This window comes from Bufo bufo, chromosome 4, assembly GCF_905171765.1.
Source record: "Bufo bufo chromosome 4, aBufBuf1.1, whole genome shotgun sequence".
In the NCBI taxonomy this organism is placed as follows: Eukaryota; Metazoa; Chordata; class Amphibia; order Anura; family Bufonidae; genus Bufo; species Bufo bufo.
Window position 1 is genome coordinate 552,380,354 of NC_053392.1, and position 124,077 is coordinate 552,504,430.

The 124,077-nt window shown below is 45.3% G+C and overlaps 2 protein-coding genes across 2 annotated transcripts; one reads left to right on the forward strand and one right to left on the reverse strand.

Annotated features, from left to right (window-relative positions):
- Positions 1–23,380: 23,380 nt before the first annotated feature.
- On the forward strand, positions 23,381–56,095 carry RAB1A (RAB1A, member RAS oncogene family). Its single transcript, XM_040430110.1, has 6 exons — positions 23,381–23,684; positions 46,363–46,435; positions 49,648–49,743; positions 52,138–52,233; positions 53,035–53,166; positions 54,269–56,095. The coding sequence occupies exons 1-6, from the start codon at positions 23,662–23,664 to the stop codon at positions 54,467–54,469; spliced, it is 621 nt and encodes a 206-aa protein (XP_040286044.1). The 5' UTR covers positions 23,381–23,661; the 3' UTR covers positions 54,470–56,095.
- A 2,434-nt stretch (positions 56,096–58,529) lies between these two features.
- Positions 58,530–116,276, reverse strand: CEP68 (centrosomal protein 68). The gene is made up of 6 exons (XM_040430109.1): positions 116,180–116,276; positions 93,057–94,246; positions 92,380–92,502; positions 90,552–90,648; positions 84,194–84,363; positions 58,530–59,937 (listed from the first exon to the last, which is right to left on the reverse strand). The coding sequence occupies exons 2-5, from the start codon at positions 94,197–94,199 to the stop codon at positions 84,194–84,196; spliced, it is 1,533 nt and encodes a 510-aa protein (XP_040286043.1). The 5' UTR covers positions 94,200–94,246; positions 116,180–116,276; the 3' UTR covers positions 58,530–59,937.
- Positions 116,277–124,077: the final 7,801 nt, after the last annotated feature.

Here is a 124,077-nt window from a genome sequence, read left to right on the forward strand (position 1 = left end):
AGTACGAGGACCAGTCATCCTGGTTCTCGGCAACAAAACCACCTCAAATAGGTCTCCAGGTTTTGGTTAGTGCGCTCTGTCTGACCATTCTACTAGGGATGAAAAGCCGAAGAAAAAGACAGTTGAATTCCCAGACGAGAGCAGAACGCCCTCCAAAACCTGGAAACAAATTGTGTCCCCCTATCAGAGGGAATGCCATGTAGTTTCACAATGTTATCGATAAAAACTTGAGCGAGAGTTTTGGCATTGGGCAAGCTAGGCAACGGTACAAAGTGGGCCATCTTACTGAAGCGGTCCACTACCACCAAAATGACAGTTTTCCCAGAGGAACTCGGTAAATCGGTAATAAAGTCCATGGACAAATGCGTCCAAGGACGAGATGGGATGGATAAAGGAAGAAAGGATCCTGAAGGCCAAGTGTGAGCCACCTTCTCGCGTGCACAGGTCTCACAAGCTGTCACATAACCCTCCACACCCTTGCGCAACTCTGGCCACCAGAATCTCAGAGAAATAAGATCTATGGTGGATTTGCTTCCAGGATGTCCCGCAAGGACTGTATCATGATGTTCCTTGAACACCTTGTATCGCAGTTCAGCAGGAACAAACAACTTGTCTGGAGGACAAGAATCAGGAGCCTCCTCCTGGGCCCCCAACACCTCCATCTCCAACTCGGGGTATAGAGCGGAAACCACCACCCCATCAGCCAAAATCGGAGCGGGATCCTCCGAATCACTCCCCCCAGAAAAACTACGCATCTGCCTTGACGTTTTTAACCCCAGTACGAAAGGTGACCACAAAATTGAACCTAGTAAAAAACAGTGACCATCTAGCCTGTTTAGGATTTAGGCGCTTAGCAGACTGCAAGTAAGCCAAATTCTTGTGGTCAGTATATACCGTAATAGGATGAGTAGCCCCCTCCAACCAATGACGCCATTCCTCATAGGCCAATTTAATGGCCAGCAACTCTCTATCTCCTACATCATAAGTTCTTTCAGCGACGAGAGTTTTTGGGATGAAAAAGCACACGGACGCCATTTGCTAGGGGATGGACCCTGCAACAGAACTGCTCTGACCCCCACTTTTGATGCATCAACCTCCAGGATAAACGGTTGAGACACATCAGGTTGCATCAGAATGGGAGCAGATGCAAAACATTTCTTAATAACAGAAAAGGCCTGTAATGCCTCATCCGACCAGACAGAAAAGTCAGCACCTTTTTTAGTCATATCTGTCAAAGGTTTTACAATGGTGGAATAATTCAAGATGAATTTTCTGTAGTAATTGGTAAAACCCAAAAAACGCATCAGAGCTTTCTGATTCTCAGGCCGGTCCCATTCCAGTACCGCCCGGACCTTTTCGGGGTCCTTATGAAAACCAGAGTCAGAAAGTAGGTATCCTAAAAACAGTAGCTCCTGGACAGCAAATACACATTTTTCCAATTTTGCATACAATTTATTCTCCAGAAGGATCGACAACACCTGTCTCACATGATCCTGATGGGTCTCCAAATCGGGTGAGTAAATTAGTATATCATCAAGGTAAATAAACAATGAACCTTCCCACTAAATGATAAAAATATCATTGACAAATCGCTGAAAGACCGCTGGCGCATTAGTTAAACCAAAGGGCATGCATGACAAGATTCTCAAAATGACCTTCGGGGGTATTGAAGGCCGTTTTCCACTCATCTCCTTCCTTAATTCTGATCAGATTATAAGCTCCTCTTAAATCCAACTTGGAGAACACCTTGGCTCCGACAATTTGATCAAATAGATCAGAAATCAAAGGAAGGGGATACGGATCACGGACCGTAATGAGATTCAATTCCCGGAAATCTAAACATGGTCTAATTGATCCATCTTTCTTTTTTACGAAAAAGAAACCGGCGGCCACAGGGGACTTAGATGGCCTAATATGTCCCTTTGCCAAACTCTCTGCAATATACTTCCGCATAGCTTCTCTTTCGGGTTGGGAAAGGTTGTATAGTCAAGATTTTGGCAGTTTAATTCCAGGGATGAGATTGACCGGACAATCATATTCTCGATGTGGAGGCAGCTCCTGAGCTCCACCCTCCGAGAATACGTCTGCAAAATCAGAGAGAAAGTGAGGTAGGACCGTAGTTGACACCCCTGAGATAGAAGCACAAAGACAGTTGTCCGAACAAAATTCACTCCAGCTACTGATTTGCCTTGTTTGCCAGTCAATAGTAGGGTTATGCTTTATCAACCACGGTTAACCCAGAACCATCGGAGCAGGCAAGCCCTTCATAACTAAACAAGAAATGGACTCAACATGTGAATCACCCTCCCTTAACTGAATGTCATGAACGATATGAGTAAGACTCTTTTGTGAGAGAGGGGAGGAATCAATAGCAAACACTGGTATCTCGTTATCTAAAGTGCTAGTTCTAAAACCAAGATTTTGGAGGAACTGAAAATCAATAAGGTTTACCCCCGCACCACTGTCAACAGATACCCCAAAATCAAAATTTCCTGAGTCTAGCACCACCATGGCAGGCAGGAGGAAACGGGTATTGCAGGGAGAATGAATGAATAACTTATATAGCGCTACAATTGCGAACTAAATCGCCTCAAGCCGCTTTTGCAGCCCTTCACCGCCTGTGCTTTCAGAAGAGGTGGGTCTTGAGCTTCTTCCTGAAGGCTAGATGGTTTTCTTCTGAGCGGATCTCCGCAGGTAGAGTGTTCCATAGCCGCGGTCCTTGGACTGTTCGCTTCCTCAGACTCCCCATTCACACTACCAAGAGTCAGGGAAGTCTTTTTTTTCTCTTTATCTGAATACCTCCGTAGTTTTTCATTACCGCTTTAAGGTTTAACAAAAGGACATGCACAAACAAAATGACCTTCTTTTCCAAAGAAGTAACATAGCTTATTCAGCTTCCTAAAATCCCTATCACCTGAGCGAAAGGACACCTGGTCCAACTGCATAGGCTCCTCTCCTGCCCCAGATTCAAAAGTCATATTACCCCGGGGACTAGGTGGGATGGATCCACTTACAGACGGGACCCCCCGCTCGAGAGGAATCTTATACCTTTCTCTAAGACGTCTATGAAGCCGCACTGCCAAAGACATGGCCGTCTCCAATGAATCAGGATACTCATGAAAAGCAAGGGCATCTTTCAACCTCTCAGATAGCCCCTGACAAAACTGACTCCGGAGTGCAGGATCATTCCACCCCGAGTCAGTTGCCCATCTTCTAAATTCTGCACAATACGACTCTGCAGTATGTTCTCCCTGTAACAAACTGCGCAGCTTAGATTCAGCCATAGAGACCCAGTCTGGGTCATCATAAATCAAGCCCAAGGCTCTAAAAAATTCATCCACCGACCGTAGGTATGGTGAACCGGTCAGCAGAGAAAAAGCCCAGGACTGTGCGTCCCCTTTGAGCAGAGATATAATGATCTCCACTCTTTGATTCTCGTCACCAGATGACATCGGCCGCAGACGAAAATACAACCTGCAGGAATCCCTGAACTGAATAAAGTCTTCACCACCCCCTGAGAACCTATCAGGGAGAGCGACTTTAGGCTCTAAGCGGACCGGATTTCCTCCAACGGTGCCAGACACCAGAGCATTCTGACACTGTGGAACAAAACTGCGAAGATCAGCAATCTCCAGCGATAATCCCTGCATGCGATTAACCAAGGCATCCATAGCCTCCATTTCGCAAACAGCAGGGACATGACAGTTTTTTTTGGGCGGGTTATAATGTCACGATAGGTAGGTAGTAACATAGTACATAAAGCCGAAAAAAGACATTTGTCCATCCAGTTCGGCCTGTCATCCTGCAAGTTGATCCAGAGGAAGGCAAAAAAAAAAAAAAACTGTGAGGTAGAAGCCAATTTTCCCCACTTTAGGGGAATAAAAAATTCCTTCCCGACTGCAATCAGACAATCAGAATAACTCCCTGGATCAATGACCCCTCTCTAGTAGGTATAGCCTGTAATATTATTACGCTCCAGAAATACATCCAGGCCCCTCTTGAATTCCTTTATTGTACTCACCATCACTACCTCCTCAGGCAGAGAGTTCCAAAGTCTCACTGCTCTTACCGTAAAGAATCCTTTTCTATGTTTGTATACAAACCTTCTTTCCTTAAGACGCAGAGGATGTCCCCTCGTCACAGTCACAGTCCTGGGGATGAATAGATGATGGGATAGATCTCTGTACTGATCCCTGATATATTTATACATATTAATTAGATCTCCCCTCAGTCGTCTTTTTTCTAAAGTGAATAACCCTAAGCAGGGAAATAACCAATCACGGGAAAACAAACAGAACAAACTACTAGGCCCAAAAGCTAGGGAGAAAAGGGTCACCTCCTAGCGATCCCTAAAAGTTTTCCCTTAACTGCTGTGCCCATGTGCATACCCTTTTGGTGGATATGCACATGCCATCGTGCCTAAAGTTAAACACCCTGGGAAAACCCTAAGCAGTAGGGAAAAGGCTACCTGCTTCTTTAAACCAGGAAGAAGCAAGCATCTTCTTCAAACCAGGAAGAAGCAAGCGCCTCCCTAGAGGCCTAGATAAACACACAAAGGGAAATGAAGGAAAGGACTTATCTTGAGCAGAGCTGGAGCAGACAATCCACCACAAATCAAGAGCTCCCAGGAAAGAACTATAACCCGCACAGGCCACTGGGAGAAGGAGGGATAAATAGCTTCACTAAGAATGAAACCCAGTACACCTGAGGGAAGTGCAGAAATAGGTTACATGAAGAGTGGCATAGAAAACTAATGAAGCCCCTAACTAGAGCTTAACTCAGTAAATAATTAGATAACCAACAAAGCAACACTGAGAACTATTAAGCTAAAAAGGTATATTTTTATTAGACATATGGTTAAAAACATAGACAAAGCGATGACAGACAAGTGCAAAATAGTGCAGTACACTCCTGGGAGAGTTAATTCAGTATAATAGAGTAATAAGGTAAGCGACCAAAAAATATATATATATATATAAATGCCTGTATATAAAGAGGACTCCTATACAAGAGCTACACTTGAAAAAAGTCCACAGTGCAAATAAATGCATTCAGTATGAAAGTGCAAGTGCGTATATTCAGTTGTGACTAGGGGACATAAGGTATAAATCCTCAAGTGTGGCTCTTTCCAAAAGTGCAATTGTATCTATACCGCTATATGTAACAAGCGGTAAAGTGCAAGTGCAATATAGGAGATAAGGGGTGAATAGCAAGACCATGTATGGTACAAAAAAGGCAAAGGGCCGCAACAATGATAGTGAAACATGCGGTCCAAACAAAGCAAGGTCACATACCGTTATGGAAGTAACAAGTCCACAGGAAGACTGCACACCCCTGTGGACTTGTTACTTGGCACCAAAAATGATATAAAGCAGATTGGGCCCAGCATGCATGTGGAACCTGCACTCCCTGAATTTTATGTTGGCCGTTATGGCACCTAATAGGTAGAATTTAGTGTTAGGTTCCTGTCTTATAGAGATGGCCTTGACGTTTGGCAGACGGGCGCAAATAATTTTGTACAAAATGTATTTGCCAAGAATCTCAAATTTTTCTAAATTAGTGTAGCATTAGCATCAGAATACTTTTTTGTACTTTATTTGGTTTGTAGAGTGCTGTTGCATTGTATTTTTTATTTTATTTGTATTTTTAGCCATGGCAACGTACACCTGCGCATTGGGATGTGCTGACTGACCCCCTTTTTTCTTTGCCGCGGTGCTCCTGCTCCAGCTTACCCTAGGCCAGAAGGTTTGAAACATGTTGATCTGATGGAAGGTGGAGGGAGGTGAAGCTCACTACGTTTTACCTGTCATGTGAATACTGGAATAAAGATGCAGTAACGTATGATCTACTCTGTGCTGGAACTTTTTCTTGTTATGCCTATGTGAAGAGCTGGCCTTGGCTCCATCCGTGCACAGAAGAATTGGGTGAGCTGGACAAATACATTTATTGTTTGGACCCTAGGCCAGTGATGTCACGTTCATCATTCAAGTGGCCTAGGCGCAGCTCAGTCCCTTTTAAGTAAATGGGGCTGAGCTGCAATACCAAGCACAGCCACTATACCAGTGTTTCCCAACCAATGTGCCTCCAGCTGTTGCAAAACTACAACTCCCAGCATGCCCGGACAGCCTTTGGCTGTGCAGGCATGCTGGGAGTTGTAGTTTTGCAACAGCTGGAGGCACACTGGTTGGGAAACACTGCACTATACAATGCATGGTGCTGTACTTAGCAAGCTGTGAAGAGGAAGCGGCGCTCACCAGAGAGCCACAGTCTCCTCAAACAGCTGATTGGCTGGGGTCTTGGGTGTGATGACCTTACCTGAACATAGGTCATCCGTATAAAAGAATTAGAAAACCCCTTTAACACTTTTGCAGTTATCCTATTTTGAGCTACTGCAGCATTTGCTCCTTTTAAAGCATCATTTTTGTACGCTTGTGCAGAACAAGCCACTGTTTCCTCCATTGCCATTTGTGTGTATATGAACAGGCATCTGCCCCCATTAATGCATTGTAGAGCCCTGGAACAGGGGGTACTTTGACGTTTGGACATTTGTCTATTTCCCCTATGCAAAGTTATAAAAGTCTTATTTTATTTCACTTGAAAAAGTTAACTTGCAGTTTAATACTATGTAACTGCATTTTATATGTTGTGATATACACTCACCTAAAGAATTATTAGGAACACCATACTAATACGGTGTTGGACCCCTTTTTGCCTTCAGAACTGCCTTAATTCTACGTGGCATTGATTCAACAAGGTGCTGATAGCATTCTTTAGAAATGTTGGCCCATATTAATAGGATAGCATCTTGCAGTTGATGGAGATTTGAGGGATGCACATCCAGGGCACGAAGCTCCCGTTCCACCACATCCCAAAGATGCTCTATTGGGTTGAGATCTGGTGACTGTGGGGGCCATTTTAGTACAGTGAACTCATTGTCATGTTCAAGAAACCAATTTGAAATGATTCGAGCTTTGTGACATGGTGCATTATCCTGCTGGAAGTAGACATCAGAGGATGGAAACATGTTCTCATTCTGTTTACGCCAAATTCCGACTCTACCATTTGAATGTCTCAACAGAAAGACTCATCAGACCAGGCAACATTTTTCCAGTCTTCAACAGTCCAATTTTGGTGAGCTCGTGCAAATTGTAGCCTCTTTTTCCTATTTGTAGTGGAGATGAGTGGTACCCGGTGGGGTCTTCTGCTGTTGCAGCCCATCCGCCTCAAGGTTGTGCGTGTTGTGGCTTCACAAATGCTTTGCTGCATACCTCGGTTGTAACGAGTGGTTATTTCAGTCAACGTTGCTCTTCTATCAGCTTGAATCAGTTGGCCCATTCTCCTCTGACCTCTAGCATCCACAAGGCATTTTTGCCCACAGGACTGCCGCATACTGGATGTTTTTCCCTTTTCACACTATTCTTTGTAAACCCTAGAAATGGTTGTGCGTGAAAATCCCAGTAACTGAGCAGATTGTGAAATACTCAGACCGGCCCGTCTGGCACCAACAACCATACCACGCTCAAAATTGCTTAAATCACCTTTCTTTCCCATTCTGACATTCAGTTTGGAGTTCAGGAGATTGTCTTGACCAGGACCACCCCCCTAAATGCATTGAAGCAACTGCCATGTGATTGGTTGACTAGATAATTGCATTAATGAGAAATAGAACAGGTGTTCCTAATAATTCTTTAGGTGAGTGTATATCCTGTTCATTATCACTGTATTTACATGGCTCTGTGGAAAGGGTTAATAAATGCTTAGAGACTGCTAGGACTTTGAATAGGAAACTGGCAATCTTCCACAGCTGCCATAGAGTTTGAAGAAGGGCATGTTTTGGAGGGAAAAAGACAGACATTGTTTATCACCAAAATCAGATAGACTGCCCATGTGCCTATCTGGTTTAGCTATGTTGTTATGTTGGAAATGTGTTTTCGTCTGGAAAAAATTCTGTGTCATTGAGTATCATTGAAGCCTTAATGTAAGTCTATGAGAGATGGAAAGTGTTACAATGTATCTGTTTATGCTGAGCTTCTCCAGGAGCCACCCGGACTTCTGAGCTACAGACTGTGGACCTCCAGGATTTGGACCAGGGTACCAGCCTGCTGAGAGAGAGAGGGACAGCTAGATCAAGCCTTTCCTCAGCATCATACCCTTCTTCAGCCAGGGTGGAGACTGGAGAAGCCAGCCCTATGCCTCGCCTGTGTTGTTTTGCACCTGAATATCTCCAGTAAAGAAGCACCCTGGTTTACTGCAGACCCTGACTCTCTGGACTTATTTCCCATTGGGGGGCACCAGGCCTTACCATCCCTTCCGAAGAGCAGCAACAAATGGTGACACCTCGATGGTGTCCAGGGGACTCAACGTAGCGTTGGGGCCAACCCAAACCTGGCCACTGCAACATTATTTTAAAATGCATAACAAATGTGATGGCACAGTGTGTTTTCAAACATGCTGCTTGTTAATACTGTAAACCTTGTGTTTACCCACAGCTATGTATGTCCGGTCACTGTGACATTATCAGCTATTGCTGTCATTGCGTTAAAGAGCTTAAACGAGAGAGAGGAGAAATTTGTAAAAAAAAAATGAGAAAGGGAACAAGGTATAAAAAAAATCTAAAGCCTAGAAGACCTCTGCATGTCATATACCAATTTTCAAGCCAATGAGAGCACTTTTGATTCAGGTAGAATTGAATCGACAACGAATTGAATTTTTTGAAAAAGTTCACTCATCTCTAGTACCACATTTTCTAGACTTGTCACTTTATTGGATCTCCCTGAACGCTCTTCATATTCAGTGCTCAAATGTCCTGTTCTTATTGCCTAATGTAACCAAGATATCATTGTAAACTTGTTTGGTCGAGTTTTCTGTTAGGAAAAGGTCTTTCATCACTGCTCGGCCCTCTTTTCTAATAAAATTTCCTTTGATTACTGCCATGTTCACGTCAGATCTGCAAATATTTGAAAATATGAAATTTAGATCAGACGCATAAAAACAATAAACTTTGATGTTCTAAAAGTATACGTAGTCTAAAATTATCACACATATAATACCAAAGACATCTTTATTATGTGTCATCAAAAAGACATACATATAATCATATCAGAAATACATCTAAAAACACAACCAGTAGGTGCTATGACGATGATATACCCCATACAGCTCCAAGTATACACATACAAACATGAAATATAACACTTTGAAATTGTACTATCCCCACATCTATGAGTGCTTATCCCTATTGTTCTGTGTAGGCCTGAATTGCATTGTCAAAGATTAATGGTGCACCAAGAAATAATGGACCACATACACCAGCAAAGCGCAATGGGATCTAACGAAAAATGTATATAAGCACACCTAAGCCTATGGTGACAGTAACCTAAGCACTTAGGAGAGGGAATAGACAAGGCACAGGGTGAATTTCAACATACCGTTGTGGAGCTGGAGGGGGCAAAGAAACCCCAACGTACGTTTTGCCGCACTTCTTCTGGGGTGTGAAACACAGCGAAACTACACCTCCAAACATCTCATAGGGAATAGCTGTACTGGAACTGGGTGGAATGGTAGGTCCCTCTACTTATCCTACCTACCATTCCTAAAACAATGTAGCCCATACACAAAGTCTGAATAAACCAGCAAACTATAATTTGCTGAAACCATACAGCATTCTGGATTCCTTTTATCCTGCCCATCTGAGCAACCTAGGCAAGATAAAACCCACTCCAGTACTTTAGCAAAGACATTGTTACACCTTGTATAAGTTTACACGATCTATAAGATTAATAAATATGCACCAGTGTGTATCACCAATCCACCTACACCTTACTTACCACCTAATTTCCATATGACGAGTGATAGAATACAGGTTTGTTTTCTCTGTTCTGCTACATGGATGAACAGCACCATAGGTACGTGTCAACTTGCTTTCATGTGAACTATATAGCACTGTGAGCAGATTAGTAAACTAAAAAGCGCTGACAGACTTCCTTTAAAGTGTAAAGGAAAGTAAATTCCACTGTAAAAGAATGTAAAATGGTTCCACTAGACTTCTTGTTCTGCATGCATCTGTGCTGCCTAAAATCCACTGATTTCTACTTTCCACATTCACTTAAAATTTGTTTAGCAAAAATTGTGATTCTTGATTTCTTTTTTTCTGAAATGGATAGTAAAATGTCATTATGTTATTGTCATTCGATCTGACTGATAATTCAGAGCGACAACCACTTCCTGTTTTCAGTCCTGCTACAACGTCTGCAAAAAACATACAATATCTCTGTAAGTAAAAGTATAAAAAATATACTTACCAAATACAGTCCTGATCAAAATTTAAGACCACTTGAAAAATGGCAAAAAATCATATTTTGCATGGCTGGATCTTAACAAGGTTCCAAGTAGAGCTTCAACATCCAACAAGAAGAAATGGGAGTGAGACAAAACATTTTTTGAGCATTCAATTTAATGAAAACAACGAATAAACTGAAACAGGCTGTTTTTCAGCTGATCAAAAATTTAGGACCACATGCCTTTAAAAGGCCAAATCTGTGCAAAGATGTGGATTCATTGTAATTTTCTGTCAGGTAGTCACACGTTGTGATGGCAAAGGCAAAACAACTCTCCCCTTTTGAACGTGGTCGTGTTGTTGAACTGCATAAGCAGGGTCTCTCAGCGCGCCATCGCTGCTGAGGTGGGACGCAGTAAGACAGTCATTTGGAATTTCTTAAATGATCCTGAGGGTTATGGAACAAAAAAGTCAAGTGGAAGACCCCAAAAATTTCATCAGCACTGAGCCGGAGGATCCAATTGGCTGTCCGTCAAGACACTGGACGATCCTTGACCCAAATTAAGGCCCTTACTGGTGCTGACTGCAGCCCCATAACCATCAGACGACATCTGAGACTGAAGGGCTTCAAAAACAAAAAATGTCTTTAAAGACCTCGTCTCCTTGAACGCCACAGAACTGCTCGTTTGGACTTTGCAAGAGAGCACCAAACATGGGACATTCAAAGGTGGAAGAAAGTTTTATTCTCTGATGAGAAAAAATGTAACCTTGATGGTCCTGATGGTTTCCAACGTTAGTGGCATGACAAGCAGATCTCACCTGAGATGTTTTCTACGCGCCACAGTGGAGGGGGCGCCATAATGGTCTGGGGTGCTTTTTCCTTCAGTGGAACAATGGAGCTTCAGGAAGTGCAGGGGCGTCAAACGGCCGCTGGCTATGTCCAGATGTTCCAGAGAGCATTCCTCATTACTGAGGGCCCTCGTCTGTGTGGTAACGACTGGGTTTTTCAACAAGACAACGCTACAGTACACAATGCCCGCAGGACAAGGGACTTCTTCCAGGAGAATAACATCACTCTTTTGCCCTATCCTGCGTGTTCCCCTGATCTAAATCTAATTGAGAACCTTTGGGGATGGATGGCAAGGGAAGTTTACAAAAATGGACAACAGTTCCAGACAGTAGATGGCCTTCGTGCGGCCGTCTTCACCACTTGGAGAAATGTTCCCACTCACCTCATGGAAACGCTTGCATCAAGCATGCCGAAACGAATTTTTGAAGTGATAAACAGTAACGGCGGAGCTACTCATTACTGAGTTCATGTTTGGAAGTTGGATTTCTGTTTTGGCTGGTTTTTAGTTTTTTTTTTGGAGGTGTGGTCCTAAACTTTTGATCAGCTGAAAAACAGCCTGTTTCAGTTTATTCGTTGTTTTCATTAAATTGAATGCTCCAAAAATGTTTTGTCTCACTCCCATTTCTTCTTGTTGCATGTTGAAGCTCTACTTGCAACCTTGTTAAGATCCAGCCATGCTAAATATAATTTTTTGCCATTTTTCAAGTGGTCTTAAACTTGTGATGAGGACTGTAATCTTCTGTTCTGACTTATGGTTTACCTGGGGTGTAAATCCTCCGTAACCTTTTGGAGGTTAAGGTTTTATGTATTTATTTTTGTTTAATTAAGTACCTTTACTTGTGGGGTACCCTCTCCGCTGATGCTGCCATCATTGTTTTTTTTCAAATACCCCTCGCTTGCCCCCCTGCAGTTTTCGCGCCCAATATGTTAATACTGAGCATGGGTACAGGGAGAAGGAGACACCATGGTTACTCAGGGGGCGTCTCCTTCTCTCTGGCTGTGCCATTGTCCAATCACAGCAAAGCTAGTCACAGCCAAGGAGAAGGTGAGCAGTTTTCTCTACCTGGCTGTGATGCGTTTCGCTGCGATTGGACCACGGCACAGCCAGGGAGAAGGAGACGCCCCCTGAGTAACCATGGTGTCTCCTTCTCCCTGTACCCATGCTCAATATTAACATGTTGGGTGTGAAAACTGCAGGAAGGTACAGTGGGGCAAGCGCGGGGTATTTAAAAAAAAAATGATGGCAGCATCAGCGACCGTACCCTGCAAGTAAAAAAAAACAAAACATGAAAGGTCCTCTTTAAAGAGGACCTTTAATGTTTTATTTTTAGTTTAGATAAATACCCTTCCTGGCTTCTCCTCCTCCCTGTACCGATGCTCAGTATTAACATACTGGGCTGGAAAACAGCAGGGGGGCACAGCGGGGCGTCGGAGCGATATTGGAAAAAAACAGGCAGGGAAAGGTATTTATCTAAACTAAAAAAAAAACATGAAAGATCCTCTTTAAGGATGCAGCAAATTTCATTCCGTAGCTGTATGAAAGCTTCTTTTTTATTTTTTATAGCTACTGTTATTTTTTAAAGGGGCTGTCCACCTCAGTATAGCAAATATAGGAATATAAAAAAAAAGAGGATTAAGGTACAATTGAAGTTCTCTGGTCTTGGAGGCAGACCAGGCAATACAAAAAGAGTACCTGACGTAGAGGCTAGCAGAGGCGCCAAGGGGTGGAGGTGAAATTTCCAACAAGTAGTGTATATAAAAGTTATGTTCGTTTTCAACTATAGAATAGGGTAGGCCGCACAGGTGCTTCGGTGGGTCAAGGGTGTCCTTGCCCACTGTGGAGAGATAGAGGTGGTGTAGAAAGGAAAAAAAGAGGGAAGAACCCTTCACACCCGTTAAGAAGAAAAAGAAAACACGTAATAGGCGCCAAATTCCCTCAGTCACTAGACGTGATGATAATTCGAATCTGTTGTTAGTTATATAAATAAGGTAGGTATGAATAAAAAGACCTTCACCTAGGTCTGATAAAAGAGCCAAAGATTTAAGACTATCAACACATCCATGTAATGGTGATGTTGACAGATGATAATTATAAAATAAGAAAAATAAAATCAAATGCACTCACTTCACGGGGGGGGGGGGGGGGGGGGGTGTAGTCACCCGGATCAATTCAGAGACCCCTCTGGGGGGAAAAGTAGCCCCAGGGGTCTCTGAATTGATCCGGGTGACTGCCCCCCCCCCCCCTCCCCGTGAAGTGAGTGCATTTGATTTTATTTTTCTTATTTTATAATTATCATCTGTCAACATCACCATTACATGGATGTATTGATAGTCTTAAATCTTTGGCTCTTTTATCAGACCTAGGTGAAGGTCTTTTTATTTATACCTACCTTATTTATATAACTAACAGATTCGAATTATCATCACGTCTAGTGACTGAGGGAATTTGGCGCCTATTACGTGTTTTCTTTTTAACGGGTGTGAAGGGTTCTTCCCTCTTTTTTTCCTTTCTACACCACCTCTATCTCACCTCAGTATAAGCCATAACTAGCTGATCGCCTGGGGTCCAAGATCCCCCACCCCCTCTGATCAGCTGTTCAGTAGTAGCTCCGGGTCCCAGAAGCAGACAGCTCCATCTACTTTCCAGTGGACTGAGCTACTCTTCAATGGGAGCAGCACTACAGTGACCACCTCAGTCCATTACAAAGTAGACAGAGCTGTCCAGGGGTTGACTGGCCATAGACCCTACACAAAAATTTCCCGATGAGCAGATGCCCAAGGAGGCTGCCCAAGACCTCTTCTTGGTCACTGGCTGGATACATAAGGATTAGATGCTCCCAGTAGTAATTAATGCTACGAGCATCAGGTACTTATGCCGCAGGTGCCCTTCTAAATTCAACTGTATCTGTAATGACCGGCGTCACGCAAAGGGAGGGAAATGGGAAGGCCCTGTCCAAGGGAGAGGGAAAGGTGGTGACCCCTGACTCACCTTGCGGCTGGCACCTGACTGCCCTGACGTCCCTAGACGGGTTCCTCACCCGTACGCCGATCACGTGCCTAAACCCTGGCTTTCCCTAAGATGAGCCCTATGTAGTGAACGGGGCAGTGGGATCACTAGTCCGCACCACTGACACTAAAAGGAAAACACCAAGGAGAGGACAGACAATACAGACAAACATATAATCCCAGGTGGGCGACAACAGCAGACCACAAAGGCCCAACAGGGATCCGGAGGGTAACGTTCTGGAACAACAACCAGGGAACACAGCTACACAGCTCCAGTGGGTCAGTATAGAAGTCCAGGCAGGAAGCTCTATATCTGGCAACCAGAGAAGTGAGAGAGGGGAATATAAGGAGGTTAGGAGTGCTGGACAAGAAACAGCTGAGGAGAAGAAGCTACGGATCCCTGAGTGAGCCAAAAAGGGTTTCAAGGCAAACCCAGAAAGCTACCATTAAAAAACAGCACTCTCTCTATACATAGAACGCGCAGCCACCCGCTGCGACTTCCTGACCCCGGGTATAACGGAGTCAGACGTGGCTCTTGACACCCTCGTGACAGTATCGCCGTCCTTTTGACAGTGATACAGTTGAATACTGCAGCAGGAGCGGCAGTATTTTGTGCTGCACTGTGATATTTGGTGCAGCTGGGCTGGTATTTTGTGATACACTATGGTATTGCTGGCCCCACTTCTGTTGGCCCTACCCAATTGTTTTGCCCCGCCTTCTGTCAGTTTGTTAGCTTTATTTCTAGAGCCACTTTAAACTATTATCTTAGATGATCATTAGGGCTACAGGATGTCAGACTCCTGCCGATCTGTTTCACACAGCAGACTCCCAGGGCAAATGTCTGCGATTGGTGATAACGCCGAACATGGACTCCTCAAATGCCATGGTCAAATGTGACCACAGCATGTGAGTGGTGAAAATGTGGGAGCCTGTGGCTGTGATTGGGGAAGCTGTTACATGCAGTTATAGGCCAGAGACTACTTGAGGCTCCAATGCCTATTACTGGTATATTCCAATACAGGCCTGCAGGTAGCAACACTGCATTGGAGTATACCAAATGCTGCATTCTGTAATGGATAAAATACCATTACAGAATACAAATGGCAATGATTGCTTGTTATAGTCACCTAGAGTGATTTAGAAAAGTAAAAAAGTTTTTAAAAATATAAAAAAATATATAAAAATCCCAAATCACCCCGTTTCCCCAAAATCAGAACAAATATAATTAATATACACTCACCTAAAGAATTATTAGGAACACCATACTAATACGGTGTTGGACCCCTTTTTGCCTTCAGAACTGCCTTAATTCTATGTGGCATTGATTCCACAAGGTGCTGATAGCATTCTTTAGAAATGTTGGCCCATATTGATAGGATAGCATCTTGCAGTTGATGGAGATTTAAGGGATGCACATACAGGGCACGAAGCTCCCATTCCACCACATCCCAAAGATGCTCTATTGGGTTGAGATCTGGTGACTGTGGGGGCCATTTTAGTACAGTGAACTCATTGTCATGTTCAAGAAACCAATTTGAAATGATTCGAGCTTTGTGACATGGTGCATTATCCTGCTGGAAGTAGCCATCAGAGGATGGGTACATGGTGGTCATGAAGGGATGGACATGGTTAGAAACAATGCTCAGGTAGCCCGTGGCATTTAAACAATGCCCAATTGGCACTAAGGGGCCTAAAGTGTGCCCAGAAAAAATCCCCCACACCATTACACCACCAGCCTGCACAGTGGTAACAAGGCATGATGGATACATGTTCTCATTCTGTTTACGCCAAATTTGGACTCTACCATTTGAATGTCTCAACAGAAATCGAGACTCATCAGACCAGGCAACATTTTTCCAGTCTTCAACAGTCCAATTTTGGTGAGCTCGTGCAAATTGTAGCCTCTTTTTTCTATTTGTAGTGGAGATGAGTGGTACCCGGTGGGGTCTTCTGCTGTTGTAGCCCATCCGCCTCAAGGTTGTGCGTGTTGTGGCTTCACAAATGCTTTGCTGCATACCTTGGTTGTAACCAGTGGTTATTTCAGTCAACGTTTCTCTTCTATCAGCTTGAATCAGTCGGCCCATTCTCCTCTGACCTCTAGCATCCACAAGGCATTTTTGCCCACAGGACTGCCGCATATTGGATGTTTTTCCCTTTTCACACCATTCTTTGTAAACCCTAGAAATGGTTGTGTGTGAAAATCCCAGTAACTGAGCAGATTGTGAAATACACTGCTCAAAAAAATAAAGGGAACACTTAAACAACACAATGTAACTCCAAGTCAATCACACTTCTGTGAAATCAAACTGTCCACTTAGGAAGCAACACTGAGTGACAATCAATTTCACATGCTGTTATGGAAATGGGATAGACAACAGGTGGAAATTATAGGCAATTAGCAAGACACCCCCAATAAAGGAGTGGTTCTGCAGGTGGTGACCACAGACCAATTCTCAGTTCCTATGCTTCCTGGCTGATGTTTTGGTCACTTTTGAATGCTGGCGGTGCTTTCACTCTAGTGGTAGCATGAGACGGAGTCTACAACCCACACAAGTGGCTCAGGTAGTGCAGCTTATCCAGGATGGCACATCAATGCGAGCTGTGGCAAGAAGGTTTGCTGTGTCTGTCAGCGTAGTGTCCAGAGCATGGAGGCGCTACCAGGAGACAGGCCAGTACATCAGGAGACAGGCCAGTACATCAGGAGACGCGGAGGAGGCCGTAGGAGGGCAACAACCCAGCAGCAGGACCGCTACCTCCGCCTTTGTGCAAGGAGGAACAGGAGGAGCACTGCCAGAGCCCTGCAAAATGACCTCCAGCAGGCTGCAAATGTGCATGTGTCTGCTCAAACGGTCAGAAACAGACTCCATGAGGGTGATATGAGGGCCCGACGTCCACAGGTGGGGGTTGTGCTTACAGCTTAACACCGTGCAGGATGTTTGGCATTTGCCAGAGAACACCAAGATTGGCAAATTCGCCACTGGCGCCCTGTGCTCTTCACAGATGAAAGCAGGTTCACACTGAGCACATGTGATAGACGTTACAGAGTCTGGAGACGCCGTGGAGAACGTTCTGCTGCCTGCAACATCCTCCAGCGTGACCGGTTTGGCATTGGGTCAGTAATGGTATGGGTGGCATTTCTTTGGAGGGCCACACAGCCCTCCATGTGCTCGCCAGAGGTAGCCTGACTGCCATTAGGTACCGAGATGAGATCCTCAGACCCCTTGTGAGACCATATGCTGGTGCGGTTGACCCTGGGTTCCTCCTAATGCAAGACAATGCTAGACCTCATGTGGCTGGAGTGTGTCAGCAGTTCCTGCAAGACGAAGGCATTGATGCTATGGACTGGCCCGCCCGTTCCCCAGACCTGAATCCAATTGAGCACATCTGGGACATCATGTCTCGCTCTATCCACCAACGTCACGTTGCACCACACACTGTCCAGGAGTTGGCAGATGCTTTAGTCCAGGTCTGGGAGGAGATCCCTCAGGAGACCGTCCGCCACCTCATCAGGAGCATGCACAGGCGTTGTAGGGAGGTCATACAGGAACGTGGAGGGCACACACACTACTGAACCTCATTTTGACTTGTTTTAAGGACATTACATCAAAGTTGGATCAGCCTGTAGTGTGTTTTTCCACTTTAATTTTGAGTGTGACTCCAAATCCAGACCTCCATTGGTTGAAAAATTTGATTTCCATTTTTTAATTTTTGTGTGATTTTGTTGTCAGCACATTCAACTATGTAAAGAGCAAAGTATTTCAGAAGAATATTTAATTAACTCAGATCTAGGATGTGTTATTTTTGTGTTCCCTTTATTTTTTTGAGCAGTGTACTCAGACCGGCCCGTCTGGCACCAACAACCATGCCACGCTCAAAATTGCTTAAATCACCTTTCTTTCCCATTCGGACATTCAGTTTGGAGTTCAGGAGATTGTCTTGACCAGGACCACACCACTAAATGCATTGAAGCAACTGCCATGTGATTGGTTGACTAGATAATTGCATTAATGAGAAATAGAACAGGTGTTCCTAATAATTCTTTAGGTGAGTGTATATAACCCATGACATAAAAGTGTTGAGGGTGATGATGATAATTGTGTGTTGGACAGGATCACGTTGACAAGGAGAGATGATGACATCAGAGGAGGAGGATACTGGCAGCGATAAAGTGCGCTGCTAACTTACTGCAAAAGCATTAAAGGTGTTGTCTCATCTTAGACAATGGGGGCATATCGCTAGGTCCCACCTATATTAGGAACGAAGCTTCGCAAAGTGGTGGCTGGAGGACTCCGGTCTGGCCACCACCAAGCGCTCTCCCCTATAGAAGTGAATGGGAGCGTACTACACATGACTGGCGACTGCTCCCATTCACTTCTATTGTCTGAGATGAGACAACGTGCCAGGGGCAGATCTGCTTCTACTGTGGTCAGCTCAGGAGCAGATGTTCCCAAGCTGATCACAGTATACAGGGTGGCCCACAAGATAGTAACCCACCTCCAGTCAGCAACCAAGTCCAGTGATTTACGCGTTTAACTTTGTCGGACTCTTTCAGTTACTGCACACACGTTATTCAGTGCGGTTTCAGGTTCTTGCTGACACGTTGTTTGTGATACACCAACTTGCTGAGACAGTCTTCAAGTTGATTTTTAGGAGCTACTTGCAATCCGCTGAATTTTATATACAACTTCAGCCGTCCTGATGGATGTAGGCCTCGGTTTCTTCATGTTTGCAGCAGAGCCAGTTTGATGACATTTCAGAACCAGACTGAATACAGCGTTTAGCTGGTGGTTTTGTCCCTGGTACTGGTCAGCAAAGGTCTCTTGCGTTTCCTTAATCGATCGGCTTCGCACATAGCCGTCCACAATCACTATTCGCTGTTCCAGGGAGAGCACCATCTTTCTGACACAATAGACCACGTTTATCAAACCGAATTAGGGCTGAAGTAAACGAATATTTTAGAAATCGAGTATTCTACCGATTTTTATTTATGATAAATCGAGTACTCTAATAAGAAAAAATTGTGTTTTCCTTTATAAAAACTCATCAGATCCCCTGTCATCAGTCCCCAACACCCTTCGTTCCCCCCTGTGTGATCAACTCAAGTGCATCAGTTCCCCCCAGTGCCATCAGCTGCCCCCCTAAGTGCCATCAGCTTATTTTTTTGTATCCTTGGCCAGCGGCTCCTCTCTGATCTCCAGCTTCTTCTATACATTTGTCCTGTAAGATTTCCATGGACGTATCTCATCCGCTTTGGTCTAGACCAGTGATGGGCAAACTACGACCTGGCGGACCTTTTTATCCGGCCCGCAGAGCTGCTCATGCGAATGCCATGGGAAGTGACGGAGCCGGGGTGGAGTTCAGGCGGCGATTGAGGTTTGCGGCTTCCGGATTCTATGCTTCCTCCCAGGGCCGTTTCTACAGCCAGGCGAGGAGGACAGAAGAGGGGGGCGTCGTCAGCAGGGCCCAGCGCCGGAGGGGGGGCCCTTTCTGTCCAGAGGCAGCAGGAGTGGAGATGAGTGCTTCCATTGTGGAAGCGCTCATCTCCATATTCATCTGTATCGCCGTCCTCAGGAGGAGCAGGGGAGAGGAGTCTCCCTTGCCCGTTCCTCTGATAGGCTACAGACCTAGTGCCTGTAGCCTATCAGAGGACGGTGCAGGCGGCGCGATTACGTACAGAGTGGGACACAGGCAGGAAGAGGCCTGCATCACATCACTAACAGCAGCATAAGGTAAGTATAAGTGTTTATTGTTTTTATTATTTATAGTATACTGTGGCAAGAAGGGGGGTGGGGGCACAATATGGATTGGTACTATGGAGAACAGGGAAAGCACTATGGGGGCCACTATGGAGAAGAGGGGAAGCACTATAGGGGCCCTATATACTGCCAAAATATGGGGGGCACTATGGAGAAGAGGGGGAAGCACTATGGGGGCCACTATCGAAGAAATACATTGCATAAAGGTTTTGTACAATAACTCTTTTTTATGCTTTTCTACCTTGAATTAAACTAAACCATTAAGGTTATGAAATTTATATTAATTCACACAAACTCCCCATCCATCTACTCTTGGTCCGGCCCCCGGGTCCAATATATGAACCCATTGTGGCCCATGAGTCAAAACGTTTGCCCACCTCTGTTCTAGACTGATGTCTTGCAGTAATGTACTGCTGATTTTAACCCTTCATATTTCTAAAGCTGGCCATGACATTAGATGTATGTCGGTTGACCATCTAATGTGTGTGGGATCTCCAGCAACATCAGGGAGAGAAGGGTCGGCGTGTTGGATTTCACTTGTACAACCCTTTTATTCCTGGAGATCAGCCGCCTGCCAGAGGGGTCTGGTACCAGATTATTCACTTCTCCCATTCACATGCATGGCTGAGCATCTATGTGTATGGGGGGATCGGGAGGGTATCTCCTATATCTGGCCAGCTTTATAGTTAGGATTTGTGGACAAACTTGAATCATTGAGCAGGATGGCACTGTATTCCTTCAGGTGCCAGTAGAATTGAGACATTTTGTGGCACCATCCTATAAGTGCCATCAGCTTGCCCCCCAGTGCCAGTACTTACCTTTCCTGTAGGGTCGCCACTCCACAGCTCCTCCGTCTTCTTCTCCGGGCGCTGCACTGCCCCGTCCGGACGTCACACGGCGTCAGGTCATAGTGCACGTATACGTGTCAGGACTGAAAGTGCAGCGCGGTACGGGCTGCCGGGTGACCACCGCTTCGTGGTCACATGACACAACGAATCTTTTGCATCGAGGATTTTTTTGTGTTGAATTACTCAATTCAATCGAGTAATCGTTTCAGCCCTAAACCGAATAATAAATCATAGCAACCAATCAGAACTCAGCTTTCATTGCCTACAGGGCTCTGAACAAATGAAAGCTGAGCTCTCATTGGTTGTTATGACAACTAAGACAGATTTACTAATAGGCAGTTTGATTTGGAGATATTGGAGGTGGGTGACTTTTTCGTAGAAGCAGAAGATCTGTCTCTGGTAGTTTTTGTTTTAAAGTTTTGACATACAGTAAGCAATCTCACAAGACTCCACCAGTTCTACCACAGGAGATTAAAAGGGGTTTTCCCATCTAAGACAATGTGGGCATATCGCTAGGATATGCCCCCATCTGGGACCCGCACCTACATGGAGAACGGAGCGGAGAAAGTTGAGGAGGGTGCACTGCACATGTGCAGCCGCCCTCCATTCATTTCTATGGAGCCGACAAAATCAGCCGAGTGCTGGCTCTGCTATTTCCGTCGGCCCCATAGAAATCAATTGGGAACAGCAGTGGCCACGCATGTGCGGTGCGCTCCCATTCACTCCAATGGGAGAGGCGGGGAGCTGCGCCTGGTGATGGACGGACCCCGGAAAACCTGGGGTCCTTCAGCCACAACTCTCCCCGGCTCCGTTCTCCTATCAGACAATGGGGGCATATCCTAGCGATATGCCCCTAATGTCTAAGATGGGATAACCCCTTTGAGGCCTTTTTTAAGACCCCTTTTCACACGAGCGAGTATTCCGCACGGGTGCAATGCGAACGCATTGCGCCCGCACTGAATCCTGACCTATTAATTTCAATGGGGCTGTGTACATGTTCTATACTCTGCGAATTTCACACAACACAGGCCCCATAGAAGCAAATGGAGCTGCATGAAAATCGCATCGCACCCGCAAGAAAGTGCGGATGCGATTTTCACGGATGGTTGCTAAGAGATGTTGTTTGTAAACATTCAGTTTTTTTTATCACGTGGGTGCAAAACGCATTAAATCGCATTGCACCCGCGCGATCACAAACTAAATTCAATGATTTCGCAAAATCGCGCATTTTTCAGAGAAAACAGAGCCTCTAGGAATGAGGGCACATATGAACACGGGACCAACACAGATGCCTTCAGCTGTCAAGTGCACATGTAACAGGTCAGCCAGTGTCATAGGTGCAAAACTGCTGACAGATGCCATTTAATGTGCGATTTCACACATCAAAAAAATTATAAGGGACACAGGCGTTTTTGTCAATTTACACGCACCATCCGTGGCCTATTGTAACTGTTCCACACAGTGGCGTAACTAGAGTTCTATGGGCCCCAGGTCAAACTTTGGATTGGGGCCCCCCACCCCCATTACCCTGCCCCCTCTCTCAATTTATATATTTCATTTTTTGCCCCCTCTCTCTATTTATACATTTCATTTTTTTGCCCCCTATATATTTCATTTTGCCCCAAGTAATGAATGATTTGCTGCCAGACTTCCAGTGCCCCGCCCTGCCCTCATATGACCCCCCTTTCTGAATCCAGGGTTAGGTAGTTAATTATATGCCGCCACTGCAAGGTGCCCCCTCTCCCCCCAGTATGAAGCCGGTGTGGACAAACATAAAAAATAAATAAATACTTACCTACTCTGTTCCGCTCCGACCCGTCATACGCTCTCTGCGATGCCGCATCACACCGTCCTGAGATCCCGGTGACCTCAGCGCCGGGCCTCGCACTGTCACACAATGAATTGACAGTGTGTGTGAGTCTGGTGGCGCAGCGCCGGTCGTTGGGTGGGTTCGGGACGGTATGGGTTTAGTTGGGGATGTGCGCAGTCAGCAAATTAAGTAGGCCCCTATGGCGACTGGCCATTAAAAGCACTTGCGGGTCCCCCCTCACACCCTCTGTGACCGCGATCGTTACGCCCCTGGTTCCACATATTCAGTTGGCGATTGCTACAATTTTAGTCGTAGAGGATGGATTTTCAATATGACAGTAAAGCTCTCATAAAGCTAACCCGGCCACAGCGTCGCCCTCCTATAGATTACATAAACCAAGTAACCAACCAGGTCGTGTGTGGCAATAATCAATGACAACACGGCCCTCCGCACCCCCCGAGCGCAGCTGGTTATCTGCTGAGTCCTCCTCCTTCCTCCCGTGACTGGCCCGGCTGATCCCTGGACCTGCCCGGCAGCTGCCACGTTTCAGTGGTGACGTCAGCCCAATCAAGCAGATCCGCTAGGGGGAGCCGGAGCTTCCTCCAGGAACCAGGACAAGGAGGCGAGGAGGGGGCCGGCCAACTTCGGGGAGGGAGGGGTCAGCGATTGTCTTACGCCTGCGCAACTTACCCCGATGGCTCCTGGGAAATGTAGTTCCATCTCCGCCCATCGCCTTGACTAATGACTAGAGCCTGCGGACACTGCGGGACTTCATTTCCCAGAAGGCAGCGCGGGGCCGGCCTTCAGTCAGCAGTGCGAAGCCTTCCTGAGTTGGAGGATTCACTATTTCCTGGTTTCGGCTGGCAGCCATTTTGGGGTTACAGAGAGCTCGGGCTAGCGGTGGCTCTGTTGGTTTTGGGGGGTTAATCCCAGGCCGCTGGGGGGATTCTAGTACTCGTTAGTAGATTCTTTTTTACCTTCTACCTTAGTAGACGTTTTTTTCTTTTCTTTTTTACCTGTGCCCGTAGCTCTCGGACCCGGTTTTGCTTGGCAGGCGTCGGGTCTCCGGTGTTCTGTGTGTGTGTTTCTGCTGAAGCGGCGGGGAGCTCAGTGACATGTCCAGCATGAATCCCGAGTAGTAAGTATCTGGTGGGGGAGGGGACATCTCGGGCATCAGGTGGGGTACGGCTCGTCCGTTGTCCTCTGCTCCGTCACGGGTCGGCCCGGTGCCCGGCGTTAACCCTCTCGCTGCCGCCATAGGCCGTGGCTGGGCCTACGTTCAGCCTGTGACATGGGGTGTAGTGGCATACACAGATGTAGCAGAGCTGAGCTTGTGCGCCCTCTGCTATACCTGTATATCCCCCGTGACCGGATTCATCCAGGGGGCTATTATGTGTGACATGATGGGAGTAGTAGTGAATGTGTGAAGTCCTATAGTTACACTACGTTATAGAAGTGTCATTTATACACGTGTATATGAATATTTCTGGAAATATGCCGCCATGGGGGTCAGGGCTGGTTGTGGACCTCCTGTCAATGATCCCGCTGATAACAGGGAACAGATAAGGCTACTTTCACACTGGCGTTTTGGCTTTCCGTTTGTGAGATCCGTTCAGGGCTCTCACCAGCGGTCCAAAACGGATCAGTTTGCTTCCGTTCCGTTTCCATTCCGCTTCGGAGGCGGACAGCAAAACGCTGCTTGTCCATCTGACGAAACTGAGCCAAACGGATCCGTCCTGACACACAATGTAAGTCAACGGGGACGGATCCGTTTCCTATGACACAATAGAAAACGGATCCGTCCCCCATTGACTTTCAGTGGTGGTCAAGACGGATCCGTCATGGCTATAGAAGACATAATACGACCGGATCCGTTCATGCGGTTGTATTATTGTAACGGAAGCGTTTTTGCAGATCCATGAAGGATCCGCAAAAACCGCTAATGTGAAAGTAGCCTAACATTGAGGTCCACAGAGATGAACGTTATATTGAGTATCCCTTTAAGACAGGGCTGGACGGATCCCAGGAGCCCCTACACCTAGAGGCAGTTTTTTGGGGGTCTTTACTGGGATCTGATGCAGAGGGGGCTCAAGAAAATCAGCCAATTCTTGTCATTAATATTCCCTCCCTGTTCCTGGTCTGCACAGTAATGACGTCCCGATGATCCGAGCAGGTCCGTCGTTACTATGTACCGGTTGTGTGACCCGGCTGCAATGTGTAAACTGTGCTGTCACCGCGGACTCTGCCCTCACTGGTTAATAGGAGGACGGATGATGGGAAGTAGAAACTAGATGCCTGCACAGGAAGTCGCTCCCTGTACCGGAAAGAAGGCCGCGGGGTCCGTAAATCCGCTGGGGGGGGGGGGGGGGGGATCTGTGCTGGGATAACCTCTGTGACTGGAGCCGGCCTTCGTCTTTACCAGCGAGTCAGATGTGTGTCACATGGTTCTTGCAAAACACTTCTTCCATCTACTGCGGATTTTGCAATCTTCTGCCAAGAGCTGCCGTTAACACTTCCCGTCCGGATCAAGCGATTGTTAATGGCCCATTCAGGATGGCCGCTGCTTACGTTTCACTTTTATTCCTGCATTCCTTCCGAAATAAACCCACTCGGCAGATTTAGTTTCTCTAGAGCCAGGGTGATTCCAGTCCTTGGTACAAAGATCTTCCTGTTACCTTTCCCCCCCCCCGCGGCCTCTTCTGCCTGGCTTTGCACACTAGGCCTATATGCAACTTCCGTCATACGCTCGGTGAGCGCAGTGTTGGCATGTATGATCACTTGTAGCCCGAGAAGCGCATCGCACACTGTGACAATTGTCGTAGGGGGCGATAAAAATATGGGTGTAACGTATGGGGGGAAAAAGTGCTACTTTTAGGCCTCGTTCACATCTCGGTGATGTCCAGAAAGGCTCAGTGGGTCAGCCATATTCCACCCAAGTTGATAGGTTGAAAACTGGTTTTCAGAGCATCTCCTACCAGCGGTCAGTGAAAAACCACTGGCCATACGGACGCCATCTGTGGTTTTTTACGGACCCATAGACTTCAAAGGGCGTGTTTGGTCAGCGTTGCAGACCAAAGTAGTGCGCGTCTCCACCGCGGATGTGTGAGCAAGCACTTGGACGTCTTAGATTGTAAGCTCTTAGGGGAGCTACCCTGTCTTCTAGCATTTTGATATTGCTATCTTTTTAGTGCCTTTTGTTAAATTGAGAAGCGGACTCGATGTGTTAACTGCGCCCTGTGTTCGGGTTGGTGCTGCACGCTAGGTTTCTGTACCCTGGAGATGCCGGTGACGGGGTGACGGCAGCTTTTTGGTAATTTGCATGGAAGTGACAAGTCTGTGGCCATATGCTGCATTGACACAAAGAACATTTGACTTTTCCTGATCAGCAGGTTGTCTACAGATCCGGCCGCAGGAGCCCATTGATCAGCGCTGACAGTCCCTGATACTAGGCACACTTTGCTCTTGGACTTTTTTAGTCTTCTAAGGCCACTTTCACACTGGCGGTTTGGTTTCAGTTTGTGAGATCCGTTCCAAAACGGATCAGTTTGGCCCTTATCGCATTCTGAATAGATAGGGATCCGCTCAGAATGCATCAGTTTGCCTCCGTTCAGTCTCCACTCTGCTTTGGAGGTAGACACCAAAACGCTGCTTGCAGCGTTTTGGTGTCCGTCTGACGAAACTGAGCCAAACGGATCCGTCCTGGCGAACAATGTAAGTCAATGGGGACGGATCAGTTTTCACTGACACAATCTGGCACAATAGAAAACGGATCCGTCCTCCATTGACTTTCAATGGTGTTCAAGACGGATCCGTCTTGGCTATGTTAAAGATGATACAAACGGATCCGTTCTGATCGGATGCAGACGGTTGTATTATCTGAACGGATCCGTCTGTGCAGATCCATGACGGATCCGCACCAAACGCGAGTGTGAAAGTAGCCTAAGGAGACCAGTTTGTCCTTTCCAGAAGTTGCACCCTGCTGCAGCTGGCCCCATGATCATTGTGGGTTTGGGAGGGGGCCCCGACTAGGGCATATGAAGGGTTGTCCAGTAAGGAGGACACCCTGAAAGGACCTGTGGTTATTAGACCCCTATGCTGAGGCGGGTTGAGCATTGTGTGGTCTGCGCTCCTTGTAAGGATGACCGTCCTACATAGTGTCCTGTCGTCCACAGCGGTGACCCATCTCTGCCAGTGATCGGCTTAGCGGTCGCATTTTCAGGCCGACCACCCCCTTTATAATGCAACTTGTTAGTTTTTGGCGACAAAAATTGCGCCACTATCTTAGAACAGCGATTTTGCTGTGAAAGCACAAGCCAGTCACCGGTGAGGGGTGCTTCACGTGCGGCGTACATAAGGCAATGACGTAAAAGTGGCAGCCTGCGACACAAAGTGTGATATGTCTGGACACGGCATTGACAAACATTACATGAAATGTCGTGTGGCTGGACCCTAATATACCTCAGGGCTTTGCAGTCGGTTGCTACTGGGATCTCACTGGTAAGGGCGATGTCTGGGCCTCGCCATCATGCTAGCGTTTTTTTTTTAAAGATCAATTTATAGGGGTTTTCTGGGATTTTTTTTTTACTGATGATCCTCAGGGTAGGTCATTAGTGTCTGGTGAGGGTCTGACACCCAGGACCCCCGCCGATCAGCTGTTTGAGAAGGCCCCGGTGCTCCTGTGAGTGCCGCGGCCTTTCGCAATTTACCAAGCACAGCACCGTACAATGTATAGTGGCTGTGCTTGGTATCGCTCTCAGCCCATTCACTTCTGTAGGGTGATGCCAATCACTGCCGCTATACCATGTACGGAGCTGTGCTTGGTAAGCACGGAGAAGGGCGCAAAACTCACGAGAGCACCTGTGCCTTCTCAAACAGCTGATAGGTGGGGGTCCTAGGTGTCAGACCCCCACGATCAGATACTGAGGGCCTATCCTGACGATAGGTCATCAGTAGTAAAATCCTATGAAACCCCTTTAATTTGAAATTTGTTTCTTGATCCCAGACCATTGCCATAAGCATACATGCAGCCAGAGAGGCCTCACCACCCCCTGGGGGCTCCCATCTTGGTGACCAAGTGAACCTCTTTTTGCATGATTTTTATGTAGATTTTCTATAGGTCAGGGCTCATGAAATTACAACCCCAGGAGCAAGTTTTTTTTTTTTTTTGATCTATAGAAAACAGGGCAGCAGGAGATCTCCAGAAGCCCGGGCACTTTTCCCTTTCCACTAGGGTTGGTGGAGACGAGCGCACTGGTGTTTCTAGTCCACATCACTCGGTGTATTACTGCACATGCTGCCTTTTACTTTTTGGCAGTATCGTTATTATAATAATCCAGTCTTAGTATCCAGAGTTATTTAAAGGGGTATTCCAGGAGGAAGATATTAACACACCTGCCGATCAGCTGTTTGAAGAGGTTGGTGTTCCCTGATGAGCCCTGGGGCCTCCTCACAGCTCCAGACGTTGTATTGCCTCCCTGGAGCCTTGATGACTGGTGAACGTGATGTCGCTGGCCTAAGAGGGCGCGGCGCACAGTCGGGTGCCACGGCCTCGTCGAACAGCTGATTGGTGGCGGTTTTGGGAGTCTCCAAACAATGAGATATTGATGACTGGTCCGGAGGATAGGCCATCAATAATAACGTTCTGGAAAGCCCCTTTAAGTAATGCAGCTTTTGGTCAGCCAGATTGAGGTTGCTGTTAGAGCGCCTTCACACACCGCAGGTTTTGTTGCAAAGGTTTCTGCGACTGAATATCGGATCCATTCATGTGAATGGGGTGGTTTTGGTGACGAGCACATGGATTTCTGCGTGCCTCATTTAAATGAATGGAACTGGTTTTCAGTCACGGGAGTTTTCTCAATGTGTGAAGACGCCCCTTACACTAGCCCCAGGTGGCGCTTGCTATTCACTGCCTATAACTGCTCCACCGGGACCTGCTTTGATTTCAGCTGGGGAGTAAAGTGCAGCCCAACAGTTACTGGTGAATCAGGTACTACTACCCATGGCTGCAAGTTCAAGTAGGCCGCTGTCACACGGTCAGTATTTCATCAGTGTTTTGCATCAGTATTTGTAAGCTGAAACCAGGGGAGGAAACTACAGTATGCTGGCCTTGGCCTTGCTGAGGACCGCAAATTGTGGTCTGCAATGCACGAGCACGGACCATGTGCCTGCTGTCTGATCTGTGCCTCTGTTCCACACCGTATCATGTGAATGGGTCCGCATCCGTGATACAGGGTGCACACGATTGGTGCCCGTGCGTTACGCACCACAATATGCGCTCCGCTGTACGGGCAAGGCCGGCACACGGTCATGTGCATGAGCCCTAATGGAAAGTTATAGACCCATTCCTGGTTTTTATTTAAGACCCCTTTACACTGGCCAATTTTGCAGGCAATTGTCGGGAAGGAAGCGTTCCTTCCTGGCAATGACCAGCTCGTCAGTGAAGGAGACCTCTACAATTACATGCAGCGATCACTAATGCCATCACTCGTCCCCATACAGACCTAGTTTGTCGGCAGCAGATGATGATTAGACGGCACCATCTTCTGCTGGCAATCAACGATTTTTGTGACCACTTGAATATTGATATTATCCGATGAACAAGCGTTTCGCTCATTCGTCGGGTGATCGCCAGCACCTTTACACCGCCACGTTAGCGAATATGTGGCGGATTACCAGCCTGTGTAAAAGGGCCCTTAACAAATACTGATACAAAATAATGGCAAAATTCGGACCGCGTGGACGTGGCCTGAGGCTGGTGTCGCACACAACTTTTTGGGGCAGTTCTTGTTGTCATTTTTTGAGCCAAAACCAGAAGTGGGTTGGAAGGGAACGAGAACTAAAACGTGTCACCTGCTGCAGCCGCTGCGTGGTAAGATACAGCAGCGTCTGCAAGTGCAATTCTTACCAGGTGGTGCTCTGGTTCATAGAGGACCCTTATCTATGATATGTATGTGCCCCAATAGGCCATATAGAAATGGATTGTCTTTGTGTGGCAGTAGTTCTATTAAGAAAAATATAGCCGATGTAATCTCTGGCCGAGCATGTGCTTCTTAGGAATACTTGGCATGGGTGGTGCTCTAAAAAAAAGAATTACTGAGATCTTAGATTTAGCTGTAACTTCAGTGATCCCATGTCAGCGGGTGCAGAAGCCTTCCCCTTCCTACAGGAGGCTGCCCCTTTATGTGTCATTGTTCCAGGATGCTGTTGAGGAAGTGAAGAATCCTTCATCAGGGAGCTGCTGCGCCTCGGCCGTCATGCTCAGCTTCAGAACAGGGCTGGGCCGGCTCCTGCTTACGTCTTGGATGTGTCATGGTTCCACGTCCTGTCGTCTGCCCTTCTTGTTCCTGCAGGCGTTTTTCATTGAGATTTTTTTTTTTTATCTGACAAGTGCATAACGTGAACCTTTTCTCCTTACCTAGTGTCATGCTTGCTATAGTAGTGTGCGCCTCTACAGGGTCGGGGCTCCTAGTGCAATGTATCCTGCATTACACGTGTATGGTCCTTGTCAAATGTAAAAGAATAGGGCCCAGGACAGATTTAAGAGGTAACTTCACATAGACTTTGCTTATTAGGTTTTTTTCACAGTTGGCAAAAGTTTTTGTCCACTTTTGGTACACGTCAGCCTTCACCCTTTCCATCCCTTTCCTTGTGTTACGCAGTCCTGTATTCAGTGTTTGCTTTCAGCTCTGAGGTTAAACTGCTTTGAGTTAGCATGCTCACCAGCCGTGCCAGAAGGTGCATTGTGGTAAGTGATCTTGCCTTTGAATAAGCAATGTGCGGGGCGGACTGTCCTCTGCCGCTCACACCTCACTTTGCTGTTGTCTTCCAGCCTGTGTCTGCTAAGTGCGGTACATTAGGGCTCATTCAGACGACCGTATAAATGTGTCTGCACCCGTTCCTCAGTTTTGTAGAACTGGTGCGGACCCATTCACTTCTGGGCTGCAAAAGATGCGGACAGCACACGGGCCGGTTTCCGTGTTTTGCAGATCCGCACGGCCGTCTAAATGAGCCCTTAAGAGGAGGATTCCAGGTTTATTTTGCCTGAAATGTGTGTGTGGGGGGCGCCTTTACACTATTATCTAGGACAGGCATGCTCAACCTGTGGCCCTCCAGCTGTTGCAAAGCTACATCTCCCAGCATGCCTGAACAGCCTACAGCAGGGCATTGTGGGAGTTGTAGTTTTACAACAGCTGGAGGGCCACAGGTTGAGCATGCCTGATCTAGGACATTCACAATGGAGTGAGTCACCAGCTACTGCCCCCTTCATGTCCTGTGAGCTGTAAGCATGTGGGTGTCCACTATGTAAGTAATAATGTTTACTATAGGTGGTCATACACCTTAGTTAGCAGCTGGGCAAACAGCTGTTTCTTAGGAAACCCCCCTCCCCCCCTACTCGCTCGGCAAGTATTCTCAATGGGGAAATGGTATTAAGTCACTGTCAGACACATGACCATGGCTTAAAGGGGTTGTCCAGCTTTCACTAAGTGGATAGACTATCACTAGCTGATCAGGAGAGGTCTGACGCCCTGTACTCTCGCCAATCAGTTGACGGAGTTGTGTAGTTACCCGGAGGTACACCTGAACAGCCGATCTGTAGGGTGTCGGACAACCCATTTAAGTCCCATGAGAACAAAGATTGGGCATGTTAAAATTCAACATGCCTGTCATCTGCTGTTGGGGGAGAGCCGTGACGCCCCCCTACATGTTAGCCAGCTGGCCATGCCATAATCTGTAGTTTTGCTGAATGCCTCCTAATGACTCTTCGTGTAGAAGTCTGTCATCTACATTTTTAGAATTTGTTCAGTGTTAATTAGGGATCAGACCTCAGATAAATAAAAAATAAAAATCTCCTCACCTCTCCTGCGCCGCGGCTCCTCTTCATCACCGGGTCCGGCGTCTCGCTCCCCTGTCTATTTCGGCCCGCGCTGCACTGTCACCTGACTCTGTTCGGGGTCAGGACAGTGCAGCGCGGGCCCCATGAAAGAAGACCAGGGAGGGTGAGTATCGGAAGCGTTTGCTGCGCTTCTTCCCCGCTCCCGGCACCCGATGCATACTAGTGCGCGCTTCCATAATGTAAGCGCTCACTAGTATTCGCTTTATAAGCATTATTGATATATTGGTACTTCCGATAATTGGTCAGTCCCTAGTGTAAATAATGTGCGGTGTCGGTGTACTGCAACCATACCGAAAAAGAGGCAGATCTAGGAAATGCTCCCAGAGCTTCTTCATGGTACCCTCTAAGAATCACGTGGCATTCACACAACTGTGTGTATTATGTGGTCCGCAAATCGCGGATCCACAAAATACAGATGACTTCTATGTTGTAGCTTTTTTTTTTCAGTCCCAAGAATAGGACATCCGTATGTCTGTTCTTGGCCACAAGTGCGGACCTCGACCCTTTTGAAGTCAGTGATTTCACAAAAAAGATAGATGCAACACAGACGTCATGTGAATGTACATATGTAAGCTTTTTCCAGCAAAGAAGTGCCTTAGAAATGTCAGATTTAGGACAAATGCATATTCTGCAGTCTGCAACAGAATCCGGTCATGGATTTCTAACAATGGGTAAAATCCTCCACTAATAGGACATGTATTTGAAAGCTACCGGATGCGCTAAAAACCTACATCAGCTCCTGTGAATAGCGTTAGGATAGGTGTTCACTTTCCTAGACTTTTCATGTGGATTTTTAATGCAGAGTCCACAGTGATTAGCCCCTGATTGTGACGGTCAGCCAAGTGATTGCATATTGGAACCAATTTGCAAGAAAACCGCTGGCCGACAGTGTACCCTGATAAAGGTTGGAATGATCAGATACTGAGCAGCCTGTGGGGTGTCACATTCACCGCCTGCACTCGCTAGTTATCGACGACCCATAGATGTGATACGATAAGCTGAATACTGGCTGGATTTATTCTGCTAATGGATTTCCAGGGGAACGATGGCGAATTTCCCAGCTGCTGCCCTGTTCTATTATTGGAGGCTCCTACTAGTAGATTGAGTGTAATAATAGTCATCTTCAGGAACAGCAGATCCTCGCGTATAAATTGTGTGTAGATTAATATGCCGAATATTTCTCCAGATACTAAGGGAAGGCTTTCATGGTAGAATATGGATGACTTAGTTGGTAATACACCCTCATTGTCCATTTTATTTTTTACTATTGATGACCTATTCTCAGGATCTGCAGGGGTCCGACTCCCAGCACCCCCATTAATCGGTTTATTGAAGAGAAGGCAGTGCTTGTACAAGCGCTGCCTTCTCTACTCTGTTTACCTGCTCGCCGTAGCAGTGGTGAGCAGGTATGATTACAAGTATGGCATCCCCATTCACTTCTATGGGACGGCTCTGCCTGTCCGGCACCCAGGACCCCCACCGATTAGCTGTTTGAGAAGGCAGTGGCGCTCACAGTAGCGCCATGCCCTTCTCTCTGCTCACCAAGCGCCATACATTGTATAGTGGTGTGCTTGGTATCGCAAGCCCAGCCCCACACGGCCTAGGAAAATCTGGAAACCGCTGCAACAAACAGCTGATCGGCGGGGGTCCCAGGTGCTGTCAGTAAAAAAAAACTCTTGGAAAACCCCATTCTTCCCAGAAACAGCGCCACATCTGTTGCCTGGGATCCTCCTTTCTGAACTGCAGTACTGGCCGTTTTTGGCCATTACATGAAGGCTTATATTTGATATTTCATTGCAAACAACTTTATTTCACAATGACGTGTGTGCAAATATCAAAGGCTGCTAATCAAACCCTCCCCAGGCCGGTTGTTCTGGCAGAACCGGTTGCGGCTTTCTGTGGGATCCTCTTCTGCTGCAGACTTTTCCAGTTACTCCAGTTGCTTGGTGTCTTTTTCTGTTAGTGGGATCAGTTTAAAAGATAACCTTACGCTTTGATTTTTAGGACCTTTACATGTAAATGTATTTAATGCTTGTTAATAATCAGGAATGCCAAGGGCAGGTGGACACGCCAATATTATGTACTTTCACCTTTCTTCCTGCAAATCTATAGAAGTGAAAAAATATATATATTCTACACTAATGCATACATGAATCATATATCCGACCAGACGATACGATCCTTGGCGTCTTTGTATATGAAGGACAGAGAGAGGCAGGTAATGAGTGGATTGTAATACCATGGCAGATTGGTTGGGTTATAAATGTAGAAATATACGAATGGACAGAGCAGCGCTCTCTAGTCGTCTCCTTTATACCTGAGCCTATAACCATGACAGGAGGACATAGCCACATCTCGAGGAAAGAAGCTTTCATCCTCGACAGGGATTCTTTACTAAAAGCGTATGTTCACACAGTGGCTTTGGCATCGTAAATTTGGCACAAGTGCCTTGTCATAACGCCGCTGCAGGCCACATGGCGTCCGCCTCCCATTGTTCTCAATGAGAGGGAGCACTGCTGTTCATGTGCCTGTAGTTTATTGTCGCGACCGCGCCAAGAGAGGACCTGTCCTTTGTTGTCACGCCCTTTCGCGCAGAATCCAGGACCATATTTGTCATGTGAAAACTCTTTAAAAGGAGATTGTGATGGCCGATTTATTGAAGTTCAAGAGACCCCTGGATTCCTGTTCTTAAAAATGTAATACGGGTACTAGACTAATGGAGATGGGACCTTGGTCCAGGGATTAATTCTGATTGCCAGATTTGGCATCAGAAAGGAATTTTTCTCCCAACTTTGCTGTAATGGGTGACAGGAGGGTCCGGGTTGGACATGATGGACCTGTGTCTTTTCATTCCGCTGTGTAATGGTGGGTTCGCACAAAACTGGTTGGGTGGGGTTGGCTGGAAAAATTGGTGTGTGACTGAAGCCTTCTGCCAGTGTTTGCCTGGCCACCCCCTACCAAATAGCACAGGGATGGCCAACCTGCGGCCCAGTCTGGGCATGCTGAGTAGTTTTGCTGGAGAGCTGGAGAGCCGCAGGTTTGGCCATCCCTGAAATAGCATCTTAAAAAATGTGAAGCATCGAAAACCCAGCTTTGGTGTCCCCTCATCAATTTGCAATGCCATCCCCAGTTGAGTTGGGTAGCCTGCAGAATCCATGTAGTCACCTGCTAGTTGCTGCACCTGTTGCTTGGTAACAGCCCCCATTTATTTTTTGCTTTGCCTAGCAAACACGGTTTGCATGAATGATTAATTGATTGGTCTGAAGTAGGGATCGACCAATTATCTGTTTTACCGATATTATCGGCCGATATTCAGGATTTTCAAAGTTATCGGTTTCGGCATTTAACCTTGCCGATAACGAATCGCGAACATGGATCGCGCTTCTGTCAGCGCGATCCATGTTCTGTCAGCAGCACGGGAGAAGGAAGCAGTGTCTGCCTGCCCCCTGTGCCGCTGCCACCAATGAGAGGGGGAGGGGCTGTGGTCACTGTGCCACCAATGATGTTAAATCACTCATTTATTCAAAATCAAAAGGAGGCGGCAGCTGGCTGCAGAATCATATAGCCGCATCCGACCTCTATGACAAGTAGCTGCGATCCGCGGCAGTTAACCCCTGTCACACCTGAGGGGTTAACTGCCGTGGATCACAGCTCACAGAGGTCGGGTGCGGCTATATGATTCTGCAGCCAGCACCCGCCTCCTTTATTTGAATTAATGGGTGAGTTATCTTCATTGGTGGCGCAGTGCTCCCCCCTAACCCCAGTATCAAAAACATTGGTGGCGCAGTGCCCCCACCAGTATTAGTCATTGGTGGCAGTGGCAGGGTCCCCTCTCTCCTCCTCATTGGTGGTGCAGTGGCAGCTTCTGTTCGGAGCCCCAGCAGTGTAATCCTGGGGCTCAAATCGGTTACCGTGGCAGCCAGGACGCTACTGAAGCCCTGGCTGCCATAGTCAGCTCCTTGCTGCTGTGCGTACTATGCACAGGGCAGCAGGAAGAGTGTGAAGTCTCCTATTCAACCCTGATAAAGCTCTATTAGGGTGCTTAGGACAAGGGTTCTAGCCCCTAAGGGGGATAATAGTAAAAAAAAAAAAAAAAACACAAACACCAAAATATTAAGTATAAATGAAAAAGAAAGATTTACAAAAAAAACTTTTTAGTGCAGATAGGAGGGTTGAGTTGGATAATGTCCTGTATGAGGTCGTCTGTTTGTTGCTGCCAACCAATAATTTGTGGAAATTAGTGAAAATTTCCTCTGAATGAGGTGAACATCTGTTTGTTCAGATGGTTGTGTGAAGAGCATGAATTATTTAGTACTAAGAAGGTAGAGGAAGAAAAGGTAGAGTCGCCCCCCTTTGTGCTGTAGACAGGTCTTGCGTCTTGTCCTCTGTTGTCCATCTGTCTGTGTGGTCATCGGCTGTCGTCAAGCTGGGTGCACGCTGGGCTATTTTCTTCATATGAAGACCTTTTTACCCTTCTCTGCTCAGAAATCATTCCTGGGACTAGGGTTGTTTCGATAAAATTTTGATTCGTTTTCGATACCATAAAAAAGGATTGCGATACTCGATACCATTGGATACCACGCAAAAAAAATGAAATGCCCAAAAAAAGCCACGTGCGTTCCGCATTTTATGAAACGTCTGGCCCATAATCGAACAGTCCTATCCTATTTTTTGGGGGGGACAAGGTTACAAAAAAATGGAGAATCACGCAGTTTTAATTTTTTTTCTTCTGTTACGGTGTTCACCACATAGGAGATTTATTATTATTTTTTATATTTTAATAGTTTGGACTTTTTGATCGTGGCGATATGTTTATATATTTTTATATGTAAAATTGGGAAAAGGGGTGATTTTATACTTAATTTTTATATTGTTTACTTTTTATTTAATAACTATTTCCCCCCTTAGGGGCTAGAACCTGGGATCTTTTAATCCCTTGTCCTATTCAACCTGATGGAGCTCTATTAGAGTGAATAGGACTTCACACTGTTCCTGCTGCCCTGTGCATAGTACACACAGTAGCAGGTAGATTACCATGGCAGCCAGGGATTCAGTAGCGTCCTGGCTGCCATGGTAACCGATCGGAGTCCCGGGATTACACTGCTTGGGCTCCGATCAGAAGCTGCCACTGCCACCAATGACTTTAATACTGGGAGGGGTCAGGGGGGCGCACTGCGCCACCAATGTTTTTAATACTGGTGATGAGGGCACACTGCACCACCAATGATAATTAATGTTTAATATACAAATACAGCCGGCAGCAGAAACACATTGCGGCACCTGAGGGGTTAATTGCTGTGGATCGCAGCGCCCTGTCAGTCAGGGTACTGGTGTTCTGAAAGAATGCTATACCTTATCAGAATGCTTTACCCTCGTCACTTCTGGTGACGCGCCTGCACCGTAAGTGAGGAGAATCAGCTGGAGGAAGGGGTGTGCTGCACAAGCGCAGATCCACGGGTAGGTCAAAATTATAGCATTGCCGTGGGAGTGCGCATGCGCGAAACCGGCCGGAACCACAGCTGGGTAGGAGAGGTGTCTGCGCTTGCGCACTCAGGGGTAGGGAGATCTGATGGAACAATTTGGCACTGACACATCTACCTACGCCTGAGTGCGCACGCGTGGTGTAATCCTGATGTGTGTGGCCGACGGGAGTAAATAGCCGCGCGTGCACACCCTCTCCTACCCAGCCGTGGCTCCAGGCGCAGTGTGTCCCGGCCGCTTTCGCGCATGTGCATTACGTGGGCGCTTTTCCCACGGCGGTGCTATAATTTTGACTTAGCCGTGGATCTGCGCTTGTGCAGCGCCGCACACCCCTTCCTCCAGCTGATTCTCCTCACTTCCGGTGCGGCCGCATCACCGGAAGTGACGAGGGTATAGCATTCTGATAAGGTATAGTATTCTGTCAGAACACCGGCAATGTATTTCTGCCGCTTGTATTTGTATATTAAACGTTAGTTATCATTGGTGGCACCGTGGCCACCGCTCCTCCCCTCCTCCGCCCCTCTGTGCTCTCATTGGCGGCAGCGGCATAGGGGGGAGGGAGAGACTGCTTCCTTCTCCCCGTGCTGCTCAGGGAACATGGCGCACGCTGAGAGCAGCGAGATCCATATTCTCTGATACTGAGCTGTGCAGTAGGGCAGCCTAGTATCGATAAAAGGCAAATCCCAGTATCGTATTGATACCAGGCTAAAAGTATCGATTGGGTAACGAAAGTTCGATACCCGAAACAACCCTACCTGGGACCTTTCCACCCAGACACATTTTGCAAGGAAACCAGTCGATTCGCTCATCCCTATTAATGACCTGTGCTGAGAATAGGCCATCAATATCAAAATCTCAGGAAAACCCCTTTAAGACTCACCCAGGGGAACCACTAATCAATATGGCATTGTGGCAGTTTAATATGGTTTTGAATCTTAAATTTTTTTTTTTTTAAAGGTTTTTGAAGTGTGTGGTTCGCTGTTTAATCAATTGGATATTTTTGGGATACACATACTATATGTAAGTGTTTAGGACTGCTCGCTCGCAGGTTTGGCTGTGTATCTGGTACCTCCTGCACCCTGGGGAATGTCAGGAATATAGTGACGCAATGTCATTTTTCACACTGAGGTTTAGTTTTTCTATAGCTTTCTGTTGGGTTTAGTACATTATATAACGATTTGCTCCTTCCTGGTCACTTACCAGCTTTGAGAATATATTCTGTGTATTGATGTCCTTATTGACTTTCTACAGTTGTACCAACAGAGAAAAGTCTGCCGTGATCTATACTTTCAGTAGTTGATAAAGTTTAGACTTCACTTATAACCGCCACGTCAATACAAAGTCCCCGGCGGCATGTATGGTAAAGAACTGCCATAAGGCGCATGTGGTTACATACAGTTGTGATTGCTGTAGTTAGATTGCTTTCTGTCTACGTTCTAATGGGACATATTATTTTTTCTCTGGACCCGAGGCACGCCAAACTGCAATGCAAGTGAATGACATTTTCAAGATCCCTTCAGATTAGAAGGTACAATGTGAAATTGTGACTGGTTTTGCCGAGTACTCGCACTTGCCATTACAAAGGTGTATCAAAGACGTGACTAATGCAGATTTAGGCTACTTTCACGCTGGCGTTTTGGCTTTCCGTTTGTGCGATCCGTTCAGGGCTCTCACAAGCGGTCCAAAACAAATCCGTTTTGCCCTAATGCATTCTGAATGGAAAATAATCAGCTCAGAATGCATCAGTTTGCCTCCATTCAGTCTCCATTCCGCTTCGGAGGCGGACACCAAAACGCTGCCTGCAGCGTTTTGGTGTCCACCTGACGAAGCGGAGCCAAATGGATCATGACCCACAATGTAAGTCAATGGGGACGGATCCGTTTTCACTGACACAATATGGCACAATAGAAAACGGATCCGTCCTCCATTGACTTTCAATGGTGTTCAAGACGGATCCGTCTTGGCTATGTTACAGATAATACAAACTGATCCGTTCTGAACGGATGCAGACAGTCGTATTATCTAAATGGATCCATCTGTGCAGATCCATGAATGATCCGCACCAAACGCGAGTGTGAAAGTAGCCTTAGTCACAGACAATTAGTCATGTGTGAATATAACCTAAGATGTTCTTAAGTTTATCTGATAGGTTCATCGGACGCATTAATAAATCTAAAATATAAGTGTAAAGCTTAGCATTGCCTCGGTCAGCTGCCTAGTCTCCAGCAAATGTCACCAGATTGCGGCAGCGTAGTCTCTCCCTGGAGCAGTGAGCATGCACGTTAAAGGGGTAGTTGGGGCGGTAGTTGTCTGCTGAGAGCTGCATTATGGATGGCCTCAGCGGTAGTTGTCTGCTGAGAGCTCCATTATGGGTGGCCTCAGCGGTATTTGTCTGCTGGGAGCTGCATCATGGATGGCCTCAGCGGTAGTTGTCTGCTGAGAGCTCCATTATGGATGGCCTCAGTGGTAGTTGTCTGAGAGCTCCATTATGGATGGCCTCAGCGGTAGTTGTCTGCTGGGAGCTGCATTATGGATGGCCTCAGCGGTAGTTGTCTGCTGGGAGCTGCATTATGGATGGCCTCAGCGGTAGTTGTCTGCTGGGAGCTGCATTATGGATGGCCTCAGCGGTAGTTGTCTGCTGAGAGCTCCATTATGGATGGCCTCAGCGGTAGTTGTCTGCTGGGAGCTCCATTATGGATGGCCTCAGCGGTAGTTGTCTGCTGAGAGCTCCATTATGGATGGCCTCAGCGGTAGTTGTCTGCTGAGAGCTCCATTATGGATGGCCTCAGCGGTAGTTGTCTGCTGAGAGCTGCATTATGGATGGCCTCAGCGGTAGTTGTCTGCTGAGAGCTCCATTATGGATGGCCTCAGCGGTAGTTGTCTGCTGGGAGCTCCATTATGGATGGCCTCAGTGGTAGTTGTCTGAGAGCTCCATTATGGATGGCCTCAGCGGTAGTTGTCTGCTGGGAGCTGCATTATGGATGGCCTCAGCGGTAGTTGTCTGCTGGGAGCTGCCTTATGGATGGCCTCAGCGGTAGTTGTCTGCTGGGAGCTGCATTATGGATGGCCTCAGCGGTAGTTGTCTGCTGAGAGCTCCATTATGGATGGCCTCAGCGGTAGTTGTCTGCTGGGAGCTGCATTATGGATGGCCTCAGCGGTAGTTGTCTGCTGGGAGCTGCATTATGGATGGCCTCAGCGGTAGTTGTCTGCTGAGAGCTCCATTATGGATGGCCTCAGCGGTAGTTGTCTGCTGGGAGCTGCATTATGGATGGCCTCAGCGGTAGTTGTCTGCTGGGAGCTGCATTATGGATGGCCTCAGCGGTAGTTGTCTGCTGGGAGCTTCCCGTGTATAGTCAGCTGCTGTTGCTTCCTTGGTGGGGCTGTAAGAAGCCAGGAGCATAAAGGTTCTCCTACACAGAAGACGTGAACCCAGCCTAAGATGTGACAACTATAATGGGGATGTAATGCCCGTACATTGAGGCTACATTCACATGACGGTGAAAAACAGCCATCACTTGATCGTTTGAAGAACAATGGTCGTCTATGGGGTTATTCACACGGCCCATGAATAACGTCCATCAAAAATTGGACCTGTTCTATTCTGTTTTTACTGACCAACAGCCCCCATACCATTGTGGATTTTTTAACGGCTGTTTTTTTTTCACTGATGCCTTTCTGGAAAACGGCTGTTTAACCTTTTTTTTACAGTCTTGTGACTGTAGTGTCGACACTTCAATCGATTGTAACGTTACCCACATCTGGGTGCGGGCTGACTTGTAGAACTTCCCCTCGAATTTCGGTGCAGATTTCTGTGCTTTTCTGCACCAATAACAGCTTGTTTTACTTGTGGTTGTTGAGGCAGACTTCATGCGGTTTTGAGACCCCTGCATTTAAAGTGTGAAATCCACACAAAGAATTGACACGCTGCAGATCTCAAAATCCGCACAGAATGAAAAAACAAAGTGTACATAAGATCCGTCTATCTCGCCTCCTCTGCGTGTTCTGTATTGTGCTGCGGATTTTCTGCAAGAAAATCTGCACAGAAAAAAAAGCGTTATCCGCAATGTGTGCTGGCGGCCTATGGCTGAATTCATACACTGCTGATTTGCAGGTTCAGTCTTTGAAAACCCCATCCACGTGCATGTAAAACGAGCTTCTTAGCATGTCCATAGTGTCGCCGATTTTGTCCCCTCATCGTATAGGGGTGATATCCATGGCGAGTTCGGAGCAAAATCCTCATGTAACATGCAGAATATTCCTGCAGTATTGCCATGGATTTCTCCTGCTACCTGTGGCCTACCTGTGCCATACAGTTTCAGTAGCTGACTACTGTTACCCCACTACACGTGCACACTCGGTTTGGTTGAGCATGCATGTTTGTCCAATGAGAGGAGAATAAGCTGCCGCCAGGCCTCTCTGGTTGTGGCTTGGCTTCGGCGAGAACAAAAGGATAGTGTTGAAATTTATCATACCCGAGTCACGAGTACCCGATACACACAAGATCATTTCTGCAGAGAGCGGTTAACTTTTTCTGTCATCTATATGGGACCTTAAAAAAATAAAATTCTGATTTTGAGACTGAAATCTTGATGTAAAAAAATTTGACAAATCTAGTTACTATGAAGCAGAGGTCATGTTAGGAGAATGCTTTCCCACATTAAGGGTAAATGCACACATTCAGGATTTACGTGCAGACAATTCGCACTGAAATCCGCAGATGTTTGCAGGGAAATCCGTATGGTCAATTAGGGGTGGGCGGTATAGGCGATATGCGATATAAATTTGGGCCACGATATGGATTTTCGCTATATCGCCGGACCGCGATATGATTGCGCTCTCTGCGCGCACCATCTACTCCTGAGCCCGCCGGCCGGCACAGTGGAGGGAGAAGGAGGCAGTCCCTCCCTCCCCACTGTGCGCGGCTGCCGCTGAACACCTATGAGGAGAGGACAGAGTAGGAGGAGGAGGGGAGGGACTGTGGCCGGCCATATCCCACAGGGTCCCCCTCCTCCCCCCCCTAGTTCATTGATGGCAGTGGGCAGTTCCGATCGGAGTCCCAGCAGTGTAATGCTGTGGCTCCGATCGGTTACCATAGCAGCCAGGACGCTACTGAAGTCCTGGCTGCGATGGTATGTTAGTGAGCAGCATTATACTCGCGTGCGCCGTGGCCGCCGGTCGCTCCTTCTTCTGTCTGTGCGGCGCATTGTTAATGCTTATAGCATTAGCAATGCGCCGCACAGACCTATGAGAAGAAGGAGCGACCGGCACCCACGGCGCACGTGAGTATAATGCTGCTCACTAACATACCATCGCAGCCAGGACTTCAGTAGCGTCCTGGCTGCTATGGTAACCGGTCGGAGCCCCAGCATTACACTGCTGGGACTCCGATCGGAACTGCCCACTGCCATCAATGAACTAGGGGGGGGAGGGAGGAGGGGGACCCTGTGGCCACTGCCACCAATGATTAATACTAGGGAGGGGGGGTGGGTTTGAGTTACCATAGGGGGGCAGATAAGAGGCTGGGGGGGCAGATAAGAGGCTGGGGGGGAGCAGATAAAGGGGGAGCAGATAAGAGGCTGGGTGGGGAGCAGATAAGAGGCTGGGGGGGGGAGCAGATAAGAGGCTGGGGGGGGGAGCAGATGAGAGGCTGGGGGGGCACATGAGAGGCTGGCTGCCATGGTCAGCTCCCTGCTGTTGTGTGCACAAAGCACAGGGCAGCAGGGAGAGTGTAAAGTCCTATTCACCCTAATAGAGCTCTATTGGGGTGAATATGACAAGGGTTCTAGCCCTTAAGGAGGCTAATAGTTATTAAATAAAAAGTAAAAAAAAAAAAAGTTTAAACACCCCCCCAATATAGAAAACAATATATCGCAATATATATCGCATATCGCACATGCTTAAAATTATATCGCAATATAAATTTTAGGCCATATCGCCCACCCCTATGGTCAATCCACATCAATTGGTGCGGATTTTACTCTTCCTATTGATGTGAATCGAGAAAATGTGGTCCGGAAAAGAATCTGCATAGTGTGCATGAGAATTTCAAATGATTATAGAATACAATGTACACGACCTACAGTGCGGGCCATCACCGATTTGATATTAATGACCTATCCTGAGGGTAAGTCATCAATGTTAGGAGCCTGGAAAACCCTTTAGTGTGCACACATTTCTGAAGTTTGGTGGATTATCTGGAATATTGAGGACTGTCAGCCAAAATCTATGGGCAAACCCAGCGGTATTTGTACAGGTTCCCTGCAGCGCTTCCGCAGGTGACATTAAGCATTACAGCGTGTCCATCCAAATCAGTGGGTTGTCCTCTGTTGTGGCAAAAAAAATAAATTAGCATGTTGAAAAGTAGATCTCCTCTTTAACTCAAAATTTTGTAATGGGGTGTATGTAAATGCGTTTATAATCTTGACAACCCCCTCAAACTCGCTATTGATGAGAGTCCATTTCCCACAAGATGCCCCCCTTTTTTGCCACCATTGGTCAGAACGAGTTGTTTTTAGTTCTAGAGTAAAAGCGCAATCGCACATCGCGATTGTGACAAGGCCACGATCAGTTGAGTGCCGTATGGCTGTGGTGGGCTCTTATTAAAAATGTTTTATTCTGTGACCTGTTAGAAAGGTACATAATGTAAACTGTAGTGAATGTAATCTTATTCGTATTTTGTGAGTTATATCCTCCCTTCTGATCCTCAGCTGTGTCATGTGAGTCAGTGTTGGTCATATGATACAGCTGAGGATCTGAAGGGAAGTTATAACTCACAAATACAGTCACCAATAAGAAAATGTACCTTCACTATAGTTTACATCATGGAGCTTTCTAACACGTTAGAGAATAACTACTTTAAACTAATGAAGATAGCCCTGTCGGTCTGTATTGTAATGGCCGTGCAGCACCTTTAGTACCGAGCGGCTGTAAACAATGCAAACAAACTAACCAGTGTGGCCTTGAATTAGAGCCCGCAGCGACCACGTGGTCCTCGACTGCACCACGTGGTCGTACCTCAACAGCCGCACAGTAGTCAACTTCAGAGCAAATATGACCGAGTCATCCCTAAGAGAAACCACTGTCCAATGCTTTGTGAGAAGTGGTCCCGGGCTATCCCCCTGAAGTCCGCCATACACTGGAGTACGCTGCCTCACGCCCTTGGTACATATAGAGCACATACACAGCACCCCCGTCTTTGTGGCACGTCAAGGACGCAGCTCCCAGAGACATCTGTGACTGTCGTCGGAAGAAGCTCAGAGACTTTGCTATTGTGGAGACCTGAAAGACTATTTTAGAAGAGTCCCGGGGCTTTGTCTGGGCTGTCGCCCTTTCTGTGTGCGCTCTCTACAGGTGATAGGGGCCTCTCTGTGGCCATGGTAACCATGTCGTTGCTCATTATTCCTGCGCAGCGCTCTGGGCAGGTCACCGGCGTGAAGCTTTGGCTTATTCACAGCTGTTATGGTGGTGACTTTATTGTCCCCTCTCCAGAAGACCGATGACGTCAAAGAACTTATCCAATTCTTATCCAATATTTAATGTGCATTTTATTTTTCTTAAACTTTTTTTATAATTTTTTTTTTTTACCATAGTGTTTTTTTTTTTTTTTTTCTCGCACATATCTATAGATGTTAACCTGTAGTTTCCGCTTTATAACATAAATTGCAGGAGAATGAATCCCTGACATATTACCCTGCGGCTGCAGTTTGAGGTGCTGTCCCTTTAAGTATACACTACCCTTTCCTGTTTGGTTTACAAGAGGAGGGGGATGGGGGGGTCCGGATCTCATTGCTATGGTAACTGAGTGCAGACTCTAAACAATCGGGCAGGCATATTAGGGCTGCGCGCTTGGTGCACACAGTGTGATACAGATGTAGAGTCGCGGGGATCCACAACACTCCCCTGGTGCACTATAGCATCGGTGTTCTATATAAAAAAAATTTTTTTTTTTAAATTAATGCAAATTTAATCATACTAACAGCGCAGAACTGCAGGGAAATTTGGTTACGAACCTTTTACATGATGAACAATAACGTAAATGAAATTACTGATAACAGAGAACAGTAGATTGTATGTAATCGCTGGGTAAATCTAGATGAAGTCTACCCTGCCCCCACCCGGCACCCGATCAGTCTTAGGCCTCTCACACACGAATGTTGTGCATCCGTTCCGTGCATTGGGGACCGCAATTTGCGCGTGCGGTGGCCGGGACGGATCGAGACCCATTCAATTTGAATGGGTCCGTGATCTGTCTGCACCGCAAAAAATAGAACAAGGCCGGTTTCCGTGTATTGCTGGGTCGCAATACGGTCACGGGGACACAACGTTCGTATGTGTCTAGTCTGACTGCTTACAGGGGCTCTCCGAGGTCTAACTGTGGGTTATCGATATCAGGACAGCGGGGGTCCCGACTCCGGGCGTCGCCACTTACCAGATGCCTGATGCCGCCACACATCTGATCGGTGGAGTATAGGTCATCAAGAGTTAAATCTCAGGGAACCCATTTTAAAGGGATTTTAGGACATTACAAAAACATGGTTACTTTCATCCAGAAACAGCGCCACTCTTGCGCCGTAGTACCATGCGCAGCATATTTCCAGTCCTATAATCAAGAGCTGTCTGGTTTTCTATTCTCATCAATCTCATAGACCCCCCCCCCCCCCCCCCCTTCAGCTGGTAACGCCCAAAAATGCATTTCCAGGAGGAATAACAGAGAAACAGCACAAGACAGTTCTACGAAAATACCGTTGTTTTGCTGATTCGTGTTAAATCGATGTATTTACTAGACATGTCGGGAGCGCTTTTTGGGTCCCCTTTAATGCTGCGTACATTGATTTTGATCACTGATCTTCCCTATCAATTTGCTATGTGTATTTCCGTTAAAGGGGACAACGTATTCCCTGTCCACAGGATAAGTGTCTGATCAGCGTCTGGAGCTCTGCTCCACTCGGCTCTATGGGGATAGCGGACCGCTTGCAAGCAGCCATCACTGGAAGTCCCATTGAGATGAATGGAGCAGCGGACATGCATGGGTGTCTGCTGCTCCATTCAAATGGGTAGCCCGACCCCTGCCGGTCAGACACTACTATCCTGTAGATAGGGGATAAGTCTTAGTAGGGCATACCCTTTAAAGCTCTTGAGACTGGCAGTAAAAGCAGATATTAAATGGTTAATGTTTGCACCCAGATACATTCCTGCCGTGTAGTGTGTTGCTCTGGTGTTATACTCACATCCTGGCGCACGTCTCAAGATGTTTGTCTCAGCCGGGTAAAAACATGCCAGTTTCCAATCATTTTGGCTGGGCGTCCGGTTCTAGCACAGGACAAGGCCAGTGGGGGTGGTTGGGATGTGGCCACCTGGACGGAGCGGTGGAAATTCTGTCATGTGATTGTGACTCGTTAAGCCTTTCTTGCTTCTAAAATGTTTTCTCCTTCTCTGTTTGCAGTGACTATTTATTTAAATTGCTTCTGATCGGAGACTCTGGTGTGGGGAAATCTTGCCTTCTCCTTAGATTCGCAGTAAGTACAAATACTTGTCTGTAGAATGGTTAGAATGAAATTCCTTAAATTATACGCGCGTTTTTCACGGGCATGGCCGAAACCGTGCATCTTAAATCAGTTGTCCTGGTGGTAGAAATTATTTCGAAAGCCTCAGAATGCTGTAATAAAACATCTCACAGATTCCTCCGCTGGTCTGTTTCCTGGTGCCCATCATCAAAAGACTACTCAGCCCATCATTGGCCGGAGCGGTGACTTGCCTCAGCCAGTGATTGGCCGATCGGTCATTTCCTGCTTGTTGAGGGGTACCAGGAACCCGAGACCGCTGCGCTAGGGGATCGGTGCAGGTATGATTTAGATATATAACCATTTATTTTTATTTTTTTATTCATATGTATTTTTTCTGCATTCAGAAAGTTTATTAAATACGTTTCATCACCTGGTTAACTCTGTTTAAAGTGGTTTGCTGGCACTTGGGATAGACCGTCCTATTGATCAGTGGGGGTCTTATGCCAGTGATCAACAGTATGAAGCATTTATCACTTTGATAAATCTTTAAAGGGGTTTACCGGTTATTTAATACTGATGAGTTATCATTGTGATAGCCCAGTTATTAGCACCCTTTGGTACTCCAGCTGCTGTGAAACTACAACTCCCAGCATGCACACGTACTTGGCTGTTCTTCACTTCCATAGAAGTGAAAGGATGATTCTGGGATTTGTAGTTTGAGAACAGCTGGAGTGCCAGAGGTTGGTGATCCCTGGGACAGGCCATCAGTATTAGATTGGTGGGGGTTCAACACCTGGCACCACCACAGATTAGCTGTTTGAGAGGCTGTGGTGCTTCGGTGAGCACCATAGCCTTCTTGCAGCTTACCAAGCACAGTGCGCCGTCCATTGGATAGTGGCAGTGCTTGGTATTGCAGCTCAGCCCCATTCATTTGAATGGGAAAGAGCTGCACCTAGGCCATGTGACTGATGTATGGAGATGTCACTGGGCTCACCAAGCACCGCAGCCTCCTAAACATATGATCACTGGGGTGCCAGGAGTCACACCCCCAACTTTTCCTGAGGAATATCAAAATCTCGGACAACCTAGGATCCTCCTTTCAAATGACAATACACATAAATTTTTTAGACCAGTCGGATCTCCACCATGGGCACTGTACATTATTCCTTAAGGGGGTTGTTGAAAAAATATCAAAATGTGAAAAGAATTTTCATGAGCTGCTTTAGTCGTTTCCATCTTGCGTTGTGCAGGAGATTTTGTGGAGATCAAAGTAAATCAATAAAAAAAAGGAGACAAGGGTGATGGAGTAGCCTCAAAACATTGGGGAGATGTGTAGCAGTGTGATACTAGGGAGTGGAAGAGGTTCAGCAGCAGCCATTTTATTCCCAGACATGCCATTGACTGGTTGGTGTGAGTTAAAGGGGCTGCCTGGTGGACGCTGCGGGAAAATGTGGAGACTATGCAGGGATAATGGGGCAGTGAGCAGGGTTCGGCTTGGGTCATACTGGTGACCTGAGACTGAGATCAAGGTGGTTACCCTTGTATAAAACTCTGTATTTGGGTAATGGAAAAATAAAGGGATTTCTAGGACTTACTTTTTCATGAGCCGTCCAGCCGATTAGCTGTTTTCAGAAGGTCTTGTGTCGGAAGCAGGTACCAGGACTACACAGCTCCGTCCAAGTCTGGTTACTGCAGCTCAGCTCCCATCTAGTAAAGCTAGGTTATCAGTACGTAAATACCAGACAGGTATCAGGAGGCCATAGCAGTCGCCCCTTCCCAATAGTACTAGTGATATGCCCCTAAATGTCAGTAAAGGGATCTGTAACTCCTTTGCAATGCGAATAGGACTGTTCTTAGGCTACTTTCACACTCGTGTTTGGTGCGGATCCGTCATGGATCTGCACAAACGCATCCGTTCAGATAATACAACCACATGCACCCATTCAGAACGGATCAGTCTGTATTATCTTTAACATAGCCAAGACGGATCTGTCTTGAACACCATTGAAAGTCAATGGAGGACAGATCCGTTTTCTATTGTGCCAGATTGTGTCATAGAAAACGGATCCTTCCCCATTGACTTACATTGTGGGTCAGGACGGATCTGTTTGGCTCAGTTTCATCAGACGGACACCAAAGCGGAATAGAGACGGAATGGAGCCAAACTGATGCATTCTGAGCAGATAATTTTCTATTCAGAATGCATTAGGGCAAAACTGATCCGTTTTGGACCGCTTGTGAGAGCCCTGAGCGGAAACCAAAACGCCAGTGTGAAAGTAGCCTTAGAGTTACCTCGGCTCATCACAGTGGCCCTTTTACTATAATCATGTCAGTGGTGCTAAATAGTAAGGACTGAAGGACTGTGGGCTGAAATATTATCATGGCTGGCCTCGTTTCTCACCGCATCAGACAGCTGGAGTTTCCATCCCAACTAGACTGTCCTCGATTTCTTGTCTGTTCTATATAATATTGTTCTCCAGTTTTAACTGGGACACTTGGGGAGGACGCGGAGGTATATTTATTTTATAGGATGAAGGGAATAAGGTTACCGCAGAGCAGAAGGTAACTGGGATCATGTTCTGCTGCAGGTAGATCAGGTACCAGTACAGCAATGCATAATTTAACAGGCAACATGAAAGAAAATCGAAAAACTGGTCGCTGTGCAGTGCGACCAAACGGGCGAGATCGCAATTTATCATCCTCCCCCTGCCCTGTCCGCTGCAGTCTTCCATACAGAGGCATTTCACAAAAACCAACACTATACATAATACAGCATTTTATATAGGAGCTTCCCTAGTAATGACTGCTTACTTCATGGGGGGAGTGGGAATGTTTCTGCAGATAGACAATCTCCCCCCCCATTCCCCCCCCCAAAAAAAAAAAATCTGCAACACACGTGCAGCCCCCTCCACTGAGCTTTATACGGTGTGACAGAAGCCGCTGTATTTGAGCACAGTGATGTTTTAGTGAAATTCGGAAACCTGATTGGCGATTTCCATCACACCTCATAGATTTTATTGGGGACTGCAGTTTTTTTCTCTGCTGTGCATTAAAATATTAAAGGGGTACATTATAAGGTACTTGGCGCCATAGAGGCAGCCCATAGCATACCATTACTGCAGAGGGTTTTGGCCCCAATATTGGATCTTCCTGTACAATTGATTTGATGTTGATTCACTTTGATCAGTATTCTGCTAATGGGGCACGCTTCTGTTTCTCTGCAGGATGACACATACACGGAAAGTTACATCAGTACAATTGGTGTGGATTTTAAAATCAGGACTATAGAATTAGACGGGAAAACAATAAAACTTCAAATAGTAAGTAATTGCTGGAGGGTTTCTTCTGAAGCCGTGGACGCGCTGAACTGCTGATTGCTGCATTGTCATCATCCTGGATGGACGGTGTTATATGGGTGATAAGCGGCCAAATCACCGCAGACTCATTTGTGCCTTTGAGATGCGGCTAGAAAGGAATTGTAATAAAGAGGATGCAAGTTTCTAGGGGGAGTTGGAACAATAACATTTATTAGTGGTATTCACTGCAGCCGGGGTCTTCAATTTCTCATACATAGGGGGTCATTATCAAAACTGGTGTAAAGTAGAACTGGCTTAGTCGCCCCTAGCAACCAATCAGATTCCACCTTTCATTTTTTTAGAGCTCCAATGGAAAATAAAAGGTGGGATCTGATTGGTTGCTATGGGCAACAAAGCCAGTTTTCCTTTGATAAACCTCCCCCATAGTGTACACGATCATGATTACATGCACAGGTTAAAGGGCTGCGTGTGCATTTGTAGACCCTGTCAGTATATTTTCACGTGGCAGATTAATTTCAGAAATGTCCATTGTATCTGGAGCAGATGCATGGATTTGGGTTCACATTTGGATGTATGGGACATTTTTGCACCAAATCTGCCACATGTCACCTTACCCCTACAGGGAGTTAGGCCACTTTCACGCTTGTGCTAAAGTAGTTCCGGCTGCATCTCCTGGACCAACTGTGGCTCCTCTGACTCACACACTCACGGCATCAGAGTTCTTATCTGACTGCAGGTGTATTGGACTCGCATCATCGTGTCAGTACAGTACAATAGACCCACAGTCACACTGCATCATAAATCAGGTAGATGAGGCCGAGACACTGGACGGTCGTGTGCATGAGCCCTTAGCCTAAGTTCACATCTGCGCTTGCTTTTCCATTCTGTTCCATCAGAGGAACAGAAAAGGGTGGAACAAACGCGTCTGCTTCTGCTACTTTTGGTAGAAGTAAAGTTCCTTTATGCCGGAGTTTGTTTTTCAACAAAAAAATAATGAATACCTGACGGAATGGATCTTTTTCTTTTTTTAAATTTTTATTTTATCTAAACCTAGTCAATCAATGGATGATCCATTTACATCTGTGTGCATTCCATTTAACTGATCAATTTTTTTTTTTCTTTTCTGTTTCTCTGATGGAACAGAACAACAGAAAAGACAACGCAGATGTGAACTCATACACGGGTGTTTCAGTGAAACCCGGTCTGTCCACTGGGTGGCAGTGTAGTCTTGCCGAGTTGCAGTATGTCCATATAAACAAGCCTTAGCAAAGTTGAAAAACTTCAGGATTTGGCTGTTCTCTAAGGGTACTTTCACACTAGCGTTAGAAGAATCCGGCAGGCAGTTCTGTTGCCAGAACTGCCTGCCGGATCCGGAAATCCGTATGCAAACGGATATCATTTGTTTCCGGATGCGGATCGGTCTGACAAATGCATTGCAATACCGGATCTGTGTCTCTGGTGTCATCTGGAAAAACGGATCCGGTATGTATCTTTTTCCAAAGGTCTGCACATGCGCAGACCGGGAAACCGGATTCGTTTTTCCGGAACACTTGGTACCGGATCCGGCATTAATACATTTATCCGGCAAGTGTTCCGGAAAATTTTGGCAGGAGAAAATACAGCAGCAAGCCTCCGTATTTTCTCCGGCCAAATACCTTAAAAGGGACTGAACTGAAGACCTCCTGATGCATACTGAATGGATTGCTTTCCTTTCCGAATGCATTGGGACAAAACTGAAGCTTTTTTTTTTTTACCAGTATTGAGCCCCTATGACGGAACTCAATACCGGAAAACTTTATCGCTAGTGTGAAAGTACACTTACCCTAACAGTTTAAGTAAATGAGATTTGTCTCCATCCGTTGGGGATTTTTTATGGTTATGTAGCTTTGGCTAACATAGGAAACATTAGGAGAGAAGTTTTCACCTACTCCTAATATTACGTTCTTTAAAGCTGCACTGTACTTAGAACATATCAAAAGTTTAGAATGGGGCAGCCTGAGCGCGGACACCCTCACTGATCTCTAGAATGAGGGGAGAGAAACACTCGCATATCACATGCTCCCTCCTTACTGCACGAGATGGGCCCATAGACTTTCTATTGAATCTGTCTCATCACTTGTCAGGCAGCGAGGACAGAGAGGGCGGTACGCGCACTCCTCTCTCCCCGCGTTCTAGAGATCGTGGTGGTCTCAGCACTCTAACCCCCATTGATTTGAACTTTTGATATGTCCAAAATTGTCTAAGTCTGGGACGGCTGTAATCCTCCTCCAGCGTGCATGTTATACCGCCCTAGACCTGTAATGTAATAATTACTGAGTGCTGGCAAAATGTAGTCGACTGTTTCATTCACATCATTGTTTCCTAGTGTATTCACACATGGTTTTCTCCCCTAAACAGTGGGATACGGCAGGGCAGGAGAGGTTCCGAACGATCACATCCAGTTACTACAGAGGAGCGCACGGTATCATTGTTGTCTACGATGTTACAGACCAGGTAAATACAATATTTCAGTACAGTATGTGGTCTGCCCCCACAAAGACTTACAGAGCCTATAGAACTCATAAGGGTCCTGGGTCCAGTCTCTTTAAAGCACCGTAGAATGTTCTATACAGATGTCACTTGACACTCGGCAAGCTAAATGAACACCTCAGCGTGTGTCACGGGACATGAAAATCGTGATATTGCATCGTGACGTCTCATGGAATGTTTGCCTATAGAGTTGAGATTCAAGATGCAATCTGCGACTGTCACAAAATTCACTCCTGTTAATTTTTGGTTGCACCTCACACGTGACTCTGCAATTACAAACCGCAATGCAAGTCCTGTACGACTTGCATGCATCCTTTCTGTGACGTGGCAGTATTTTTTATTTTTATTTTTTAACCTCTTACATGAGGCTTTTGTCGCATTAAATGTTAATTTTAAAGTTTTGTGCAGATTTTTTTGTATCCTGCTGCTCCCATTGATCTCCAGAAGGGGCACAAATGCTCACTGAGCACTGTGCCCTCCCGCTGGCTCTGATTTATGGTGCGTTTTGTACCCTTCAGTTTTAGCTGTTGGGAGAGGGACCCTTTCTCCTGCAAATCAATACTTCTGACCTGTCAAACGTTTTCTGAGATATAATGATCTTTTTGGGGTCATCTATTTGTGACGCCACTGGAGGGCACAGTTGTTTTTTTACTGTATACAGAATCCAATAGTTTGTGATGACCTCTTCTATACTAATGCAAACCTACATGTAAGGCTGTGTGTATGGAGAAGACTCATTTGATTATTTTTTTTTTATTATTGCAGGAATCTTTTAACAATGTAAAGCAGTGGCTTCAGGAGATAGACCGTTATGCCAGTGAAAATGTCAACAAGTTGTTGGTAGGGAACAAATGTGACCTGACTACAAAGAAAGTAGTTGACTACACAACAGCAAAGGTGGGTAATGGGGCTCCGTGGCAGCTCATTAGTTATCAGTAATTTCCACCTTATTTTGAAGTTGGCCTTGTCTAAACCTTTCATTAGCTGATAGTGGGGAATTCGCTTACCCAGGTCTAAATGCTTGTTTTTCTTGCAGGGAAATGACATTCTCTGGCCCATGGTCTTTTCGATGATAGTTGGAATTCCATATATAACAGTCTTAAAGGGGTTGGCAGGTTTCCAATATTGATGACCAATCCTCAGGATAGGTTATCCCTATCAGAGTGGCGGGGTCTGACTCCCAGCACCCCTGCCGATCAGCTGTGGTCTCCTTGCAGCTTATCAATCTCAGCGCCGTGCATTGGGTAGAGGCTGTGCTTGGTATTGCAGCCCGGCCCCACTCACTTGAATGGGACTGAGCTGTGCCTAGGCCAGGTGACCGATGTACGTGATGTCACAGGCCTAGGAAGAGGCCACGACACTCACAGTAATACCACAGCCTCGTAAAACATCTGATCGGTGCATGTGCTGCGTTGTCACCGCGGTGTGCAGGTGTAATTGCAGCTGCTCCTTACCATTCACTTCTTCGGGAAGGAGCATCTACACTCCATCTGCTCCTTTGCTTTGATGTGAATGGGCCGGAGCAGCTGTCATTACATCTGCTTGCTGATGAGATGCCGTCGGCTAGCAGGTAAACTGTGAAGAGCATGCATGAGCACTGCGTTCTCTTTAAACAACTTATCGGCAGGGGTATTGGATGTTGGGCCCCTGCCAGTATGATATTGATGACCTATCCTGAGGATAGGTCATCAATATAGGAAACCAGCCAACCACTTTAAGGCTGTGTGCAGACTACATCAGAGCCCTATTTATGGTGTACACGCTGGGAAAAGCTGGTGGCATATACATCATACTTGAATATAGGTCTTGTTCCACCCGACAGTGCAGTAGTCGTCTTTTGGCCTCGATCAGGCTGATAGATGATGTATACGTACCGCAGTAGGCAACCCTAAATAATTTTATATGCTTTGCTGGGGGAAAGATCATCTTTTGATTACTATGGTCAATGTACATATTCAGTACTTCATGCATCCTATTTTTTATTTTTTTCCCCCAACAGGAATTTGCAGATTCCCTGGGAATTCCTTTCTTGGAAACGAGTGCAAAGAATGCAACAAACGTAGAGCAGGCCTTCATGACAATGGCTGCCGAGATCAAAAAGAGAATGGGTCCTGGAGCCACAACTGGCGGTCCAGACAAGCCCAACGTCAAGCTCAACCCCAGCACTCCAGTCAAGCAGTCCGGCGGAGGTTGCTGCTAAAACGGCCTGCCCCCCTCCCCCACTCGACCACCCCATTCCCTCCTCACAGCAGTGAAATCTCAATCTGAACCTAAGTGACAACAAAAAAAAAAATTGCCTGAATTGTACTGTATGTAGCCGCACTACAACAGAATCTTACCGTCTCCCCAAAGGTCAGCGATTGTAAACGCTCAATACTGACTTTTTTTTTTATGCCCTTGACTCAAGACCGCTAACTTCATTTTCAGAACTGTTTTAAACCTCCCCCCCTCTCCCCTGTATGTGCTGGTTTCTCAATGTGCGTAACCTTTTGTTGCTTTACTAATGGCAGACTGTCCCCCGTCCCCGTCCCCCCACGTGATTAAGCTATCTATTCACCCCCGCCCTCCATTATATTATTATTATTTTAATTTTATTTTTTCCCTAGTACCAATTGGCCGATTTAGGAGTCGGGTTTAGTCTTCTGAAGATGAAGTTCAGCCATTTTGTATCAAACAGCACACCAGTGTCTGTCAGTTTCCATGCATCAATAAAAATTTAGTGAGATGTTCTATGTAAGATTTGATTTTTGCTAGTTCTTTTTCTCGTAGAGCTGTGAATGGAAAGATTACACTTCCGAGGGGCCCAGAGGAGCCTGCAGCCCATTGTGCTGCCCGGCTCCCCCACCCCCTCCAACGATTCGAGGCGCGACTAGTTTCTTCATATAATTTGTGGCTGCAGAACATTGTGATTTGTTGCACAGAAATGTAACAAAGAAGCAAAGAAATGTTTAATAAATATTGTACTTATTGGAAGTAATCTCAAACTGTACGGTGATAAGTATTGTCTTAATTTGTCTTAGTCACGGGAAAATATGAAGGTATTAAGTATTTCTGGCCAACACTGCCCTGCATGTAATGGAAGTTTACATAGGGGGTTACTCGTATACGAAACTAACAAGTGCTTAACTAACCCAATCGTTTGCAACCACTATTATTGCTTCAAATGTCTATTTGGTAATATAAAAAATATAAAAAGTAGGTGAATTAGTAAATTTGTACAAGAGGGAGAAGTGTTAGTGAATGTGCAGTGTTTGCCCTGTTTTCTTCGTTCAGGCGTCCAGTCTCCTCCACTAGATCTGCCGGTTTTAGATTCTGAAGAGGCGTACAGCAGTGCAAGTGTGACGGTGATGTCACTTTTGCCATTAAGTCTATGCTGTTCTATTTGTTTTCTCATTGAAAGTGTACCCTTTATCTATATATACATATAAATATATATATGCACCCGCACAGCGATAGCGGACCCTTATGTTGTCGAAGCCATTATTTCTAAGAATTATCACCCACAAAATGGCTGGGACAAGGACTCTAGTCTCGTCCCAGATGCATAGTGCCAGTCCTGTCCTAAGCTTCAAATGACAAGTCCAATTTCTAGACCTAGCAAGCTGGCAGATTATAGAAAGAAGATGTAAATCACTGTATGTAGAGCGGAAGGACATCTTGTACTTGACAGTGGTTTTTTGAATATTGGATAATCGTTCCTCTTATGTATATAGCAGTTATACTTCTGTGGATGGTGTCTAAATCTGCTAACTTATGCTACCTATACAGGTTGGAAATTTGGAAACCTGTGTGTTTGTGTTAATGAAAATAAAACATGTTAACACTGAATGTGTAGTGAGCCGTGGTCATGGCGTACAGGATCCTCTGGGACACCTTCTCTGTATGTATGGGTCTCTAATAACGCCGTGCCCTTTACTTTAACGGTACTTCTCGTGTAACGTTTATTCAGTGGTGACTGTTGTAGTAAAATCACCGAGCTAACAGGTTTTCCTATTTAAAGGGCATCTGTCAGCACCTATGAAGTTGGCTGACCTGTTACATGTGCGCTTGGCAGCTGAAGGCATCTGTGTTGGTCCCATGTTCATATGTGCCCGCATTGCTAAGAAAAATGATGTTTTAATATATGCAAATTAGCCTCTAGGAGCAACGGGGGCGTTGCCATTACACCTAGAGGCTCTGATCTCTCTGCAACTGCCGCGTCCTCTGCATCTTGATTGACGGAGCCAGGTGTGATATCGTTTACACTGCCTGACCCTATCAATCAAAGTGGAGAGGGCGCGGCAATTAGATACAGCAGCGCCTCTAGGTGTAATGGCAACTCTCCCATTGCTCTTAGAGACTAATTGGCATTTTTCTCAGCAATGCGGGCACATATGAACAGAAACCAACACCAATTCTTTCAGCTGCCAAGCACACATGCAACATGTCAGCCAGTTCCATAGGTCAAATCTGCTGACAGATGCCCTTTAAGGTCACATGTAGCGACCGCTGGGCCAAAAACTGCACCAACATGCACCATTGATTGCTAATGGTTGTGTGCTCATTAACAATCTTTTTGAAAACCATTTGTGGTTAAATAGCATCTTGGTGCAGATTTTGCCCTCACCCTTAAAGTAAATGGTGTGCAAGTCCCTATTTATATTTAATTTTAAGTGGTTTTTCTTTTTTTCTAAAGGAGCACTCCAGAAAAAACAAGCCTTATATGCCATGTAAGATTGAAGGGTGATGCATCATTTCTATCTTTGGAGTCTAAGGCCCCCTTCAGAAAACTCAGTGTCACGCTCCGGACTCGCAGCGTGAGTATGCAGCAGCTCCCGTCCTGTCCTCCCAGCACTGCCGGGGGTCGCATAGCATTATATTGATTTTATGATGCTATGTAAGGCTTATATAGCATCATAAATCAATATAATGCTATGCGACCCCCGGCAGTGCTCCAGAGTTCAGGACGGGTGCTCTCCCTGACGCAGGCTGCTAGTCCGATGCGTGGGACTCGCTAGTGTGAAAGGGGCCTAAAGCTGGCTGTATACATTAGATGTGCAATAGGCGGATCCGCCTGATCATGTAATGTGTATGGTGGCCTCCATACTCTACCCCGATGTTGGGCTTCAACGCCCTATCCTGTTCTATTCCTTTACGTATACATTCTTGAGCAGGCGGAGTATGTATGGGAGGATCAGGAGAGATCTGTCGGCCAAATGCTTGTACTATTTCGTGTATAGCCAGCTTCAGGCCTCTATCACATAAGCAAGTTTTCCGCATGGGTGCGATGCGTGATGTGAACACATAGCACCCGCACTGAATCCTGACCCATTCATTTAAATGGATCTGTGTACATGAGCGTTTTCTTTCACGTATCGGTTCTGGTTGTGTGACAAACGCAGCATGTTCTATATTCTGTGTTCTTCATGTAGCCCTGGCCCCATAGAAGTGAATAGGGCTTCAGTGAAAAATGCATTGCTTCCACAAGCAAGTGCGGATGCAATGCTTTTTTAACTGATGGTTGCTAAGAGATGTTGTTTGTAAGCCTTTCGTTTTTTTTTTTTTTTTATCACGCACGTGAAAACGAAACGCATTAAAACGCATTGCACCCGTGCGGAAAACACAACAACTGAACACAATCGCAGACATAACTGACTGAACTTGCTTGCAAAGTGGTGCGAGTTTCCCTGAACGCATCCGGACCCAATCCGTCACTCTCGTGTAAAAGAGGCCTAAAGGTGTTTTTTTGGAATTATCCCCCCCCCCCCCCCCCCCCCCCCCCGATTCATATTTGCCTGTTCCCGGGCGCTGTTCTAGTCCACCCTGGCTCCCACCATCTGCTGGTCCTTGGCAGGTATGGATATGGTCCTGTGCACTGCCGAAGCCAATGACTAGCTTCAGCGGTGATGCGTTCCCAAGCTGAATTCGGTCTGTGCCATAGGCGTAACACTTTTTTATATTTCCAGGAGTGCCCCTTTCAATGATGTGAGCAGCACGTGTCAAAATTCAGCTTCAAAGAGGACTAGTCAGCTCTTCTGATATGTTTTTAGTACGTACATTTCCAGGCTTGTTAGATCTCTGGAAATGCCCCCTTTAGTAGACACTTTCCAATGAAATGATAGGGTTAAAGGACCAGGGCTGTAAAGTGAGGCTGAGTCTTTGCAGCATTAAGAAAGAAGCTGATACAGCTAGAAGCATGTAGATGCCACCTCTTTAGTCCTGGTCCCTATTTGCAGAAATTGGTCCTCGTCCGGTCTGTGTGCAGCTTGGCATGACGGGAGCATTATGTATCACACTGTTACTTTTCTCTGAAATGCACATATATTGCGGACTGAACTTTCTCCATTGACAGTTTGTTACTGGTCATCTGTGTAATGATCTGAGTGCAAATACTATTTTAATAATTTTTTTTCAACAATCTATACATTCCTTTCCATCGAGTATGTTGCCACCAATAAAAAACACAATGACACTAGGCATCTGAGTGTGCAACTTTTTAATGGCTGCTATAAAAACCAGACAAATACAAAATCACAAAAATGTATAAGGTAGTTTTGAAAATACATACAAATGTGTGATAGTACAAAATACCATTGTGTTCAGGCCTCGGGTAGGATACACATTAAATATGTGGTATACATTGTCTGTGAGGGGTCATGCAGACGGCCGTTGGCTGGACCATCCGTGTGGCTGCCGCACATTTATCCAGACCTATTCAGTCCGAATGGGTCTGTGATCTGTCCGCACCACAACAAAAAAAAAAGTTCTATTTTTTTGCGGTGTGGCGGCACAGAGAGAAACCGGACAGAAGCACTCTGTATTGCGGACCCATTCAAGTGTGGTGCAAAAACGTCCGGGGCCCCTAGATTGCAGACCGCAATACGGGCATGGCTGTGGAATGGCCGTCTGCATGAGGCCTAATGGTAAACTATATGTAGTGAATGATCCACTCGATCAGCAAATGCAAAAATCACTGGACATGCTGTAATCCTCTGTTCATAGCTGAATCAAAGGATCACATGATTCCCCCAAATAAAAAATCTCCAAAGGGAATCCTGGGCTTTAATAATCACAAGTCTGTTATTGCCCAAAACTATCTGGTTCTGCTAAAGTTTTCTAAACTGCAGCAGGAAAATCGTAGTCGCTGGTGGGGTAATTTATCAAAACCGGCATTTCTAACACCAGTCTAGATCCACATTGAAGTGGTGCATCTTGGGGCGTCCATGTACGCCAGCTATGAGCTGGCCTAGATTTCAGATGCAACGTGCTCAAGTTATCTTAACCCCTTAGTGACCACGTTTATTTTTTTCAAAATCACATTTCAAGAGCTATTTTTTTCATCAGTGTACCTGTATGAGGGCTTATTTTTTGCAGGACAAGTTAGTTTTTAATGCACCATTTTGGGTACATGTAATCATTGATTAACACCAGCTATCTAGCTTAAACCCCCTTTGTTTATGTCAGTAAAAAGGCATATTGTCACTAAGGGGTTAAATCTGTGAGGCTACACCGGCCCCGTTTTTTTTTTTTTTAAAGTGTTGTGAACATGTTTAGAGACCTGGTTGTTTTCACATTAATTGGTGTGACGCAGGCTGGATCTCTTCTTCAATGTGCCTCACGCTTGGCGGAGTGCGTGCACTTCAATTCACATTGGTACAGTCTCTGAGTCCCACGTTCAACGTGTGTGAACTGAAAGAAAACACAATACTGATTAATGAAATGATTAGTCTCTGAAAGAGCTTTGCTAAACATTGGGATTTCTAACCTTGATCTAAGGTGTCGATGTCCCCAGAAGTTCCTGGCAGCCGCCACCAGGGAAAGCTCACTGCATATCGATTGTAAGTCGATAATAAAGCTTGAGCTCCCCCTAGTGGTAGCTGTAGATAGCTAGAATTTGATCATTTTCTCTCTAACTATACAGCTAAAAATGAAGCTCCAAGATACATTAAGAAATCAGCACAGACCGTCCTAAAAATAAGATACATTCTAACAAAAGGTGAAACATGACTACTACTAATCTTAATGTTCGGGATCTTAACAGCACTGAATATTTACGCAGATGGAGGTTGTTTTAGATTGCTGTGTAGTTGGTTTCCCGGACACAAAACATTCTGCAATTTATTCTATGATTTCATACTGACGACTACTCCTCCCACTATCAACAATTGTGTCTTTCAGTTGCAGTACACCTGCAAATACTGTCCACCATCTCCAGTTCTCTTCAAGTATGGAAACTTTTCCAACACTATTAGGGCTTGTTCTATCAGAGGTTCATGAATGAAGGCTTTTCATGGTCCTTCTGGTTGGCTTCGGACCTCATACAGAATGTAAACCATCTTGTGGCAAGGTGTTGAAGGGTTTGTAATTTTACCCCTCAGCTGAATAATAATGTATATCAACTGTAAGTAATGGTTATAATCCACGGGGAACAATTTCCAGAAGTCTACTGAATGTGTAGTTAGAAAATCCACCAGTGTGTCTGTCTAGTAACCTCCTTTGAGAGGGATGTGCATGCTAGTCGTCCTTATCTCGGCGATCAGCAGTACCATAGCTCAGGTTCAGTCCGGTACCTGTTCCTGATGACCCAAACTCACAGCATCATGTAGGACCTGTCAGTTCGGGGTCATGAGACATGTGGTCGTCAGGCTTTGCTGTTTTATTAAACTTGTCTGAAATTGGCCTTTAAGGGTTTTTAGGAGATTAAAAAAAACAAACAAACATGGCTGCTCAGTCACTTGAATAAAGTTGAGCTGCAAAACCAGAGGCATTTATCTCTTCAAACCTGGTCAAGACACTTGGGCTATGAAACTGTAGTGTTGCCGACACGATCCTGATCGCCTCCAACCTTCTATTCTGGATTTGGGAGTGGTTCAGGATAAATGACATTAGTATGCACGGACCCTTACTCTTTTCCTAGTTCATTGTAAGCTTGAAGAGGTACTTTATAAATAATGTATCATACCCCCAATTTCCTGGCACCGTTTGCATGGATAGCGCAGGTTTTTGATTATTGCCTGTACATAATAGTAATGACAGGAAATGCCCTCATGGGGGCGTTGCATTGAACTTTCCATTATGTTGATCGTGAGGAGCTTTATGGACCCTCCATGCATCACCAATGTTGTCTCCATAACTGTTTGTCGTCTTTCACTATCTTTAGACTGTGTTTGAGTAGGGCCTCCCATGGAAAATGAATATGCTTGTAAAATCTTATCTATTGTTCCGTGTATTGTTCCATCTATGTATACAAGCTGTCATACAATAAAAATATCAAAACTGGGAATTCTGATAGTTCCATATAATTCACCTGCCTTCACAGGAAGACTAGAAGTTATTTTACAGCTGCTTTAGGCCAGACACACACTAGCGAGTTCAATGCAATAAACTTGCAGCGTGTGCTTTCCCGTTCTTACCGCCGCCCCTCTGACAGTATCACACAGCATTAGGGCTCATTCACACGACCGCGCCATGTTTTGCAGATGCCATCCATGTTCGTTCCGCAGTTTGCAGAACAGGCGGCCCATCATAGAAATGCTTATTCTTCTCCACAAAATGGACAAGTTCTGTCTTTTTTTTTTTTTTTTTGCGGGGCCACGGAACAGTGCAACAGATGCAGACAGCACACTGTGTACTGTCTGCATCTTTTGAGGCACCCGCTAAAATGAATGGGTCTGCACCCATCCTGCAAAATTGCGGAACAGATGCGTTAATGAGCCCTTCTGCTGATTTATAATGCTGTGACCCTGAAATCTACTGAATTACACTGCCAGGACCCTCAAGGGGGGTTGTCCACACACTGCGCCAACGGACATGTCCCTTCAATGTGCTGTCATCATGGCTTTAAACCACCAGCTGTGCGAATGGAAGGCAACTCGGCAGCTGGTGGAATTATGGCGCGGTGTCAATACTGAAATTCCCGTGTGAACACACCCTTAAGGGGTTTTCCAGGTGTTTAATACTGATGTCCTATCCTCAGCCCAGGTCATCAATGTCAGATCAGCGGTGGTCTGACTCTCGGCACCCACCACTGATGAGCTGTTTGAGGAAGCCGTGGCAATCACCGGTCTCCTCGCAGCTTACCAAGTACACGGCGGGGCAATTGGACAACCCCTTTCACTTGAATGAGACTGAGCTGTGCCTAGGCCTCGTGACCAATGAACGTGACGCCACAGGCGTGTTCAAACAGCTGATCCTGAGGATAGACCATCATATCAAAATCTCAGACAACCCCTTTAAACATGTATCTTGCCTGTGAACATAAAATGTGAGGATTTTTCTCCACCATGGTCAATTATTATTATTATTTATTTTTTACTTAGGCTACTTTCACATCTGCGTTTCTGCTGGATCAGCAAAACGCTTCCGTTAGGGTAATACAACCATCTGCATCTGTTATAAACGGATCCAGTTGTATTCTCTAAAATAGCTATGGATCCGGCGCTAAAACCATTGTAAGTAAATGGAAGCCGGATCCGTTTTCTTTTGAGTCAGAGAAAACAGATCCGGCACCATTGACTTACATTGTGTTTCATGCCGGATCCGTCTTGCTCCACATGCCATAACTCTGCTTGCAACGTTTTTCTGTCTGGCATGGGAATGCAACCAAACGGACAGAATGCATTCTGGTGCATTCCGTTCAGTTTTGTCCCAATTGACAACGAATGGGGACAAAACAAACATTTTCCTCTGGTATTTAGATCCTATGATGGATCTCAATACCAAAAAGGAAAAGCACAGATGTGAAAACAGCCCAAGTTTCGAACAAAGCGAATACATTCATGTGCTTTGTGCACTTTTTTAAACTACATATGCTATTGATCTCTATGGACTGGTAAGCGGATGGTGACATTTTTCCTGGTGTAAAGGTGACCAGAAGATAGTTATAGTATAGTTTATTTTCACTGTATACCAGATGTGTGTTAATATCTTTGGAACAGGATGTTGGCTTAGTTTCTATTGTAATGGTTTGCCTCGGGCAGAAACTAAGATTTAGTCTTACCGGTAAATGGTTTTCCAGGAGTCCGACATGACAGCACCCACTGGAGGATGTCCTATTGGATCTCTGTAGGGACAGGAAGCGTGAGGTTAAAAGGCCCCTCCCCCACCCCTCCTACCAGTGTTTTTCCAAATTACTACACCAGATAGGATCCAAAACCTTTATTTGAACTTCCATGTTATCATCACATTGGAAATTATATACGGATCCAAAGAAATAACAGCCAAAAAGAAAAAAAGGGGGGGGGTATTAACAGGTGCTGTCATGCCGGTAAGACTAAATCTTAGTTTCCAGGACGTCCCTCCATGACAGCACCCACTGGAGAACTACCAGCTTACTACTTAGAGGGGAGGGGGCACTGCCTGGAGGACCTTACGACCAAACCCTAGGTCCTGGCTGGCAAGAGAATCTAGTCTGTAATGTCTAACAAAGGTAGAAAACCTGGACAATGTAGCGGCCCTGCATATTTGTTCAATTGAGGCCTCCGCTTTTTCTGCCCATGATTTTGCCACGGCCCTGGTGGAATGGGCTTTTATAGATAAAGGGCAAGGCAGTCCCTTCAGCACATAAGACTGCCGAACAGTGTCCTTGATCCATCGAGCTAAAGTCTGTTTTGAGGCCTTGTTGCCTCTGTTCTTTCCTCCAAACAAAATAAAGAGGTTTGATGATCTTCTCCAAGAAGCTGTTCTTTGTAAGTAGGCTAAAACCTATCTTCTTACATCCAAACAGTGACATTTTTCTTCCTGTACATTTTTTGGGGGAGGCCCAAAAGGAAGGAAGAATTATTTTTTGATTTTTTTGGAATGGAGAGACAACTTTAGGTAAAAAGGATGAATCCAACTTTGATATAAAATTTTCAGATATGGTTCCCTAATGGAAAGGGCCTGAATTTCTCCTATTCTGCGTGCTGTGGTTATCGCTAGAAGAAAAATTGCCTTAAGAGAAAGCATCTTATCTGATAACTGTTCAAATGGGGGGGTTATATAGACCATCTAAAACTATATTTAGGTCCCATGATGGTACTGTCTGCCTGATAGCGGGTCTCATTCTGGAAACAGATTTTATAAATCTCCTAACCCATCTGTGGTCTGCTAAGGAAGTGTCCAAAAAGCAACTCAAAACTGAAATTTGGACCTTAAGGGTACTGGGTTTTAGGCCCAAATCGAACCCCATCTGTAAAAAACCCAGAATGCAGCCTGGATGTGAGTGTGACAGCCATGAAGAAAATCTTTTCCATATTTTCAAGTATATGGCCGAGGTTATGGGCTTGCGGCTTTGTTGTAAGGTTGATATTACCTTATCTAGCAGACCCTTTCTTTTTAGGGTCTGCCTTTCAGGATCCAAGCTGTTAACCTCAGCTTCTCGAGGTTCGGATGTTCTAGGGGTCCCTGTAGGAGAAGGTCCCTCCTTCCCGGAAGGGTTATTGGATCCCCTATAATCATTTCCTTCAACAGAGGAAACCAGGCTCTCTTCGGCCAGGCAGGAGCTATGAGAATTAGGGTCATTGTGCAAGTTCTCAGCTTCTTTAGGACCGATGGAATCAGGGGAAATGGAGGAAAGGCGTACCCCAGTTCAATGTCCAAAATTCAATTTTTACTCCTTCCCGGATGGTGTTGAGAATCCACCGATTCTGAGTGACCCGGGTCCAGGATTCTCCCAGAATAAACGGAGTCTGCCCCCGACCGGCCTGATGTCATTGCTTGTTTGTGCTAGTATTTGGGTTGAAGAGGAAACCCCTTCCCCTTCCTCTTCCTCCTTTGGGGTAGCTCCGTCTTACCCTTGCCCCTCTGTGTTGAGGTTGGGAACTGTTTTGAGGGCTTACCGAAGGGCTGTGACTTTTTTACTTTCTCCTCTGGGAAACCTTTCTATTTGTCTGCTGCACTTTCTAGAATGGAGTCAAGGACCTGTCCAAAAAGATAAGCCCCAGTAAAGGGGATTGCACAGAGTTTATTCTTGGAAGCAATGTCCCCCGTCCAAGATTTGAGCCAGAGGGCTCGTCTTGCCGTGTTCGTGAGCGCATCATTCCTTGCTGCGAACCGTATGGATTCTGCAGAGGTATCTACCATAAAGGAAGCCGCCATCTTCAATAATGGTAAGGATTCCAAAATTTCTTCTCTGGATGTCTTCATCCTAAGATGATTTTCTAATTGATCCAGCCATAAACACATGGCTCGGGATACCGAGGTAGCTGCAATATTCGTATTCATGGTGACCGCAGATGATTCCCAGGCCTTTTTTAGTAGCCCATCCATTTTTCGATCCATGGGATCCTTTAATTGTGAGGAATCCTCAAATGGTATGGAAGTTTTCTTCGCCACCATGGCCACCTGAATGTCCACCTTCGGTATCTCGTCCCAAAACTTTGTTTTTCTCCACCTTAAGGAAGACAAGGAGGAGAGGGAGATATAGAACAGGGCACGCAGGTGCTAATCCTAAGTATATGGACATTACTTACATTACCCTGGACAAGGGGGTCTGCAGTAGCATCCTGCTTTACAGATACCTGGGCCTCCATGATGTATCCTGCATGCAGCCAACATCACACTTTTTAAATGGACTTACCATCCTGGCCCTGCCCTCGTCGCCGCTCGGTCCCGCCTCCTCTTCCGGGGGGACTCATTCAGAGAAGAGTCGACCCCTCATGTGAGGCCTCAGGATCCTAAGGCCTCCAGCATGCGATGCGCGCCGCCATTAACTTCCGCCTTCTCCGCGTCACATGGGAAGTCACGCGGTCCGCGTCAGAGGAGCGCCCGGAGCAGTCACTGCGCCCAGAGCTCCATGCGCAGGAGAAGCAGCGTCGGCGTCCCGATACCGCGGCTCTACACGGATAAGGTACCGGGGCATGCTAGGGGACCCCTTCCCAGAGGGGTGCTAGCTTAGGCCGCATCTGAGGCTGAAGAGGAGAGGCATAACCCCCCGACCAGCCTCGGCCTTACTGTTCCTCCCCACTTTCCATAGCAGGGATACCTCTCTGCATCTATCTCCGTAGGGACAGGAAGAACACTGGTAGGGGGGTGGGGAGGGGCCTTTTAACCTCTCACGCTTCCTGTCCCGAGATCCAATAGGACATCCTCCAGTGGGTGCTGTCATGGAGGGACGTCCTTGAAACATATGTTAACGTCGACTGTGCTGCTTCTATACCTTGGTTAATCTTACTCAGCTCACCATGCAATATCATGGAGATATAGTAATTTAATATACCGGACACAGCCCGTGTATTCAGCACTCATTCACATGCTCTAGAGAGAAAGCCACACACCTACAGAATTACAGACACTGCCACCACTAGAGGGAGCACCTTGCATACAGAGTAATTTACATACGCAATGAGTTCCCTGTAGTGGCAGCTACAAGCCACTAAAAGTTTATGTAATTATATAGCTGGGATTCAGAGCCTTGTAATAGAAAAAGAAACATGTATCTGTAAATGATATGCGCATTTAGGCCCTTATCCTGGATCACAGAACACAATACTATCCTGAAGCACCAGGAATATTAGATGTTTACCTTGGACCTACCCTTGTCCTCCAGGGATATCTACTACATGTTGAATGGTAATAAAATTGGGGATTGGAGGTTTCATTTTGCTTAAGCAAAAATGCATTTCTAATAATAACATCTAAGTAACCCCCTATGCGGGGACATTAGCTTCATGTAGGGTTAATATTAATTGCAGTGGAGGAACCATCAGTTGCTAATAAGAAGACATGTTAATAAGTTAAAGTGTAACGGTCATGTTTTCATTTAAACAAAAAAAAAATCTATTTTAGTATATGTTACTGCTGCAGCAGCATTATGCATAAAGCAGTCTTTAGTTTCTTCACATACCACAGTTTTCCTTGAGTTTTTCCTTTAGTTACGGCTGTTTAAACATTTACAATATGAGGACCTTCTCAAGATGGCTCCTCTGCCAGTTCTCTGAGGCCAAAACTGCTTTCCCTCACTTCACATACACACTTGCTGTAGCCAGCAGCTTCCCGCCAGCCAATCAGATTGGATTACTGAGAAACACGCCTCCTCACTCTGCAGCCTAATGCAGGCCTGATGTGTGAAGGACCGCCCTCTGTCTTCCTGTTATCTTAGCCGGAGACAGACAAGCCATAGCAACTGGGAGCAGTGGAAAGGGACAGGGGACATTAATGAAAGCTGTTATTATAAGGTAATTGCAGATCTTTTGGCAATCATTGACAGACTAACTCAGGTATACATGCCTAGCTCTAATAAACTAGCAAATAAAAAAAATATGACAGTTACCCTTTAAGGTGGATTTAGACGGGTCGACTGTCATTCCTTCCCGACAGTCGGCTGCTCGCCGTACAGTGAAGTTTAGACAGCACGATCTGCTGCTCAGAAGCCATGATCGGTGGTGTCTGCACGAGTGACAGCGTTTCGCTCTTTCATTGGGTGATCGGCGGCACACTTAGAAGGCCAGACGATAGGGAACGATTATTGGCGAGTCTAAATGCACCTTAAAGGGAACCTGTCACCGGGATTTTGTGTATAGAGCTGAGGACATGGGTTGCTAGATGGCCGCTAGCACATCCGCAATACCCAGTCCCCATAGCTCTGTGTGCTTTTATTGTGTAAAAAACCGATTTGATACATATGCAAATTAACCTGAGATGAGTCCTGTATGTGAGATGAGTCAGGGACAGGACTCATCTCTGGTTAATTTGCATATGTATCAAATCTTTTTTTTTACACAATAAAAGAGCAGAGAGCTGTGGGGACTGGATATTGCGGATGTGCTAGCGGCTATCTAGCAACCCATGTCCTCAGCTCTATACACAAAATCCAGGTGACAGGTTCCCTTTAAGAATTGTGGAGTTTTATAGACTAATAATATACTATACCAACAATTATACTTGCACCGGGTATGTGAGCGCACTATAACCATGCCAGGTCACAGCAGCCACGTGTGTACAGCTGTATGAGGGGTGTACCAGCCCGGCCCAGTAAAACTATGCATTGTACTAACTTCATGCTAACAGGAAGTGACCTGATTGATGATTGGCAGGCACATACCTGGCTTGTTACAGCAGAGATAATGATCACCAGTCTATGGTGCCTGTGGCTTAAGCTAATCATACACATGACAGGCCAAATCCGCTGATTTAAACATTACTGGCCTGATGATCTCATGATGTGTATAGGGGGCATGCAACTAAACCTTGACAGCAAACGTCAGGGGAGAAAGGGATCAGGCATGCTGGATATGAACATGTATTTCTGCTGGAGAGGTCAAGCAAAGACCAGTTCCCTTTCCCTCACTGTAATAAACATACACGCTGGATTAAGCTGGGGGGCGTACATGTTAATTTGGTGTAACATATTCCGGTGTGATATATATATATAGTGTGTATTTATGTATTTCTATTACAAGGCCAGCAGCCATTTATGAATTGGTTTAAGGCTGCATGAGCCGAGCTGTCTGCCTCGGACTTGGGAGGTAGTTAGCCCAGAGATGCCAACGAGGATGGGCCCGTTTGCTGGTCACACCTGGGACAGGAGACAGCAGACTCTCTGGCACCTTTTGTCAGCAGGGGCCTTCCTAACCAGAGAATTAACAATCATTTGTAACTTGAAGGGGGGCAGATGTCCCCAAAATCCAGCTCATCACCTCTGGTACGATGAGGGCATCGCATGGACACCAGACATGGCGTATCAACTCGCCTTCATCTTCTTAAAAGAAGCCTTTCCAAGCGTCCTGGACGTGTCGCGTTTGATATGCTAGGACTCGGAACGGTGAGATATGAATTATAAAGAAGGGGTGAGGCCTGTGTCTTCACCAGGGCAACTAGGAAAAAATATTTTGGATATTTTCATACCTGTTCCCTAGATGGCCAGGGGGGCCGGCTGCATTGTTGTGCTTTTTCATAAGTGTAAACAGTTATATCTACTTATTTTAGTTATAATGGGTATTCATTGCCTTTAAGAGCAATGTTGATTTATATTCACTGTTTTGTATGGATTTTCATGTAGGCCAAAGTAAGTCCATGAGAAGATTACTGTGCTGTTCAAAAGCTAGTGTTATAGTAACAATATATTATACATTTAGAAAGTTAGAAGTGTTGTGCCTTTTCATAGGTAAATGCATTGATATCCAATTCATTATTGTCAAAATGGATGTTCATTGCCTTTAAGAGCCATGTTCGACTATAGTTGCAATTTTGTATGTCTTGAGTAGGCCAATTTAAGGTCACACAAAGGTTTCTACTTCAGTGTTATTCTACTCATGAATGTACCAGTCTGGGAAGATGCCTCCTTGTTTACCTTTAAATTTATGACGGGAGTAAAAGATAAGCTTTATGCAGCTGGTGATAATTACCTATACAATTAGGCATTTATAAATGAAGCAAAATACATAATATGTATGTATTCATTTATTGAGCCTTAGTTAGTCCTTAGCATAGGACAATCAGTAGGACATTATATATATAGTTATATTATATTGTTATATGTTACGAAGACAACATGTATCCAGCATATATATATATTTCTCATTAGAAGAGTGTCTGTGAAGATGTGTGTTTTGTAACAATTAATCACATCTTTGGTATGACAGAGGAGGTACTGATATCTCTGTGAGAAAACAAGCCATTTACGATCCATAAATTAAGTGTGAGAAACATTCAAAAGAGACGCCTAGAGGTCTGTCTCTAATTGCTACAAGTGTCAGAATTAATCCCTATGGCTTTGAATTAAAGCTTCTAAGGTATACTATGATGCAAATAGCTTATACAGCAGTGCCACCTAGGTATCTGCAGGTGACATTACAACAGTAGCAAAAGTGCATTCTGGGTAGGGTTATGATGTCACAATTTTTATCAATGGTCACACCCATCCGACAATGATTGGAAAGTTCCAAACCAGGAAGGTGTGTCTAACTGATAAGTTTGGGATCATAAGCCATACACAGGAGGTGAAGGGGGAGAAGGAAAAGGAGAGAGGAGTTGAGTCTCTAGAGGGGTCTATCAAGATGAAAGCCATGGTGAGATGCGCTATGATGGACCACCCAGCTTTCCTAGGAGCAGAAGTGAAATTCCTACTAGGACTTGGTAAGAGACACAGAAAATGATATTTCATTTTATTAAGACAAATTTGATAGTGTGGGTGAAATTATACCATCTAGATTGGCGAATAAATAAATAATTTAATTAATTGATCATCTCCATATTGAGATGTAGTCTTAGGATATTGTGAGGCTTTATTCTACCTGCAGAAGAATCTAGACTCATAATCTAGCAAAACATTATATAATTGCTTAATATATATATATATATATATATATATATATATACATACACACACACACACACACACACACATTAATAGAACATTCTTCGCCAAGCTAAGTGATGGATTCCCACAGGAAGGACTTATTTCAAGTCCTTCCCATTTAAGATCCTAGATCCCTGTTATTTGTCTTAATAGTCTTACCAAAGTTATATATGTGAAAATAGTCCTGGATGAGGCGGAAGGATACAGTTATCTCTTAGTTATATCCTTGGATGGATTTTCCCATCTTGAAGCCATGTGATGTGTAGTTGGTTAGAGGGGGGTGGAATGTATTTAGCATTCTATATTGATGTCTAGGATTAGACATACCCATCCTAATATCATGAGGTTTTCTCTGAACAGAAGTAATATATATAACTTATGGTCATACTTTGATATCCTAACCTAATAATAGCTTTGTTATAATGTGACAAGTTATTTCCACTCACATGTATTGTTAAGCTTGTAATGCTTTATATTAACGCTATATATATTCATTTGCATGTATCATTGTGTTTATTACTTATATATGTTTATAACCTTGTAACCAATAAATCTGCATATTTTTATAATACCTGTGTATTATTGTATAATGCAGAACTACATTTTATCATTAACATCATCTCACGTCAAAAAGAACTTATTTATCTGAGGAAATAGTCGGACTCAGATGTGAATTGTATCAATTAGGTTGTCTACAATTCACCAGGTCATGATTTTAAGAATTTATGACAAATTTTATAAATTTTATTTTTTTATGATTAATAATTTTTATGACCATAATTAATAATTCTTAATTGAATTATTACCCACCGACAGAAGATACACCGCACCTGCAGATTCTAAGAATTCATTGTTTTTCATATCTGAACATGAATTCCACAGTGTGTGAATTGTCTAGATGTTCCTCAAAGTATACATTCATGTATCAAAGTTTGTCCCTCGGCCCTGAGACAAGGCCTCTAGACGTCAGAGGTGTAGTAGTGAAAATATCAGACATGTATGAGTTAACCCTTAATGGTATGATGCCTATTGCTTACACAACAGTGCCACCTAGATATGAGCAGTTGATACGACATCAGTAGCAAAAGTGCATTCTGGGTAGTATTATGACGTCATGCTCCTTATCAATGCCCACACCCATCCAACAATGATTGGAAGTTCCAAACTCAGAGGGCGTGTTCATCTGATAAGTTTTGGGTTAAGAAACCAGTTACCAGAGAAAGAAAAAAAAAAAAAAGGGGGAAAGGAAAAAAACAAACAAACAAAGAAACATTTGGATTATAGATCTTTGGATTATAGATCTCTGGAGAATCATTTGGATTATCGGGAAAAACTCTCGAGAGCTGGCTGCCCCAAGATTCTGCACATCACTTGACCCTTGGGTAATGTATATTTTTGTTTTATGTAGTATTGATCTAAATTAATTGGCTTGATACTTAGTCAGGTACCCGCTCATTTGCGGACGTGTAACGTTAGTGTTCCCTAGTTTGACATCAAGCCAATAATTTATACGTTTTGTGCAATACTACCATACTACCCCATATCTGAGATTGGTCATCATTTTTGGGCGGAGCAAGGACTCGTAGCTGTCATCTTCTTGATTGAGTTTTCCGCATAATCCATTGATTGTATCTCTCTCACAAATTTAAAGCTGTATTGCATAATATTCTTGTGTTGGTTGAGTCTTGTTGGCATCATATAGTGGCGAATTCTGGGTACTGCATATCATTGTATATTTTGATTGTATATTAAACTATTGTATAATAAACCATTTATATTTTTGCATAGACGCTTGTACCCTGTTTTACTGATTGCACAAAATAATCAGGTTCTTGATCGAACTCGTTGTGAGATGATTATGTCCATCTCCTGGATCAATATCGTTTGCATAATTTTTCAGTTGATCCGTTAAATTTTTTTTTTCATCTTTATATAAAGCATTTGCTTTGTATACCCGACATAAAATGGAGGCCCCAGCGAGATCGAGTTAATTCTTTGATTATTTGTGCAAATAGTAAACCGTTCCATACCTTTCTTGGCTAACCAGATTATTCATAAATCTGTGTATAACTTTATTGCAAGAAAATGAGTACAGCCGGTAGTGAAGCCGGTAGTGATGTTGCAACAGGAGATAGTCCATCTAGCCCGGAGCAGTTAATCCAGAACGTTGTTGAATATGTAAATTCACATTTTAAATTTGGATCATGATGTGGCTGCATGGATAAATGAGTTGCAGGCAGAAGCCAAGAGAGAACGTGTGGATGTATGGACGCCACTTGGCACAGTCAGGAGACAACTAACTTATCTTGATGTGCTTAAAAATACTGCCAGTAAAAACCAACACCTCTTAAAGATGTTGCCACCAATTTTGTATGCATTATTAGAGGTCAGCATTCTCTCAGAGAGTAGACATGTGCATATAACGAAAGTGCAAGCATATGTATCCCATATGGAAGAAAGATTAGAATCTGCAAAGGCATCGATCGAGGATTTAAAATGCGAGCTCGATCACAGCCATGCTGCCTATCACAAATTAAAAAGTGAGGCAGAGGATCTGCACATCCGTTATAGCAGTCTGCAGCAAACAAATGAACTAAGCCAAAATGTAGCTAATGTTCAAAGTGATCTGTCTGATCATGAGGGATCTCCGGACCCTCCAATTCTCACACCCCAAAATGTAGATATGTCATCATCACATGCTCTTAAAGCGCAATCCATCCGAGACCCTAAGCCACCCGAGGGTGATGGCATGATTAAACAGGAGGCCTTAAACCAATTAAATCAGGCGTTTCAAGCTGTAACCGCCTTACTAGGCGCTAGCGACGCAAAAGGGTACAGAAGTGCCCCTCCACGTCCTCCTCTAGTGAGGAATGTTAGGGTTAAGTCACCTGTGCCAAGTGGGTCTGATGGAAGTGAGCGGAGCGTGAGTGATTGTGACAGTGATGTGGGAAAGCGTGTGATCCATTCCCTACCACGCAGGCATAAGATTGCCCATCAGGGGGATGAGAGTTTCAGACGACCAACATATGCTGAGGTGGTCTCTAGAAAGAAAAATACTCAGTGTTCAGAAAAGGATCAGAACTCCTCCAGTATCATTAAGTTTCTAAATGTCACTGTGCCCAAATTCTCTAAAAAGGGTTCTGCTGAAATTGCCAATCACTTAGAACTGTACCAGTCCACCATGGATTCTTTAAAATTGTATTCTGATGCGGACAGGATCAGATTCCTACCATAGGCATTTGATGGTAAATATCGCCACTACTTTGTTTCATTTAGGGAGAGAGGAATTCTGGATTGGCAGGATGTTTTGCATGAGGTCAAATTAGAATTTGGCCCTTACCGTACTGTGACTGCTGCAAAACGTGATATCTATAAACTCACATGTAGACCCAGTCAGAGTCCCCGGGAATTCCTCCCCATCCTTAAAAATGCTTATGGGTTGGCGTATAGATCCCCAAACTGGGAGTCTGAGGAGTTCAAACAGCTGTTTTATGATGCAATGCCCATGCAAATTAAACTTAGCTTGGCTAGAGATCTTGATCTCCAAGCCCCCTTGGACAGGTTGGTGACGGCTGCCACCTCACTGTATAACATCAGTGAATGCCATGCTACAGGTGAGAGGAGATATAAAAAGTCCCCAGAACAAAGCATAGCAGAAGCTAAGGTAAACCCTGGTTTCAAATTTGAAACGCAGCCACGTAAGTACCCTCAGGCTACAGGACCTGTCCAACAAACCCAGCAACAACAGGTAGGACCCAAGCAAGCAAGACCTCAGAGCCCCAAGGGGCCAGAGGGGGATAACTCCAGTGCTGGGAGGTCTAACTACCGTCCCCAATATTACAATAGAGGTCCCCAAGGATACAGGCGCTGGAACAACAGGCCCAGACAACAGAAGGAAAATAGGCCTGAATCCCCTACCTCACCTAGAGGTCGGTCACCCACTTCCAATAAGGGAGCACCAGAAGTCCAAACTGTGCGCAAACCAAACAATCGTTTGGATCATTTGGCAGATCAAGTAGCCAAATTACAGGAGATCATTAGTAAAATGTCCCAGGTGTCAACTGGAAAACAGCCTGAGTCTTTTTTAGGGGTAACTGCAGGACCCAGCTCAGCCCCATAATGCAGGCAGGGCAGGGTCAGAGCCCAGGCCGGTGCAAGGCTACTGAGATAGTTGTAACAGAATCTAATGTGATTTCTAATCCTACTTTGCCTTGCAGTGTTCGTGACCCTAAAATTGAGGCCAAGGAGGAGATGTCTAACATGTTGCCTATATTACAGTCTAATCATGATGATTCCTGCACTAATGTGTCTTCTCCAGTGAGTGATCCTATCCTCTCAGCATCAACCTGTGAGCTGCCGTCTGTAAGCTGTGATGTGATCCAGTGCTCCCCAAAGGTGGGGGCTGCTGCTGCCACCGCGAGCAGCAGGAATTCCAAGAATTCACCAGAGGTCGCGACGCTGCAGAAAGGTCAAATCCTTAACAAATGTCAAATAAGTGATCACCCTAATTTTTTATGTGATTTGTTTCAGATCAAAGGCCGATATTTTCTTGATTCCTATCTCCAAGATAAACTTATTGGGCCAATCAGGGGTTTACTTGACACAGGATCACAAGCCACTATATTGTCATATAGTTATTTCGAACAAGTATCGGAGGTGACAGCAAAGAAGCGGAAACTGAAATCGTTTGATGGCTCTTTGATAAGTGTCGGCGGAGACGCTTTGCAGGTAAAAGGTACATCATGGTTAAAATTCAAAATTGGCAAGAAGATAATTAGACATCCCACACTGATTGTGGACCTTCCCTATGATCGGCTGATCATAGGAATCGACCTCCTGAGAAGATTGAGTTCCATAGTAGACTTCATCAATGAAGCCGTCTGGACTCAGGTGAAGGCACCCATTGCCTATGAGTACTCTTGCAATGCACAATCCCAACGTAATTGTCATGTGATTGAGGAAAGGTTTAACTCTGTTGAAGTGCATTTTAGGAACAATCAAACACCGGATGTCACGATCCTGAAAAATGGTGAGCCCGAGGAAGCCGTCAACGGTGCCGCACATACCATAACCATCCAGAAGGACAGAATTGAAAAGGTAACCCTGGATGGGGATGCATTAACTATTTCTCTTAAAGGGAGAAGTTACGAAGTCGCGGACCTGACCAGGCATACTCAATCCATGGTACGGATTGAGAAGGTTAATGATAACTTATTGATTCCCGTACAGGTGAACAATATGGCCCGGGTGAAATACGCCAAGTTGGATCTGAAATCCGAAGCCAGTTACATAAGCCTGAGTCTCTTGAAACAGATTGCTAATCCTAAAATAATTAAAGTTTCCTCTCCACAGGACCAATGGGTTCATGATCTGGATGGAGATTCACAGAGTCATAATGCGATTGCAAGATGTCTTTTGTCTATTTCCATAGGAGATAAAACCACAGAACATTTATTCATTGTGTTGAATGAACCACGGTACCAGATGTACATAGGTAATGACCTTCTACACCGATTTGCCGTGGAGATTGATCTGGTTAACAATACTCTATGGTCCAGATTACCTGGGAACCCGGAGGGATTCCAGAATGAAGAGCAAGCCTTGAGATGGGGACAACAGATGCCCTATGCCGTGAGTATCGTGGTTGCAGATGAAGTTAAAATCCCTGAAGGCTGTAAACCATTTCTTCTTCCCATTCAAGTAAAGAAGGGACAAAGACTGAAGAATGCAGATGCTTTGATCTGTTTGTCCAACCGGATGCAGCAACTCGGCCTGAAGGTAAAGCCGACTCCTATGGTAAACATTCATCAGGATCCATTGCATATGGTAATTCATAACATGGCTCCCCATAGTATATCTCTACAAAAAGACACTATAATTGGTCTGGCTATGGATTCAGAGTATTACACTTTCGGTTTCCAAAATGATGTCATTGGACTTATTCCTGATAAATACTTGACAGAAGAACAGGTAGTGGAGCAACATTTTTCCTCAACACCTGAGGGGTTATTTAATATCCACTCTGTTTATCCTTTCAGCTCTGAAGAAGGTACATGCCACATCGAAGAGTCATCATTGGTTTTCAACCATGAGATCGATGAGAAGGAGTACGAGTCATGCCAACAAGGAAAGGAGAAGGTACGCAATACTCAAAACGATTTAACTAGTGAGCTTGAAGAAACTTACGAGTTAAGTCAGCCTGAAATCTTTCCAGAATTTCAGGAACGGGTGGAAGAGCAAATCTCTGTGGCTGACGCATGTTCCGAGGAGTCGGAGCGTCAACAGCTAAAGGGGCTCTTCGCCGAATTCCAGGACATGTTTGCTAAGGATTCTTACGACTGTGGGGAAACTGACCTACACGTTGCAAGAATTCAAACAGATCCCAATGCACCCCCTGTATATGTTAAACAGTATCGACTTCCGCTGGCAGCGTATGAGTCGCTATCGGAAATCGTCAAAAACTTGGAGAAGTGGGGGATCATCCGTCCAGTACACAGCTCATTCAACCATCCTGTGCTTGGGATTCTCAAACCCAATGGTCAATTCCGTCTCTGTTCGGACCCAAGGCAGTTAAACAAACGTGTATACATGTCCGGATGGCCCGTGCCGTATATTGACCAGAGTTTGGCGCAAATACAGGGATCCAAAATTTTCACTGCTCTGGATTGTGCGCAAGGATATTGGACAATTAAAGTGGACGAGAGGGATCAGTACAAACTGGCCTTTACGTTTGGAAAGCAACAATATGCATGGACCCGATTACCTTTCGGGTACATAAATGCGGGTCATGAGTTTGCTGTGTTCATGCATAAGGCAATGCCTGATGCCACTGAACGAGGTACCTTATCCTATGTGGATGACATCCTAATCAAAAGCACAACTTTTGAGGAGCATATTACGGAACTGAGGCATGTACTAACCCAACTGAGAAACGCTGGTGTAAAACTTTCTTTACAGAAGGCTCAATGGTGTCGTACCAAAGTCAATTTTTTAGGTCATGAAATCACTACCGATGGAATTAACCCACAGAAGAAGAAGGTGGAAGCAGTGATCAACACAAAGTCACCTACAACTACTAAGGAGTTGAGATCCTTCCTGGGCATGATGAACTATTCACGTAAGTTCATAGATAACTATGCCGAGATTACAAAACCTCTTTTGCAGTTACTGAAGAAAGGAGTAAAATGGGAGTGGAGTGAGCGTCATGAGCAAGCTGTGAATGACCTCAAAACCAAACTTATCCAGGCCCCATGCCTTGCCTATCCAGAAGGTGGAAAACCCTTTTACATTGAAACAGGCTTCACCGACAAAAGCGTGAGTGCAGTCCTTTTCCAAAAACAGGACAACCTAAACAAGATCATCGCCTATGCCAGCAAGTCCTTGTCACCGGTTGAGGTAAAATTCAATGACTGTGAAAAAGCATTACTGTCAACTGTGTGGGCTTTGCAATATTTCAGGAGTTTTATCCAGGGCGAAAAGATCATTGTGGAAACTGCACACCAACCCCTGCAATATTTGCAGAGTGATAGAATCAAGGATGGAAATTTATCAAACAGCAGGATAACCGCCTGGACGATGTCCTTAATGGGATGGCCATTGGAAATCAGGTACAAACAAAATAATAAGAATCCAGTTGCTCAAGGATTAGCCGAACTGCATGATTGTTTCAATTCAGGACATAAAAGTGAACCGCCACAAAATGATTTCCTGGAAGAACAATATTCATCCCCATACAAGTCTTATGAAGAGGAATACTGCAAATCCTTACCATGTGTATATGTTGATGGCTGTTCTTTCCATACCGATGTAGAAACTGAACGCAAATTGGTTGCAGGTATCGGAATCGTATGGAATAACACATTCCCAGACATTTCCGTCGGATATAAAATTGGTTCCAAAAGTAGCCAGTTCGCGGAGCTCACCGCTGTGTATAAAGCTGTACAAATGGCTATTGATTCTGGTCTTAAAGAGTTTGTTATAATCACAGATTCTAATTCTGTTCGCAGTAGCTTCGTGGAGTACTTCCCTGGATGGAAAAGGTCTAAGATGGCAAGAAGTAACAATAAGCCTGTCAAGCATGGTAAAATGTTTTGTAAGATCGACGACATGGTTACCACCCATGGTCTCACCATTTATTGGAAGAAGGTAAGAGGTCACTCAAAATCTCCAGGTATGGATAAAGAGGGGAATGATTTGGCAGATTCCCTCGCTAAACAAGCAGCCATTAATGGAGAAGTCTTGGACGTTGATGACCTCATGGGAACTATCCACGTTGATGCAATGACAAGAAGACAGGCCCAAAAGGAAACCGAAGCCAATGTGGCACAATGGAGCCAAGATTCCCCTAGTGAGGATCTCATCGCGAGTCAAAAGGGGGATCCAGTCATTGGTATGTTTTACAAACACATTGAAGATTCGCAGAACTGTCCCGTAACTATGGAAGACTGTGCAGGCAAAGAAGAGTTACGAATTTTGATGAAGGGTAAGTCCCAATTCTCGTTACAGGATGGATTGTTGGTAAGAACCTCGAAGAATGGTATCTCACAATGGGTGGTACCCACAGCATACCGAGGTTTGATGTTACAACACGCCCATGACGCCCCAACGGCTGGTCATCGAGGTGAGAAGTTAACGTATGAATTACTACGGGATTACGCTTATTGGCCTCATACGTTGCAAGACGTTCGCACATATTGTCAAGGATGTTTAATATGCCCTCAATTCCAGCCGCAAGCACCCACTCATCGGGCACCGCTGATAAAAAGGGGGATGTCCATGCCAAGGTCTGACATCCAAATTGACTTTATTGGACCAGTAACAACTTCATCAAAAGGCAACAGATATATGTTAACCGTGACTTGTCTATTCACAAAATGGGTAGAATGTTTGCCTTGCAAGACTTGCAGTTCAAGTGTGTGTGCGTCTCTACTCATTAACCACGTGTTTTCCAGGTTCGGTCTTCCCCAACACATTGAGTCCGATCGCGGAAGTCATTTCACTAGTGAGGTGATGACAAAAACGTGGGAGATATTGGGAGTAAAAAGGAAGCTACATATAGCTTACCGACCAGCCTCTAGTGGTGGAGTGGAACGCTACAACCAAACAATTGTCAACATTCTAAAGAAATTTGTCAATGAATCCGGTAAGGACTGGGATGTAAAGTTGCCTCTGGTTCTCATGGCCATCAGAGCCACTCCAAGCGCAGCAACCAAACTTTCTCCCTTCGAAATGATCACAGGAAGGAAGACGGTGTTACCCCAGCATTTACTCTACCGGACAACAGACCAAAATTTGATAAATGCTTCAACAGCCCATCAGTACATAGAGAATCTACGTAAGCACCTTCAACATGCTTTTGCATTTGCCCAGAAGAATCTGGAGAAAGCAGCCATAAGCGCCAAAACCTACTATGATCTGAAGACTACTCAAAAGGAGTACCAAATTTCCGATCAGGTTTATCTCTATAACTTCGCCCGGGATCAGGTGAAGGAAAAGAAGTTTCTGCCTTCCTGGAAGGGACCCTATGTCGTCATTGACAAATTGTCACCTGTGGTCTACAAGATCGAAATTCCTAAGGGGGATGAATTTATAGAGAGATGGGTGCATATTAATCAATTACGTGTTTGTCATCCTAGGTCACAACTTCGCCAAATGGAAGGATTGCCGGATGATGAAGAGTAAAGAGATATCAAGGTTCCAGCTAAAGACGGAAACCCAGGATTGGTATAGTATGAACATTCAAATGTACTAACCTATCCTCATGTATTTTCCTCTGTAACTAATTATCTCTTGACTCACTTTTGTATCGAGAACTTGCTCTGTCCAAGAAAAGAAACGATGCCAAATCAAAGATGTATGGTAGTATTAACTCTTTTCTTGCAGGAGTGATAAAAAGTGGAAGATGTATGTACTTATATTTGTCATACAATATATTTCAGGCGCAAGGTGGCATCGAGTGTTGTTGCCGTTGTCTACATCATCCTGATCTTGGGGAAGGAGTTCCAGGCCGAGCCGATTGCTGTACCAGGCCCTTCATCTGGGATCATGCTACATGATACCGCGGGATTCCTCTTGACGAATAAGAGGATTCTATCCCAAAAGATCTACGTCAGTTTGGATCCACGTGTCTTCGTCGAAAGACAGTTCAACATTTCCGAGATTTCGTATCCGGAGATAAAGATTTGGTATCAAATGCATATCGGCTATTCCCAAGAAAGGATTACACAGATCCTGGAACAGACGAGGAAAACCATGACTAGAGAACAGTTTTCAACAAGTCGGCGACCAAAGCGCCATAATCTTTGCCGTAGTGGGCACTGTCATTGCCACTGGTGTATCAGCTGTTAATTCCATCTCCATTAAGACATTGGAACTTGAGATTGGTTCACTGAAAAGGAACCTAATGAGTATTCATGCAGAGATGGAGAATCAGAAAAAAAAACATTTATCGGACTTATATTCCGTTGTAGAGGATACTGTCGTTACCACCGACTTACACTCAAAATTATTGACTCATTCAATAAATCTTCATGAGAATAACGAACAGTTTAAACAAGAACTAATGTCTCTGAAGAATCTGAATGAAAAGCCTTTTGTGACATTCCAATGTAGTCCAACTTCTCTATTGGATTACATTGTAATGAAGGGGGATTTGTTGTGCTTTTTCATAAGTGTAAACAGTTATATCTACGTATTTTAGTTATAATGGGTATTCATTGCCTTTAAGAGCCATGTTGATTTATATTCACTGTTTTGTATGGATTTTCATGTAGGCCAAAGTAAGTCCATGAGAAGATCACTGTGCTGCTCAAAAGCTAGTGTTATAGTAACAATATATTATACATTTAGAAAGTTAGAAGATACACCGCACCTGCAGATTCTAAGAATTCATTGTTTTTCATATCTGAACATGAATTCCACAGTGTGTGAATTGTCTAGATGTTCCTCAAAGTATACATTTATGTATCAAAGTTTGTCCCTCGGCCCTGAGACAAGGCCTCTAGACGTCAGAGGTGTAGTAGTGAAAATATCAGGCATGTATGAGTTAACCCTTAATGGTATGATGCCTATTGCTTACACAACAGTGCCACCTAGATATGAGCAGTTGATACGACATCAGTAGCAAAAGTGCATTCTGGGTAGTATTATGACGTCATGCTCCTTATCAATGCCCACACCCATCCAACAATGATTGGAAGTTCCAAACTCAGAGGGCGTGTTCATCTGATAAGTTTTGGGTTAAGAAACCAGTTACCAGAGAAAGAAAAAAAAAAAAAAAGGGGAAAGGAAAAAAAAAACAAACAAACAAAGAAACATTGGGATTATAGATCTCTGGAGAATCATTTGGATTATTGGGAAAAACTCTCGAGAGCTGGCTGCCCCAAGATTCTGCACATCACTTGACCCTTGGGTAATGTATATTTTTGTTTTATGTAGTATTGATCTAAATTAATTGGCTTGATACTTAGTCAGGTACCCGCTCATTTGCGGACGTGTAACGTTAGTTGCCACATCAGTATTCTCTCTTGTTTCAGTTACGATGCATATAACTGAATAAAGGGGATAATATTGGAGAAACTTTCTGTTGGGAATCTTAGTATTCCCTAGTTTGACATCAAGTCAATAATTTATAAGTTTTGTGCAATACTACCATACTACCCCATATCTGAGATTGGTCATCATTTTTGGGCAGAGCAAGGGCTCGTATCTGTCATCTTCTTGATTGAGTTTTCCGCATAATCCATTGATTGTATATCTCTCACAAATTTAAAGCTGTATTGCATAATATTCTTGTGTTGGTTGAGTCTTGTTTTGTTGGCATCATATAGTGGCGAATTCTGGGTACTGCATATCATTGTATATTTTGATTGTATATTAAACTATTGTATAATAAACCATTTATATTTTTGCATAGACGCTTGTACCCTGTTTTACTGATTGCACAAAATAATCAGGTTCTTGATCGAACTCGTTGTGAGATGATTATGTCCATCTCCTGGATCAATGTCGTTTGCATAATTTTTCTGTTGATCCGTTAATTTTTTTTTTTCATCTTTATATAAAGCATTTGCTTTGTATACCCGACAGCATGTGTAATGAAGCTCGGCCAGAGGGGCCAAGTCAGAGGTGGGAGGGAGAATCCCCCTCAGGCTCAGGCCTGCCCCTGGAGGAAAGGCATAAACATGTGATTTCTGGGATATTTGGTGCCACAAAGCGGGAGCTCCAATCGAATTGGTTTGTGCACCATTACTCTGCCCAAATCTCCTGGGAGGAAAGGACTTTTACCACGCAACTGCTAAGTATCAGAACTTTCTATGTTTTCTCCTTTTTATTTTACAATTGTTTGCCATTTATGTATGTCTCTTGTTAATCATTTTTTCCAACCAAGTGCTGTCTATTTTCTATACATTAAACCTAAAAGTTTGATGGTTTGTCTTGTAACCTTACGAACCTGTTAGCTCCATGAAGAGTGTGTGCGCAGTCTGAGGTGGTATGTTGTTTTTCCGTGAGGCCTACTATCGTGTGTGTGTGTGTGTCTGCTGCGAGTGGAACACTCGGTGTCCTGTCAACCTTATAACGGACGGGTGGTGGCGGCGGCAAAAGTTTCGTGTTATTGCATGGGTGTGCTTGCTGGCTTCAGGTGGCGATTTATGCTCCAGTTACGTCTCGGCGCAGGGCGCAACAGCGTGTGAGGACGGGAGGTGAATCGGCGTGAAGGGCTTGGGCAGCCCCTGTCACGTGACGTGGTGGGCTGGTCTGGTCCCCGGTACGTGACACACAGGATAGAGGATAAGTGTCTGATGGGCGGGGGTCCGACTGCTGGGATCCCTGCCGATCATGAGAACGTGGGACTGTGCTCCCCGGTTTGAATGGAGTGGCAGTCACACGTGCATGTCTGCCCCCATGTTCAAAAGGGGCACAAGGGCCTGTTCCTGTGATCCCACCCCTGGCTCCCCCAGCCGATATGGGATAAGTGGTCTTCTTGATGTATCCCAGTGCCTATTTGCACACAGCAGGGGAAAAGGGGTGAGAATGAACATACAGATTAGCAATCTGGAGTCAGCAGGAGAGTGCTATTTATGTAGTACCTTAATTAAAGGGGTTGTCCAGGATTGGAAAAACATGGCTGTTTCCTTTCAGAAACTGCACCATACCTGTCCGCAGGGTGTGTCGTATTGCTGCTTATCCCCATTCACTTCAATGACGCCGAGTTACCTTTACCAGGCACAACCCATGGACAGGTGCGGCGCTGTTTCTGGAGAAAAGCAGCCATGTCTAATTCTGGACAACCCTTCAATAGGGCTTTGGGAAAATGCCATCTGGACCCCCAGCGATCCCAGAGAATGAAAGCGCAGCAGCCAAGTTTAGGATTGTGGCCCCCTCATTCTCAGGATCAGTAGGGGTCCAAGAAGTCGGACTCTACTCATCTTAATGTTTTGACATAGCCTAGCAGGGGTTGTCTGCTAGAGTAAGTCACCTTGGACATGTCCTGTACATGGATGTAGCTGGCATTACGTCTCCAGGAAGTCCGTCTGTATAAGCCCCCATGAGGAATGTAGTGGCACGTATCTCTGAGCATCCGTGCACTGGAAGTGATCGTGTTACTAGGTTTTCCTCAGTCGAGGCACGTGTCAGACGACATTCCTCCTCTGCTTCTGCTGTCCTTACCTAACTCGACTCCATCTCCAGGGGAACATGTTGTTTTCGGTTACTGTTCCTCGCCAAGCTGTCGTCGGTGATGGTCTCCATAGCTTCGAGAACAGAGGCGTACAGACGCTCAGTGTGTCGATCGAGCTCTCCAGACTGTTTGGAAATCAATGTCAGCGTGTCCTTCAAAACTAAATAAAAAGTTAAGAAAAAAAGGTCACTGTACAGTAAGGTCTGCAAGGAAGCGATTACTAACACCGTTCCTGCCGTCCTGTGGGGGAATTCCTGCACCTGATGTCCCTGAAGACAGAGCATCCACCTTCCAAGCAGATCAAACATTAGGGGGAGAACAGCTTTTATTTTACCTACTTTCGAGTAGCTTTAGGCTCCATTCACACGTCCGCAAATGGGTCCGCATCCGTTCTGCAATTTTGCAGAACAGGTGCGAACCCATTCATTCTCTACAGGGACAGAAAAGATGCGGACAGCACACAGTGTGCTGTCCGCATCCACATTCCCGAACCTCCGGGCTTCGGCCCTGAACTTCCAGTCCGCGGCTCCGCAAAAAATAGAACATGTCCTATTCTTGTCCGCAAGTTCTATGGGGTGTGCCGGCCGGCTGTATTTCAGATCTGCAATTTGCGGATCCGCAATACACTACGGACGTGTGAACGGACCCTTAAAGTGTTTAAAGAATCTTAAAGGGGTATTCTACTTTAAGACATGAATGTCTGGTCATAGATTTGGGTTTCAGCATTGGGAACCACACCTACTGTATCTCCAGAACAGTAGGAGAGGCAGTCAGGATTATGGAAACAGCCAAGTCTGTTGCACTACGCTTTTTGCGTTCACCTCTTTTGGCCAAACTGAACTTTCCTAAACAGAGCACCCACACAAATGAAAACATATACAGCGTGGTATAGGGTGTTTTTTTTTTCTTTCAACATTGGGCCCATGGGTAATGGATGCCACTTCATGGCATCCCTTCGAACCCACTGTTGGAGGTAAAGATTGGGGGATACTATGCTCTCCAGATATGAACAGAGCCTAAAGCGGTCCATACAGCTCAACAGAGCTGCCCCTTGAGAATAAAAGGATCAGACATGTTGCAAGTCTAACAGCCCAATCCTTCTTTACCCCAACATCTGCTATCGGGAGGGGGGGTGATCTGAACACCCCGATACCCTTTAAATGGCCGGTCAGCCCTGCGTTATTCTAATGTGTCCTATTGCTTAAACAATGTTTTAATGTTAAAGGGATTGTCCAGGATAAGAAAAACATGGCTGCTTTCTTAGGCTACTTTCACACTTGCGTTTGGGGTTCCGCTTGTAAGATCCGTTTGAGGGCTCTCACAAGCGGCCCCGAACTGATCCGTACTGCCCCAATGCATTCTGAATGGATAAGGATTCATCAGTTTGGCTCCGTTTCGCCTCCATTCCGCTCTGGAGGCGAACACCAAAACGCAGCTTGCAGCGTTTTGGTGTCCGCCTGGCCGTGCGGAGCCAAACGGATCCGTCCTGACTTACAATGCAAGTCAATGGGGACGGATCCGCTTGACGTTCACACAATATGGTGCAATTGCAAACGGATCCGTCCCCCATTGACTTTCAATGTAAAGTCAGGAGTCCCTATTAATATGCCATCGGATCGGAGTTTTCTCCAATCAGATGGTATATATTAACTTGAAGCATCCCCATCACCATGGGAACGCCTCTATGTTAGAATATACCATCGGATTTGAGTTAGATCGTGAAAACTCAGATCCGACAGTATATTCTAACACAGAGGCGTTCCCATAGTGATGGGGACGCTTCAAGTTAGAATATACTAAGAACTGTGGACATAACAACCCCCTGCTGTCTGGCAGCACCTGATCTCTTAGGCTACTTTCACACTAGCGTTCGGGGCTCCGCTTGTGAGTTCCGTTTGAAGGGGCTCACAAGCGGCCCCGAACGGATCCGTCCAGCCCTAATGCATTCTGAGTGGATGTGGATCCGCTCAGAATGCATCAGTCTGGCACCGTTTGTCCTCCGCTCCGCTCAGCAGGCGGACCCCTGAATGCAGCTTGCAGCGTTCGGGTGTCCGCCTTGCCGTGCGGAGGCAAACGGATCCGTCTAGACTTACAATGTAAGTCAATGGGGACAGATCCGTTTGAAGTTGACACAATATGGCTCAATTTTCAAACGGATCCGTCCCCCATTGACTTTCAATGTAAAGTCAAAACGGATCCGTTTGCATTATCATGAACAAAAAAAAAAAATTATTTTTTTTGTTCATGGTAATGCAAACGGATCCGTTCTGAACGGATCTAAGCGTTTTCATAATAGGTGCGGATCCGTCTGTGCAGATACCAGACGGATCCGCACCAAACGCAGGTGTGAAAGTAGCCTTACAGGGCTCTGTGATCCGCAAAATTAACCCCTCAGGTGCCGCACCTGAGGGGTTAATTGTGCGTACCATAGCCCCCTGTAAGAGATCAGTACACGCCTCCGATAAGGTACAACACCTGACCGCGTAATCCCGCGATACTTTGACGCTGCTAGTCCGAGGTGTGCGACGCGAGACGCTCGATTGCTTTCCTGCACCGCTCGCCCCTCGCGTGACAAGACCGCGAACGTCTCAGCAGGAGGCAGGTAGGAACCTGAAAATTATTGCAGTTAACATTTCAACATCTAGTGACTAAGAGTCACCATTGAATATGGACATAAGAATACAATAACCTGTCCCAGATAACTGACTCTCTTGGTGGCTACGGCAGCTGAATAGAGGCTGCAGCTGATAAACTTTAGACGAGTTGTATATATCTATTACCATCTACCGTCTTTCCCCGAAAATAAGACATCCCCCGAAAATAAGACCTACTTCGAGTTTTGCCTCTCGCTGTAATATAAGGCATCCCCCCGAAAATAAGGCCTCCCCGATAATAAGGCCTCCCCGATAATAAGGCCCCGCCAGAATATAAGGCCCCTGACGCTACCATAGGGCGTCTGAATCCTCTGGACTGACGGAATCTGGCTGACTCGCGATTAGACAGTGAGTCGCGCGGGGCAGGAGCTGGGCACATTGTGTGGAATCTGGCTGGCACGGACACACAGGGGTGACTGAGGTGGTGGGGGGTAAATGTTTGATAAGGTAGTGGGGGATGTCTGGTGAAGGTGGGAGGGGGGAGAGAGACTAAATAATCCACTGTCCACTGGCACAGGGTAGTGGGATCACTTAAAATGACACAGGGGGATCAGAGGTGGGAATCAAAATGACACAGGATGATCAGAAGGGGGTACTACCGTAAAATGGTAATCCCCCTCCCCTCTGATTCTCTTGTGCCATTTTGATTCCCCCCTCTGATCCCCATGTGTCATGGAAAATAAGACATCCCCTGAAAATAAGACATAGCGCATTTTTGGGAGCAAAAATTAATATAAGACACTGTCTTATTTTCGGGGAAACAGGGTACCGTCAACTCTTCACAACAGTCACTGGTGGAATAACTAAATGTGACCTGCCGAAGAAATACACTCACCTAAAGAATTATTAGGAACACCATACTAATACGGTGTTGGACCCCCTTTTGCCTTCAGAACTGCCTTAATTCTACGTGGCATTGATTCAACAAGGTGCTGATAGCATTCTTTAGAAATGTTGGCCCATATTGATAGGATAGCATCTTGCAGTTGACGGAGATTTGAGGGATGCACATCCAGGGCACGAAGCTCCCGTTCCACCACATCCCAAAGATGCTCTATTGGGTTGAGATCTGGTGACTGTGGGGGCCATTTTAGTACAGTGAACTCATTGTCATGTTCAAGAAACCAATTTGAAATGATTCGAGCTTTGTGACATGGTGCATTATCCTGCTGGAAGTAGCCATCAGAGGATGGATACATATTCTCATTCTGTTTATGCCAAATTCGGACTCTACCATTTGAATGTCTCAACAGAAATCGAGACTCATCAGACCAGGCAACATTTTTCCAGTCTTCAACAGTCCAATTTTGGTGAGCTCGTGCAAATTGTAGCCTCTTTTTCCTATTTGTAGTGGAGATGAGTGGTACCCGGTGGGGTCTTCTGCTGTTGTAGCCCATCCGCCTCAAGGTTGTGCGTGTTGTGGCTTCACAAATGCTTTGCTGCATACCTCGGTTGTAACGAGTGGTTATTTCAGTCAACGTTGCTCTTCTATCAGCTTGAATCAGTCGGCCCATTCTCCTCTGACCTCTAGCATCCACAAGGCATTTTTGCCCACAGGACTGCCGCATACTGGATGTTTTTCCCTTTTCACACCATTCTTTGTAAACCCTAGAAATGGTTGTGCATGAAAATCCCAGTAACTGAGCAGATTGTGAAATACTCAGACCGGCCCGTCTGGCACCAACAACCATGTCACGCTCAAAATTGCTCAAATCACCTTTCTTTCCCATTCTGACATTCAGTTTGGAGTTCAGGAGATTGTCTTGACCAGGACCACCCCCCTAAATGCATTGAAGCAACTGCCATGTGATTGGTTGACTAGATAATTGCATTAATGAGAAATAGAACAGGTGTTCCTAATAATTCTTTAGGTGAGTGTATATAGAGTATTGCTTTTTGAGTATTACCTGGTATATTGAGACATTCACATACAAAGCCTGGAGGACTGAAGCACTATTGACCCATTGATATGAATCGTTTATCCCAGGGAGTAAGTTGCTCAAAGTTGCTTAAAGCGATACTTACAGCCATACCAGTGACTCTCGCCATACATTGTGGGGACAGAGTGTTCAATTACTACGCTTTATCAAGTGAATTTCTTGGGATCATTTGAATGTTCTTATAATTTTTAGTTATTTTTGTGTAATATATTGTATGTATTTTATGCTCTATATTTTATTCTATTTGTAACCTTCCATTAAATATTTCCATTATGGTACAAATGTTGTGAGTGCTCACTCACTCTCTATTTTACCTCTATACTACGCTACTTTGGGGTAGGGCACCCCTGTTGTGAGTTAGTAGCACCTTACATAGTCATTAGGTGTGAGCCAACACCTTGTATTACATATTCTAACATGAAGCATCCCCATCACCATGGGAACGCCTCTGTGTTAGAATATACTGTCGGATCTGAGTTTTCACGATGTGAAAACTCAGATCTGAAAAAGCTGTTTATGCAGACGGATCCGCACCGAACGCAAGTGTGAAAGTAGCCTTACTAATAGAGCCTCACATCTGACCATAGGTTGTGTGTGGTATTGCAGCTGAGCTCCATTGTAGTGGATGGAGCCAAGTTGCAATACCATGCACCACAAACTGTGGATAGATGCTGTTTTTGGAAGAAAGCAACCATCCTGGACAACCCCACAAATCATTTTTTTTAAATACATTTTTGTTGATTATATATATTTTTTTCCATATCACTATATAAAAAAAAACTAAAAAAACATTGAAATCCTACAATTTCCACTGTGACCACTAGCCCTAATAATATGTCAACACTTCCTGTTCTGTAGAAATCACTTTCAGCAGTCAGCTTATTATCAAAGGCAGGATTACAATGGCAGGTAACACCTATATACCTTCCAGGTAGAGTGACCTCTGCGGGGGTCACAGGGCATGCCTACAAAACTCTCCCATGGGAGTCAATGAGGTCCCCTCCAGACCATTGTGTCTATGGCTTGTGTGGGTGCTGTAAAGGGTATCACTGCATGCTTGACATTATTAGGCCTAGTAGTCAGCACAAAAACTGGATGATTTTTGTATTCTTTTTGCCCAACAACTGTATTCTAGAGAATGGGAAGAAACTGATGATAAAAGCATTTCTACTGACATTAAGGGGAAGTAATCCAACCCCACAATGTATGTCGTGTGCATGTACTAGGTGCATCACGTCCTAATGTAGGTAACAGACTGCACACAGGTACTGAGCAGACTACTATGGAGTCAAGGCCTAATACTTTATACAGCAGTGGTCTCCAGCCAATGGCTTTAGCCATCAGGGCATATTGGGAGTTGTACTTTTACAACAGCTGTGCACCCCACATCGCAGTGCGGACCCACTGACTTCAATGGGTCCAAGATCTGCAAGATGCAGCCAAACATAGGACATGTCCTATCTTTTGCGGAGGCATGGACCCAGATCACATGGCTTGCTTCCTGGTTGGTGCCATGTTGTCCTAACTTTGGCCGCTTCTTACGAATCGCAAACCCAAAGAAGTCAATTGGTCATGGGCGCAGTCTGTGGTTTGGGGATCCGTAGCTTTCAGTCTGCAAAACCCCCGGGGACGACACGCAGTCGTGTGAATGCGGCCTACGCCTGGTTGCTTTAGGTGTGACCAATAAGGGTCCCACAGCCTAACATGGTGCTATGCATTACGCTGTGATATCATGACAGTGCACCCGCACCTACCTGAGGAATTGAGGGCCAAAGATCTCACCAGAGACTCGCCGTCCTTCATAACCGCGTTGGCAAGGACTTGCTGCTCCGCTACATCTTTCTTAAGTTTCTGGAAGAAGAGAAATAGTGAATATACAACACTGCAATGTTCCTGCAGCGCTAAAATCACGTGATTGCAAATCAGGGAGGTTCTCCTGTGAAACGAATGTTTAAGGGGTTTCCGGTCAGAAGTATTTATCAGCTATTCACTAGATGTTAGACCACCAGAATGGTGGACCAGGGTACCTGTGCCCTCCCAGTTGTAAGACTACGGCTAAGGCCGAATGCACATGGCCGTGAACGGTCCGTGGTATGCCGGCCTCCAGGCATACCACGGACCACACTCGGACCGTGTTTTCCAGGCCAAGCGCGGTCGGAAGCGGGAACTATTAATAAGGGAGTCCACTGTTTAGGACTCATCTATTAACCACATCATCTTTCAGTTTGGAGGCCCTAATGCGTACTGAGCAGTTAAGTGCACTGAGGGCGGGCCAAAGCCACACTGTGCACACCTTGCTCCTGCTTCCTCTGCCAGCCCCACCTCTCCTTAAATCCTAAACAGTCATCTTGCCTGGACCTGTCAATCAAGAGGGAGATGGAGGGGCTGGAAAGGAAAGCAGGGTGCACAAGTGGCTTGGACCCGCCCTCAGTGCACTTATTTGCTTATTTGCATATGGACTTTTTCTCCAGAATGAAGCAGCTAATCGCTAAGTGAACAGTATCAATACAGTCAGCTGAGCTAGCCCTTGAAGGCAGTGTGCCTGGTTTAAAAGTGAGCTTCCTGGTGACAGAATTCCTTTAACCCCTTCCTGACTAGCTGGTTGGGTCTTTAAAGAGGACCTGCCCCCTCTCCTCACATGTCAGTTTTAGTAACTACTTGCATTCCCCATGTAATAACAATCCTGGAGCATCTATTCTTATGGCTCTATGTTGTCTGCAGTAAGGGTACGCACAGATCGTTGTTAACAGTTGGGGTGTGTGTCCCTATACAGTCTTAGGGTCCATTCACACGTCTGTAGAATGGGTTCGCATCATTTCCGCAATTCTGCAGAACGGGTGCGGACCCATCCATTCTCAATGCGGACGGAAAGTATGCGAATCCACATTTCCGGTCCGTGGCTCCCGAAAAAAACTTAACATGTCCCATTCTTGTCCGCAATAGCTGTATTGCTGATCCGCAATACACTACGGACCGGTGAATGGACCCTTACACTGGCAGCAATGATGAGACAGTGTCAGACTGCGCAGGAACCCCCCCCCCCCAACTGGTAACACCCATCTGCACCCTTACTGCAGACTGCAGAAATTCATTTATAGGTTTCTAGTAGGAATAAGGGAGGAAGGCACAATATACAGTTACAAGAATAGATGCTCCAGAATTGTTATTACATGGGGAATGCAAAAACAGGCATGTCAGGAGAGGCGATACATCCTCTTAAAAAGATGCCGCCAGCTCCGGAGTGAAGTGAGTGCCTTAGCCATCGGGTGTCTGTTGATTTAGATTTAACCCCTCGGATGCTGTGGTCATTTGCACCCTGCTGCTTTATTCAGCAGTATGGGGCTGCAGTAGAAGAGTACAAGTGCTCGGCTAGCTCCCGCTGTCCATAGAGCTGAATGGAGCGCGGACAAGCACTTGTGTCTGCCACTCTATTCAAAATGGAAGCACAAGCCTCCGTTCTTGTGATCAGCCAGGGCCCAGACAGCTGGAGCCCCCCAGTCAGACACTTATCCCCCGTTAATGTAAATGAAAGGTACAGGTGCAGCAGTCTATGGGCAGGTCACGGTGCCGGGGCTCTCCTACCAGGTAAAGGCTGAGCGCTAGCTGAATGCTCTCCACATTTGGCTTTGGAGCGGTCCAGTTGTCAGTCACTTCTGCCACGCTGTACAACCATTCAATCAGCCGGTCCAGGTGCTGGCAGAACTTCTGTTAACAATGGAGAACAGCAGGTTACAAATTTCTGACTCTTCACCCATCTCGATATATATACACACACATATTATGCATACCCCACAATACCACACATTATACAACTTTTGTGAACTGTACACTATGCTTTTCTATTTTGGCATATGCAGTGTGCATGGGTGCCTATAAACACGTTAGGCCTGTATACATACATAGGCCATAATGAAAATGAAGTGTGAACAGAGCCTTACTACAACAATATCCCCTACCCTATAACCACAACAAAACCTCATCTACTGATAGTCTTCAGACCAATGTTCAGAGTTTTTTCGTACATGTTGAGCCAAACCATGCTCCTATCACACAACCTAAGACTAAAGTTGGCCATACACATCCAATAGCTGCCGAATGAACGATACTTCGGCCAACACCTATCTCTCCTGACTACTCCATACTCCAGCCGAAGCTCTGCCAGACCCCATTATAGTATCTGGCAGGGGCTCTGCCACACATGTGAAACTGGCCTAAGTAAAAGTTCACTAACAAACGTTGGAAGATTTTTTTTTTTATACCTGAATTCTTTGGACAAGAGAGTTATTTTCTCTGAATGAGGCACATCCAGAAATGTCCAAGCCCTCTGATGACACCCTTCCATCGAGCATGTCTCTCAGTGACGAAAAACGATTTATTTTAGATTCATCATGGCTGAAGAAGTCAGAGAGATATTTTCGGTCTTTGGGGCCATCACCAGCGCATGTCGTTTTGGCACCAGATCGTTGGTCTTTGTCGCTTACAGTTAAAGAGAGGTCCTTCAAATGTGTGGCCAGGTTCTCTAACTCTTTCAGAGTTGGCGGTAAGGAAAGATATTCCTCATCAGTGTCCAAATCTTTGTGGAGTGGGAGAACACTGGTCGTAGGCAGAAACATTCCGGACCCGTGAGAACAATCTCCGGATGGCTTATCAAGCACATCATATTTGGAGGGGGGAGGACTAGTGGTGCATACCTTGGTGAAATCCAACTTACTGGCGTAAGACGAGAAGTCTTCACACAAAGTTGACCCTGGAGGGTTTTGTAAACCATGATAATCAGTTCTTTTAAGTAATGGTGTTGAAAAGGCAAACGGTGAACTCTCATAATTTCTATGTGTATGTCGATTAGTCTTTGCTTTGTGGTCTTCTCTATATTTAGAAAAACCAAACTTATTGTCATAAGAAGCATTGTAGCTATCAAGGTCTATACCGGAGTCATGCCAAAACACATTGGCCTCATCTTCCTCATCATCTTTATCAATAAGATACTTAGGATTCAAGGGATAGGTATAATCTAACAAGTCCCGATACTCTTTATTTGGATCCCAATGGGGAGACGTTCGGTCAGGGCGTGGAGGGAGAGCGTTTGGGATTGCACAGGCCCAGTATTGTTCGGAGAACGTCTGGGAATACTTCTCAGAACAACTTATGTCGTTAAAGTTAGTCTGCAACGACCTACATGCCCCTGAATGTGGCCTATACTTAGAATGCGCCACCGAAAGATCACATGTTGAGCATGAAGAGTCCAAAATAGTCCTCGATCTTGGTCTGTCCTGGAGAAGATCATCACTGTCATCAGACATTGTCCTGGCAGACTCAGCTCCTGAAGGCATATGTTCTGGGCTGTGTATGTACTGATAGCCTGATCTGTTCAATGGGAAGACCTTCTCTCTATGTGAATCCATCTTCAATCAGTGAAAGCTCATCCAGGCATCATATAATCTACTCCTCCCTGGAAGATAAAGTGAAAAAGTTAGTCACTTGCTGTGAAAGATCATCAATTCTGCACATAGTAGAGTAAGACCCCTTGCTGATGAGCATGAGCGGAATAGGTCCGGATGCGTTGCGAATGCGTTCAGTGAAAAATGCGAGATTTTGCAAGAAAGTTCATTCAGTTTAGTATGCGATCGCGTTCAGTTTTTATCATGCGGGTGCAATGCGATTTAATGCGTTTTGCACGCGCCTGATAAAAAACTGAAGGTATACAAACAACATCTCTTAGCAACCATCCGTGAAAAACGCATTGCATCCGCACTTGCTTGAGGATGAGATGGGATTTTCACGCAGCTCCATTCATTTCTATGGGGCCAGCGTTGCGTGAAAACCAACGCTCATGTACACAGCCCCATTGAAATTAATGGGTCCGGATTCCGTGCGGGCGCAATGCGTTCGCATCATGCATTGCACCCGCACGGAATACTCACTCGTGTGAAAGGGGCCTAAGGGTTATATTTTATAGCCCTTACTCGTTTTATATACACACTTAAATAGAGAATGCTATCAATCACGGATAACACCTCCCTCGTGTACAGTTATCAGTGACTGACAGCTTTCTCTGTATACACACTTACACAGAGAATGCTATCAATCACTGAATAGACCACCCTTGTGTACAGCTATTGGTGACTGACAGATATCTCTGTATACAACCTTACACAGAGAATACTAACAATCACTAATAACACCTCCCCGTATACAGCCATCAGTGACTTACAACTATTTCTGTATACAGACTTACACAGATTATGCCACCAATCACTGATAAAACCTCCCCACGTACAGCTGAAGTCAAAAAAAGGCAGAGCTATAAATGTATACATTACAAGTTTTACTGAATCTTTTGCCAGACAAATATATACCAATCTGCTCAGATCCTGTTGTATAATAGATTGTAGACACCGGCCATGTGCGTTCCGCATTTTACGGACGGCACTATAATAGAAATGCCTATTATTGTCCGTGGCTGCAGACTAGAATAGGACACGCAAAATTGTGGAACGGATGCGGACCCATTATGCGAACTTGTGAATGGATCCTTAACTGATGTAATTTTTAGAAAATAGATTTCCATTGTGTTAAAGTATTAATTGGGAGGGAGGCTGCACTATACGGTGGTGGAAACGTTTTCGGCCGCCATTTTGATATCTGTTACATTGAATTCAGCTCAGGTTTTCCAATAGGAATAGGATCATGTGGTATATCAGTCTCAGCTAGAAATTACTTAAAAACACACTGGAAGGGTCAGTTTTGACTTACCTGTTCAGGAGTTAAAAGGGTTGGCCCATCTCATATAAATGTGTGATAGCTGCAGGTCCCACCTCTGGAAATTGCACCTATTTCTAAAACAGAGTCCGCAAACTGAAGGAAAGCAGACAGCGCATGTGCGGCCACCCTCCATTAATTTCTATGGGAGTGCCGAAAATAGCCAAGCAGCGCGCTGGGCTATTTTTGAAAGTACCATAGAAAATAATGGGAAGCGCACCATGCAAACGCGGCCACCGCTCCATTCACTTCTACGGCAATGATGGAAATAGCCAGTGCTCGGCTATTTTCAGTGCTCCCAAAAAATGAATGGGGGGCGGCCGCGCATGTGCAGCGTGCTCTCCTTCACTTTGCAGGCTCCTTTCTAGAGATAGGTGTGGGTCTCACCTCTGGGACTCGCACCTATCAGACATTGGGGTATATCCTAGTGATATTCCCCCAATGTATGATATAAAACAACCCCGCCATTCTTTCAGATGCACATGGTTAAACGTTTACCCCAGCCCACGTATACACGCGGAAGAACTGCAGGTGATGCTTCTTCACAGCGCTGTAAGATTCACCATTTCTGGTGAGCTATACTGCACACTTCCAGGGTGTTCCTGAGTAAATTCTAGCCAAGCTTGATATATCAAATGACCCCCCCCTCTTACCACTGGAAAAACCTGAGCTGAATTCAATATGACGAATTTCAAAAGGGAGGCCAAACACGTTTTTCACCACCAAATCATGAAGCCTCCCTCCCAGTTTTCTACAAATTACACCAGTTAAACGGGCGTGTCCTGACTTCTGCCTCACCCTGTACTACACGTCATGGAGACAGGTTGTATTTAACGATGATCTGTAAGCCCGCCACTTTCTATTTCATGAAATACTTGTATTCCCCATAAAAAGAACAAATTCCAAAGTATATTTTCTTAGAACCCTGCATCGTGTCATTCCTCTGTTATCCCTCCTGGAAATGCAGGAATAAACGGACACAAATCTGGCTTCAAATTAATCGCCATCTATGTAATGGATTGGTGGTCATGTCCACCCGAGTGGGAGACGCTTCGACGGTGCTTACCGGCAGGGGCTGTCTCTTGGCACTGTTATGGAGCCTTCACTTGGTGGAAAATAATGACAGAAAATCTGCAACGTCTAGACTTCCCCCATGTTATCCTATGGGGCTGAAAGTGGTCTATCCCTGCGTTGTGTTCCACTGTGGAATTTTGTGTTGCGGATTTTCTGGATGAGAATCTCTTCATTCAATTTCATGGGAAACGGATTCTGCAAGTGGAAAACGATGCATAAAAATCAGCAATGAAATCCGTGCGGATTTTGTTGTAGATTTTACGTGCACACGACCGTATGTGTTTTGCGGTCCGCCAAAAAAAAACGGATAACATTTGTAGGCCATGCGTTTTTTGGGCGGATCCATTGTAACAATGCCTAAAACGGACAAGTATAGGACATGTTCTATTCTTTTGGCAGGGCTACGGAACGGACATACTGATGCGGACAGCACACGGTGTGCTGTCCGCATTTTTTGCAGAGCCATTAAAACTAATGGGTCAGCATACTATCCGCTAAAAAACGGAACGGACACGGAAACAAACAACGTTCGTGTGCATGTAGCCTTTTCCACTGCAGAATCAGTTTCCCATTGAATTGAATGAAGAGATTCTCCTACAGAAAATCTGCAACATCATTCACGCCCAAAAAAAACAAAAAAAAAAAACACAATTTTGTAACCATCTGCACCTGTGGATTTTCTGGTGGAATATTCCGCCACGTGTGACGGCACCCTAATGCAAGATTATAACGCAATAACCTGTGATACGACAACAGCTTATAAACACAACCTAAAGAAATTTGTTTAACCCCTTAATGCAAAATGCCATACATGTACTGCATTATGCGCCCGCATTCGCATGGAGTGGGCTGCTGCGGTGAGCCCGCACCATAGGCGGCAGGTGCCAGCTGTATGAGACAGCAGGCACCCGGCCGCGTTGAAAGGGAACAACGATCATGCCGAACCCCGTCATTTAACCCCTCAGATGCCACGATGAACGGTGATCGCTGTGAGGTAAGGCAGAGGGAGCCACATCACATTGCACGAGTCACAACTCAGTTGGGAAGTGTGAGAATCAAAAAATCCCAGGTTCTATCTAAAAACACACGATTCACCAATTTTTTGTCACCTTGTCATCCCCCCAAAAAAATTGAATAACGGTGATCAAAAAGTCGTATATACCACATAAATGGTACCAATAAAAACTACAGTTCATTTTGCAAAAAACAAGCCCTCATTACAGCTCTGCAAACCGAAATATAAAAATTTTTTTTTTTTTTTTTTTAAGTAATGAAACAAATTAATAACTATACAAGTTTGGTATTGTCGTAATCATACTCAGAATAAGGACGTCAATTTTAACGCATAGTGAATGTCGTGATGTAAAAACCCCAAGAACCTTGGCGGAATTGTTTTTTTATTTTTATTTTATCCCATAAATAATTTTTCCCGTTTTCCAGTACAAGACATGATAAATTAAATGGTGCCATTAAAAAGTGCATCTTGTCCCACAAAAAACAAGCTATTATGCTATTCGGCAGAAGATCTCAATACCAGAAAAGAAGGTTTCCGTTTAGTCCTCATACATTCTGAATGGAAAGAGATCTGTTCAGGATGCACCAGGACGTCTTCCGTTCCGGCAGCATTCCCTTTTGTGACCGGACACAAAACCGCTGCAGGCTCCGTTTTTGTGTTTGGTCATAAAAAAAATAAAAAAATAAAAAAAACGGGTCTGGCACTAAAAACAATGGAAGTCTATGGTGACAGATCCATTTTTTTTAGCCATTGATTTTCAATGTATTTAGTGACGCATCCGTTTTTTTTTCCGTTTTTGATTTCACACACCCGCATCCTAACGGAACAGAGGCATCCTGATGTGCAAAATCAAATTGGATCCGTTTAATTCCGGTATTGAGGTCCTCTGCTGGATCTTAATACCGGAATTATCATCGCAAGTGTGAAAGTAGCCTAAGAAATAAGGGAGATGTACTCACTAGAATGAGCTGCAGTCGCTGGCTCTGCTCCCATCAGTGAACTTCGAGGAGGCCGTCCTGTTACTTGTGTCCTTGCCAGACAAGTTCTAACATGACACTGCCATGTCGGCAGGCTGAAGCGTGACTTACTGATGCCCTGCAGCCCAGCGTTGCTAAGGCCGCTGAATAAGGAGCCATTGTCCTACATTCCATCATAAGTGCCAGACAAGATACAGCAACGGGCCGCGGATTTTGTCCAGTAAAATGCCCTGACGTAAACACACCTACCCCCCTACCGCATAGACCCCAAGTGTCTTATCCCAGATACAACAACGCTCAATCACAAGGGTAAAGACCCCCGCACTCAAAAAAAGTCATAGTCCCACCCGACTATATTACGTGTATAGAGGACTCGCCATTTCCCTCAACAGATGATATCAGGAGTTGGAAGAATCGGCCATGTTGAATTTAATGCCCGATCCTTTTGGGAGGTACGTTAGTGTCAGAGGTGTCTGACAACAGCTTTCTCCCTTCTCTCCATTAACACATACACGATTGGGAGGAATGGCTGTTGGCCGAATGAGCCCATCAGCTATTTAAGGTGCACCTTAAAAGGGGTTATCCAATTTCTCAAACCCCACCCACGTGCCGGGCCCCTCACCGGTAATATACTTACCCCGTTCCCCTCTTGGTCCCCGCACCGCTGCTGCTGCTGCTGCTTCTCCCTGCACACGGATGAAAACATCAAGTGTGGGGACCATGACCAGCGCTGGGAGCGGGGTAAGTATATTACCAGTAAGGGGCCCAGCACATGTATGTGTGTGCGGGTTCTGAGAAATTGGATAACCCCTTTAAAGGGGTGTTCCAGGATTTGGTCCCTTTTTAAAGTAAGCACCCTAGTGTGTGGTACCCTAATAAAAGGCCCGTGCTCACCTGTTACCCCACCGCTTCATTACCCTGGCTCTATTCAGCGATCTTCCGCAGTATGGATGAAGTCATGTGTGCCACTGCCACCAATTATTTGTTTTACATCACTTAGACCCAGACATATGTAAGGGCACTCAACATTCATTTTTACAATTAGTCTAAGACTACTATATTAGGCTACTTTCACATTAGGATTACTGGTAGCCGCGAGATGGCTCCAGATTTTCCCTAAACCTCCTTTTCAGCTACCAATATTAACTAACCCTAGGCATCACTCCTGTCTCTAAACCTACCCCAAACACGCCAGGGTATCTGCCGAAACATGTCGGGGGGCAGTGTTTGGGATATGCTCCTCACTCAATATCTGGGCAGAAAGGTTAAGGACATTACTTATTTGTGCCTCCTCGAAGGGTAGCGTCTCCTTCCTCCCTCGCCGGTGTTTGCGTCCGGCTCTGCGAATGCTTTTTTTGCACGATTGGGAGTAGGACATGTCGAGGAAAATTGAGAATTGTCTGTGGTGTCACCAGAGTCTAAATCAGAAGACTCCACATTAGAAAATGACACTTTATTCTGTTTGGTGACTGAAAGTCCTTTACCATATTTTAGATTTGTTTCTAAGTATAGATTTCGGTGTATCAGAGGAACGTGAATTTCTTTTCCAGTCCTAGATTTTATTACTCTCATAGTCCAGATTGTCTCGGCTGTATTTGTTCTTTTTTATTTGTGTGACATCATTTTCCAATTTCAACATGTTAGTTTTCAATTTATCATCAAGTTCTTTGAAAATGTGTAAATCCAGTAATTGCCGTCTCTCCTTTATAGCCACAGGTAAGGACTGCAATCATTTCTCTTCTTGTTCCACAATAAGAGGATTCCATTCCATTCGATAGAAAAATCCTCACCATATATTGTTGTCGGTTTCTTTTTTATGCGGAGACCCCTAGGGATCATACGTTTCTCAAGATAGGTTTTTAGGCTGGTTGACTCCCACCACACCTTCCTTTCTTTTATTAGAAGATCCTCTAAACGAAACATTAAATCCGTGACACCTAACGTGGGAAAAACGTGCATATGTGCACACCTCAAATGGTGCGGGTTTTTTTTCTGCTTCCCATTAATTTGCGAAAATCAACGCTGATTCTGCCCTAAGATGCTGCTACACCCGTAAAAAAGAAGCAAGTGCTGCTTCCCATTGAAATGAATGGGAGGCTGTTTTGAGGTGTTTTTGGATCAGATTTTGAGGCATAAACGCTCCAAAATCAGCACCAAAAATCTCATTGTGAACTGACCCTAACAGTGGCTGTGCGGCACAGATTCGCATGGTGAGATCATATTGCAGTTTTTGTCTGAATTGTCACAAAGACTGTGATATGAAAATACCCTTTAGGGCTCATGCACACAACCGTTGGTGGAATCCAGAGGAGAGCTAACCTATTAGGCTCTGTTCACAATTGTGTTGCATCTCCATTTCCTGTCGCTGATTCTGTCCTATACAACCGGATGTTGTAGTTTCCATTACGAATGAACACAGGCGTATCCATAGAATGACATAAATCCAGACCAAAATAACAGGTTGTATATTCCCGGCTCCACTGAAATCTATGGAGAACGTAGTACTTATATATGGACATTACTTCCATATCTCCTATTAGATCACATGGATATCATGGAAGATGGGCCCATCAATAAAACTACAGAGTATAGAATGGCTCTAGAGGACTAGGTCTGTCCATATATTTAATGGTCGCCCATTCACTTCAATGGGTGTCATGTAATATAGAAGAGGAAATAAGTGGCTGCCCGCAGCTAGCCCCAGTAACAGCTGATCACTGGGGAGGCTATGCTCTAAGAAGGGCTTGTCCGGGGGCTTATAAAAATGCCGGATGCATGAAGACTATGGCTACTTTCACACTACAGTTTTTTGCGGATCCGTCATGCATCTGCAAAAACGCTTCCGTTACAATAATACAACCACCTGCATCCGTCATGTACGGATCTGGTTGTATTATGTCTTCTATAGCCATGATGGATCCGTCATGAACTCCATTGAAAGTCAATGTGGGACGGATCCGTTTTCTATTGTGTCAGAGAAAACAGATCCGTCCCCATTGACTTACATTGTGTGTCAGGACGGATCCGTCTTGCTCCGTACGACATCACGGACAGAATAACGCTGCTTGCAGCGTTTTTCTGTCTGCGATGGAAGCACAACCAAAAAGAAAGGAATGCATTCTGGAGCACTCTGTTTCATTCAGTTCAGTTTTGTCCCCATTGACAATGAATGGAGACAAATCAGAAGCGTTTTCCCCCGCTATTGCGATCCTATGACGGATCTCAATAGCAGAAAGGGAAAACGCTAATGTGAAAGTAGCCTAAGCCATGAAAGAACCTAGAAGATATCTAAAAGACTGCAGAGAAACCGTGACCATAGATAGTTGGAGTCTCCATTGCTTGCACTGAAGACATGGACCAAGAAGTAACCCTAATCATAAGAGGCTCATGTCCACACAAATGTAGGGCGAGTAGTATGGTCTAATCAGTCTAGAAGAAAACAAATGCAAAAAAAGGTGGTCAGTCAGCAAATCCCAATGTGCAGGTGCACGCTTCCATGGCTAGAAACAAAGAAAAAAAGACAATGCAGCAGCACTCTGCAAACCAAATAAAGTACAATAATGCCATAATTATAGAAAACATTCTGGTGCTAATGTTACGCTTATTTTGCCAATTTGAGATTCTTGTCAAAAACATTTTGTGCAAAATAATTTGGGCCCGTCTGCCAAACGTCAAGGCGATCTCTATAAGACAGGAACCTAGCACTAAATACTACCTGTTATGTGCCATTTATTTGGTTTGCAGAGTGCTGTTGCATTGTCTTTTTTTCTTTATGTTTCTAGCCATGGCGTCATGCACCTGCACATTGGGATGTGCTGAATGACCCCCTTTTTAGCAGTTGTACTGGAGCTGGAGGTGTGGCTGACTCCAGTTGGTCTTGCACCCCTGACCAGCCTGTCTGCCCAATAGGCTGATTTATATTAGAGTAAGCATAAGGCCTTTTGCACATGACCGTATACCCTCCAAGATATACGGTCCGTGAGCGGGCCATATGTCCCGGAGAGGCATTGATCGTGCACACGGGAGCACACAGCATCATAGATTACAATGATGCTGTGGACGTCGGGCCGCCCGCGGGGCTATCGTCCCGCACTCATACGATCTTATGAGTGCGGGACAATAGTCCCGCGGGCAGCCCGATGCACACAGCATCATTGTAATCTATGATGCTATGTGCTCCCGATCAATGCCGCTCACGGACCATATATCTTGGAGGGCATACGGTCGTGTGCAAGAGGTCTAAAGCTATAGCCTGCTCTTATTGTATTTATTGGAAGCCATTTGACACCAGGAGAAGTATAGAGTGGGCTTAGCATGCATGTTGGTACCTGCATCCGTGGATTTAATGGAGGCCATTATGACACTAAAAATGGTAAAAATCAGAGTGGACCCAGCATGCATGTGGAACCTGCATTCCCTAAATTTTATGGTGGCTCTTATGGCACATAACAGGTAGTATTTATCGTTAGGTTCCCGTCTTACAGAGATCACCTTGACGTTTGGCAGACGGGCCCAAATAATTTTTGTACAAAATGTATTTGCCAAGAATCTCAAATTTGCTAAATAAGCGTAGCATTAGCACCAGAATGTCTTCTATAATTTAGGGATATCCCGATACAATTTTTTTTTTTAGACAGAGTACGAGTACCGATACTTTTATTTAAGTACTCACCGATACCAATTATAACAATTAAATAACACATTTATTTTGTGACCACTGACCAACCAAAAGTCCAAAAAACAGCCCCCAGCCTCTCATCAGCCCCCCAGCCTCTCCCTCTTATCAGCCCCCTCTGGTAACTCAACCCCCCCCCTAGTATTAATCATCTTTGTGGCAGTGGCCACAGGGCCCCCCCCCCATCATTGGTGGCAGTGGGCAGTGCACCCCCCTCCCCAGTATTAATCATTGGTGGCAGTGGGCAGTTCCGATCGGAGTCCCAGCAGTGTAATGCTGGGGCTCCGATCGGTTACCATGGCAGCCAAGTCCTGGCTGCCATGGTATGTTAGTGAGCAGCATTATACTCACGTGCACCGTGCGCTCCTTCTTCTGTCTGTGCGGCGCATTGCTAATGCTTATAGCATTAGCAATGCGCCGCACAGACCTATGAAGGAGCGCCCGGCGGCCACAGCGCACGTGAGTATAATGCTGCTCACTAACATACCATGGCAGCCAGGACTTCAGTAGCGTCCTGGCTGCCATGGTAACCGATCAGAGCCCCAGCATTACACTGCTGGGACTCCGATCGGAACTGCCCACTGCCACCAATGATGGGGGGGGAGGAGGGGGACCCTGTGGCCACTGCCACCAATGATTAATACTGGGGAGGGAGGGGGGGCGCACTGCCCACTGCCACCAATGCAGAGACTGAAGAACATTACCGGCACCCGACCTCTGACAGGACGCTGTGATCTGCGCAATTAACCCCTCAGGTTAATTGCGCGGATCACAGCGTCCTCTCAGAGGTCGGGTGCCAGGAATGCGAGTCACAGAATTCCTTCCCCCACGCCGAACTGCTGAGAGCGCCGCCACAAGCGGCCAGCAGGTATCGGCAGTGGTATCGGGGACATTTGCACGAGTACAAGTACTCTGCAAATGTCCAGTATCGGTCCAGATACTGGTATCGGGACATCCCTACTATAATTATGTACTTTATTTGCGTTTGCAGAGTGCTTCTCTCTAGAAGAAAACAATGCGTCTGAGGTCTAATTCACTGATGAGGAAGGGGCTTCACTAATACACTGACTACACAATAGCGTCTGGTTATTATTATCCTTCAGGAACCTAAAAGCCGGTCACACAGATCAGATGGCACTCGTCTGGCCAGCAGCTGTCTCTCCCGAGCCCCACACGCCCGCCTTAGGCTACTTTCACACTGGCCTTTGGTGCAGATCCGTCATGGATCTGCACAAACGGATCCGTTCAGATAATTCAACCGTCTGCATCCGTTCAGAACGGAACAGTTTGTATTATCTTTAACATAGCCAAGACGGATCCGTCTTGACCACCACTGAAAGTCAATGGAGGACGGATCAGTTTTCTATTGTGCCAGATTGTGTCAGTGAAAACAGATCCGTCCCCATTGACTTACATTGTGTGTCAGGACGGATCCATTTGGCTCAGTTTCGTCAGACGGACACCAAAGCGGAATGGAGGCGGAACGGAGGCAAACTGATGAATTCTGAGCGGATCCTTTTCCATTCAGAATGCATTAGGGCAAACGGATCCGTTTTGGACCGCTTGTGAGAGCCCTGAACGGATCTCACAAACGGAAACCAAAACGCCAGTGTGAAAGTAGCCTTAGCTCCATGTGTCAGTACAAGAGCGGGGACAAGACTCTTCTGGCAGTGGTTTATCTCCCCAAGAACAAAAAGGCCAGGCAGTTGAAATGCAACATGCCTAATCCTTCTCTCTCCTGTCACCTGTCATCAGAGGAGAGTCGGGAACTGTCAGGTTCGGCAGACATTTATTTAATGTGTATGCAGCCCATGGTGGATCCTGAGATCTAATGTCTATGGGAGCCTCCTGACCGGTTCCTCAATGGCAGATGTCAATGGAAAGAAGGATTGGACCTTCCTTTGTTCCCCTGGGCAATAAGGGGCTGACAGAAGTTTCCTCTTCCACTGAATAAACATGCATGCTCAGCCAAGTATGGGGAGGTCTCAGGACATATATCTGCATGTGTATGGCCTAAAAAGCATCATTGTAAGACCTCATGCACACGGCCGTACCGTGTTATTCAGTCCGTAAATCGCGCAAAACATGGATATTGTCCGTATGTGTTGCTCATTTTGCGGAACGGAAGGTCTGGCCCTCAATAGACCAGTCCTATCCTTGTCCATGATATGGATAATAGGACATGTTCTATATATTTTTTTTGCAAGCCCACAGTACGGATGCAGATAGCGCACACCGTGTGCTGTCAGCATCCATAGTTCCATTCCGCGGCACTGCAAGAAAGATAGAGCATGTCCTATTCTTGTGTGCAATCGCGGACAAGAATAGTCATTTCTATCATCGTGCCGGCCATGTGCGGTCCACAAAATGAGGAACGCACACAGCAGGTATCTCATGTTTTGCGGATCCACAAAACACTACATCCATCTGAATAAGCCCTTACCCTAAGGCCTTATTCAGATTTGTTTTTCACGGATGCGTGCTATCCGCATTTTCCACGGAGAGCACATGTACCCATTGATTTTAATGTGTTTGCTCACACATCAGTGGTTTTCCGCTGACCCTGGGTCAGTGGAAAAATCATGGAGACATTTATACTAGGGTCATGATGCAGACCAAACCTGCCCATTGAGGTCTACGGGTCGGTGAAAAACCATGGTATGGTATCCCTGTTCTGACAATGGTTTTTTATGGACCATTAGTAGGAGATGTTCTGGAAATTCATTTTCAGCCTAGCCGTGTCCGTGGAATATAGAAAACACACGGACGATAAAAAAAGGACACATGGACAAAACACTGATTCTTCAAGGATGAAACAGACGATTTTTCACAGACGCCAAATGGACACAGAAATGTATGAACTTAGCCTAAAATGTTAAATCTTTTCACACCGCTAGGACAGATCGCGCAGGTTGGACTTTTCTGTCAAATTCACACCGTTCTCCTCTGGAGAAGACAGGGGCTTTACAATGCTCTTCAGACCCCAACACTGGGTGCCGCCAGCGACAGCAAGGTGGCGATGCCAGTCACCCAGCAATCACTACTTCCTACTAAGGCCAGTTTCACATCTGCGTTTTTGCCGGATCCATTATGGATCAGCAAAAAAGCTTCCGTTAGAATAATACAATGAACGGATCCAGTTGTATTATCTGTAAAATAGCCATGCCGGATCCGGCAGTAAAACCATTGCGAGTCAACGGGCGTCATTTTCTTTTTTGTCTGAGAAAACGGATCTGACACTATTGACTTAGGGCTCGTTCACACGAACGTGTGCTGCCCGTTGCCGTATTGTGGACCGCATTTGTGGATCCGCAATACATGGGCACCGTTCTGTGTGCATTCTGCATAACGGATGCGGACCCATTCACTTCAATGGGTCCGCAAATCCGGAACGGAACACTACGGAAGAACTACGGAGTGCTTCCTCGGGTTCGGTTCCGTGCCTCCGCACCGCAAAAAGATAGAACATGCTCTATCTTTTCGCGCAACGGAGGGATCGCGGACCCATTCAAGTGAATGGGTCCACAATCCCCATGCAGCTGACCCGTGGACGGTGCCAGTGCATTGCAGACCACAATTTGCGGTCCACACCACGGGCTTCACACGTTGGTGTGAACGAGCCCTTACATTGTGTTTCATGTCGGATCCGTCTTGCTCTGCATCCCATGCCGGACAGAGAAACGTTGCTTGTTGTGTTATTCTGTCCGGTATGAGAACGCAACCAAACGAACAGAATGCATTCTGGTGCACTCCATTCCATTCAGTTTTGTCCCCTTTGACAATGAATGGGGACAAAACTGAAGCGTTTTCCTCGAGTTTTGAGATCCTATGACGGATCTCAGTACTGGAAAGGAAAAGCGGAGATGTGAAAGTAGCCTTATGCACAGAAATGAGTCATTATAGGAATTCCCAATGAAAAATTAAATTTTCTTTCTCTTCCCTTAAATGTATTATTCATTGACACGCAGCAGAGAGGCAAGTCAAGCCAGCATGACGCTCACAATAGGGCCATTATATCTGCAGCTTCACAGGTCACACCGATCTACAATTACCACCATGTTTTCCAGTACAGATGCATGTTGTAACCTACCGGCCTATACTGTACCGCCATATGCACTTATACACTGACAGATGGGCCTTGTTCCACTGCACGCCTGGAATGGAGAAATGAGCCTCCTCCTGCCTTGTAAGATAGAACATGGTGGCATTACAGCTACGGCTCACCCTGCTCTCCTAGAGTCTGCCAGGGTTTATGTGCACGACTGTGTGCCAGACATGCCCGTGCTGCGGACCGCAAATTGCTCGCCGTCTGTGGGCGCTGACCCATTCACTTGAATGAGGTCCACGATCCGCATTCGCTACTTTTTTGTGGTGCAGAGGTACGGATAGAAAACCCACGGAAGTACACCGTACTGCTTCCGATCTGTGCCTCCATTCTGAACCACATGGTGAATGGGTCCGCATCCATGAAACGGTACCCACATGGCCGGTGCCAGTATATTGCGGGCCACAATCCTGCTACGGTCGTGTGCATGAGAACTAAGCATGGGTTTTCTGAACTTCAAAGGGTTGTCCAGTTTTCCAATATTGATGACCTATCCAGAGGTCATCAGTATAAAAATCTCAGGAAAACCCCTTTAACTTTCTGTACATGAAAAATGCCATTTGTTGAAGTACCATAACTAAGAAAAGAAGTACCATAACTAGCCGCACCTCCAAGAATAAAACATAATTTATGGAGACATATTGATTAAAAACATGTATTCATGGAGCAAGCCCCACTGATGGGTAAAGTAATGTGCAATAATACATCCAAGGTCACCATAAAAAATACACAATTCGGAAGCAGGAAAACAATGAAATGCCTGCAATTCCTGGGTAATATACTTATCACACAACAACACGGTGGTAGCACATGGAAGGTCAGAAGCCCATCAGTGAGGAGAGCAAAAAAAACCTCACGCGTACCGCTAGTACAAAGACTAGCTTCCTCAGAGGTCCATGCGAATTCAAATGACCGTTTCAAAATTCTTATACATATCATGATTACTTGATAATTATACAAAGTTGTGATCAAACCTATCAACAAATCGTAGGGAGGGAACCAGGGAAAGGGCGGTGGAGGGTGTGTGTTACCTGGATACTCCCCGGTGCATGGTCGCGGTGGATCTTCAACCTTGGTTCACAGTTTCCAGGGGGTTTAAATGAGGAACTCACTTTCACTGTTTTTTATACATAGGTCTGTTCAAGCAGAGCAGAACCTATGTATCACTTATTTTATCTTGTTTCCCTTCACTCTTATTTGTTTGCTCCCACTTTAGGTCTAAAAAGGCCCCATGACAGACCTGCGTTGTTCCACGAGGATGGTGTCACCGACACAGGTGGCGATTTTAGATCTTTGACCTCTGAGATTGTTGACACCCACAAGCTCTACACACGGGTTTGGTGGAACATTAAGAGCCCGGAGGAATACCTCAAGTGCTCCATCATCCCCAGGGGCTTGAGGGTACAAAAATTTCCAGCCTGGGAGGTAACTGCGGATTTTAAGGAGATTTGGGAACAGGGACTTTTACAATGCTCTAGGATTCTCATTGATATGTTGATTGTACATGACAAAGAACTTCTACAGCGGACTCAGGCTTGTGGAGCTAGAATTGAAACTTGAACAGCATGATAAAGGAGAAGGTTGACGTATTTCAGGTTAAATTGAAAGAGACTTTGGAAATCTTTGATAAGGAGATTATGTTGGGCAAAAAATCCAAAATTTCATCGGGATAAGGGTGACTTTGAGAGGAAACAGGCCTATAGGTGGAAACACAGTGGTAATACACCGGCACCCTCAAAGGGCCATCATCCTAATGATACTGCTATAAAGCAGACCGCTGTCAATACAAACAGTGATGTGGATTTTTTTATCCGAAAACAGCGAGGACAGCGAACCCGGAGCGGACTATGTAAATCCCAGAAAAAGGGGACCCCAGCTGCGCAGGGGCAAATAATTTTCCCCCACCCCACAGGAAACGGATATAGAAGCCAGACAATCTCAGGATAATGGGTCACTCCAGGTCATAAATCTGTCTTCTTATGTATTGTCGGATAAAGAAAAATTGGTCTTGAAAAAAGGATTGTCCTTCTCCCCCATGAGCACACTTGATAAGTTTGAGTTTAGAAAAGATGTATATTTATTTTGTAGGCAACTATGCTTCAAATTACTCTATGCTCAACTAACATTAGTGAAAGAACTTGCGGAGGATGAACGCGGCGTCTCTCTGGACCTAATGGACTTACTTAAGGAGAGTGAGAGTGACCTAGGTAGGAGACCTTTTAGTTTATCTAAACCATCTACTATAACGCCTTCCTTGAGCATGTTCCCTAATATTAATTTATTTTTTCAAGCAGTCCTACAAGAAGTCTGTCATTTACAAAAGAATACCATCAAGGGGAGAAATATGGCCGTGGCAGAATCCAATGTTATTAGACAACTTCAACAAAATAAATCCTTTGTTATAAAGGAGGCGGACAAAGGTGGGAATGTTGTATTATGGGATATGGGGATATATATGAATGAAGCCAAACGTCAATTGGGTAATAGAGTCTTCTACACCCCTATTCCATCAGACCCCACCACAACGTTCAAGAAAAAATTGGACCAATTTTTAAGAAGGGCTTTCGATATGAGGATTATCACTAAGCGGGAACTCCAGTTCTTGGAGGTGAGTTGCCCCATTACACCTACATTCGACATGTTGCCCAAGGTGCACAAACATCTAGAGAATACACCTGGCCGCCCAATTGTGGCATGCATTTATTTGGATTTTTTCTTACAGTCTTTCGTTTTGGGCCTCAAATCATACATCCGGGATTCAATGCACCCGATACATGAATTAAGGGATGTTGTTTTGCCGCCTGGCATTCTGATGGTCACATGTGACGTTGAGTCATTATACTCTAACATTGCCCACAGTGATGGGATTGCTGCTGTCAAGTTCTTTCTGTCCGGCTCTACCACTGGCGATCCAGCCCACCACACCTTCCTGGTGAGTTTATTAGAATTTGTGCTTACGCACAACTATTTTGTTTTTGACCGCACTTTTTACAGGCAGATCTGTGGTACTGCCATAGGTGCACGGTGTGCGCCTTCCTATGCCAACCTCTTTCTAGGTTGGTGGGAGGCCACACGGGTGTACCCATTGGATTAGTTCAGAGATCATGTGGTGGGTTGGTATCGCTTCATTGATGATATTATGTTTTTCTGGCAGGGATCAAGACAGGAGTGTGAGCATTTCATTGGCCATCTCAACGAGAATCCGTTGAACATATTTTTAACACATAAAATCTCAGAATCTGAAGTTGATTTTCTGGATCTCCGAATAAAATTGAAGGATTCCAGGATCGTGACATCTCTGTTCCGTAAAAGCACTGCAACTAACAACTTACTCCATTTTGCAAGTTTCCACCCGGCACACCTGAAGAAGGGCATACCCAGGGGTCAGTTCTTACGTTTGCGACGCAATTGTACCGAATTGAGTGATTTTAGGGAAGCTTCACAAGATCTATCATCAAGACTGCATGAGAGGGGCTATCCCAAAAAGGTAATATCCCGGGCATTTGAAAGGGCTAAAGAATCCCAATGTGAGGATTTATTTATACCCAGGATCAAATCATGGAATAATAAAAATATGCGTGATCACTAGGTACAATAACCAGTGGTCTGATCTTTATATAATTTTGAATACTCATTGGTTTCTTCTTCGGTCAGATGGTAAATTAGCCTCGCATGTTGATGATAAACCCAGGATCATAGCACGGAGGGCACCAAATCTCAAAGACACCCTAGTACACAGCCATTTCCAACGTCCGGCTGGTACTACGGGTAGGGGTGGCACATTGAAAGGTACATACCCCTGTGGGGACTGTAATATCTGCCAATTCATGCTGAATTCTGACAGCTTCTCCTATGGAGAGAATGGTAGGGTGGATCTAAAACACTATGTCAACTGCCGTTCCAGGAATGTAGTCTACGCCCTCCTTTGCCCCTGTAATAGGATTTATGTGGGCCAGACCATGCAGGAACTCAGGGAGAGAGTACAACAGCATACATCGAACATTCGGCTGGCAGCACGGGATAGAAGTAAGCGGGAGAAACCGCTAACATCGGTGGCAACCCACTTTCTGCTGGATTACCATGATGGTAGGTATGACTATCTACGGGTGGTAGGGTTGGACATTGCCCGGGGCAACATTAGGGGTACACATATCTCTAAGAGTTTGTTCCGCTCTGAATCAAGGTGGATCTTCAACCTTGGTTCACAGTTTCCAGGGGGTTTAAATGAGGAACTCACTTTCACTGTTTTTTTATACATAGGTTCTGCTCTGCTTGAACAGACCTATGTATCACTTATTTTATCTTGTTTCCCTTCACTCTTATTTGTTTGCTCCCACTTTAGGTCTAAAAAGGCCCCATGACACTGGAATGCAGGACTCAACAAATCATGGATTTCTTCTTCCTGCCCATTCTTATTATTGTTCACTGTCTTTATAACGGTAAAGGCACTTAGGATGGCACTTAACACTTTAATCACCCCCGGACACTGGAGTATATTCAACCCTTTGACCGCCTCCCCTATTGGGGCACTTCTTGTACTGTTTGTATTTTGGACATTTTATGGAACTACATATAATATTGTAATGTTGTGTCCTTCTTCCCGAATTAATCAATTGCCTATTTAATAAGTACCTAGTATGTAGATGTGTATGTACTGGCTCCCTCCCTATTTTTGAGCCTGCTTGCTTGGCCCCTTCCTCCCCGGTGCATGGTCCTCCATCCCTTGGTTCGCTGAAACCTGGAGTTTAATGATATGTGTTTATGTATTTTTTATTTTATTTGTTTACTAACTTATAATAACTCAATGTCCAGGACTCAGGGATACAGGTGTAGGGTGTATAGGATATGGCTGGGATGTATCATTGTACGAACAGAGCCAATAAGGAATATTAGCATTGAGGGTACCACTTGTCTATGCACGTATCTATTTTTGTACTTAAATTATAGCTTGTTTCGATTCTGCATAAATTATCTTGCCTGATGGCAGGCTCATCATGGCCATGGCCTTGGCCTTTTTATGTTTTGTATATATAATTATGTAGTCACTTTTGATCATGTGTTGTTTATTAAATATAAGTATGAATCATTGTCCTGATTGGGGGTCTATTATGGCCCATAATTTGGACATGTTGTTTTGTTCACTTACAATCACATTGTTTATATAATCATGTAGTTACCCTCTTGAGATTGACTTAAAATACCAAATCATGTCAAAACATTTAATTCGATGTTTGTTATCATTTTTTTTATTGATGGATACCTTTTGTGCTCGACTTAATTGTCTGTATTAACAATATTCACCCTTACCTGTTTGCGTTCCATTGGATGTAGTGGCGCGGGTTGGCGACCGGAGGTGACGTCGGTGCCGGAGTGTGTTTCCGGTCTGTGGAACGCATCGCGGTGTGGACTTCCGTTTTGGTCGCCATCTTGCGCATGCGCACTTGCTTTTACAACACGCCGGTTCGCACCGGCATCTGCGCGCGACCATGCACCGGGGAGTATCCAGGTAACACACACCCTCCACCGCCCTTTCCCTGGTTCCCTCCCTACGATTTGTTGATAGGTTTGATCACAGCTTTGTATAATTATCAAGTAATCATGATATGTATAAGAATTTTGAAACGGTCATTTGGATTCACATGGACCTCTGAGGAAGCTAGTCTTTGTACTAGCGGTACGCGTGAGGGTTTTTTGCTCTCCTCACTGATGGGCTTCTGACCTTCCATGTGCTACCACCGTGTTGTTGTGTGATAAGTATATTACCCAGGAATTGCAGACACTTCATTGTTTTCCTGCTTCCGAATTGTGTATTTCATGGTGACCTTGGATGTATTATTGCACATTACTTTACCCATCAGTGGGGCTTGCTCCATGAATCCATGTTTTTAATCAATATGTCTCAATAAATTATATTTTATTCTTGGAGGTGCGGCTTAGTTAGGTATTTCTTTTCTTAGTTTAGTTCATGCTTTTTTGATACCAGGCCTGCACTCCCCCCAATATTGATAGGTGTGCCCCTCGTTGTTTCGTTTTGTGCCATTTGCTGAAGTGAGACAACCCCTTTAAGTTACTGCACAGTTGTCTCTCTCATGGACGGGTTGTAGAGAAACCAGTAAATATCTATGTTGCGAAGGATGTGACCCCCAAGAGCCACGCGCCAATCTAAGGCTAAGAGAACACTGCGTCTGTCCGTTAAGGATGCAATCACACGATCGTATGTATTTTGTGGTCCGCAAAACACACATCCGCAAACAATACAGATGACGTCTGTGTGACATCCATGTTGCATCTGTTTAGGCTTGGCATTCTGTATGTCGTGTTCAAGCCTACCATTGAAATGAATGGATCCGCATCCGATCCACAAAAAATGCAAACATACGGATGTGCGAATGCACCCTTAGTCTAATGTTTTTTCCTTCCCTATACACTCACTGGTATACTTAAATATTTCCACAGGACCCCAATCCCAAAAATGTGTTTGTTAAAAAAAAAAAAACGCCTTCCATGCAATGGCAGTAAAGTTTACCACTTAGAGATATCGCACAGTATGGCATTCATCAAAGGCCACCCATATACGTCCTAAGCATGGGAGCCTGACTCTAGGCTTGAACACAGCGTATGCTGAGCCTAAAGGACTGGGGGTCAGTTCTCCATGGTGTGTCCTATCCTCCAGTGCCTATTCAGCAACAAGATATCATATAGATTATAGAGAATAGTGTTCCCCATGTTACGGCACATGTTATATACACACGCACACATGCGGCACAGAGGCATAGCTGGGCACATACCAGCGCACATAGCTACGGGTAACGTTACAGTCACACAGACCTTTATATGACCGCTCCCGAGACCACACTGCTTACGTATCACCTCGTACGCCATACCAGACTTCAGAGAATAACTTTAGGGAGACAACAGAGGTCGTCCCTCCAGAACACCCCAATCTAATCCTTGAACACATCAGGCTGGGGTGACACAGTGACACGACAGCTCAGAAAAGTCGCACAACACAAACATTTAGAGCTCTGATAAAACAACCAAATCACAGCAAAGTTATATGTGACCAGCGCTGTACCCTATGACAGCAAAGTCTCGTCGCAGCTGTGGCACCACAGGCAATCATTAGATGCAATGCCTCTGTGTAGCCCCATCCTTAGGCCTCCTGCACACGGCCGTTATTTTTTTTCCGTTTACTGGATGTTTTTTGCGTTCCGTATACGGAACCATTCATTTCAATGGTTCCGCAAAAAAAACGGAATGTACTCCGTATGCATTCCGTTTCCGTATTTCCGTTCCGTTGAATGATAGAACATGTCCTATTATTGCCCGCAAATCACGTTCCGTGGCTCCATTCAAGTCAATGGGTCCGCAAAAAAACTGAACACATACGGAAATGCATCCGAATGTCTTCCGTATCCGTTCCGTTTTTTCCGGAACCATCTATTGAAAATGTTATGCTCAGCCCAATTTTTTCTATGTAGTTACTGCATATGCCATACGGAAAAACGGAACAGAAACGGAAACATAAAAACGGAACAACGGACCCGTGAAAAACGGACCCCAAAACACTGAAAAAGCCATACGGTCGTGTGCAGGAGGCCTTATAGTGCCAGCCACAGTGCACCCCCCCAAACTAGTGCCAGCCACAGTGCACCCCCCAAACTAGTGCCAGCCACAGTGCACCCCCCCCAAACTAGTGCCAGCCACAGTGCACACCCCCCCCAAACTAGTGCCAGCCACAGTGCACACCCCCCCCAAACTAGTGCCAGCCACAGTGCACCCCCCCCCAAACTAGTGCCAGCCACAGTGCACCCCCCCAAACTAGTGCCAGCCACAGTGCACCCCCCCCAAACTAGTGCCAGCCACAGTGCACCCCCCCCAAACTAGTGCCAGCCACAGTGCACCCCCCCAAACTAGTGCCAGCCACAGTGCACCCCCCCCCAAACTAGTGCCAGCCACAGTGCACCCCCCCCCCAAACTAGTGCCAGCCACAGTGCACCCCCCCCCCCAAACTAGTGCCAGCCACAGTGCACCCCCCCCCCAAACTAGTGCCAGCCACAGTGCACCCCCCCCAAACTAGTGCCAGCCACAGTGCACCCCCCCCAAACTAGTGCCAGCCACAGTGCACCCCCCCCCCCCAAACTAGTGCCAGCCACAGTGCACCCCCCCCAAACTAGTGCCAGACACAGTGCACCCCCCCCCCAAACTAGTGCCAGACACAGTGCACCCCCCCCCCCAAACTAGTGCCAGACACAGTGCACCCCCCCCCCCCCAAACTAGTGCCAGACACAGTGCACCCCCCCAAACTAGTGCCAGACACAGTGCACCACCCCTCTCCCCCCCCAAACCTAGAGGCTCTGCTCTTTCTGCATTCTCTACACACTTTGATTGCCAGGGCCAGGCAGTGAAAACATCATGGCTCCTGCGGCAGGCCTGGCACACAGCGCTGAGCACATGAGAGACAAGTGACCCCGAATACACTGAACTGGGAGTGCAATGTAAAACCGCTGCGGTCAGCAACCAATTAGAGCGCATCTTTTATTCTCTAACCCTCATTAGAAAATTAAAAGCTGGAATCTGATTGGCTGTTCTGCTCCACTTTCTGCATTCGTTTTTGGATATCAGTGTCATTGCGTCAGTTTCAGGAATATGGCGCAGAGATGACACATGATATCATGTTCACCAATGCGCCAGCATTACTACACTACCCGATCACTCCACATTACAGCGGCCGCATAAGGCTCTGTCTACATGCGCTAGCTCCGGGTACAGCTCACCTTATCACCGCTCCAGGCTGATAAGAGGGAACAACAGAGTCACCCAGACATGACTAGTCCTCTATCCATAAACCAACACCTCTTCCTGAGTGCAGCCCGTGACGTCACGCTCCACCGCTCCCTCTAGCGGTTACCAAGCCAATCACAAGATGGCGGCTGCCAGTCACTGTGTTATGCAGGTCTGGCACTAGAGGCCGCTGCTTCCCTTTGGTGATCGTTGTGGGGGTTATGATGAGGAGCGTTGTCGTACCTCTGATTACTGCATGTGAAATGTGAATGGAAGGTGGTCGGTTGTGGGAGGCGGATGACAGGGGCTGTGTATATAACATCAAAGCGGTTTATGCTATTAATTCACTGTATTATCGAAGTAGTGTGTGACATCACTGTGTGCATTACCCTGGTACTGTGGCATCGCTAGGTGCATTATCTATCCCTGGAGTGTGCCATGCATTATCCTGGTACTATGACATCGCTGTGTGCATTACCCCTGTACTGTGACATCAATGTGTGTATTATTCTCATACTATGACGTCACTATGTTGTATTATCCCTGTTCTGCGACACCACTGTGTGCATCATCCCAGTACTATGATATCATTATGAGCATTATCTCTCTACTGTGATATCTTTAACCTTGTCCCTGGACTGTGACATGTTAGTGTGCATGGTCCTAGTACTATGACATCACTGTGTGCATTATCCTGGTACTATGACATCACTGTGTTCACTATCCATGTTTGTGCTTTATGGGAGTTATCAGGGTGCAATGCCCTTGTGGGTTTCCTCCTGAATTCTGGGAGTAGTCATCATTTTCCTCACCCCTCTGCAATCCTGGCCTCCCCTCAAGGCGAGTCAAACCTTATGACAGACCGCTCCTGGAGGAGGCAGCTCAGCCTGAAGCTTCCATAAAGGGAGGTCGTCGATCCATGGTCTTTACAGGGCCTCCTGATCTATGGGGTCTAGAAAATAGTTTATTGGGCCTTTCTTCTTTTGGAGAGGGATTATAATGGAGTTTTTTGAAATTTTTGTAGCGTTTGGGTGAAAGCGCCATCAAATAAAAAAATAAAATAATTGTGAACATCACTGTGGGCACTGTTCCTGTGCCAGACTGCTGTTACGGTCAGCGCCACAGGCTTTGATGGAGCGGCAGGAAAGTCTCGTGGCTGTGGTCCAGGAGGTCGGTCCTCAATCAATCAGTTGTCACCTAAATCCATAGCAGTTACGGTCAGACAATTTTGCGGTCTGCAAAAACGGATACGGTCACGTGAATGAGCCCTTTGGGCTCATGCACACAAACTTATTTTTGGTCCACATCTGATCAGAATGTTTTGCAGGTCGGATGGCGACCCATTCACTTCAATGGGGCAGCAAAAGATGTGGACTGTGTGCTGTCTGGTGTCCTCATCCGTATGTCCGTTCTGCGGCCCTGCAAAAAAAAAAAAAAAAGAGCATGTCCTATTCTTGTCCATTTTACGGACAAGGATAGGACAGTTCTATAAAGAGCAGGACCTTCTGTTCCGCAAAATGCAGAACACACACAGCCAGTATCTGTGAGCAGGACTTTTTTTTCCTTTAAAAAAAAAACGGATCTCAGATTGAAAGGGCTCAAACGGCTGCCAAATGTGCAATCAGAAGAACGGAAACTGAAACAGTGATGTGAACCCGGCCTTACAAAGCCATGACGTGCAGCTCCACAGATGTCCTCTGCATTTGCAGGTGATGATATTTGCAATGTCCTGAACCTACAACCTACAGTCACCTGGATTGTCCTTGGTTCAGATAGCGCAGGCTTAATTGAGCTCAGCTAATGGGCATCTGTCAGCAGTTTTGTACCTATGGTACTGGCTGACCTGTTACATGTGCGCTTGGCAGCTGAAGGCATCTGTGTTGGTCCCATGTTCATATGAGCCCGAAAAATGATGTTTAAATATATATACAAATGAGTATCTAGGAGCAACGGGGGCGTTGCTGTTACACCTAGAGGCTCTGCTCTCTCTGTAACTGCCGCGTCCTCTGCACTTTGATTGACAGGACCAGGCATTATTATGTTTTCAAAGCCTGGCCCTGTCATTCAAGGTGGAGAGGACATGGCAGTTGCAGAGAGAGCAGAGCCTCTAAGTGTAACAGCAACGCCCTTGTTGCTCCTAGAGGTTCATTTGCATATATTGAAACTTCATTTCTCTCAGCAATGCGGGCACATAGGAACATGGGACCAACACGGATGCCATCAGCTGCCAAGCGCACATGTAACAGGTCAAATCTGTTGACAGATGCCCTTTAAGACTCTTTAAAAAGCGAGCGGCACACTCTGTAGCACAGCTGTTGCTTATTTTTTCAGTATCAAACCTGTCCTCCGGCGCACAGGAGGGATTATTTATCATGAGCGCCGTCTAATAGCTGAAGAATGTTGTTTTGGGAACAGCGCTGTGAACCCCTACATACCACACGATGTTTCGGCTACCTCTAGCTACAGCCTTGAAGTAAGGATATCATTTATCAGACAGTTCCAGTGAGAAACAGAATAGATCCTCAGCAGTTAAAGGGAATCTGTCAGCACATACCTGGGGAGCGGCACACACAGGCCTGTACTCTATGTGTGCCGATCCCCCTGCGAACGCGCAGGCGTGAGAGTACACGGCCGAGGAGATTACGTGGCCGCTGCCCGGGCCTGTCACTCAAAGCAAGGGAAGTGGAGCGGGCAGCAGTAAGGAGCGCGGCTTTCGGTAGAATGAATGTGGGCACCAATCGGGATGGGAGGAAGAGCGTTTAACTCAGGCGACCAGCGCACATCTAACAATTCATTTGGATTGCCATTCGGGTATGTGGCGACAGATTCCCAATAAATGCGCCTTTACACAGGCGGCCTGTGCAGTCAACTGTTGGGAACAAAGCATAAAGATTCATTGTTTCAGCAGATACCTAAAATTATGATTTTGGCGTCTGTGTCAATGATGCCTTAATGTTTTGCTTGTTCATAGAGTGATTGGCAGCACCTTTACACAGGCCGATTATCGGGAACAAGCATGTGTACGAACATTCATTCCCGACGCAACGATAATCATCCCATGTAAAGGGGCCCTAAAGGCCCATTCACACGACCATATTTTTAGTACACACCGATTATACGTATTTTTTGGATGCAAAACCATTTATTTCAGCTAGCCGCAAAAATTCTGTATGTCCGTTCCGTTTTTCGGACAAGAATAAGCCATGCTCCATTGTTGGACGAGGCACAGTGCGTTATTCTTTATGGCTTACTTGCATCGTAAATGTGTCTAAAATTTGCAGATATCAGGCGCAGCCACAATAGTATATGTGAGGCAGTGTGAACAGAGCCATGTGTTAGGACTGTGCCCATACAGACTTCTCTGCGCCTCTTTATTGATAGATTTGCCTCATGTAAGGTGATTGAAGAAAACCTGCAGCTGAGACCCCCGCACTGGGCTCTCCGATAGCAAATCATACCGAAATAGTGAAGTGCAGCGTCTCAGAGTAAAGGATAGCGCTCTGTAATGAAGGAGTCTGTTGGGAGTTCCTGCTGCCCACCTAGTGGTTATTCAGGGTGATGCAACATTTTTTGTTTCAATTTCGAGGACCTGTTATCTTTGTGTTATGTTAACCCCTTCAACCCCGGGCCTGTTTTCACCTTCCTGCCCAGGCCATTTTTTGCAAACCTGACGTGTCACTTTATGTGGTAATAACTTTAAAACGCTTTTACTTATACAGGCCATTCTGAGATTGTTTTCTCGACACATCTTCATGACAGTGGTAAAAATGAGTAAAAAAAACAAACATTTTTATTCATAAAAAATACCAAAATCTTTGAAAAATTAGCAAATTTCCAAATTTCTATTTCTCTACTTTTATAATAGATAGTAATACCTCCAAAAATAGTAATTACTTTACATTCCCTATATGTCTACTTCATGTTTGGATCATTTTAAAAATGACATTTTATTTTTTGGGGACATTAGAAGGCTTAGAAGTTTTAAGCAAATCTTGAAATATTTCGGAAAATTTCCAAAACCCACTTTTTAAGGACCAGTTCAGATCTGAAGTCACTTTGTGAGGCTTACATAATAGAAACCACCCAAAAATGACCCCATTTTAGAAACTACACCCCTCAAGGTATGCAAAACTGATTTTTACAAACTTTGTTAACCCTTTAGGTGTTCCACAAGAATTAATGGAAAATGGAGATTAAATTTCAGAATTTCACTTTTTTGGCAGATTTTAATTTTAATCCATTTTTTTCCATTAGCAAAGCAAGGGTTAACAGCCAAATAAAACTCAATATTTATTACCCTGATTCTGCGGTTTACAGAAACACCCCACATGTGGTCATAAACTGCTGTATGGACACACGGCAGGGTGCAGAAGAAAAGGAACTCCACATGGTTTTTAGATGCCATGTCCCATTTGAAGCCCCCCTGATGCACCCTTACAGTAGAAACTCCCAAGAAGTGACCCCATTTTGGAAACTACGGTATAAGGTGCAAGTTTTATTGGTACTATTTTGGGGTACATATGATTTTTAATTGCTCTATATTCCATTTTTTGTGAGGCAAGGTAACCAAAAAAAGGATGTTTTTGCACCGTTTTCATTTTTTATTTTTACAGCGTTTACCTGAGGGATAAGGTCATGTGACTTTTTTATAGAGCAGATCGTTACGGACGTGGCAATACCTAATATGTCAACTTTTTCGTATTTATTTAAGTTTTACACAATAATAGCATTTTTGAAACCGAAATAATGATATTTTAGTGTATCCATAGTCTGAGAGCCATAGCTTTTTTATTTTTTGACCTATTCTCTAAGGTAGGGTCTCATTTTTTGCGGGATGAGGTGAAGGTCTGATTGGTACTATTTGGGGGGCATACGCCTTTTTGATCACTTGCTGTTGCAATTTTTGTGATGTAATATGACAAAAATGGCTTTTTTAAAAAAAAATTTTTTTTATGGTGTTCACCTGAGGGGTTAGGTCATGTGATATTTTTATAGAGCTGGTTGTTACGGATGTGGCGATACCTAATATGTATATATTTTTTTTATGTATTTCACTTTATCACAATAATAGCAGTTTTGAAACAAAAAAAAGAATGTTTTAGTGTCTCCATGTTCTGAGAGCTATAGTTTTTTTTTATTTTTTTAGGTGATTGTCTTAGGTAAGGGGCTCATTTTTTGCGGGATGAGGTGACGGTTTTATTGATACCATTTTGTGGGACATACACCTTTTTGATCGCTTGGTGTTGCACTTTTTGTGATGTAAGGTGACAAAAATAGTTTTTTTTTACACCGTTGTTATATATTTATGGTGTTTATCGGACAGGGTGGATCATGTGATATATTTATAGAGCCAGTCATTACGGACGCGGCGATATCTAATATGTGTGGGGGGGTTTTCTGTTTTTTATTCTAAAATAAGGGGGAAGGGGCGTTTTCTTTCTTTTTTACTTTATTCATTTTATATATTTTATTAAAAACACTTTTTTAAACTATTTTTTCTTTATTTTATTTATGATGTTCACTTTTGGGGGTCTGATCCCTTCTGCAATGCATTACAATACATCTGTAACAGGTTGCCTAGGAGACCCAGACTGAGGCTGGAACTCCTCGGCACCCGTAGAAGGCAGTTCCTGGTGCTGTGCAAGGCATTGGGCAGCCGATGCTGTGCCTTGTGATGCATCGGGTCCCCGCCACAGCAGCGCGGGGACTCGATGCGATCACTCACCCCACACAAACGTCTTCTATGTCGCGGTCAGCGCGGACCGCGGCATAGAAGGAGTTAATCCGCCGGCATCGGCTTTTACAGTGATGCCGGCAGATACAGCAGTGGCCCGGCTACCACGGACTGCTGGGCCCCTGCAGTGATTGCGCGCGCACCGCTCCGGTGCGCGTGCGATCACTATGATGTACTATTACGTCAAATTGCGGGAACGCAGTGGTTCCCATGACGTATTAGTACGTCAAAGGTCGGGAGGGGGTTAAACATCAGCTTTATGTAAATAAGGCTGATGCAGGATACAAGAATGTGGTGTGCTGTGTTTTTGTACCCTTTTTTTCTAATGTATATGTTAAATGGAGGCATAAAACGTGATGTGAACCCACCCTAAGAAAGAAGCTGGGCAAAAATGGTATCCATGGGAGAGTTCCAAGGTGAAAAACACTGCTGACTGCCTCATACTTGCCAAAAAACATCTTGATAATCCCCGAGTCTTTTTGGAAAATATTCTGTGGACTGACGAGAGAACAGTGGAACTTTTTGGAAGGTGTGCGTCCCGTTACATCTGGTGTAAAAGTAACACAGCATTTCAGAAAAAGAACAAACATGGCGTTGGTGGTGTGATGGTCTGGGGCTGCTTTGCTGCTTCAGGACCTGGACCACTTGCTGTAATTGATGGAACCATAAATTCTGCTCTCTACCAGAAAATCCTGAAAGAGAATGTCTGGCCATCATAGAAACATTGAATGTGTCGGCAGATAAGAACCATTTGGCCCATCTAGTCTGCCCAATATACTGAATACTATGAATAGCCCTTGGCCCTATCTTATATGAAGGATGGCCTTATGCCTATCCCATGCATGCTTAAACTCCTTCACTGTATTTGCAGCTACCACTTCTGCAGGAAGGCTATTCTATGCATCCACTACTCTCTCAGTAAAGTAATACTTCCTGATATTACTTTTAAACCTTTGCCCCTCTAATTTAAAACTATGTCCTCTTGTAGCAGTTTTTCTTCTTTTAAATATTCTTTCCTCTTTTACCTTGTTGATTCCCTTTATGTATTTAAAAGTTTCTATCATATCCCCTCTGTCTCGTCTTTCTTCCAAGCTATACATGTTAAGGTCCTTTAATCTTTCCTTATCTTTCTTAGCTCTTCTCTGAACTCTCTCCAAAGTATCAATATCCTTCTGGAGATATGGTCTCCAGTACTGCGCATAATACTCCAAATGAGGTCTCACTAGTGCTCTGTAGAGCGGAATGAGCACCTCCCTCTTTCTACTGGTAATTCCTCTCCCTATACACCCAAGCATTCTGCTAGCATTTCCTGCTGCTCTATGACATTGTCTGCTTACCTTTAAAGGGGTTCTGCACTTTGTTTAAACTGATTATCTATCCTCTGGATAGATCATCAGCATCTGATCGGCGGGGGTCCGACACCCGGGACCCCCGTCGATCAGCTGTTTGAGAAGGCAGCGTCGCTGGCAGCAGCACCGCTGGCCGAGTGACGTCACGACTTGTATCAACTGGCCTGGGTGTGGCTAAGCTCTATTCAAGGGAACGGAGCTTAGCCGCGCCCAGGCCAGTGATACTAGTCGTGACGTCACTGGGCCAGCGGTAAACAGTGAGAAAGCCGCGGTGCTGCTGGAGCGCCACGGCCTTCTCAAACTGCTGATCGGCGGGGGTCCTGGGTGACCAGAGGATAGATCATCAGTTTAAACAAAGTGCAGAACCCCTTCAAGTCTTCTGAAATAATGACCCCTAAATCCCTTTCCTCAGATACTGAGGTTAGGACTGTATCACTGATTTTATATTCTGCTCTTGGGTTTTTACGCCTCAGGTGCATTATCTTGCACTTATCAACATTAAATTTTAGTTGCCAGGTTTTTGACCATTCCTCTAGTTTTCCTAAATCCTTTTCCATTTGGTGTATCCCTCCAGGAACATCAACCCTGTTACAAATCTTTGTGTCATCAGCAAAAAGACACACCTTACCATCGAGGCCTTCTGCAATTTCGCTGATAAAGATATTAAACAATATGGGTCCCAGAACAGATCCCTGAGGTACCCCACTGGTAACAAGACATTGGTCTGAATATACTCCATTGACTACAACCCTCTGTTGTCTGTCCCTCAGCCACTGCCTAATCCATTCAACAATATGGGAATCCAAGC

What these genes read in the sequence shown, in the direction of transcription:
- RAB1A (XM_040430110.1), top strand. Translation starts at nt 23,662, where the DNA reads ATGTCCAGCATGAATCCCGAGTA. An exon ending in TCCAGCATGAATCCCGAGTA is followed by an intron (nt 23,685 to 46,362) that starts GTAAGTATCTGG and finishes CTCTGTTTGCAG; the next exon opens with TGACTATTTATTTAAATTGC. An exon ending in TCTACGATGTTACAGACCAG is followed by an intron (nt 52,234 to 53,034) that starts GTAAATACAATA and finishes TTATTATTGCAG; the next exon opens with GAATCTTTTAACAATGTAAA.
- CEP68 (XM_040430109.1), bottom strand. Translation starts at nt 94,199, where the DNA reads ATGGATTCACATAGAGAGAAGGTCTTCCCATTGAACAGATCAGGCTAT. An exon ending in TAGCGCTCAGCCTTTACCTG is followed by an intron (nt 90,649 to 92,379) that starts GTAGGAGAGCCC and finishes CTCTTCTTCCAG; the next exon opens with AAACTTAAGAAAGATGTAGC. An exon ending in TTTGGCCCTCAATTCCTCAG is followed by an intron (nt 84,364 to 90,551) that starts GTAGGTGCGGGT and finishes CTTTTTATTTAG; the next exon opens with TTTTGAAGGACACGCTGACA.